The sequence below is a fragment of the Nyctereutes procyonoides genome, unplaced genomic scaffold (genome assembly GCF_905146905.1).
Source record: "Nyctereutes procyonoides isolate TBG_1078 unplaced genomic scaffold, NYPRO_anot_genome, whole genome shotgun sequence".
NCBI classification, from domain to species: Eukaryota; Metazoa; Chordata; class Mammalia; order Carnivora; family Canidae; genus Nyctereutes; species Nyctereutes procyonoides.
Genome location: NW_026575043.1, coordinates 58,983,462 through 59,103,485, shown reverse-complemented (window position 1 = coordinate 59,103,485; position 120,024 = coordinate 58,983,462). Strand labels below are relative to the sequence as shown.

Genomic DNA, 120,024 nt, shown 5'->3' with positions numbered 1-120,024 from the left:
ACTGCCCATCACCCAGTTACCCCATTCCCTCACATCCCTCCTCTCCAGTGACCCTCAGTTGGGGTCTCTCTTCTAAGAGCACTCATCCCCTCATGGAGGCAGCATCCTCCTGACCAATTACCTCCTGAAAGCCTCACCTCCTAATACCATCATGGTGGGGATTACGATTTCAACTTCTGAGTTTGGGAGAGGGGGACACAAATATTCAGACCTTATCAGTTCTCTTTTCTCATGGTTACCACTTTCCTGTGTATCCTTCTAAATGTCCTATGCATTTGGGAGACTATTGACATAATGAAGCATGCCTTATGTACTCTTTCCACATTGGTTTTTTGGTGCAAGAATATAGTTTGAGGGATGCCTGGGTGGCTCAGTGATTGAGCGACTGCCTTCGGCTCAGGGCATGATCCTGGGATCCTGGGATCCAGTCCCACATCAGGCTCCCTGCATGGAGCCTGCTTCTCCCTCTGCCTGTGTCTCTGCCTCTCCCTCTCTGTGTCTCTCATTAATAGGTAAATAAAATATTTAAAAAAATATATAGTTTGAAAATACTTATTTTAAAAGATCTTATTTTTTAAATAATCTCTACACCCAATGTGGGACTTGAACCTATAACCCCAAGATCAAGAGCCACATGCCTCACCTACTAAGCCAGCCAGGCACCCCAAAACTTTTTTTTTTCTCAGTACATACAGATCCTCCTTTCTTGTTCCCAGCTGCAAAATATTCCGTTGTGTAGGTTTGCCCTAATATCACAGCCACTAGTCACACATGGCTATTTACAACTAAATTAAACTTAGTGTAAACTTAACAGAATTTGTTCCTCAGTTGCACTAGCCACATTTCAAGTGCTCAGTAGAAAGATTTGTTGGGGATAACATACTGGCCAGAGCAGACAGAGGCAATTTCCATCATCACCTAAGGTTCTGCTGGGTGGTGCTGGGTTAATTAAGCAATCCCCTACTGTTGGGCATTCATGTTGCTTCCAATATTTTGCTTCTATCATCAGTGCAACAAAGGCTATTCTTACATGTAGATATTTGCCCACACATGCATGTATATCTGAAAGACAAACTTCTTAAGGGAAGTTGCTAGGTCAAAGGACATATGCCAGACCCCCCTCCAAAGAAGTTATACAAGCTTACACTTCTGCCAACAACAACCAGCAATGCTCGGTTGCCCACATCCGAGCCAGCACGGGGCTCCTCAACTTTGATCTTTGCTGGGTGAATAATGGGATCTTAGAGCACTTTTTAATGTAAACATTATTGTAAGTTTCCCCTGACATTTTGTCAGTATTCCACTTTGCAAAAATCCACTTTCAACATGAAAAACAATTCTTGAAGCCGTTTGTGTATCAGTGTGAACTTTGTCCTTTAGGAGGACGTCGGATGTTTATACTGATTGCTTCACTGAGTCATTAGGTGTTGAACTGTGTGCTAATTATTAGCTATGGTGGGTAGGGAGGGAGGAGGCAAAATTGGATTTGGGATGCCCAAAGCTATGACAAACTGTAAAGGTGCCTGGCTGTCACTTTTTATTTATTTATTTTTTAATTTTTAACATTTTTTAAAAGATTTTATTTATTTATTTATGAGAAACACACACACACAGAGAGGCAGAGACATAGGCAGAGGGAAAAGCAGGCTCCATGAAGGGAACCTGACGTGGGTCAGGGTCATCATGGGTCTCCAGGATGACACCCTGGGCTGAAGGTGGTGCTAAACCGCTGAGCCACCGGGATGCCCTGGCTGTCACTTTTTTTTTTTTCTCATTCATGAGATATTTATTAAAATAACATATTTAGGGAAAAAATTCAATACAATGTATACATCATTACTGAAAACTGTATACCATAATACAAAAAAGGATTTTATTTTGGGAAATTGATTCCTAATTTATGCAAGTTTTACTTTCAGAAATAAAACCAGAAAACAACACAACCTAATTCAATCTTAAAAGGCTGGCAGGCTGAGCAAGGAATGTTCTTCTTCTTTGTAGGACCTCCTTCTTTACACTGTCAGATACCAGGGCTCTGCCTTTTGGTGTGATTTCAGCCACCAAGTCATCAACAGTAACGTGTTCTAGTCCTTTTTCTTTAATTACCTTTTTACAGTGTGCCTTCAACTGGTCCTTCCAGCCACATTCAATTAATTTAGCTCTCAGCAACTCTTTGAGGCATTCTCTCTCTCCAGTTTCTATCAACTTTTGGTTAATCACTGCTCTCATCTGCACATCTTTGTTCATCTTGCTAACCACACTCTTCGGCTGCCCGGACCTAGACCCTCAGTAGCTCTGGCTGTCACTTTTTTTTTATTTTTATTTTTTATTTATTTTTAAATTTTTATTTATTTATGATAGTCACAGAGAGAGAGAGAGAGAGAGAGAGAGGCAGAGACACAGGCAGAGGGAGAAGCAGGCTCCATGCATCGGGAGCCCGATGTGGGACTCGATCCCGGGTCTCGCCCTGGGCCAAAGGCAGGCGCCAAACCGCTGCGCCACCCAGGGATCCCTGTCACTTTTTTTTTTTAATGTGTGTTGTTTCTCATTGGAGACTTAGTTAACAGGTACAGCCTGTTCATTTACCTGAACACGTCAAGGATTGTCACCTGGTTCTCATCCTCAGGGAGTTGACTGATCAGCTCTTGGGATCCAAGATTTATGTAGTCACAGCTATATAGGATCATCAACTTAGTGAAACCGTGTGACATTTAAAAATAATTATGTACAGGATGACTGGGTGGCTCAGTGGTTGAACATCTGCCTTTGGCTCAGGTCATGATCCCAGGGTCCTGGGATGGAGTTCCACATCAGGCTCCCCACAAGGAGCCTGCTTCTCCCTCTGCCTGTGTCTCTTATGAATAAATAAATAAAACCTTAAAAAAATAAAAATCATTATGTACATGCATGTTTATATTTGCATGATTCAATAAGCAGAAACAACCCACATGTCCATCAATGGACAAACAGATGAACAAAATGTCACCTATCCATACAGTGGAATATGATATAGCCACGAAGGGGAAAGAGACTCTGACACCTGCTACGACACGGATGAATGTGGAGGACATTATGCTTGGTGAAATGTGTTGGTCACAAAAGATAGCTCCCGTAAGATTTCACTTACATGAGTTCCCCAGAGGACTCAGATCCATAGAGTCAGGAAGTGGAGTGGCAAGTGCCAGGGCTGGGGGAGGAGGATGGGGAGTTAGTGTTTCATGGGACAGAGTCTCAGTTCGGGAGGATGAGAAAAGTTCTGAAGAAGATCATGGTGGTGGTAGCTGCACACCAACGTGAATGTGTTTCATGCTGTGAACCAGACACTTCCAAATGGTTCAAGTGGTTAAAAGAAAAAGGAAATAGGTGGAGAAGCAGAAGAGTCAGAGAGCCTATCATTTGGGAAGATTTTTAAATGTTGCCTGGAGGATCAGCATACAGCTTTCCAGGGGCGCTTGCGCATCAGGTGCGGGCAGAGTTCAGGTGGACGCAACCCCCGCACAGAGGCCACCACCCAAAGCTATCATATGTGTTTGCTGGGCCCAGGACTGTCTCGGCTCCTAAAGTCCCCCCCCCCATTCCCAACAGCTTCAGAAGCCACAAGGGGGCGCGACCAGGTGGCTGGACACTCCAGAAAGGGCTGAGCAAGGACGGTCTCCCTCCTGCTTCTCTTACCTCTCTCCCTCCCTCCTGGCATTTCCTCTTGGTCCTCTTTAAAAAAAAAAAAATTATATATAGACTTTATTTTTTAAAAATATTTTATTTATTTATTCATGACAGACACACACACAGAGAGAGAGGCAGAGACAGAAACAGGCTCCATGCAGGGAGCCCACCGTGGGACTCGATCCCGGGTCTCCAGGATCACACTCCAGGCTCAAGGCGGCACCAAACCACTGGGCCACTGGGGCTGCCCAATATGGACCTTATTTTTTAGAGCCATTTCAGGTTTGCAGCAAAACCGAGGGAAGGATACAGGGAGTTCCCAAATATGCCTTGCCCCCCAAGCATGCACAGCCTCCCCATCCTTAGCATCTTTTGCCAGGGTGGCATCTTACCCTTCTTCACACTGTGGTGACATTCACATTAAAACGCACCGTTTTAACCATTTTAGAGCGGACAATTCAGCCACGTTCCGTACACCGGCGTCATTGTGCAACTGTCACCCCTACCTAGTTCCAGAACATTTCATCACTCCAAAAGGAAACTTCGTACCAGCTACATGGTCACCCCTACAGTCCCTCCCCCAGCTCCTGCCAACGCCAATCTGTGCTTTCCCATTTCTGGGGACCTACCTGTTCTAGACGGTTCCTGCACATGGAGTTATACACTGCCAGGCCTTCTGCGTCTGGCTTCTCTCACTCAGCATCGTGTCTTCAAGGTTCGTCCAGCACGTCACTGTGTGTGTCGTGCTTCGTTCTTTTTATGCCTGAATCATATTCCATCGTGTGGATGGACCGCATTCTATGTATCCATGCATATGTTGATGGACATTTGAGTTGTTTCTCCAATGGTATAAAATGGCGAGGTTTTTTTTTTTTTTTTAAAGATTTTATTTATTTATTTGAGAGAGAGTGAGAGATCGGGGTGAAGGGTTGGGTACGGGCAGAGGGAAGAGGGATAAACCGACCCCCCTCCACTGCTGAGCAGAAATTCCCATGTGGGGCTCCATCCCAGGACCCTGAGATCCTGACCTGAGCTGAAGGCACATGCTTACCTGACTGAGCCACCCAGGCGCCACTAAAATGGTGAATTTTGTGTGATGTGTAATTTTGCTCTAGTGAATAGTGCTATGATGAACATGCCTGTGTAAGCCTCCGTCTGAGCATCTGCTTTCAATCCTCGTGACATACGTCTAGGAGTGGCACTGCTGGGTTGGATGGCGACTCTGTGTTGAAGTTGATAACCACCAGACTTTCCCCACTTTTATTTTCAATCTCAGGTGAGCAAACTTCTCAATATTAAAATAATTTCAGGTCATTTCTGAAACCGCTCACTCTCCACCAAGCAGCCAAGGATTCCTTTAAAATGTACACCTGAAAATAAATAAAATAAAATAAAATAAAATAAAATAAAATGTACACCTGATTCCTGGCTTCCTTACGCTGGCTTCCTCCCAGGGTGCACAAAAATAAAGTTCAGCTTCCTTGTGTGGCTTATAAGGTTCTGTAAGATCTGTCCCTGCCGGTCCTTCCGACCTCACTTCCCACCTTCCTCCCACAAATCTTTCAGGTCTGATGTCAATGTCATTTCTTCAGACAGACTGCTAGGGATTCTCCCACCCACTCATCTCTTATATGTGGCCTTGATTTTGTTTCTTCACTATATCTATCAAATTGCTGTGTTATTGAATACATCAAATTAGTTCAAACCTCCCAAGGATGGCACACCCTGTTCCTCTGCTGGGAATGCTTCTCCCTGTCTTTGAGTGGCTGGCTCCATTTGTGGTTCCAGGTGTAGGTTCACTGTCAGAGAAGCCTTCTCTGGCCTCCCAACCTAAAATGGCCATCTGGTCACTCCTGACCCCACCACCCTGTTTTATTTCTTTACTGAACATGTTTTGCTATTTCCTTATAGGTGTTTACTGTCTGCCCCACCTCTGTGGTTGGTTTTTTGTTTTGTTTTGTTTTTTTTGCCTTTTAAAGATCTGATTATTGCTATTTTTAAAAGATTTTATTTATTTATTCATGAGAGACAAAGAGAGAGAGAAGCAGAGACACAGGCAGAGGGAGAAGCAGGCTCCCTGCAGGGAGCCCGATATAGGACTTGATCCCGGGACTCTGGGATCACACCCTGAGCCAAAGGCAGACGCTCAACCGCTGAGCCACCCAGGTGTCCCTAAAGATCTGATTATTAAGTAATCTCTACACCCAATGTGGGGCTTGAACTCACTACCCCAAGATCAAGAGTCACATGCTCTACCAACTGAGCCATCCAGGTGCCCCAATACACCATTTCTTAAAAACAAGCAGAGGTGGGGCACCTGAGTGGCTCAGTGGTTGAGTATCTGCCTTTGGCTCAGGTCATGATCCCGGGGTCCTGGGATCGAGTCACACATCGGGCTCCCTGCATGGAGCCTGCTTCTCCCTCTGCTTGTGTCTCTGCCTCTCTCTCTGTGTCTCATGAATAAATAAATAAAATCTTAAAAAAGAAGAAAAAAAAAAAAACCCAAGCAGAGGCATAAAGGGCACATGTTGCATGACCCCATTTATATGAAATGTCCAGAATCAGCAAATCTAGAGAGATGGGAATTAGATTGATGGTTTCCAGGGGCTGGGGAAAGAGGTGGAACAGGCAGTAACAATGGGTATAGGGTTTTATTTTGGGGTGATGAAAATGGTTTGGAACTGGACAGAGATGGCAGTTGCATGGCATCGTGGATGGACTCAGTGCCACTGAACTGTTCACAGTGAAAGTTACTGTTCTTTCACCTCAATTAAAAAAAAAAAAGTCCCCCCCAAAAGCCAGATACTGTATGATTCCAGTTACACAAAGTATCTAAAGTAGTCAAATTCGTTGAAACAGAAAGTAGAATGGTGGTTGCCAGGAGCTGTGATGTGGAGGAAGCTAGATGGATGTTGTTTATGGGACAGAGGTTTACTTTTGCAAGATGCAGAAGTTCTGGAGACCTGTGTATCACGGCTTAAATGTACTCACCATCACTGAACTGCATACTTAAAGACAGGCAAGATGGTAAATTTTATGTTGTTTTTTTTCTTATCACAATTAAAATATTTTTAAGTCTTTTCAAAAAACAAGCAGAAAGAATAAGTCATGATATCAATATTTGTTAGAGCTGTATGCTGGGGACATGGTGTTCATGTTATTATTCTCTAGACTTTTAGGAGATTCCACAATCAGGAAAAAAAATGTGAAAGTACTTCCTTGGGATACTTTTGTGGGGGAAAAAACTGATCTAGAATTTTTTTTTAGCTTTTGTGCAAACCTTTAGACTTTATTTATTTTTAAATATTTATTTATTTATTTATTTATTTATTTATTTATTTATTTATTTATTCATGAGAGACACAGAGAGAGGCAGAGACATAGAAAGACAGAGAAGCAGGCTCCTCACAAGGAGCCAGATGTGGGAGTCGATACCCCGACCTGGGATCAGGACCGAGCTGAAGGCAGATGCTCAACTGATGGGCTACCCAGGTATCCCAAGCCTTTAGACTTTAACAGCAGCAGTTAGGCTTTATTTTTTTTTTAAGATTTTATTTATTTATTCATGAGAGACACACAGAGAGAGAGAGAGAGAGAGAGAGAGAGGCAGAGACACAGGCAGAGGGAGAAGCAGGCTCCACGCAGGGAGCCCGACGTGGGACTCGATTCCGTGTCCACAGGATCATGCCCAGAGCTGAAGGCAGCGCTAAACCGCTGGGCCACCCGGGCTGCCCAGCAGTTAGGCTTTAATTATCTTTTAAATTATATTTCTAAAAGATGATCTCTTAATTGTATTATTAGGTATTAAAAGCATACCTAATGCATACGCACACGATTAAAAGAATTCAACAGTGTTGTTTAGTTACTTACTGCTGCTTTAATAAACCATTCCAGACTTAGTGGCAGAAAACCTCAACGTGTGAGGATTATGCTGCCCCGGCTCTGGGGGTGACGGGGCTTGGCAGGGCAGTTCTGCACAACTCTATCAGGTGCTTGGGTCAGAAATGAAATGGTTGGGGAAATCCAGAAGCTTCCTCCCTCGCAGGGCAGAGCATCATCACGTGGTCTGGGTTCCAAGAGCGATGCTGGCAAGAGCCAGGCAGACGCACCATCCCCTCTGCTACGTTGTCCGCATCATGTGCGTTAGAAGCAAGTAGAACTAAAAGGTGCAACTTCAAGGTCACATTATTAGGAGCCTGGTTGCCCCCCACCTTCTCTTCCCTATCTTCCCTTGGGCTGGAGTGTGGGCAGGGTGCTGGTTGAGGCAGCTCTCCCCTGGGAGGGCAGGCAGCAGCAAGACAGCAGCCTGAGTGCAAGGGGAAGAAAACTGACGTCCACCTTTTTGTTTGGGGTTTTGCCTCTTTTTTAATGTGATAAAAAAAAAACACATAACATTAAATGTAGCATCTTAACCATTTATTAAGTGTGTAGGTCAGTGGTGTGAAATATATACACATTACTGCGCTCAGGTCTCCTGGGGCAGCCCGGGTGTTTCCAAGGTCTCCACATCCTTCTCATTCTTGTCATTGTTTGTTTTTTGGGTAGTAGCCATCCTAATGGGTGTGAGGTGATATCTCACTGATTTGCATTTCACTGATAATTAGTGATGTTGAGAATTTTCTCATATGTTTACTGGCCATTTGTATATCATATTTGGAGAAATTTCTATTCAAGCCCTTTGCTCATTTTTTTTTAATTGGGTTATTTGATTTTGTCATTGTTGAGTTGTAGATATTAACCCCTTATTGGATATCTGCCTTACAAATATTTTCTTCCATTCTGTAAGTTGCCTTTTCATTCTGTTGACTGTGTCCTTTGAAGCATAAATCTTTAAAAAATATATTTTATTTATTTATTCATGACAGACACAGAGATAGAGAGAGGCAGAGACACAGGCAGAGGGAGAAGCAGGCTCCCTGCAGGGAGCCTGACATGGGACTGGATTCCTGGGCTCCAGGATCACACCCCGGGCTGAAGGCGGCACTAAACCACTGAGCTACCCGGGCTGCCCCACAGATATTTTTCAAAGCCACACAAGTATAAAAGGATTTTGGCAGAAGGTAAGTCTTGCTTTGCTTTGACTGCCCCCCTCTCAGAGGCAACTTCTATTACTAGGTTCTTAGGCTTTCCAAAGATTTTCTTTGAGGCTTTGAGATGTACAGTTTCCATAGAAATTGTGCAGTTTGTCTTTATACAAAATGAACTGCAAAGTGAATTGTGGCTATGACAGGGCCCTGGGGACCTCGTGATCCCCATTTGAGGCCCAAGGGAGTGGCAGTGGGTGATTTGGAAGGATCTTCCAGCCCTCTCGCTTTCTGGGGCACCTCTCCCACCGCCTCTCCCCCACCGACCTTTCTTCAAAGGGTTGATAGAGCTTGTATCATCTTGACTTGAAAGATGATTTCTTTTTTTTTTTTAAAGATTTTATGTATTTATTCATGAGAGAGAGAGAGAGAGAGAGAGAGAGAGAGGCAGAGATACAGGCAGAGGGAGAAGCAGGCTCCATGCAGGGAGCCTGACGTGGGACTTGATTCCCAGTCTCCAGGATCAGGCCCTGGGCTGAAGGTGGTGCTAAACCGCTGAGCCACTGGGGCTGCCCATCTTTTTTCTTTTTTTAAAAAGATTTTGTTTATTTATTTGAGAGAGAGGGGGGATGAGTGGGGTGAAGGGCAGAGGGAGAGGGAGAAGCAGACTTCCCGCCTGAGTGGGGAGCTGGACTCAGGGCCCCACGAGGTGAGATATGACCTGATCCCAAGTCAGACACTGAACCGACTGAGCCACCCAGGCGCCCCCCCGAAAGGTGCTCCTTAGGGGAGAAAGTGTCACCTCCCAACAGTATCTGAGTCATTGCTGTTCTGCAGGAAGATAAAAGTTCGTGTTTTGTTTTGCTTAAGTAAGAACTCAGTTCCTGTCATCAGCTCGGAGAGGGGTAAAACTCTGATTTCAGTTCTTTATTTTTCAGAAACTATAAGGGATGTGAAATGGAGATAGGAAGGAAACAAAACTGGTAGGATAGCAGCCGGTGGGGAAGACTGGTGGGGATAGTGCGGGAGAGTTTGAGTTGCCCTCCCCCTCACCTTGTTACCATGTACCCCTTCCCTTTTAGCTTTGGAGACCTTGGAGTTTCGGGGGGCATCTCGCCACCCAGCTAGACATGATGTTTTCCAACAGAAATTCTTTTCCCTCAGCTGTGGAGGCCAGGTGGGGGCAGGGCAGTGCTCCCCTGGCAGCCCATCGGGAAGGAGCCCCCTCGCCCTTCCAGCTTCCGGTGACACCTGTGTCCTTGGCTTGCCGACACATCACTCCTGTCTCTGCCTCTCTCTGCATGTGGCTGCATCCATCTGTACGTCCTCTCTTCTTACGAGGACATTTGTCATGGACTTAGGGCCCACCCTAGCACAGTTGACCTCACCTGAGCACAATCACACCTGCAAAGACCTGATTCCCAAGTAAGGTTACACCTGCAGTCCCCAGGTGGGACTTGAACATGTCTTTTTAGGGGGACATGATTCTGAAACCACTACAGATGGAAAGAAATGAAAGAATTCAAGAAATGTCAGAACAAGAGTGCACAGTCGATGGGGACAGTACTGGAAGCAGGAGGAAGACCTCCCCGGTGAGGCTGTTACCCGCAAGACAAATCTCACAGTGTGCTCAGGTGGCGCAGGTGTCCTGTTCCTCTCAGGAAGGTTTCTGAGGATCGTGTTTCAGGAACTGGATTCCCCTATCTCAGGGCCCGCAAGCCTGTTGCTGAAATAAACACTTTCCACCCTGACAACCTTTCTCCCTTGCCAGCAGGGCCGGGCTGGGACAGAGGAGCATGAAGAGAAGTCCTTTCTCCCACGGAGCCAGCCGATTGCACTAACTCCAGTCCAGGTGGCAACATGAGAACCCACGCAAAGTGCAAAATCAGGTGAGGCTGCCCAAGGAAAGAGCAGAATGGGACACAGCCTGGGGCCTGTCTCAGACAGAGGCAGCTGGAGAAGAGGTCAGCGTGGGAGTCCCTCCCTGCCAGGCAACGTGGGTCAAAACATTTGGCCCTCTGGAAGTTCCTTCTCCCTCTTCCCATGGCCTATCTTGAGTGAACATCAGATTGCTCTGGAAGGCATGTGAAAACACAGATCCCTAGACCTCGCCTGATTCAGCAGGTCTGGGCCACGAACCAAGAATTTGCATTTCTGTCGCATTCCCAGGTAACCGGGTGCCTCTGCTCCTGGGAACGCGTGGAAAGCCACAGCCTGGGATGCGCGGCTCTCCGCCCTCGCTGCACACGCGGATCCCATTGGGAGCCAGAAACAAGAGTAAGCCCCGTGCTGGACCCCAGGCCAGAGGATCTCCAAGGCGGGGGCCCAAGCTTGGCATGCCGTATAGACCTCAGGATTCTTCTGGCCAGCCAGACTTGAGGGTAACAGCCCAGTTCCTCCTGGTCCATCAGATGACAACTCAGAAAGTGTTCCCCGCCTCCCCCTAATGGGGTCAGGCCCCCTATTCATTCATTCATTCATTCATTCATTCATTCATTCATTCCACTAGCCATTATGCCCCCTACATGCTGGGGCCTGCTGTGAGAAAAGGCAAGGTCTTTGCCCTTGTACTGCTTTTATACCAGTGGAGGCGATAGATAGTAACGATCAGACTGGACATTATCAGGGTGTCATGGAAATAAAACAAGGTGATGTGATAAGGTGTGTTTCTCTAGATACAATGGCCAGGGGAGGCCTCTCTGAGGAGGTGACATTGGAGTTGGATCTCCAGGGAACTGCAGTGGAGACCAGTTTAAAGCAGTGAGCACAGTACATGCCAAGGTCCTGTGGTGGGCATAACCTGAACACATGGGAAGATCCACAGAGGCGAGGGTGGTGCAGCTCAGGGAGTGAAGGGTGGGGAGAAGAGGGGTGGGGAGGTGTGAACTTTATGCCTGTGCAATGGGAAGCCAGTGCAGGATTTAGACAGGAAGTAACTTGATCCTGTTTGCTTTGAAAAAGGGCCACTCTGCGACTCACCAAAGCGGATTCCTTTCCCTGAGAGCATTTCTCTTAGGTGCCAGTTTAGACTCAGTGGTGTGAGAGTAATACCTTTGTCCCTAGGGGTCTGGAACCTGGCTGATGTACCCCCATTTCTCCCTTGCCCATGGAAATGCTCGATAAACACAGTTAACCCAACGGCCCTGCAAGTGTCCAGTGGTCCCCTTGGCCCTACCGAGTCTCTGGCCAAAAGCCGTTTTGGCTGTTGGTTGGCAGCTGTGTCCAGAGTGGCGTCAGCATCCATCGCTTGCCAGATAATATTTTTAGATGCTGCTTCTACCTAGGTTCCAGCCACCTGCAACAGATACCTCAGTCTGGTGGCCAGGAATAATTCTCCCTCTGGAAAGAAACAGGCGACGTTGCTGTCTAGATCGGAGTGAATTTTTAACACAGGCAAGGGCCTTTCTGTCTCCTAGAGGATTCTTTGTACTGACATTGGCATGTTCCTGCCAGCCGTGCAGTGGCCTCTGCCTGCCCTGATACTGTGGAGCGTGTGCCCGTGCCTCGGTGAGCCCCACGGAGGGCAGTGGGTATTGCCAAGGAGGAGTCCACAACGGGAACTGCGGTTTTCTGGGCAGGACAGGCAGTGAAACAGATGGGACCTGCAGCAAATGAGCTGTGCAGTTAGGCTGCAGCACACAAACTTGGCTTTCCTTTCAAAAGCCAGTGTGGTGTCAGGCCCACACATGGGGAGAGGTTAAGTGGTTCTATTGAGTTAAAAAGAGGAGCCTGAAAACTCAGCCCAGATTTCAATAAACCATTGCTCTTACACTTTGGACCTTGGAACAAAAGCTGAGAGAGAGAGAGAGAGAGAGAGAGAGAGAGAGAGAGAGAAGAAGAGAGGGAAAGTGGGGAGGAGGGAGGAGTGAAATTTGGACTATGAGCCTTTTGTGCACTTCAGATACTTCCCGAAAGCTGCCATAACCATGCCACCCTCACATTCCGCATTTCAGTTCCTTGAACACACAAAATTTGTGCTCACCGTAGGGCCTTTGTACTTACTGTGCCCTCTGCCTGGAATCCTTTCCCTGGGTCTCCACATGGTTGGCTCTTCTTCATTCAATTCTTTGCTCAAATACCATCTTCTCAGAGAAGCCCTACCCTCACTCTCTCTATCAAACCGCTCTTTTTTGTTTCTTTCTCAGCATTTTGCATTATCTGAAATTGTTTTATTTGCTTATTTGTGGGCTTGTTTTTGTGTCTGCCCCCACCCACCAGAATGCACGTCTGGGAGAGAATGGACCTCTCTCATGATCTCCAGTGCCCAGAACTACTGTCCTGACACATAGAAGACACTCAGTAAACATTCACAGAATGAATCAATCAATAAAGCTGTTGATTGTGGCTGCTGGCTGTCTGCCAGAGGGTTTCATATCTGTATCCATTGAGATGCTTTTGGCTGAAAGTACTAGAAAGCACAAACTCAAACAGTTTAACAATGAAGACATTTATATTTCCATATAGGGGTAAGTCCTGCAATGGGGCAGCTCTGGAGTCCTCAGCTTCAGTGCCCAAGGATGGCCATCACAGAGGACCCAGGGCCTTCCCATCCTCTTTCTCTGGCATTTTCTGCATATAGGATGCAAGATGGCTGCCTCCTACCTAGGCATCTCACCCAGATGGGATGTCATCCAGCAGAAGAGGTGCAGAAAGCATCTTCTCCAGCCCCTTTGAGACCATTTTTCCTGAAGTCCTCCAGCACACCACCCCCTTGTCTTATTGGCAGAATTTGGTCACGTTTCCAGCCCCTAAGCCAATCTGAGTGAGGTGAATGGTGTTCCCAAGTCTGGCTCAGCACCATCAGCATAATTTCCTGAGGGGTGCACGGGGGTCCCCCTTTTGGAGCATTCGTAGCCGCTTGGAGGAAGGCAGGCCCTCTGTTTTCAGTAGAGAAGGGAATGGGAGAGAATGAATTTTGAGAAGGTGGCCCATTGATGTCTATTACACATGAATTTATTTTTTATTATTTTAAAAGATTTTATTTATTTATTCATGAGAGAGGCAGAGACGCAGGCAAAGGGAGAGGCAGGCTCCATGCAGGGAGCCCGATGTGGGACTCGATCCCGGGACCCCAGGATCACATCCTGGGCCCAAGGCAGGTGTAAACCACTGAGCCACCCAGGGATCCCCTCCATTCATCTGTCGATGGACACCGAGGCTCCTTCTACAGTTTGGCTATTGTGGACATTGCTGCTATAAACATCGGGGTGCAGGTGTCCCGATGTTTCACTGCGTCTGTATCTTTGGGGTAAATCCCCAGCAGTGCAATTGCTGGGTCGTAGGGCAGGTCTATTTTTAACTCTTTGAGGAACCTCCACACAGTTTTCCAGAGCAGCTGCACCAGTTCACATTCCCACCAACAGTGCAGGAGGGTTCCCCTTTCTCCGCATCCTCTCCAACATTTGTGGTTTCCTGCCTTGTTAATTTTCCCCATTCTCACTGGTGTGAGGTGGGATCTCATTGTGGTTTTGATTTGTATTTCCCTGATGGCAAGTGATGCGGAGCATTTTCTCATGTGCATGTTGGCCATGTCTATGTCTCCTTTGGTGAAATTTTTATTCATGTCTTTTGCCCGTTTCATGATTGGATTGTTTGTTTCTTGGGTGTTGAGTTTAATAAGTTCTTTATAGATCTTGGAAACTAGCCCTTTATCGGATACGTCATTTGCAAATATCTTCTCCCATTCTGTACGTTGTCTTGTAGTTTTGTTGACTGTTTCTTTTGCTGTGCAGAAGCTTTTTATCCTGATTAAGTCCCAGTAATTCATTTTGCTTTTGTTTCCCTTGCCTTCATGGATGTATCTTGCAATAAATTACTGTGACCAAGTACAAAAAGGGTGTTGCCTGTGTTCTCCTCTAGGATTTTGATGGATTCTTGTCTCACATTTAGATCTTTCATCCACTTTGAGTTTATCTTTGTGTCTGGTGCAAGAGAATGGTCTAGTTTCATTCTTCTGCATGGGCCATATAAATATTTTAAGCTTTTTGGCCCATAGGGTCTCTGTCACTACTTAATTCTGCCATGAAAGCAAGCAAGCAGCCATAAATGACATGTAGTGAATGTGCTTGGCTGTATTCCAATAAAACTTTATTTGTGAAAACAGGCTGTGGCCAGATTTGGCTGGTGGAGTGTAGTTTGATAATTCCTGGTTTAGAAAACTTAGATCAATAAAGGATTTTTTCAGGGGGAATGTTTCATCCTTGATTTTTTTTTTCTTTTTTTACAGTTACTGCTGCACGGTGATAAAAAGAAGCAGACTGAGTTTGAGTGGGTTTTATTAGTGTTTGTATGTATTTATTTAAAAGATTTTATCTATTTATTTATGAGAGACACACAGAGAGAGAGGCAGAGACACAGGCAGAGGGAGAAGCAGGCTCCATGCAGGGAGCCCGATGTGGGACTGGATCCCAGGTCTCCAGGATCACACCCCGAGCTGAAGGCGGCGATAAACCCCTGAACCATCCGGGCTGCCCTATTATTGTTTTTAAATGACCTAGAGGCACTGCATTGTGGGGGACTGTGTTCACTGTCTCAGCCTTGGTACACCTCCGATTCTCGTTTTAAGAAGAGGCCACGCAGGTCTCAGAAGGGATACTTGGGACTCGGGGGTGCCCAGGGCTCAGCAGGGATGTCTGGAAAGTAGGGAGTCCCCATTGATGGCGATGGCGTGTGTCCCCTTCCCGCCCCTCTGCGTCGGGGCGGGGGGTCCTCTCTCTGGGACAGGCCCGGTGTGAGTCAGTGCTGCTCAGGGAAGCCAGTGGGTCGCCCCACTCACACTTGGCAGCACTTCTCCCTCCAGCCCAGGACAGGCCCAGGAAGGAACAGGTCCCTCCAGAGGGGACTTGACAGTTTGGAGGCCCACAGTCCCTGGAGGGGGAGAGATACGGAGAAATACCCTCTCCTGGAGGCTGCAGAGAACTCTCCAGAGGGTCCACTGGACCTGTTTTTCCTCCCCAAGCCCTCCCCACCCATATTTTATCTGCCACCTCCCTCTCCATTTCTTGGTCAAAGACCGACTCTCGGGTCTGCTTCACTATAGCTCAGCTTCCAGCCAGGCTCCTAAGAGATTTCTCAGAGCTCTGACCACATATCCTGTACTTCCTGGGGGTTCTTCTTCTATTCTTGCACGGCTCAAACTTTTATCATTGTGTGGATATCAGTCCTTTTCAAGTGTGTAGTCTGTGGCCTCAGGTGCAGTCACAGGTCTGTGTAGCCATCCCTACCATCCATCCCCCCCACCGGAGTCTCTGTCCCCGGGGAGCACCAAGGCCCCAGCCCCTGGCGCCCCCTCCTAGGTCCTGTCCTTAGGGCCCTGACTCCTCTGGGTGCCTCGTAGGTGGACTCGTGGGGGACGTGTCCTGTCGCGGCCGGCTGCTCTCACACTCAGCGCTGTGTCCTCAGAGCTCGTCCACGGGATAGCAGGTGTCAGGGCCGCCGTGTTCCCATGGCTGCATCACTGCCAGCAGATGGACGGAGCTCACTTTGTCCGCTCACTGGTCTGTGGACACCTGAGTTGCTTCCACTTTTTGGCTGTTGTGAATCACGCGATGCACGAGGGTTCCTTCTTCTCCATGTCTTCTCCAACATTTGTTATTTTCTGGGGTTTTTTGATTGGTTTTGTTTTTTTTCCCAGTAGCCACCCTAATGGGGATGAGGTGCTGTCTCACCTTGGCTTTGGTTTGTATCTCCCTAATGGTTTGTGATGTTGTGCCTCAGCTTTTCTTTTTTAAAGATTTTATTTATTAAAAAAAAAAAAAAGATTTGGGCAGCCTCTGTAGCGCAGCGGTTTAGAGCCCCCTGCAACCTGGGGTGTGATCCTGGAGACCAGGGATCGAGTCCCACGTCGGGCTCCCTGCATGGAGCCTGCTTCTCTCTCTGCCCCCCTCTCTCTCTCTGTCTCTATGAATAAATTAAAAAAGAGATTTTATTTATTTATTGGAGAGAATGAGAGAGCACGAGCAGGGGGCATGGCAGAAGCAGGTTCCCTGTTGAGTAGGGAGCCTGACGCAGGGCTCGATCCCAGGACCCTGAGATCATGAGAGACCAAGGCAGATCAGATGCTTAACTGATGGACTCAGTTAAGTCCAATCGGACTTGGACTATTGGACTGAGCCACCCAGGCTCCCCTCTTTCTTTTCTTTCTTTCTTTCTTTCTTTCTTTCTTTCTTTCTTTCTTTCTTTCTTTCTTTCTTTCTTCTCTTCCTTCCTTCTTTTTTTATTTTTTATTTTTTCAGTAGGCTCCACACCTAACGTGGAGCTTGAACTCCGGACCCTGAGATCAAGAGCCGCATACTCCACCTACTGAGCCAGCCAGGCGCCCCCTCCCTCCCTCAGCCTTTTAAAGCTTATCCTGGTCAGGATCCATTCTCATGTCTCCAGTTGGCACCGAGCTTCCAAATAGGAGATTCTGTCCTCTTATGAGCGGGCAGAAATGGAGCAGAGTTCTTAGCTCACGGCTGCTGGCTGAGTTCTCCCCACACACTTCCACCTTTGTCCTGGGAAGTGATTTTGCGTTGGAGGCTTAGCCCTTGTCAGAGAGGCAATATCTCAAGTGTTGAGAGCCAGGGGCAAAGGTAATGTTTGGTTGCCAGCTCTTAGAGAAGGAAGGTGGCCGGAGGCTCACAAGGTGTTAGATAATTCTGCAACAAGCTGAGATTTTCTTGGGGCAAGACTGAGTCTCCAGGGAGATGTCTGGGGGCTCTGAAGACCACTGATAGTCACCATGCCATAGGGGCATTTTTGCCCACTGAAGAAAAGCATCTCCTAAGAAGTCATTTGCATCAGGAGGAGACATTGACATCTTCATTAAAATTTATCAGGGACACTTCTGCCCCAGGGCCTTTGCATTCACTGTTCCCTCTGCCTGGGAAGCTCTTCCTTAGAAATCTGTGTGGCTCATTCCTGCACTCATGCACTCACGAGAGTTGCATGCTCTACCAACTGAGCCAGCCAGGTGCCTTTGCATTTTAAAAAAAAGTAAAAAAGAATCCAGTTGAATTAATTTTAATAGTGGATTTTATTTTATTTTATTTATTTTTTTATAAAGATTTTATTTATTGGGGATCCCTGGGTGGCGCAGCGGTTTGGCGCCTGCCTTTGGCTCAGGGCGCGATCCTGGAGACCCGGGATCGAATCCCATGTCGGGTTCCCGGTGCATGGAGCCTGCTTCTCCCTCTGCCTGTGTCTCTGCCTCTCTCTCTCTCTCTCTCTCTCTCTCTCTGTCACTATCATAAATAAATAAAAATTAAAAAAAAATAAATAAAGATTTTATTTATTTATTCATGAGAGACACAGAGAGAGGGAGAGAGGCAGAGACACAGGCAGAGGGAGAAGCAGGCTCCATGCAGGGAGCCCGACGTGGGACTCGATCCCGGGTCTCCAGGATCATGCCCTGGGCCAAAGGCAGGTGCTAAACCGCTGAGCCACCCAGGGATCCCTAGTGGATTTTATTTAATGCAACATATCTGAATGTTGTCATTTCAATGTGCAATCAATATAAAGATATTGAGACATTTTATATTCTTTCTTTTATATGAAGTCTTTGAGACCTGGCACGTGTATGACACAGTACCCCTCCCTTGGGAGGAGCTCCAGTGCTCAGGAGCCACGTGGGGCCAGTGTATTGGACAGTGCAGAGCTGACATGTTATAAAATTTACCAAGGATTATGTTTATCAACTTATTGATCTTGCTTACCTGTTGGAATGTCATCTCTGCAAGGGCCAGGGAGCTTTGTCATGTTCACTGCTGGGTCCCTGGTACCTTGCAGGGTGCCCGACTCATAGCAGGTGCTCAGTCAATGCTGGACGAATGAAAAAAAGAAGCAAATGTGAGCTCTGGCTCTGTCCTTGTCCAAGCAGCAAATGTGAGCTCTGGCTCTGTCCTTGTCCAAGCAGCAAATGTGAGCTCTGGCTCTGTCCTTGTCCAAGCAGCAACCACGGTGGCAGATGTGGCCAAACACGACCGTCTCCTCTTCCTCAAGGGCTTTTTCTTTTCTTCCTGTCCTTTCCCTCATCTCTGCCTTCCCTCTACTCTACTACTTCCTCTTTTCCCATTCTCCACTGTTTCCTTCTCCCAGTAAAGAGCGTCATTATTCATGTCCAGGCTCTGGAGGCAAGTGACTTTGGTTCTGTCCCTGCTCTGTCACTTCCCAGCTGCGACTCTTTCGAATCAAGTCATTTCTTTCCATGCAGTACATCTGATTCGGTGCCCCCGAGGGTAGTACTGAGTCTTGCTGGGCTGGGGTGGGGCAGACAGCATGTGGCTGCCTGCATAGAGTGATGATTCCATCTAACGCTGGCACCTTGCTAAGTATGTAATCAGCAGTATCTCACTTATCTCCAGGACTACCCCCGGAGGTGGGCACAGATGAAATCATCCCTATTGCACAGGGAAGGAGGCTAGAGTACAGAGAGTGGAAACGACTTGCCAGAGGTCACCCCAGCTAATGCAGCCTGACTGCAAAGGCAGATTTTTAACCACTGAGCTCTGCTAGCCATTGTTCATCAAAACATGTTAAGGAGGGATCCCTGGGTGGCGCAGCGGTTTGGCTCCTGCCTTTGGCCCAGGGCGCGATCCTGGAGACCCGGGATCGAATCCCACATCGGGCTCCCGGTGCATGGAGCCTGCTTCTCCCTCTGCCTGTGTCTCTGCCTCTCTCTCTCTCTGTGACTATCATAAATAAATAAATAAAAAATTTAAAAAAAAAAAACATGTTAAGGACCTACTGTATGCCAGGCACTGTTCTAGGAATTGGGGACATAGTCATGGGCTAAATAGACAGATTCCTGCCTTTATGGAGCTTTTCCATTCTAGAAGGAGAGCCAATGCATTATGTAGTGTGCTGGAGGTGATAAGCACCATGCAGAAAAAGTAAAGCAGGGAAGGGAGATAGGGAGTATTGTGGGGTGTGGTTTGTAATTTAAAAAGAGTGCATAGGAAGGAAGTTCTCCCTGAGACGACCTTTAAGCAAGAACTTGAAGGGAGGGAGGGGGAGCTCCATGGGGTGTTTGAGAGAAGAGTAAAGGGACTGGTAAGTGCAAAGGCCCTGAAGCAGAAGCAGAGGCGACAGGTTTGAGGAACACCCAGGAGGTAAAGCAGGTGGGACAGGATGGAGAGGGGACACGAGGTCAAGGGGATGATGGCGGGCTGTGGGGAGGCTGTGGTGAGGACTTCGGCTTGTACTCTGAGCAAGGGGGGAGCTGTAGGAAAGTTGTGATTTTTTTCAATGCAACTTTACTGACAGGTAGTTCATATAGCATATAATGCACTCATTTAATGGCTACAATTCACTGGATTTTAGCCTATTCACGGGGTCGTGTAACCACAATGGGGACATCTTCATCACACCAAAGAGAAGCCTTGTACACCTTTGCTCCTGATTCTCCCCATCTCTCCCCCGTCCTGCCCCAAGCCAGGCCACCACTGATCTGCTTTTGATCTTGTGGATTTGCCTTTTCTGGACATTTCCAATAAATGGAATCATACACTATGTGATCTTTTCTTTAAAAAAAAAAAACGTACTTATTTATTTGAGAAAAGGGAGGGACAGAGGGAGAGAATCTTCAAGCAGATTCCCTGCTGAGTGCAGAGCCTGATGCAGGGCTCCATCCCATGACCCTGCGGGGATCCCGATGCGGAACTCGATCCCGGGTCTCCAGGATCAAGCCCTGAGCCGAAGGCAGATGCTCAACCACTGAGCCACCCAGGCGTCCCTCAGGGTAATGTTTTCAAAGTTCATCCACACTGTGGTATGTATCTGTACTTTTTCCCTTCTGGTGCCAAATAATGTTCCATTGTGTGATAGTCCATATTTCATTCGCCTGTTGGTCAGCTGAGGGACATGTGGCTGCCTCCACTTTTTAGCTGCTGAACCTAGGACTGTAAAGATCCTGGGTGCATGAGTTTTTGTGTGGACGTGGTTCTCATTTCTCATGTATGTACCCCAGACTGGAGCAGCTGCGTGTTATTATTATTTTTTAAATATTTTATTTATTTATTTATTCATGAGAGGCAGAGAGAGCGAGACATAGCAGAGGGAGAAGCAGGCTCCCTGTGGGAAGCCCAATACAGGACTCACTCTCAGGACCCCGGGATCACGCCCTGAACCAAAGGCAAATGCTTAACCACTGAGTCACTCAGGTGTCCCAGCTGTCTTATGTTAAGTCTGCGTTTGGCCTTCTGAACGATGCTTTCCACGGTGGCCGCAAATCTACAATCTCACCGGTGGCATCGGAGGGTTCTGGTGTCCCCACAGTTCTGCCAATACTCACTATCTGTCCTTAGATCAAGGGTTGGGGGGGACGTCTGAGCTGAGACTGAACGTCACTGGACTTGGTTTCTACAGGGTCCCTCTGGCATCCGCGTGGAAACTATCTTACTCTGATTCATCCTTCTTTTCCTTCTGCGTTTTTGTCGGCTTTCCTTATCCCCGCAAGGCCTCGCTCTCTGGAGCATGACGAAGCCCTTTCTCCGGCTTCTTAGGTGGCACCCTCGTCGCCGTGACGCCCCCCCATCGGAAGTGACTCCCTTGGGTGAGATCACGGCTGGTCACGTGTCGCAGGCAGCCTTTCATCTCCACCCGTGTCTCTTGTCAGGGGACAGGCCAGGCCTGCCGCGAGGGCACTCCTGCCACGTCCTTGAGGCTCTCTTGGGTAAGCACCACGCACATTGGGACCTTGAAAAGCTTGTAATAAGTAAAAGTTACATTGGGTGAGTTGGTCAAGGCGAATGAGCCTCTATGAGGGAGGATGGGTGTCAAGGAAAGGGGAGGCATCCGGCCAGGGCCGACCCCATGTTGTAGTTCACTGGTTAGTCTCAAGAACCCCAAAGTCAATGAAATAAGACAATCCCCACAGCCGATGGCCGTTGAAGACCTTGGGGAATTCAACGAACTAAGTTCATTCTTCCTCGAAGCTACCTGATTGATCAATGCCTTAAGTGAGCTAATCAATCGGTCACTTCAAGTCTTCAGTGTGTATGTAACATGTGCTAGGCATTGTCGCAGGTGCTGGGGATACAGCCGTTAGCAAAGCCAGACCAGCTTCTGGCTTAGGAGCCGGGGGAGACAAAAGTGAATAAACAAGACACGTTCAGATAAAATGGGGTGGATTTGATGCAGTGACTGGTGGGTTGGGGTTCCCATTTTGGATACGGAATAGCGAAGGCCTCTCTGAGGAGTGGACTTTGAACTGAAGCCTAGAGGAGGAGTGAGCTGTGGGAGGGTCTGGGGGAAGAGTGTTCTAGGCACAAGGTACAGCAAATGCAAAGGCCCTGTGGCAGGAGAAAGATGGGGCTGTTCAAGGAGCAGAAAGAGAGCCCAGGAGGCTGGGAGTACAGTGAACGAGTGGAGGGTCTGGGAGGTGGGGTAGAAAGGTGGGCAGGAGCCCGGTCGCGCAGGCCTTGGGACAACACAGGGCTCAGCTGTGCTCACCCGTTGGGGAAACTGATCTAAGCACTGCCACGATGTTCCAAGGATGCAGTTAATCCTCACAACAACCCTTAGAGAAAGGCTCTTATTGTCTCCACCCCACAAGTGAGAAAACTGAGGCCAAGAGCTAGCCAAGCGGCTTGCCCCGGGACTCTGCCTCAGGAAACCCTAAAGCACCGGTTTCCTGAGACTTGTTTCCCTCTGACACCACAGCCCTGCCCTGGCACCCCGATCCAGGTCAGGGGTTAGGCCCCTCCTGCACACACCCTGGGCAAGGTCAGGTCTCCTGAGGGGAAGAGTGCCAGGCAAGGCTCTCTGGTCGGTATGCAGTGGGTACTCAGTAAATACTGACTCAGGCCAGGCCGTGTTGCTTTCTTCCAGGGCTGGATGAGAGTTTCCGAAGGCCTCCTTCTGTGCCACCAGGGACTGGCCTGCCTTAGCCAGGTGTCGAGGACACTGCCTCCCACTCCGTGTAACTCTGGGACCAGTCCCTTGTCCTTTCAGTAGTCCTGTCTCGGGAATGAGAGGCTTGGCCTCCATCGGGGCTCCGGGAACTGTCAGGTGTGGAGTGGGGGGCAGGCTGCAGGGACTAGGAGGCAGGCCAGGTGGGGGCTGCAGAGGACTGCAGGGGAGCACATGCCCACCTGTTTTATTTTCTTGGAGCACTTGATGTCTGCAATTATCCATCGCTCATTTGCTCAGTTGCTCATCATCTGTCTCCCTCTTCATTAGAAAGCAGAGACTGAGGTCTGTTCCCTAACCTCTCTGTACTACTTCCTCCTCTGTAGAATGGAGCCATTCTGTGCACCGCACTTAGCACAGGGCTCAGCATCTGGAAGGCTCTGCATGGGTTCATTCTAAAGTGCTTATTGTGAGTAAGCATTACCTGGCGGGCAGTGTCCCAGACAAAGCCTCTGCCCCCAGCTTTCTAGTTGGGGGGGGGGGGGATGGTCAGAATGCAAAGAACAAATGAATGTGTAACATGCCAGGTGGTGCTCAGCGATAAGGGTGAGGGGCAGACTGGGAGAGCTGGCGCTATTTTGTTCTACACAAGGTGGCAGGGGAAGGCCTTTCTGATAAGGTGGCAGAGCAGTCATGAAGGAAGGAGCCAGGCAGATATCTGGGGGAACAGAGTGTCAAGCGGGGGGGGGGGGGGGGCGTGGGGGGCGGTGTATCAGGCCCTGAGGCGAGGCGGGAGTCTGCAGGGCCGGCTCAGCGAGAGGCGGGCTACAAGGGTGGGTGTGAGGCTGGGGGCTTGGGGGAGGAGAGCGCGGTGGCAGAGCTGGGGGTGGGGGCTCTGGTGTTTCTGGTGAATTGGGAAACTCCCACGAAGTGTGATCAATGACGCTGGCCCTGACAGAGGAAGTGGGAGAGGAGGAGGGGAGGGGGGGGCGAAGGAGGGGGAAGCAGGAGGGTCAGGGGAGCCGCGGGACGAGGGAGGGCAGCAGGGGAGGGGGAGCAGGTGATGGGAGCAGCAGGAGCAGGGACGCGGAGGAGGGGGAGCGGGGGCGGGGGGCGGAGAGGCACCGGGGGAGCCCAGCGCCGCCGCCACCCCTGCACGCGGAACCCGAGGCTCTCCCGCCGCCTCCCGCGGAAACGGAAGCGAGGGCGTGGGGCCCGAGACTGCCCCCGCGGGGCGTGTCCCCGGACCGTCCGATCGGCGCCCCGCCCCGGCCCCGCCCCGGCCCGCCCCGGCCCGCCCCGCCCCCGCAGGCGCGCGCCCGAATCCCCGAGCCCAGGGCGTCCGGGGGCGGTCCGGCGGCGCGGCGATGGCTCATAAAGCCGCCGGCCACCTGGCGGGCCGCTCCTCCGTGCGCCGCGGCCCAGGTGGTGCCCCGCCGTCCCTGCGGCCCGCGTCCCCCGCGTCCCGGTCCCCGTCGCCCCAGGGCGCAGGCAGAGCCGCGCGAGCGCAGGGCGGGAGCCGGGGCGCGCAGACATGGGCAGCCGCGCCAGAGCGCGCTGGGCGGCCGCGGTGCTGGGCTTCGCCGGGCTGCTGTGCGCCGTGCTGGGCGCCGTCATGATCGTGGTGGTGCCCACGCTCATCAAGCAGCAGGTCCTCAAGGTGGGTGAGCGGCGCCCGCCGCGGCGGAGGCTGGAGCGCGCGGGGCGCCGACCAGGGCGGGGCGCGCAGCCAGAGGGAGGGCGAGCGCGGCCGGAGCGGGGTGGGCGCCCCGCGAGGACCCCCCCGACCCAGGCGGCGGCACCGGCCTTTCCTGCAGGCGGGAGAGGCGCGCAGGCCGGCGTCGGGGAGGCCTGAAGAAGAGACCACCCGGAGCCCGACTTCCCCGCCAGGAGCCCGGCGCCCAGCACAGGCCCGGAGTGTGACCGCAGCAGGCGCTGCCCCCGCTGCTTCCTGCGGCACCCGGAGGCCGAGCCTACTAAAATTGGGGCTGCACTCTGCCTTGCTTCCTGTGAGCCCTCCATTCATGTGCTTCTGTGAGACTCACATGGGTGCCGGGGCCTCCGTGGGAGGGTGCTCACTGGAGCACCCTGCCGTCGGCGAACCTCCCCGCGGAAAGCCCTTCTCAGAGCCCGGGCGCTCAGTGCTCCCCCAGCGTGGCCTCCCTGATGCAGATTGGAAACTGGATAAGCCGCTTTCTCCTTAGATTCACACGGAGGCAGGCACAAGCTCAAGGCTGCATAAGCAGAAGGCTCTCCTCTGATCCCAGCCTTAGGCACGATTGCCCTTTCAACCATGGAGACAAATTAGCTGGCCCCAGACCATCAGACTCTGCCCTGGGTGTCTGGACAGCCTGCTTCAGTGAGCTGGAGTTAAGGAAGGCCAGGGGCAGTGCAGAGGATCGCAGCGTTTCAGAGCTCTGTAGCCAGAGTCAGCACAAGCAGTGTGGGGAGGAGAAACTGAGGCTTGCCTTGCCCAGACACTGAGCTGGGTGGGATAAAGATATGGATAATGTCACTTGCTCGTTGACTTCTCTTTTCCCCTTAGCTTACTTCTTGAAGGTGGGTTTCTTAAGAATGAGACTTGTCCATATTTCATGCCTGTGCCTCCTGCCCAGTACAGTATGCCTGGGAATGAATGAATCACTGGATGAATGGACACTGCAATCTGCTTATATCTGGCTGCCCCTTCTTGGGACCTGGCCATCTTTTTTTTTTTTTTTTTAAATAAAGATTTTATTTATTTATTCATGACAGACACACAGAGAGAGGCAGAGACATAGGCAGAGGGAGAAGCAGGATCACGTCCTGATCCCAAGGCAGATGCTCAGCCACTGAGCCACCCAGGTGTCCCTGGGACCTGGCCAGCTTTAAACATGGTGTGACGGCTGGCTTTTCTCAAGGTCTCTCGGAGTTATATTGACCACACTTTGTCCTTTTTGTTTTATTTTGTTTTTTGTTTTCAAGTCTTGTCCCATTCAGCCCTGTAGTCTGATTCCAAGGAGGTCCTGGCTGATGGTGACACTGAACCTTGAGTTCCTCTTCATTTTTTTTTTTATTTTAATTTTGCCCCTGGGGATGGCAGGAAAAACTAGTGTAGGGTTACCTTGGAGTGTTAGAACTGCTTTTTCTCTCCCATGGTGGCCAAGGGGTTATGCTTTTCAGAAAAGCTGTGGGAGCTCCATCTCAGTGAAAGCCCACGATGTGGTTTCTGTGAGGTGTGCATCCTGGAGACACTGTCACCCAGGTGGCATAAGCATAAGGAGCCATCATGACCCTGTGCAAAGAGCTTCTTTATTTGGGGGTGTGAGGGTGGGTGGGCTTTGTAAGTTGATGAAGAGTCTCATCGGCCCCATCGTCCTTGGACGGGCTTCAGGGTGATTTCTTTCCGTGGATGTCAGTCAGGGTGCACCTCCGAATTCCCCACTCTAACTCTGGGCTTCCAAGGCGGAGAGTGCCAGGATCGTCAGTTGTGCTCGGGCTAGAATTTCCAGGCTTGAGGTTGAGTGAGAGCCACCCAGCATCCTATGTGAATATCCCAAAGATGATTGGTTTGGGTCTGAGTGGTGTGAAGGCAGGAAGGCAAGCCCAGCCCACGACAGCCACTTCTTGGGCAGCCCAGGCTGAGCCCCGGCCAAGTGCCTTCCCGTGGAAGAAGGATGTCTGTGTTCAGGGGACTGAGTGGGTGGGACACTAAGAGAGGGAGGGACTGCCTGTTGGTGTTTTCTTTGGCTGTACATGGCCATGTGCAACTTGAATGGGAGGCCTTGTGCTTTAATTTCTATTTTTTTTTTAATGCTTTTTGGTTAACTAAAGAAGTCCGCGTATAGAAGAAATGAATTCTTGCTTGCAAAAAAAATTCAAAGGGAAGGAAAAATGTTCCCTCCATTTTATTCCCTTTCTCAGATAATACCACTATCGTTGGCGTGTATCTCTCTGTATGTGCTGCGGAAGCAGCACTGGCGTGTATCTTTCTAGACCTCTGTTGATACATACGACGTGAGCACACATTTGTACACATCACTGTATATTTTTGCATATACTGAGTGAGCTAAACTATGTATAAATATTCTGCAATTTGCTTTTTTTTTTTAAGATTTTATTTATTTATTAGAGACACAGAAACAGAGAGAGAGAGGCAGAGACACAGGCAGAGGAAGAAGCAGGCTCCATGCAGGGAGCCCGACGTGGGACTCGATCCCAGGTCTCCAGGATCATGCCCCTGGCCAAAGGCGGCGCTAAACTGCTGAGCCGCCAGCCCCCCCCCGCCCCCACCCCACCGGATTGCCCTGTAATTTGCTTTTCAATTCATGGATATTTCTTGAAAATGTTTCCATGTCAGAATGTATAAATCTATTATGTTTCTTTTTTCACTGCTGCATGGTATTCCTATCCCCTTCCTTATCTCCCTGTGTCTCTACCGACTGGTTATTGTCTCTGTCTCAAGCAACTGGTGAATGTCCTGGTACACACCTCTCTGGGTTTGTATATGAATGCTTTGCATAGGGTAGATTTCCAGAATAGAAACCTCTAGACCACGAAGTAGGATGGGTTTGAATTTTGACAGTTCCCACCCAATTGCCTTTTTGCAAAGCTCTAGCATTCATACCTCCAGCAAGAGTGTGACACACCCAGTTCCCCCACATCTCTGCCATCATTGGAGATTACGCTGTATTGTGATCATTTTTTGTTGTTGTTGTTAATCTGCTGGGTTTGATTCACATTTCTCAGGTTGCCGATGGGATTGAGTAGGGATGTGATGCATTTTGAAACTGGTGTCAGTTTCCAGAGCCCAGGGTTGCAGACCTGGCTGTGCCATTTGCTAGCTGGGGACCTCACGCCAGTTACTTCACCTCTTCCTTCAGCTCCGAGACGGGTCATTTGTAGTTTGCCTGCTGGCAAGATTATAAAGTACAAAGGCGATTACATGTGTGACTAGTTTCTTATTTGAATCTGACCACAGCCTTGAGAAATAGGTTGAGCTATGCTTTTGTTCTTTCCTACAGGTAAGGAAACTGAGGCATAGCAAAGGTGAACAGCTTGCTGGGGTTTATACAGCTTGTGGCGGTGGTAGGCCAGATCCACAGTCCTGAGTCAGGCGCACAGGAAGTGAGGTGGGGGCCCTTCGTCTAGGGGATTGCTGGGCAGACGTTGGAAAGAAGGGACTAGATGTGTATGTGTTAGCACAGACAGTTTGTACAACATGTAAATAATTGAAAAACACTCAGGTGCTATTTATGGGGTTTTTTTTTGGTTTTAAAAAAATATTTTTTGATTTAAATTTAATTTGCCAACACACAGTATAACACCCAGTGCTCATCCCATCAAGTGCCCCCCCTCAGTGCCCGTCACCCAGTCACCCCATCCCCCTACCCTCCTTCCACTATTTATGTTTTTTAAACAAATGTCACAAAACAATAACCTGTATTTTCAATGGGTGACTATTAGTGCAGGTAAAATCAGAGAAGGGGTGGAAGGGCACATGTCGGCCTGGCAGGGCAGAGGGGGAGCATCGGGCTGCGGCCACGGAGGACATACTTTATCTGTAATGCTTCTACTTTTTAAAAAAATATTTTATTTATTTATTCATGAGAGAGAGGGAGAGACACAGGCAGAGGAAGAAGCAGGCTCCATGCAGGGAGCCCGACGTGGAACTCAATCCTGGGTCTCCAGGATCATGCCCTTGGCCTAAGGCAAGTGCCAAACCGCTGACCACCCAGGGATCCCTGCTTCTACTTTTTAAGAGAATTTTTATTTACTTATTTATTTTGTAAAGATTTTATTTATTCGTGAGAGACACACACACAGAGGCAGAGACACAGGCAGAGGGAGAAGCAGGCTCCATGCAGGGAGCCCGATGTGGGACTCGATCCCAGGACTCCAGCATCTCAACCTGAGCGGAAGGCAGACGCTCAGCCGCTGAGCCACCCAGGTGTCCCCCTACCTTTTCTTTTTTTAAACAAAGAGAATATTTGTTTGTTACGTGTTTAATTAAAAAGTAGTAAGGAATCCATAGCTTTCCCCAAAGAACGGCCAAAAGAATTAGCACCCAAACCGTGGGAGGCAGCAGAGGAACCCTGTGGATTGAGGTCACCAGGAAAGGTCCAGGGGGAGAAGTGGGACTCATTCCTTCTACTTTCCCTCAGTAGGTAGGAGTTGACAGAAGGCGTCTAGCTGGAAGGCGCTAAGGAGTGCGGTAGTGAATTACTGTATGCCAGGCAGTGTTCAGAGCATCTTTGTGAATGTCATTGTCATCTTGTTTAGTCCTGGGAGAATCCTGGGACACTTATCATTATCATTGTCAACAGTTAGGGAGACAGCAGCTTTGGAGAGGCATTTGCCCCAGGTAACCTTCCTGATGTGTGTGAAAATATCCAGGAAGGGCACATGGGTGGCTCAGTGGTTGAGCAACTGCCTTTGCCTGAGGTCATGACCCCAGGGTCCTGGGATCGAGTCCCACACTGGGCTCCCCCAGGGAGCTTGCTGCTGCTGCTGCTTCTTCTTCTTCTTTTTTTTTTTTTAAGATTTATTTATTTATTCATGAAAGACACAGACTGAGAGAGAGTCAGAGGGAGAAGCAGGCTCTTCACAGGGAGCCCGATGTGGGACTCCCTCCTGGATCTTGGGATCATGACCTGAGCCAAAGGCAGACGCTCAACCACTGAGTCACCCAGGTGTCCCTAAATACATAAAATCTTAAAAAAATATATCCTGGAGGAGGACCAGGAGAAATCTTGTATCTCCTGTCTAGAACTGAGCCTGGCATGCGTGGTGTTGCATTGAATGGATAAGGATTGCACAGCCCAGGTCCCTGGCAGTGTATTTCCAAGTTAGCAGGTGTCTCTGGTCCAACTGGGAAGGCCCAGCAGTGGGAGGGGTCCCGTGCTGCCTGGCCCACAGGGGAAGGGGCTCGCCTGCTGGGCCACCATGAGATGATAGGCCTCTGAGCCTTCTCCACATGCAGGAGGGGAGCTGGGTCCCTTCTACTGTCTTCAAGTTGGTTTTCTGGTTGGAATCAGCCTTGGGTGCTTTACCCACTAATAATTCCAGCTGCTGAAGGCTTCCTCAGCTTGTGTTTCCATCTCAGTAAATGACACCTCCATTAGCTTTCCCCAAGTGCAGAGGTGAAATCTTGGCCCATCCTTCATGTGATCTATCAGCAAATCCTATCGGCTTTATCTTCAAAGCATATCCGGATTCCAGCCACTTTTCAGCGTCACCACTGCAGCCTTCTCCATCCATTGCCTGGACTGGGGCAGTAGTCTCATCTCTGGTCTCTGTAGACAGCCAGAGGGATCCTGATAAAACAGTTGTCAAAAAAAACAAAAAAACAAAAAAACAGTCGTCAGATCATGTGCCCCCTCAGCTGACCACCCTTGGAGGTTCCCTGTGTTACTGTGAGCAAGTTCTGTCCTCAGTGGCCTGGAGTCCCGCACAGTCTGGGCCTCCTTCCCTCTCTTACCTCACCCTCTCTTGGCTCCCTGCTCACCTGCCGAGCTATCTCCTTGATAGGAGCCTGGCAGGCCTGGCAGCACAGAGTCTCTGCTTGCATTCCCCTCTGTCCGGAAGGCTCACCCCCAGATATCTGTGTAGCCTGCCCCTCCTGGCCATAAAAGCAACCTCCGTGATGTTTATTTGTACGTCGTCTTTCTGCCTCACGAGCACGGCTGTGTGCTGGGGTAGGGGCTGCACTGTGGCTCTCACTGCAGTGTCCCCGAGGGCCAGAGCAGTGCTTGCCTCCGTGGTCAGATGGTGGAGCAGAGAGGTGGTCAAGTGCTTTAGGTCGGCTTGTTTCCTTATCCTCTCTGCCCCCACAAGACTTGGGCTCAGACTCTGTTTTGCTCCCTCTTCCCTCAGCGAGAGCCACCCAGAGAACCTCAGGGATGTCATGCCCCTGGGGGGCTTTGTGCCCTCTGGCAAATTTCCTCTGCCCATCAGTTGGGAGGTGGGGGTTGGTGGCAGATAAAAGGTAATGAGCACTTCTTACTCACTGGGCACCGTTCTAAGTGTTTCACACGTAGTAAATCCTACCGTTGGGAATCCAGAAGGCTACTGTTGCCTCTCTTCTACTGAGGGAATGGGAAGCACAGAGCCATGAGGTCACTTGCCCCAGGTCAAACGGCTGACATGGCAGGACTGGGATTTCAGTGCGGGGAGCCCGCTGCCCTGTAGACCCCGCCGTCCCTGCTCGGTGGTGCTCAGCGGCTGGAGTGCCTCCCTGGCAGCGGGGCAGGCGGGCCCACCTCTGCTTTTGCTTTCCCTGGCCAGCCAGAGGGCTCCCCCGCAGGCCTTTGTCCTTATAACCACCTCCCCAGAACTGCCTCCGGGATGCGCTCCTTCCAGGGCAGCCTGGCACAGCTGGGCTGTGTTCTAGAACCACAGACATCAGGGGACGCTGGCAGGGCGGCCTCTCGGGCCTGTGTTCCCAACAAGCTCACGGTGGGCTTGGCCCGCTCTGCACCTCGGTGAAGCCCAGGCCACCATTGGGGGACACCTCAGAGCCACAGAGTGACCTCTCCCGTGCTCTCCCGCGGCCTCGGCCCCTGGCCAGATGGGGCCCCGCGGTGGCGGTGGCGCTGCTCTGGGGGTGCGGATGGGAGGCTGGGAGGCACTCCCTCTCGGGGCAGTTGGGAGCCCAGGTTGGTTTTGTTTCCTCTTTCCCAGAGGGGGACTTCCTGTTCCTCCCGGTGCACCAAGGGCTCCTCGTCCCACTCTATGGTGACAGCTGGAAACCATGGGCTATTTTTAGTTCCCCCGAGTCTGGTTTATTTTCATTTTCCCTCCCTGGCTCCATGAGGGCGCATGTGTGCACATGGATGTTGGTGTGTGTGCACGTGTGCTGACTGTGCACTCATGACTGGTGACACATGAACGCATGTTGGCAGGTGCACACGCATGCATGCGATCATGTTCTGGAGCACATGTATGCACATGTCGGCATGTCAACAGGGAGTACGAGTGTGCATTGGCATACACGCGTATGTGTATGGACGTGTATATACACGTGTTGATGTGCATCCACACGTGGTGGCACACGTGCTTGCATATCTGGACACACTCGAGCATGCATGTTAGCATGTGTCCATGCGTGTTGGGGTGCGTGTGTCCATGTGTGGTGATGTGCCCCATCACAGCCTGGCCCTCTCTTGGCCTGGCACTGGGGTGTGTCCATTGTGTCTGGCTCTTCCCATTCCATGAAATGTTCCCTTCCCAGAATAACTAATACTCGCTCTGCCTCCACTCAGTGATTCAACATGATTACTTAGAACTTGGTTCAGCTCAGTTACCTGGAATCACCTTGTTCTGGCCTTTCTCTAGCAACGAATGACACAGAAGTGAGTCATGAACCGGTGTCAGAGACTTGCTTGATGAAGTTTCCCTTGGGCCCGTCCTGGTCACAGTGGACACAGGGCACAGGTATGTCCCCTCTGTCGTTGTCTGCGGGGCCTGCTGGTGGTCACCACTGCCCAGAAGGGCCATCCCATGTCCTTGGTCAGCTGCAGAGGGGCCCCTGGCTCATCAGCCACCCTCCAGGGCTGCTTTCCACCCCAAGGCCAACACACACAGACTTCTGGTTCTTGATCTGAGAGCCGGGGGACTCTGGTGAGGAGTGTTGGGCCCCTGCCCAACCAGATCCACAAAGATCTGGTAACTTCAGCCCCATAAACACATTTATTATGCAGAGAATTCCATTGTATGCCTAGGCCCAAAATAAAACAAAACAAAAGGAGATGATCTTTTATGTACCTCATTTCCCTCCCCCTTTTCAAACGTGACCTTGGCCTCCACTGGCCCTGGGAGTGGCTGGCAGGAGCAGAAATGCAAAGAGAAGGAAAATACCACAAAACAGTCCATTCTTGGCTTTGCAGCTTGACTGGGCTCAGCAGCTGGGATCACAGGGTATCCGGGGTGATTCTGATCCAGAGTTCAAGCTGGTGGGTCTGCCTAGCACCTCCCTGAACCCAGAGGTCCAGGATGTTGGTGACCCCAGGCCTGGCTGTCTATTTTGTGCCTCCTCCTCCTCCCTCCCCCCGCCCCACTGTGTCTTCCTGTTCTCCAGCAGCCTTGTGCTGGGGAGGGGGAAGGAACAGGAGTGGCCTGAACCTTGTTTGCTTCCTGGCATTTTGGGTGAAGTTCCTTCCACCTTTTCTGGAAGCGCCTAGAAGGACTCTTGAGACACTTTAAATGTCTGTTGTCTTGGTTTTCCTCTCACCTCCGTGGCCAGGCTCTTTGTCTCATTTCTCGGTGCCTCGTGATCTCCCTGACCCCTCCCTGTTGATGTGACCTGGGGCTCAGCTCTTGGACATCCTTTCTGTGTCACGCATTCCCTGGGTGAGCTCAGCCAGTCTCGGGCAGTAAGTGGCATCTATGTCCTGGCTACTCCCAAATTGATGTCCCAGGCCCAGGCCTTTCTCCAGTCCCAGCCTCCGGCATCCAGTGGCCCACTCCGTATCTCAGTTTGAGTAGTGGGAAGTGCTTGCAGGACCCTGCCTGGCACCTGGCTCCTCATCACCACGCCCGGACCCTGTCCCTCTGGCCATATTCCTGTCTCTGTCTGTGTCTCCTCTGGCTACTAGCCGCCCAGGCTGAAAGCCTTGGACCCAGCCTCGATTCTCGTCCTTCTGTCTCTCTCTCACTTTGCACACTGGACCATCGGGACGTTTATGGCTTCCTTGTCACAGTATGTCCAGAATCCCACCACTTCTTGCCACACCCATGGCTACTGCCCCTCTCCAAGGGGCCACCAGTTCTCACCTGGATTCCCATGGGCCTCCCTGTGTTCACCTTTGCTCCCTGGCCGGGTTTTCTTCACACAGCAGCCCGAAAGAACCCCGTGAATTCTGCAGTCATATCACCGTCCTCCTCTGTTCAACACCCCCCACAGTGGGCCTGTGCCATCCCCCTGGGAGTCAAAGCCACATCCCTCTGTTGGCCCTCTAGGCTTGCACCATCCGCTCCTGACCCCTTCCTGCCCTCCCCTTCGCCTTGCTCTGGCCATTCCTGAGACACACCAGCACATTCCAGCTCAGCTCTTCCCTCTGCCTTCAACTCTCTCCTGATGTGCAAGACTCGCTGTCCCACCATCTTCAGGGCTTTTTCTAGATCTCAGGTACTCTGGAGGCCCACCTTGACCTCCCCTGTTTCAATTTGCCGGCACCCTCCCCGATCCCCTGGGCTCTGATCCCTCCTTACCCCACTGTTTCTTCTGTAGCCTGTCACCCTGTGAGATACTACATACCTGTGCATTGTGTTTGTTGTTTGTTGTCTATTTCTCCCCGTGAGGATGTGGGGCCCACGAGGGCAGGGACCTTGGTTTTGTTTGTTGCTGTGTCCCAAGCACCTGGAATGATGCCTAACACATAAATCATAGGTTCTCAAATATTTATTGAATGGATGTTTAGAAAACAAGGGTGGTTTCATAGGGAGGTTTGTGACTAGTGGTGGTTTGTGGTCCTGCACGGGGATGTGGGGCTGACTTCCCTCCCCTACATGGGCCCCACTGCAGATCTCTGGCAAGCTTCCTTACCGCGCTGTCTGCTCCTGCATCTTCTTGCCACTCTGCTCTCTGTTCTCTCTGCTGCAGCTGGAATGCTCTTTAGACAATTTAAGTTGGGTCATTTCACCACTGTGATTAAAAACTTCTTGCGTGACTGGAAGCCTGTCTGCTCCCATAGCCTGAAAGTCTCCTCTTCATGGGCCCCTGCCTGTGTCAACTCTCAGAGTTCTTACCCTGTGCCAGCCCCACAGGCCTTTCTTTTCTTGCAGTGCATCTGTGTTCTTTCCCACCCCAGGGCCTTTGCATGTGCTATTCCTGCTCTGTGGAATGCTTTCCCCCTGGCTCTTATGCTTGGCTCCTCTTTTATGCTTCAGCTCAAATGCAACCTCTTGAAAAAGATATGCCCTGACCATCAACCTGCTCCATGAACCCCACTCCCACTGTCTACCCTGTCTGTGCTATAACCACTCTGTGTTACTCTCTTCCAAACCTTTGCCATTCTCAGAAGTTATATTGGCCATATGCTTGAGGTTCCATGAGACAGGGCCTTGTCTGTGTTGTTCATGTCCCATCGTTGGGGACCCTGGTCCAGGGCAGAGACCTGGCTGGCATAGGACTTTGGGCTGAGGCCGGAAGGGATCCCAGCAGGGACCCTCAAAAACATGAGCTTTGGAACTGGACTCCTTAGATTCCATTACTGGCTCTTCCACTCCTTACTGTGTGATGGTGGTGAGTTACTTAACCATTCTGGGCTCTGGTTTCCCCAGGCCCACCTCCTAGGGTTGTAGCGAAGAAAATGCAGGAAAATACTTGCTATAGCACAATGCCTGGCACAGAGAGCCACCAGGAGCCTGGTCTCTGTGATGGGGTCCTGGATCCAGCACCTGAGTCTTAACAAGCCTCCTATGATTTCTCTGTGATTCTGGTGACTGGGTGGTTCCTGCTTTGCTTGACCCCTTCTCTGTCCCAACATGATTTACAAAGAATCGTCAGGGCTGTGAGTGGTGGGTCAAGAAACAGCGCCTGTCCTGGCTGAGGGGCTGGGGGAGGCATGGGAGCTGGTCTGGAGCCCCTTCCTTCTGCTTCCTGGAGGGAGCAGGGATGGTCATGGGGTGAGGGGTGGGGGAAGAGCATGTTTCCCTTCTGCTGCATTTAAGCTGAGAGTCAGCATTAAAGTGGAATCATTTATGTGCCAATTCTGGTCCCCACCAGCAGAGATTCTGTGAGGCTGGAGAGGGAGACTCCGGTCCCTTCTGCTGATGATTTTACTTTGTAAGGGACTGTGGAGGTGTAGTCCAGGTGCCCTCACCCATGCAGAATCTTTACCTTGCACTCAGTGAATCATCTGTTGATTGGATTCTGGGTTCAGGTCAGCCTGGAGAGCACAGAGGGAGGGTGGTGAGGGAATTTCTCATGGCCCTACTTTTCTTCCTGGGGACCCTGTAATGAGGCAACCGGCAGGCTGAATGCAATCCTGGAGTTAAAGATTCCTTTTCTGGGGTATGTGTGCTTCCGTATCACTCACCATTGTCTCTATGTAGGGCCCACTTGCACTCTTCGGGGGAGAGACTGGCTGCTTTATAGTTCCCCAGGACTCTCTGAAGGGGAACCTTGTGGAGGGAGTTGAAGGGTAATTAGAGAATTTTCCTAGTGACTGGGAAAAGGTGCTGTGAATGTTCATTGGCTCTGATAGGCTGGGCCTGTGTTACATGCACCCCTCGGAGCCAGGAGCCAGTCACCTTGGCTTGAGAAATGGGCTGCAGTGATTGGCCCAGGGAGTTAGGTTGGTGGGCTGGTGCCCTAAATGAGAAGGAAGTGGGGTAGGTGGGGTGGGGTTGTTAGCAAGAGAGGAAAAGGTAACAGGTAGCAAAAATGGTTGAAAGGCCCTTTGCCCCAGAATAGCTTTCCCTCTTCATGTCATTGCCTTAGTGACCCTGGCAGTTGCAGTGTTTGGTCCAATCGAAGACCTCTTGAGGGAGTGGTGACTTATCACCTAGTTGTTTTTATCAGGGAATGTTTCACAGTCTCTCAGATCGTTTTATCTGGAACTCAGCTTCATTTTTAATTTTTTCCTTTGGGGAAAACAAAACCCAGAGGGAGCGGGGATTTACATGAGGCCACAGAGCAAATTGGCAATGAGTGCTGGCAGGGCAGATTGTCCCAGGTGAGCAGATGAAGTGGGATGCTGGGTGGAGGCCAGATGGGCCAGGGGAACAGGGCTTGGGAGAGGCTGAACAGTTGCAGGAGCACCTGGCATCCTCTATCCCTGTCTGCTATGTCCTGGCGGCAGGATTGGCAAGAGATGTTTTTTATAAACCGGGAGAGGCATCGGAGCTGGAGGTGTGCCAAAGTTCAGGCTTTGTCTGCCTTTGGTTGGCGGTTCCCAGGGTATGTGCTGGAGGGGAGGGTGGTGAGCGAGGGACGAGCTGAGACCCTGTGGCCTTTATCACAGTCTGCGCAGGTGCAGATTGGGGGGGGGGGTTTGACCTGGAACCCTCGTAGCCAGCAGTAATATTCTGCAATGGGGCTTAGCACACCTGTAAGCAGTAGTCCCCGGAGGAATGACTATCAGCCTGCTGGCCCTTGCCCCAAACGTTGGGGCACATCCTTCTTCAGTGAGGACAGTGTGGAGGTGTGTGGGGTAGGGGCCCCTGAGTGCATCCCTGACAGGTGCCCTGGGTGCCTACGTGGTCATTTCCATTTGGGTAAGAGGTATGGGGCAGAGTGGCAGGCTGGGAGCTGGTAGGGGGTACTGAATGAGGTGGTGCAGTGGGTCACTGCCAAGGTCCGTCTCGAGTTCTCAAATCCCTGGGGTTCTCTCCAGCCCTTGGCCAGGCTTTTGGCATCCAGAAGATAAGGTGGATCCAAGAGCGTGGGCCTTGGAGCCAGACAGTCTGGTTCAGATGCTATTGCTGCCATTTCCTAGTTGTGTGCTTTTGGGCAAGTGACTTAACCTCTCTGTGCCTTACTTTTTTCTCTGTAAAATGGAATTAATAAAAGTATCTCCTCTCTAGGGCTCTTTTTTTAAAAATTTTTTAAAAAATTTATTTATGATAGTCACACAGAGAGGCAGAGACACAGGCAGAGGGAGAAGCAGAGGGAGAAGCAGAGGGAGAAGCAGGCTCCATGCACCGGGAGCCCAACATGGGATTCGATCCTGGGTCTCCAGGATCGCACCCTGGGCCAAAGGCAGGCACCAAACCGCTGCGCCACCCAGGGATCCCCTCTCTAGGGCTCTTAAAAAGTGGAGTTGGCATATGTAAAGCACTCAGGATAACAGCAAGTGTCACATGAGTGTTTGCTCTTGCTGTTGCCTTAACCTTACGGACATGTGCTTAGAGAAGGATTAGCCTGCCTCTGTTTCCCCTACGTGGGATCGTACTGCACCCCCTTCCCTACGTCTTGCCATTCTCAGTGCATCGTTGCTTTCTTTTCTAAAATCTTCCCAGCTCACCTGGGTAGCTCTCACTGGTCTGTCTGGAGGCCTGGGAAGCCTCCACCATGTGCATGTCCCAGCCATTCCTATGAGGGGCCATTTGGCTTTGTAAAACAACCAAAAAGCAGCGCATGTGTTTTTGTTTTTTTTTTTCCCCACCCGAGGCTTTAGTTTGAAACATCTTATTTTGGAGAAATTGCCAGAACCGTGCAGGGGGCTGGCGTGAGCCCTCTCCCGAGCTCCGCTGATTGTTTGAGGTTTGTTTGTGAGGGGACCAGGCCAGTTTTTTTGGCAGGATGCCCCTCAATTTGGATCTGGGGGATTGTTTCCTCATGAGTGCACGTTTTCTTCCAACAGATTCCGACACAAAAGCCTCCTTGTGTGAATCAGATGGGAGTAGAGCTCTTCTGGCTGAGTTGGGGTGGGTGTCTGACCCAACCCCCCAGCTTGGCAGCCCCACCTGCAGCAGGCCAGGACTCCAGGGACAGTTTGAACACAACCCCCCACTCCTCCACCCCCCAAGACAGCAAGAGCCAGTGATGCCTTCTGGCCTTGCCCCTCTCAGTTGTCCCCCCTCCGCCTGCTTTCTATTCTCACTCTGATTCCTCCCCCTTACGGGAAGCCCCCAGGCCCCAGGATCCTTCCAGCGGCCTTTTGCCCTCCCTGCCTCTGGATTAATGGTGGAAGCATGACCACCTGTGGGCTGCACCGGACACTCTCCTCTGCCTCTGGGCTGCAGAGCTGATGCAGGGCATCAGGGGGCCCTGGGACACTGGAGCAGGGGTGGGGGCGCCCCTCTGTTCTGCACCCCCCCAGCCCATCCCTCTGAGTCCTGTGGAAACCCTGTGCCCCATCAGCCTGGCCCCATCTGGCTCTGGGCGGGTGCTGGAGGTCATGCTGGCCCTACTGGGCCCCGAGCCCGCTGCAGCCGGAATCCCTTGGCAGCTGCGGGAGACTCTGCATCCCCGGGACTTCCTTCGCCTGCCTGTTCCCAGGCTTCCTGGATTCCACCCACAGCGGCCTCTTGCTTCCTTGTTGCAACTCGGGAGTCTTTGATTTCTCTCTGGGGTGAAATAAAACGGGCTTCGAGGGAGGTGTCGGAGACACATGCAGTTAAGGAGAGACCTCACATCTGCGTGGTTGCCCCAAGACAGAAAAGCAGAACCCTGTGTACCCCCCAGAAGCCCCCGCAGAGGAGCTGTTCCTGGCCTGTTTTGCTCCCTGTTGTGTTCTCCTGTCTGCATCCTGAGATTTGGTCTGAATGTCTGTTTTCCCAAAATTCATATATGGTAAACCTTATGCCCAGGTGATGGTATGAGGCCTTTGGGAAGTGATGGGGTCAGGAGGGTGGGGCCCTTATAAAAGCATTAGAGCCTTTTTATTTAGAGAGAGAGAAAGAGGGTAGAGGGATAAGCAGACTCCATACTGAGCAAAGAGCCCGACCCAGGGCTTGCTTGATCCAGTGACCTGAGCCAGCACCAAGAGTTGGAGGCTGAACCAACTGAGCCCCCCAGGCACCCCCATTAGTGCCCTTTTTAAAGAATCCCCAGGAGCCCCCTTGCTGCTTCCGCCAGGTGAGGGCACAGCAAAAAGCCTACGACCCAGAAGAGGGCTCTCACCCGACCATGCTGGCACCTTGACCTCAGACTCCCCACCTCGAGCGTGAGAAACAAATGTCTGTTGTTTAGAAGCTGCCCTATTATGACATTTTGATCCAGCGGCCTGGGTGGCCTAAGACAGAGATTGGTACCCAGAAACTGGGGAAGTGGCCGTGGAACTGGGTAATGGGCAGAGGCTGGGAGAATTTGGGGCACAGGCTGGAGAGAGCCCACATTGCCACGAGCAGACCATTAAAATTAGCCCTGGTGAGGACTCAGATGGAGAAAAGGGGAGCTGGCGAGAGCCCCCATCTTCTCAGAGAGCACCCTTCCTGATGGTTGTGGGCAGAGTATGGTCACCAGCGGACATGAGGAGCTGCTTGGAAAGCAGACTAGAGACCGTTGTTGAGAGAAGTGGGAAGAGAATGTGCTGGGTTGAGTGTGCGTCCTGGTATCTCGTGGAAGGAGCTTGCACGTGAGGAAATTGGACACTGAGGCACAGTGTGGAAGGTGTGGCTTGCCTTCCGCGGGCGCTTGTAGTAAAATGTGAACAGAGGGGAGGCGACACATAGGTTGTTCATCAAAGGGGACCAGAACTGAGACACTTGGAAACTTCTCAGCCTGTCCATAGTGGAGACAATGAGAGAGCCTGTTCAGAAGAGAAGGCCAAGGGTGTGGCTAATGACCGTTTGATAAGGAGATCATTGTGGGTGTGAGGCAGACTTCATCACCCCAGCAGTGGGAAGACAGCCAGCGGGAACCGGAGGGGAAGGACAAGGACAGAGTGAGGGAAGGAAGCTGGAATTCTTAGATCTTTACGGGATGGACTGTGGGACCGTTCGGCCGCATCTGTGCTCTTCTTCAAGCTGAGGGAAGGACCCCAGAAATGATTCAGAGGCCATCAGAGGAGGGGCATCACCTGGATTTCAACCAGCCAGGTGACTTCTGCCCCAGGGTGTAGGGGGGAGTGAAGGCGTGCTCTCCAGGCAGAGGGTGGTTGCCTGGGGGCTGCTGGATGGACTGTGTTGGGGTGATGCCCAGCACCCCACGGACCCCAGGCAGGTGGAGCCAGCGCCGTGCAACTCCACCCAGGACAGCTGCTGCATGGGCCGTGCCCAGCAAATTGCAGGACGGCCTGGCCACAGCCCATGTGGACCCGGAAAAAAAGCAGGACATCAGCCTAGGGGGATTGTTTTCCAGCCTTGGGGTTTAGTGTTGCTTGCCCCGTTGGGTTTTGGGCTCCCCTTGGACCTGTTCTCCCATTTTTCTCCTTTTGGAATGAGACTGTCAAACCTGGATTGTGTTGTTCCAGAACCCTGCGTAGCATTTTTGATCTCACAGGCTCACACCTGATTTAGAGATTTAGGTGAGGCTTTGGATTGTCTTTGGAGTTGATGACTTGTGAGAAGGGCCTGGGTTTTTCGGATCCAGGGTCAGATCACTATAGTTGACATGTTTGTGTTCCCTTCATCTCACACACTGAACACCTGATGCCCTGGGCGGTGGTATCAGGAGGTAGTTTGATCATGGGAGCAGAGAGCCGTTAGGTGCCACGGATGACATCAGTGCCCTTATAAAAGAGACCCCAGGGAGTTTCCTGCCCCTTCCCCTATTCAGGACACGTTGAGAATCTGCAGCCAGAGGGACAGCTGTCCTCCGACCACGCTGGCACCCTCAGACTTCCAGGCTCCTTATTGTAAGAAATAAACATCTGGGCAGCCCCGGTGTTGCAGCGGCTTAGTGCCGCCTTCGGCCCAGGGCGCGATCCTGGAGACCCTGGATCGAGTCCCACGTCGGGCTCCCTGCATGGAGCCTGCTTCTCCCTCTGCCTGTGTCTCTGCCTCTCTCTCTCTCTCTCTCTCTCTGCATCTCTATGAATAAATAAATAAAAATCTTTAAAAAAAAAGAAATAAATAAACATCTACTGAAATAAATAAGCCACCTCGTCTTACGGTATTTTGTTCTAACAGCTCAGCCCAGATGGTCTGAGACCCACATAGATACTTTTTTATCTGTTTTTACTTCTCATTATGTTGGTGAGATCTTGCCTTGTTGCTGCAAAAAGTCACACCTGATTTTCACGGTCGAACAATATACCGCGTGGCCATCTGGGTGTCTCCTGTTCATGGTGGCCGTGAGTCCCTGTGTGCTGGGTTGTGAACACTCTTGGCCCTTGCCCCAGAGTGTACTCACCCGTGTTCCCCCAGGGGTCCACAGCAGGGGTAGGCCTGCCGGTCCTGGCATGTGCATCTTTAGCTCTGCCCTCATGTGCCCTTGGACATACCTGGAGTTGGGAGCCCTTGGGGAGGGCTCACCTGGGCTCACGGCTCGGGACTCTGAGTTCTGCTGTCCTGGAGTCGTGCTCTGGTCTTGAGGCCTGCCTGCATTGCTGCATGTGCACTCGGCTCATTGCTTCCTGCTGCCCTCGGATTTCTTCATGTTTTGTTCTTTCCCTTCCTGCTGGTGCTGGTTTTGTGGGCTCTGGCCTCCATGAGCGGCAGACATCCCAGCCCCACACCTGTAGTTCTCGGGGACTTCCTCGGGATGCTGGCGGTGGATTGCTGGGTCGTAGAGTGCCAGACAACTGTCTTCATTCACCGTAGCTTCCAGAAGGGCAGTTGCCGTTCCTCCCACGTCCACGCCAGTGCCTGCTACGGTCAGGCCTTCTTGAGCCTCTGTGGTTGCCATGGGTGTGGTTTTGATTTCCGTGTCATAAGTTTCAGTCACCTTTCTTTTGTATGTCATTGGAGTTGCAGAATCCAGGGCTCAAAGTTTGAGGAGTCTGTTGGGGGTCACATAAAATGGACCCCAGGCCTTGGGTGTGGTTTAATTGGAAATCTCAGGCTCTTGGTGGCTGAGGCCAGCTAACTCACATGTGAGGTTCTCCAGAGAAAGCTCAGGGCACGAGGTTGGTGTGTGTCCAGGACCGGGAGAGAATGTGGCTGAGCCCTCACCCCCTCTGTGCTGTTCAACACCAGCTTGGGTGTCCCCACCTGCTAATACTGGTATGTGACTGTGCATGTGTGTATTAATTTCCTAGGACCTCTGTGCTCACACGCCGTGTGCCTCCGTGTCCTCTCCTTGTCTTATAAGGCACCTGTCATTGGATTTAGGAAGAACTCATCTCCAGATCCTTAACTCGATTCCATCCGTAAAGATGCTATTTCCAAATAGGGTCACATTCTGAGGTCCCAGCTGGATGTGAATTCTGGGGGATGTTCTTCAACCCACCACAACATGTGTTTCTGATCCTTGGGCCTGCAGGTCCCTAGGTTCAAATTCAGCCCCCAGTTCTGGGGTTCTCTGGGAACTTGTTTTTTTTTTTTCCAACAGCTACTTGGGCCTGTGTAGCAGGGCTGATTTTCTCAGCTCACACGGCCTCAGATGGCCCTCTTACTCGTCACGGCTGGACTGGATGTGCTCTGCAGGCAAGTGCTTGCCCAGAAAGCCCCTGCTGACATCAGAAGTGAGATAAAGAAATAAAACAAGGGGTATGATTTTTAAAAATTGAAAGCATACAAAAAAACTAGTACAAGCTCAAAATAAGGTGCAATATGAAGAGCCACTGCTCCCTGCCCTGACAATGAGGATTTGCTCCAGTAGGTCCTTGGTAACTTGGTTTACTAGTTCCCTCCTTAAAGTCAGTGTTTGTATCTTTTAGAGACTGGCACATCCTTCCTTCCCAGGCACACATGGTACATACTCGGCATGCCTTTCTCTGCCGTGGGTCTGGTACCTGGGGGTGGATCTTGGAGATCCTTGTTCTGGCATGTAGATCACCTCAGAGGGCCCTGGCTGGAGGCCCTCCCTCTTCCCTGTGGACTCTGTAAACAGAAGCTGCCGAAGCAGGGCTGTGGCTCCCTCATTCCCGCCAACACCTTGGGGAAGAGCTCGTTTCCCTGAGATCCATCTTACAAAAGCCTTCTTGCTTAGAAACATCTGTGTGTCTTCTGGAACTTTCTTGGGGGAGCATATTAGATTTCTAGGGCTGCCATAGCAAATGATCACAGACTTGGTAGTTTATTTTTTATTTTTATTTTAAAAGACTTATTTATTTATCTATCTATTTATTTATTTATGATAGAGAGAGAGAGAGAGAGAGAGAGAGAGAGAGAGAGAGAGAGAGAGGCAGAGACACAGGAGAAGGGAGAAGCAGGCTCCATGCCAGGATCCCGATGTGGGACTCAATCCTGGGACTCCAGGATTGCGCCCTGGGCCAAAGGCAGGTGCTAAACCGCTGAGCCACCCAGGGGTCCCCAGACTTGGTAGTTTAAAGCAATAAATACATCCTCTCTCAGCTCTGGAGGACAGACACCAGAATTCTAGACTTTTGGCCTGCCTCGCTCTTCTGGTGGCTCCAGGTGGCCCTTGGCTGGTGGCCACATCCCTCTAATCTTTGCCTCCCTTTTCACATGGCCCTTCTTGAATCTTGCCACTGGATTTGGGACCCACCATGTGATCCAGGATAATCTCATTTTGAGATACTTAGCTGAGTCTGCAAAGACCTTTCTTCCAAATAAGGTCAAATTAAGGGTCCAGGTAGACATGTCTTTTGAGGGGCCAGCATTCCTCTCCCTACAGGAAGGATGATACTAACAACAGCAGCTAGATTGATTGAATGCTTGCTGTATGCCAGGCACCAAGCTGCACGTAGAGCAGCTTATTATATCCTCATAATGCCTCCGTGGTGTGATTATGTGTGTATTCCCTGTGGAGTCACAGAGGCTCAGAGAGGTTGAGACACTGCCAGAGGTCACACAGCTGCTGGTGGAAGTGGAGCCTGGACCAGCCCCTGCGCCCTCTGCTTTGGTTCCCAGGGTTGTAGCTCAGACCTGATTGGGGAGGTGTTTTGTGTGGCCACACACTCCCAATTAGAAAATTTTATATAAGTAAATTGGTACCCAGCATTTAAAGATAGGCAGATTTATATGGAAATCTAGATTTGTAGCTGTTCATGAGCGTTAGCTGGGATCTGTTCTTTGGTTGGTTGAGGTCTGCTCGTTTCAGCAGGACGATGCTCTCCAGCTGTGTGGCTGTGGGCAAGTGACACTTCTCCGGACGTCGGCTTCCTCATCTGTAAAACGGGGATAGTCATAGCCCTGGCCACACAGATGTTGTTGCGAGGGATAGATCAGTTGGTAAATGGGACGTGATGGGCCCGGTGTATATTCAGCTGTGCGGTGGCTTCATCGGGCTGGCATTGTCAACACCAATTCCTAGGCTCTTTCTGGAGTAAATTCAGAATTTGTTCCTGGAGGCTGTCCAGCGGTCCTGGGTGATGGAAGAGATCCCAGAGGAAATCTGGGCCACCGGGAACTCCTGGGACCTTAAGCCCACCACAAGCATCCTGCCTCAATTTCCCCATCTGTAAGGTGGGGGTGCTATGAGGATCCATACAGCCGAGGACTGGGTGAACACAGTGCTTTGGGCACTACCCGTTCCTGATAAGAGCTGGGGGTGGTGATGGTGGGGGTGGCGAGGCACTGTGTGTTCAGAGGACATGGAACAGGACGGTGGCAGACCAGTGAGGCTCGAGTAGGTGGCAGCAAGGGCCTGGAGGCGGGAAGGCTGTCCTTGGCAGGCAGCCTGGCCCTCACCATCTTCTCCCATAAGACGCAAGGACTGACGTCTCTGACCTCCCCTTGTGGCCAGGGAGCAGTGAGTGTGGTGGACGGTCAGCGGTCATGGCCACCTGTGTCCTTGGTGGGGGAGGAAGGAAGGCTGGGGCTGGACAGAGTCCAGCTGAGGTTTGAGATATCCTTCAACCCTGGGGGGCAGTGTTGGGAAGGGCTTCTTGAACCCTCTTGATGGTTTTGGATGGCCTTGCATTTCTGCAACATCTCTGACTTTTCGAGAGCTCTCACACCTATGGTCTGGTTGACCCACCGCGGTGGAGGCTGGGAAGGCTCCAGGCGGCCCCCTCCTCCCGCCAGGGGCACGCTTTGCATTCATCACCCTCTGCCTCAGCTGATTTCGGTCCCTGTGGATGGATGGGTCAGGTCGGTTTGTGAAGCAGGGAGTGGAACAGACAGGAAGGGGCAGGAGGGGGCCGAGTGATTAGGAAGGCTGCTCATTCCTTCGGCACGTGTTTGCTGAGCACGTACTGTGTGCTGGGCACAGAGCAGTGTAGGAGTGCCTTTGTGGGCAGAGCTGACCGGGCCCCCCTCTCGGCTAATGACATGGTAGCTGCAGGGACGCCCGTGCACAGGCAGATAGAGACGCTCACAGACGGTGTCTGAAGGGAGCAAGGCAGGTGAGTTGACCTTAGGGACTGGTGGGGTGGCTGGGTGGGCCTTTCTGAGGAGGGGTCAGGCATGGGAGTGGCTTCCTGGGTGCAGCATGAGCAAAGGCCCAGAGATGGGCAGGTGGTTACTTTAGTGTCTGAAGAGGAAATAGCCAGTGGGGCTGAGGATGGGGAGAGGCAGGCTGGGGCCTTGTAAGACATGGTGAGGAGGTTTAGATTTGATTCTAGTTTGTCGGGACACCTTCGGAAGACAGGAACAGATTTGAGATTTCTTTTGTAGGGAGAGCCACCGAGTTGTGCCAATGGACTGTTCTTGGGGTGTGAGGGATGGAGGTCGAGGACAGCTCGTAGACTTCTGTTTGAGGGGCTGTGGGATCTCTTCCAGGACAAAAATACCAGATAGGAGGACAATCAAGAGCAGACGGACAGTGTGGCCTTAAATCTGGCCTTAATTTACTGGTAGGACCACTGAGCAACAAAAAACAAACAAAACAGGCCAAGGACTTAATAGAGATTTCTCCGGAAGAGATGCACAAATGACCAAAAGCATCTGAAAAGATGTTCATCACCATCGTCAGGAAAGTGCCAGCGGAAACCCCAGAGATCCCCCTCATACCCATCAGGATGGTGACCACAAAAAACCAGAAGCTCACCCATGTTGGCGAGGGTGTGGAGAAGTCGGAGCCCTGGTGCACTGCCGGTGGGGAGGTGGAATGGTGTGGCTCCTGTGGAAAAGGGCGCGAGGTTCCTGGAAAAATCAGACATGGAATTGGCGTACGACAGCAGTTCTGCTTCCAGACATCTCCCCCAAAGAACCGAGAGCAGACAAGCAGATATCTGCACACCCTTGTTCAGAACCACATGATTCACAACAGCCAAAAAGTGGAAGCAACTCAGGTGTCCACAGACCAGTGAGCGGACAAAGTGAGCTCCGTCCATCTGCTGGCAGTGATGCAGCCATGGGAACACGGCGGCCCTGACACCTGCTATCCCGTGGACGAGCTCTGAGGACACAGCGCTGAGTGTGAGAGCAGCCGGCCGCGACAGGACACGTCCCCCACGAGTCCACCTACGAGGCACCCAGAGGAGTCAGGGCCCTAAGGACAGGACCTAGGAGGGGGCGCCAGGGGCTGGGGCCTTGGTGCTCCCCGGGGACAGAGTTTCCGTTTGGGCGGATGAAAAAGTTCTGGGGACAGATGATGGGCCTGGTTGCACAACAAGGTCAGTGGGCTTGATGTCACTGAAATGTACACACCTAAAAATGGTGAAGTTGAGAAGTTTTATGCAACTAAAAGAAATCGTGGTGGGTGAGACCGGAGGGGGAGTCGGGTTCACAGCTGTGGCCAGATCGCCCAGCCCACTGGCCATGGTCAGGTTACAACATGCTGAGCTCTTGCAGAAGACTAAGGCTTTGAAGGAGGCAGCCGGGAGCTTCTGATTCCTCCAGTCTCAAACCTCTGTTGCCCCATTTTATGAGACCTTGGCAAGCTCCACACTGCGTTCTTGAACTGGAGCCAAGGCGAGCGAAGCAAGCTCATTTAGTAATAATTCTGGTGGCACGTTGAAGCCTGAGTGCCTTCTTCAGGGCGGGTCCCGGGTCACTTTGGTCGCTCGTGGTGCTGCGTGGAAGGGAGGGGAAGACTCCCCGTGGCCGAGTGGCGGCCAAGGTGGAGACGACAGGGGCCAGCGAACTTTGGAAAGGAATAAATAGTAAATATTTTTTGCTCTGCAGGCCGAACAGGTTCTGTGTCACCCACTCTCACCTGTACCCCTGGACTGCAGGATATGCTACAGGTGATGCACCCCTGAGTGGGTGATGCTGTGTGCACTACAGGTTTATTTATGGGCACTGAGATGTGAATTTTTTAAAAAAATATATATTTAGGGGAATCCCTGAGTGGCTCAGCGGTTTCGCGTCTGCCTTTGGCCCGGGGCGTGATCCTGGAGTCCCGGGATCGAGTCCCGTGTTGGGCTCCTGGCGTGGAGCCTGCTTTTCCCTCTGCCTGTCTCTCTCTCTCTCTCTCTCGTCTATCATAAATAAAAATAAATCTTAAAAAAAATATATATATATATTTGATTTATTTATTTGACAGAGAGAGTACAAGTAGGGGGAGCAGCAGAGGGAGAGGGAGAAGCAGACTCCTCCACTGAGCAGGGAGCCTGATGTGGGACTCGATCCCAGGAGCCAGAGATCATGACCTGAGCCGAAGGCAAATACTCAACTGACTGAACCACGCCGGCGCCCCCCTCAAATGCAAATTTTATGTGACTTTCACACGTCATGAACCAGTGTTCTTTCTGTACTTTTTTTCAAACATTAAGAAATGTAAAACCAGGAGTGCCCGTGTGGCTCAGTCAGTTGGGTGTCTGATGTCGGCTTGGGTCTTGCTCTCAGGGTCCTGGGATCAAGCCCTCCCCACGTTGGGCTCCCTGCTTGGCGGCGAGCCTGCTGCTTCCTCTCCTCCTGCCTCTCCCCGCCTTGCGCATGCTCTCTCTCAAACAAATAAATAAAAATCCAGAAAAAAAATTAGAAAGAGAAGTAGACCTATTGTGAGCCTCTGGGATGAGTGGAAGCGGGCGTCAGGACAGACTTGTCCTGTGGGCTGCAGTTTGCTGGACCCTGTCTTTGTTGCAAACACCCTGCTTTGTTATTGGAATGACGTTAAGGAATTAAAGGCCCTCTTCTCCTCTGCTTGACTCCTACGTGGAGAAGGGGGGTCCCGAGGGTGATCTGTGCCTGCCGGAGAGAGCAAGGATGGGTGGACTACTGGATTTCATCACGGTGGCATATTTAGGGGGTCTGGAGGAGGCCCTGATTTGAGGGGTGGAGGGTGGGATTGGGCTTGATCCCCCCAGGGACGGGGCTGAGGACAGTGTGTGCCTCCCAGTGGTCCCCTGTTCATCAGTGATCCTTCCTCTTCCACACCTGCAGGGAGCCGTCCTGAGGCGGAAGATACAGTGGTTAGAGTGCAGGATTTGGGGCAGACTGGAGGTCACAACCCTCTGCCTCTGTGGGGTTTGTACCCTTGGGCAAGTGAGTGGTTTATTTATTCATTTTTATTTATCAATACTATCATTTTGAAGATTTTATTTATTTGTGAGAGACACAGAGCGGCAGAGAGCCAGGCAGAGGGGGAGGCCGGCTCCCGCGGGGTTGCCAGGATGCGGGGTATGTACGTGTTCTGCTGTAGCAGGTACTGCCCGACAGTATTCCAAGGTGGTTGGACCAGTTGGTTCTCCTGCCTGTGATCTGTGGGAGCCCTGGTGCGTGCTGGCGCACGTCCGTGAACATGTTGGGTGCCCCTGCGCTCCTCCAGTTGAGTGTCTGAGTCATTTCTGAGCGCTAGATCTCCTCTCTCACTTCGTGCTCAGCTCCTGTTTCCTTGACGTCCCCCGTAACCCTGAGCACCGGTGGGGAGCACACGAGATGCTCAGGCAGGGTTGGAAGGATTGAGTGAGTGAGTGAAAGCTGGATTCCCCTCCTGCGTTGCTGGATGCAGGGACGGCGTGCAGACTCAGGCCCCTGTGAGGGCGGCAGGCGGCAGAGGGCTGGGACGGCCTGGTGTCAAGGGCCTGGGAGCCGAGGGCCTGTGACAGCTGGAGACTCACCTGCCAGCCAGCTCAGTTCCAGCAGGCTGCGGCCATGAGGGGACACACATCTCCCCGGTTTTCAAAAGTTGTCGGAAATCCGACATTTATCTTACCATTTAAAAAGTATTGTCAACAGATTCAGATGTTTTGAAATACCACGTGATCCAGAACTCATCCCCTGGCTGAATCTGGGTCCCCCTGGGGAACCTGCTGGCTTTTTGAGGTGGGCTTTGACGGGACCCTCCTGGTTCTGATGCCATATCCCAGGACAGGGGAGGCTGGCTTCTGGGGGGCTCCTCCCCACTGGTGTTCCTGGGTGGGGGTGTAGCTGGCTGGGTTCTTTGTGGAGTACGCCTCAGTGGATGATCTGCCACTGTCACGTCACTGTCCAGCAAGGCTGCCCTGTGGTCACTGAAGTCAGGAGGAGGCAGTGGCGGGCCTGTGGCAGGTCGGTCTGCAGCTGGAAGGTGTTTGAGGTCCAGAGTCCTTTGTGAAAGCAGAGGCCTCCCCCCCAGCCCCTGCACAAGTTGGAAGAAGCCACCCAGAGTGTGTCCAGTCCTGGGTTCTCTTTTTCTTTTTTTTTTTTTTTTTTAAGATTTTATTTAATTATTCATGATAGTCACACAGAGAGAGACAGAGTCACAGGCAGAGAGAGAAGCAGGCTCCATGCACCGGTAGCCTGACGCGGGACTCGATCCCGGGTCTCCAGGATCGCGCCCTGGGCCAAAGGCAGGCGCCAAACCGCTGCGCCACCCAGGGATCCCTCTCTTTTTCTTTTTTTAAGATTTTATTTATTTATTCATGAGAGGCACAGAGAGAGGCAGAGACACAGGTGGAGGGAGAAGCAGGCTCCCTGCGGGGAGCCCAATGTGGGACTCGATCCCAGGACTTCGGGATCTGACCTGAGCCAAAGGCAGATGCTCAACCACTGAGGCCCCCAGGTGTCCCTGAAATAACTTTCTTTTTGGAACAGTTTTAGACATACAGAAAAATTGGGGAGAGAATACAGAACTCCCACATTCCACACGCCCCATTTCCGCTGCTAACACCTTTCATCAGGGTGACCGGCTCGTCCCAGTAAGTGGACTGACGATGATGTGTTGGTGTTGACTGGGGTCCACACTCTGGCTTGCCTGGGTTTTTAGTTAATGCCCTTTCTCCGCGCCAGGATTCTACGTGGGAGCCCTCGTCACCTCCGGTCACAGTGTCTCCCCAGGCTCCTCTAGGCCATGATGGCTTCTCAGACTCTCCTTGTTTCTGGTGACCTGGATATGGAAAGCTCAGGGATTTTGTAGGATATCCCTCTATTGGGATTCATATGATGTTTTTCTCGGGATTAGACCAGAATTCTGGGTTTTTGGGAGGAAGACACAGAGGCAACATGTGCTTCTCACCACTTTGTGTCAGCCTGATGTCACAGTTGGGGTAGGTCCCGTTTCTAGTCCCTGTGGCACAGATGAGGAATGTGAGTCCCAGGAAGTTCTAGGGGGCTCCTGTGCGTAGGCGGAGGAGGGCAGGGTGAGGAGCAGGCAGGGAGGCAGCTGTGGCCATCAGGCTGGGGCCCCTTTGCTTGTAGGGACGGCCCTCTGCCTCTCCTCTCTGTCCTGGTCCCTTGCAGCCTCCTTGCTGGTCTCCCAGAAATCGGATTTGTTGAGACACCAGCACCCTTGCTGGGCCTCCGTGGGCTTAGGCTGTGCTTACCTTCTGAGAAGCGCTCACCTCCACCTTGAACATTCCTTGCTTTAATTTTTCTCTTTTTAAAAATCAGAATTTAGGGTCACCTGGGGGGCTCAGTTGGTGAAGCGCCTGCCTTTAGCTCAGGTCATGATCTCGGGGTCCTGGGATTGAGCCCTGAGACGTGCTCCCTGCTCAGTGGGGAGCCTGCTTCTCCCTCTCCCTCTGCCCCTCCCCCTGCTTGTGCACACCCTCCTGTCTCTCTCCCTCTCTCTCTCTCTCTCTGTCTCATAGATAAATAAAATCTTTTTTATTTTTAATTAGAATTTAACACCCATACAGCGGAGTACACAGTGTCAGCTGTAGCAGTGGATGAATTTTTATGTAGGTTTACATGCTTGTCATGCCCGTCTGGATCACCTGCCGAAGGCTGTCCTTCTCCTTCCCTGTCAGTGTTTGCCCTGGGGTACAGCTGCTCCCACCTCTGTCACCAGACTTCAGCTTTGCCCGCTCGTGGGATCGTTGCTGGAACGGACTCCTCCAGCACATTTTCCTGTGTCGAGCTTCTGTTGGTTGACATGGTGCTTGGTTCCTGTGTGTCATTGTGGGCATCCAGCGTCCACTCCTTTTCTCTGTTGGGTGGCATCGCATTGTCTGAACATGCCACCACTTGTCATCCTTTCCCTTGCTTGTGGACATTTGTGTTTCCAGGTTGGGGCTGTTATGAGTGAAGCTGCTGTTGACATTTGTGTGTGCATGGATGTGTGTTTTCATTTCTCTGAGGAAAACCCTAGGAGTGGGATTGCTCTCTCATGGGGCAAAAGCCTGTTCTCCTTTAGCAGATAATGCCAAACGTTTTCCAATGATGCACCTCTTACTCTTGCACCAGCAGTGTGAGCATTCTGGTTGCTCCATTCTGGGCCACGATTTGTTGTCATTTGTGTGTGTGTGTGTGTGTGTGTGTGTGTTAGCTATTCCAATGTAGGCTGGAGAATCTCACTGTGAGTTTCATGGACACTTCGACGACTAGACTGCCTAGGAGCAGTGGGGTGGCTCCAAGAGGTTGTGGGGATCTAGTCTCCTATCTTTCCGTTCCACTATCCTTTGTTTGTAGCTTCTGTTCTCAAGGTTGCCTCATGATCTAAGGTGGCTGCTGTAGCTCCATCCATCATGACTGCAGTCCAGGCAGCAGGAAGGGGAACTCGTCAACAAATACATAGGCATTTGTGATGTTGATAATGCCGGGAAGATAAAACAGGGTGGTGGATAGAATGTGACTATGGAAAGGCCATTTTATTTTTTTTTAATTTTTTTTAATTATTTATTTACTATAGTCACACAGAGAGAGAGAGAGGGAGGGAGGCAGAGACACAGGCAGAGGGAGAAGCAGGCTCCATGCACCGGGAGCCCGACGTGGGATTCGATCCCGGGTCTCCAGGATCACGCCCTGAGCCAAAGGCAGGCGCCAAACCACTGCGCCACCCAGGGATCCCGAAAGGCCATTTTAGAAAGGATGGTTTTTCCCCTTTTCATTCGCCACAACAATCCCCACACTTAGAGCCTGATATGTAGTGGGAACTCAGTAAATATTGTTGAGGGGAATGAAGAGTGTTCAGGGAAGTTCTCATTGAGAAGGTGACTTTAGATGTAAGGGTAAGGGGGTCACCAATGAAGACATGGGAGGGAAGATTGCCCCGGGCGAGCAAGCAGTCAGTGCAAAGGTCCTATGGCAGAAGCTTGCCTGGTGGGCTCAGGAGCAGTGAGGTAGTTGATTGGGAGGACTGATTGCAGTGGTTATAGGGAGCCAGGTCACTCAAGACATCATATCAGGTCACTGTCAGGGATTTGGATTTTATTCTGAGGTAAATAGGGAGCCATGGGAGGTGTTTGAGCAGGGGAAGGACATGAGCTGACTTATCTTTTAGAAGCATAACTCTGATCCTGGATGTAGAGCAGACCAGGAGCAAGAGCAGAAGCAGGAAAACCAGTGTTGAAGTTAGCGCATCAGTCCAAGCAAGCAGGGCTGGGTGCGACGTGGTGTTGGAGAGAAGTGGATGGACTTCAGCACGTCTTGGAGAGAGCACAGCCAAGACGTGCTGATGGAAAGGTGTTGGGTGGAAGGGAAGTTGAGGAGTCCGGGATGGCTCAATTTCCTAGCGGAAGAAACTCACCCCGTGGTCTTTGCAAACTGCTTGGGTTTCCTATAAATACCTTTTCTTTTAATTGTCTTTAAAAATCAGAAGAGAGGGATGCCTGGGTGGCTCAGCGGTTGAGCGCCACCTTCTACCCAGGGTGTGATCCCGGAGTCCTGGGATCGAGTCCCGCGTCGGGCTCCCGGCATGGAGCCTGCTTCTCCCTCTGCCTGTGTCTCTGCCTCTCTCTCTGTGTGTGTCTCTCTCATGAATAAATAAATAAAATCTTAAAAAGAAAAAAACAAAGCTAGAAGAGAGGGGAACAGTAGGCAAGGGTGCGGTGTTCCCAGGCCCCAGACTGACTCAGCGCTTGCTCTGGTCCTCCCTGAGCTCGCGGGCAGCACGCAGGGCGCGCCTCCCAGCCCCGGGATGCAGGAGGCGGTAAGCGCGACGTGCTGGCCCGTCTGGAGCAGGCAGGGCCGACCGGCTCAGAACTGGGCCAGGCCTGCCTCTCGGCCTCTTGGCTCACCTGCTCCCAAGTGTGTTTCTCTGGAGCCTGTTCCATCTTATCGCTGGGGGAGGGATTAGGTTTTGCAATTCGATGGCCGGGTCAAGTTAATGATTATTTCCTGGGGCTGCCCTGAGCCTGGTGGGAGAGGGGGTAAGGATGCGGCCCGTGTGGGTACGGAACCCATGGGTCGGTCTCCCCCTGCCTGTGACCTCGGGGAGACGCTTGGCCTTCAAGCCTCCAAGCCTCCACGGCTGTATCTGTTAAATGAGCCTAGAGAATCCAGTGAGGTGAGGCAGGCACAAGTTACCGAATGCTGCTCTACAGATGGGTGATATGGCTCCCGGCTCCCCGTGTGTCCCCCAGCTTCTCAGGGCCAGAGGCCCCATCTCGTGCATCCTCGTGTCCTCAGATTCCCAGTAGAGCATCTCGCACGGGGTGGGTGCTTGTGCGCAGGATGATGATCAGACCAGCCAGACTTGTTTCAGCGAGTTCCCAAAGATGTCTCAGGGGAGGTGGCACCTGATGAGTGGGGCTATGGTTTGGGTGCCCTGGGATCCTGGGCACAGGGGCAAGTGCTGTGGGAGTGGGGCTGAGCTGCCTTTCCAGAGTGGACTGGTGTGGGGAGAACGAGTTGAGGCCTTGAATACCGAGCACAGGGATTCATACTTGAAGCTACCTCACATTGAGCACCTACTGCATGCACTTTTGGCTCCCGGTGCTAAATCTCATCCACAGCTCCGCCAAGTAGGGGCGGTTACTATTCCCATGCTGCAGACGGGAAAGCTGAGGTGCCAAGACACTGCTAGAGGCCTCAGAGCCAGGAAAGCGGAGGTGGGGCCCTGTCGGGTGTGTCCACACCTGTGCCACCTTTAGGGAGATAGTACAAACCACGAATGCTAGGGCTTTGTGTGATTTGGAATTTTTTTTTTTAAGATTTTATTTATTTATTCATGAGAGACACAGAGAGAGGCAGAGATATAGGCAGAGGGAGAAGCAAGCTCCTCACAGGGAGCCCAATGTGGGACTCAATCCCAGGATCTCAGGATCACAACCTGAGCCAAAGGCAGACGCTCAACTGCTGAGCCACCCAGGCATCCCTGATTTGGAATTTTCTGGGAGCTGCATGAGAAAAGGAGTAAGATGGGGGAATCTCTGGGTGGCTCAGCAGTTTGGCGCCTGCCTTTGGCCCAGGGCGTGATCGTGGAGTCCCGGGATCGAGTCCCGCGTTGGGCTCCTGGCATGGAGCCTGCTTCTCCCTCTGCCTGTGTCTTTGCCTCTCTCTTGCTCTCTCTATGTCTATCATGAATAAATAAATAAAATCTTAAAAAAAAAAAAAAAGAAAAGGAGTAAGAAACAGGTGAAATTAGTGTTATTTACCCAGTACATCCAAAATATCAGCTCACCATGTGATCAATATAAAAACAATTATTAAAAAAATTAAAAATAAAATAAAATAAAAATAAAAACAATTATTGATGAGATAAATGTATATTCTTTGGCTTTCTTTTTTTAAAGATTTTACTTATTTCTAAGATTTTACTTATTTACTTATGTATTTTTTAAGATTTGCTTATTTATTTGAGAGAAAGCATACAAGCAAGGACACAGGGAGAGGGAGAAGCAGACTCCCCACTGAGCAGGGAGCCTGACACGGGACTAGATCCCAGAACCTTGAGATCATGACCTGAGCTGAAGGCAGACGCTTCACTGACTGAGCCACCCAAGCACTACGGCTTTCTTTTCTTTTTCTTTTTGGACAAAGCCGGCCTGTAACTTATACCAGGCCCATCCCTGCTAGACTCGACACCTTGGAGCACTCGGTAGCAGCACCTGGCAGGTGGCTGCTGCCTGGGCGGGCAGTTTTACACCATCGGCGGCCCAGCCCTGCAGCTGCACCACCGACCCCTCCTGTGGACAGGGAGTTTCTGGGTAACCAAGGGTGTGCACCTTGGGAATTTCTACACGGGGCTTCTTTAAACAAAGAAAAGTCCACATGTGTGTTGATTAAATGAAAAATAAAGGGCGCATGGGGAAGCAGGGAATCTGCTTCTCCCTCTCCCTCCTGGTCATGCTCTCTCTCTCTCTCAAATAAATTAATAAAATCTTTAAAAAAATTTTTTTTTCTTAGTACGTCAGTTGCTTCTGGAGGCTGCAACTTCTTCAGCCTCGGTTGCAATGCTCCTCCTCAGAGAGGCCTTCCTGGATTGCCTTTTTTTGACAGGTCGGCCCTCTTACTCTCCCTCTGGCTTTCTTTTTTCCCAGTGTCCTCAGGGCCTGAAGTTATGTCCTGCAAGGATTTGTTTATCTGGTGTTCATCAGTGCCCCTGGCCCCAGGGGTGTCCCCTCCACCAGGGCTGGGCCTTGCTGCTGTCTTCTCTGGGGCATCTGCTGTGCTCAGGATGCTGCTGGGCCCCCAGCGTGTGCCCCGTGGGTGTTTAGGGAGCTGGTGAATGGTTGGGGTGCACGGTGCATCTTTCCACGACTATCTAGGACCCTGGAAGTCGTCAGGGACCTTCCTGCCTTGCAGTGAGCTTGAGGAGCCTTGTGGGGGTCTGGTGGGTGTGCCGAGGGGAGCACTGACGTAGGGCCCCAGCCTCACTTCCCCATTCTCTCTGGCGTCAGGGGAGTGAGGACGGGCCCTGGGAGCTTTGGACCAGGATGCCAGTCTGGCCAGGCGTGGGTTCAAGTGACGCTCAGGTCATTTAGCTTTGCCTTGGTCTTAGCCCCCGTACTGGGCTTTGTAGCATCCCCCGTCCCCCTGGAAAAGATATATCCAAGTTCTAACCCATTACCTGTGAATGTGACCTTTTTGAAAATACGGTTTGGGGGCACCTGGGTGGCTCAGTGGTTGAGCATCTGCCCTTGGCTTAGGGTGTGATCCTGGGGTCCCAGGATTGAGTCCCACATCGGGCTCCCCTCAGGAAGCCTGCTTCTCCCTCTGCCTGTGTCCCTGCCTATCTTACGAATTAATAAATAAAATCTTCAAAAAAAAGGAAATAGGGCTTTTGCAGAAGAAATTAAGGTAAGGAGCAGGTGGGCCCTAAATCCAGTGAGAATTCCTTCTACAAGCACAGGGACACAGAGACAGGAAGGCAAGATCACAAGGAGGCAGAGGCTGGAGGGCCGTGGCCATGCCCAGGGACCACCGCAGCCTCTGGGGTCAGGAAGAGCAAGTTGGGACCCCCCAGGTGTGACCTTGTGAGAACTGCCCCAGGGGTGATGCAGAGGCCTTGGTGCTGGGAGATGGGCCTGGTAAGGGCTCTGGAGCCTGGTTTCAGCAGGGGGCTGGGACTTCCTGGCTCTTTGGATCTGGCGAGAGATGCTTTTTTGGCTCCAAATGGAGGTCCCGTGCTTTGCCACTGGTGGCCAAGGGGCACTGAAGGTCCTGGGGGTCATGGGGCCCCTCTCAGCCTCTGCTGCTCGCAGCTCAGAGCTTATCCCAGCTCCATCCTGGAGGCCAGGCTGAAGGTCTGAGTTCCCTGGAACGACAGGCACATGAGTCCCTGGCCTCTTCTGCCTTCCCTGGGGTCCCGGGCTTCTTTGTGGAGGGCAGGGCTGACCTGGGGTCCCTCCAGGTCTCTGAAGGGCAGGACTGACTCAGGGTTCCCCCTGCCAGGCCTCTCTGTGGAGGGCAGGGCTGACTCAGGGTTCCCCCCCCCCCAAGGCCTCTTTGTGGAGGGCAGAGCTGACCTGCCCCCCACCCCCACCCCAGGCCTCTCTGTGGATGGCAGGGCTCCTCTCCTGCTCCCCCACTCTGCCTTGGGACTGCTGTTCTACTCTCCCTGGGCAGTGTCTGGAGCCCCTCCCTGCCCACCTTGGGGGGGAGCTGGGGGCTGATGGAGGAGCCCATGGAGACTACCCTTGCTGGAGGGTGGCCTGAGCTGCAACACCCATTGACCTTGTCCTCAGGCTGTGGCCTGGCCTATGAGGTCCAGAAAATTTTACCACCCAATTGTAATTGTACAGATTTACTTAATTGAACCTTAGACGAATAGCTAAAATTGTCACTTTGGCCATCCTGTGTCCCCTGAACTGCTGTCCTGGCCCAAGCTGGGGCCCAAGTAGGCCATGCTCTCTATGTATTTAAAAAAAAAAAAATTCTCTCTCAAGTAGGAGCTGTTTAAAACCCACACAAAGGAGGAAGCAGGTAACCACTCTAGACATTTCCACGTTGACATTAGTTGCTCCAGAGCTCACGTTGCTTGTTGACTCAGCAAAAGTTTGGGTACCAAGCACTGTTCTGGGCCCAGCGAATCAACAAACAAAGCAGATGAAGATCCTGTCCTTGTGAGGCTATGACCTAGCGAGGGAGACAGAGAAGGAACAGTAGACGTCATTATAAGCAACAAGGACCATCAGCAGGTTAAGGGAGTTTAGGAATTTGGGGGGTAGATCAGGTGAGAGATTTGACTATGTGGCCACCTTTGGAAGAGCATTAGAGGTAGAAAGAATAGCTAGTGCAAAGGCCCTGGGGCAGGAGTGTGCCTGCACTTATAAGGGCCAGCATCTTACAGGCAGAATGGGATAGAAGTTTCATATCTCTAGGGACCTTGTATAAGTGAGATCACAGGATTTGTTCTTCTGTGACTGGCTTGTTCCACTCAGCATACTGTTCTCTGGGTTCATCCGTGGTGTGGCAGGTATCGGCCTCACCTTCCTTGTTAGGACTGAGGAACGTCCCATAGAATGCAGGTACTACACTGTGTTTGCCTGTTGGTCGGGCTGCTGTGAATAGTGCTGCAGTGAACACGGGTGTGCTCATGCACACGCTTTTTAACAGGCGACGAAAATATGTTCCATCTCTTGATTTTGGTTGTCAGACAAGAGAGGTGTTAACATTTGATAAACCTTGACAGAGCGCTCTTAAGCATGAGTGTTATGGATGAACCTCGAAAACATGTGGCCTCTGCTTGTTTTTATTTTAATTTTTAATTTTTTAAAATTTAGATTGTTTTAATTTATTCATGAGGGACACAGAGAGGTAGAGACACAAGCAGAGGAAGAAGCAAGCTCCCTGTGGGGAGCTCGATGCGGGATTCAATTCCAGGACTGGGATCACACACTGAGTCGAAGGCAGATGGTCAACTGCTGAGCCACCCAGGTGTCCTCCTCTGCTTGTTTTTAAGAAACAGGGTATTTTGGACATAAATGGACGACTCGTATGATTCTTTTATCAGAAAAAAGGGCAAATTTATAAAGTAGGTGAGGGGGTGCTAGGGACTAGGGGAGGGAGGGGAATGCTAACGGGGACAGGGTTTTGTTTTGGGTGATGAATATGTACTGGGCATAGACAGTGGTGGTGTTGGCACAATTCTGTGCATACATCTAAGCCACTGAATTAGACACTGAGTGGGTGACTTGTACGTGAATCACAAACCATTAAAGCATCAAGAAAAAAAAAAGCATCAAGAAATGCCAGCATAATGTTTTCATGGTACGCCCATACGTTCATCCTTTTAGGTGTGCGGCCCGCTGAGTTTTATCAGATGTGTACACCTCGCCTGTGTGGCACCTGAAATTAAGAGATGGGTTGTGTTCGTGACCCCCGCGTAGTATCTTGATGCTGTTTTGCAGTTGGTCCCCTACCTGCACCCAAGCTCTGGCAACCACTGATCTGGCTTCTGTCCTGAATGTTTTCCTTTTTCCAGCTGTCCCGGAAATGGAATCATACTGTGGGTCGCTTTTTGCATCTGGCTTTTGTTACTTAACATGCGCTCTGGAGGTTCATCGGTGTGGCGGACGGTGGGTCGGCGGTTCCTGCTTGTGATCAAGTGGTGCTTCGTTGTTTGCGTATGTGGCAGTTCATTTATCTGTTGATGGACACTTCTTGAGTATTAAAATATGTTTTGGAAACATATTCATTATAGATGGGCATTAAAGTAGTCATGCTCCAAAGGCTTGAGAGCCTGTATACAGGCTGTGGCCCCTCCAGGAATGCCCTCCCCGTCCTCTTCCCTGGCAAAGTCCAACTCACTCTTTTTCAGGACTCTGCTCTCATGTTCCCTCTTCCGGGCAGCCTCGCTGACTGTCCAGGAACGGGCTCGGAGGGTCTGGTTGGATGAGAGGCAGTGGTGTCTTCTATTCCAGTCTTTGTACTCTGGGCTGTGGTCTTTGACCTTGGGGGAAGGGGTGGGGATAGAATCGGCCACATCAGGTGAAAGGCCGTGAGCTTGGCCAGCACTGCTATCTAATCAGCCGCTTGGTCCAGTTGCCTCCGCTCTGATGCCGATCAAAACCAGTGCAAAGTCTGTCCCCAGCTGTGGGTGGGGGTGGGGCGGTGACAGTGATGGGGAGGAGGACAAGACGAGGCGGTCGCTACCTGGCTGACCTTCCAGTCGCTGGGGCTCGGCTATACCCTGTTCAAGCATTTTACCTGGATAAATTCACGTAAAACCTCACAGCGGCTCTGCGAGGTAAACCCTAGCATTGAAGAGATTGAGGCTCACGGAGGAGCAGTGACTTATCCACTGTCACCCAGCCAGAAGGCAGAGCTGGGTCATCGAATACTCACTGCGAGCCAGTGCCCCAGAGCCCGGAGCACCCTTTTGTTGGAGAGAGAGGGGGGACATGTGGCTTTATCTGGTCACTCATTTCTTTGGCTGTGATTTGTCCCCAAAGCAGAGTGAGCTGGACAGTGGCTGAGGGATTCTGGAGTTCTGAAAACTTCTCCGGGTCCAGATGAGCAACAGGGCTGGGGAGCGAGGCAGGAACCAGAAACTATTTTATTTTATTTTATTCTATTTATTTATTTAAAAATTTTTATTTATATTTAGAGAGAGGGAGAGAGGGAGTGTGCATGCACTCATGGGGCAGGGGGAGAGGGAGAGAGAGGATCCTAAGCAGGCTCCACGCCGAACACAGCTGGACACAGGGCCCCATCTCATGACCCTGAGATCACAACCTGAACCGAAACCAAGAGTCAGACGCTCAACTGCCTGAGCTACCCAGGCACCCCAGGAAACTGTCTTTTTAAAAACCACTTAGTTGAGGTATGATATATTTTTTTTGAAAATGTAGATATTTAATGTATACAACTTGATGAGTTTGCAGATAAGTATACACCCTTGAAACCATCACCACAACTTATGCATAAAGATATCTGTCACCTCCAAAACTTTCTATGTGATTGTTATTATTGCTTTAGTTATGCAAGACGAGTAAGCCTGGAGACCTGCCTACTGTACACCATTGTGTCTCCAGTTAAGAAGACCGCATCCAGGGGGATCCCTGGGTGGCGCAGCGGTTTGGCGCCTGCCTTTGGCCCAGGGCGCGATCCTGGAGACCCGGGATCGAATCCCACATCGGACTCCCGGTGCATGGAGCCTGCTTCTCCCTCTGCCTGTGTCTCTGCCCCTCTCTCTCTCTCTGTGACTATCAAAAATAAATAAAAAATTAAAAAAAAAAAAAAAGAAGAAGACCGCATCCAGGGGGATCCCTGGGTGGCTCAGTGGTTTAGCGCCTGCCTTTGCACCGGGGCATGATCCTGGAGACCCGGGATCAAGTCCCATGTCGGGCTCCCTGCATGGAGGCTGCTTCTCCCTCTGCCTGTGTCTCTGCCTCTCTTTCTCTCGCTGTGTCTATCATAAATAAATCTTAAAAAAAAAAAAAAAGACTGCATCCTACACTTAAATATTTGCTAAGAGGGTAGGTCTTATGTTACATATTTTTCTCTCTCTCTCTCTCTCTCTCACACACACACACACACAGAAGAAGAAGGAACTGGGTCTGATGTGTTTTCTCTTGGAGTGTCCTGGCGGAAGCCGGGCCACGCAGGGACCTTCAGTTACTAGCGCTGTGAGTGTCTTTTCTCTGGGGAGGCTATGGCGGAGAGGGCATGACGGGACTAGCTCCCTCTTACTCCTCCCTTTGGGCCTGTTAAAGATTTCAGAGTTTCCATCCTGGGTGGACCCCATGCCAGCCCAGCAGCTGCTCACCTGAGGATGAATTCCACTCGCCAAGCCCGTGTCCCCAGGGTCTGGGAGGGTCACCTCTGCTGTCAGACCTGCTGTTTGGGGCCTGGGGAGAGCCACCCAACCATTGCAGGCCTCCGTTTCCCCATTAGAAAAATGGGGAAGGGGATCCCTGGGTGGCTCAGCGGTTTGGCGTCTGCCTTCGGTCCAGGGCATGGTCCTGGAGTCCCAGGATCGAGTCCCACATCGGGCTCCCTGTATGGAGCCTGCTTCTCCCTCTGCCTGTGTCTCTGCCTCTCTCTCTCTCTCTTTGGGCCTCTCATGAATAAATAAATAAAATCTTAAAAAAAAAAAAAAAGAAAGAAACATGGGGAGGTCACCCTCTTCCAGTTGATGATGCTGGCGATGTGCTGCAACAGGCGTGGCAAAGGGGTGGCCCGTGTCCCAACTATGGCCTGAAGGTGTGCATTCGATTGGGCCCTGGGTGTGTTTGATCTTGAAAAAAAAAATTGTTGGTATAGAAACAATAGGGAGAGTCCACAGAGTCTTTGTTGCTTTGTCCAAATGATGTTTATGAGTCACCTTGATTTGTATATGTTAGATGCTCTGGATATAAAAATGATCCTGTGGCTTCCATGGCTGGTAGGAAGATGTGTTTAGCAAATAAATGATTATTATACCCCCCAAAACTCCAGATTTTATGTGAAATCTTCCAGTTTTTTATTCTTGGCAATTAATTCAACTTTTCTTCACTTAAGCATCATGTTGGAAGTGAGATATGGCTGAGGCTACAGAGTCATTGGTTTCCATTGTACAGATGGGGAAACTGAGGCTCAGGAGGTGACCATCTTGCCCCTGTGGCCCTGGGATCTGGCTACTTCCTTATTTGTTCCTTCCCAGAGTCTGCTGGTTGGGGACATGGGGCTGGGCCTGACCAGCCAGCTCCTGCCTTCCACCTCCTCTGGAGTCTCTCTGCCCGTTGGTTTTGGCTATTTGGGGACAGTAGAGGTGGCTTCCTTGTCCTGGAAGGCCATGTTCAAAGGAACATGGAAGGTGGTGCTTGCTACCCAGCATGCTTAGCTTTGTGGTATCAGGTATCTATCTGATGGCCTGGGTCACTGTGTCAGACCCAGACTCTGAGCCTTGTGGGGCCCATGATGTGGCCGGCCATGTTGGGGGGGATTGGGTGGTATGAGAGGGAACCTCCTTGTGACACTGCAGCAGGGCCTTGTAGAGCTGAGGAGCAAGGCAGGGATTAGAGGCCAGTGTATCTGTGTATCTGACAGACAAGCTGCAGACCTGTTTTCTTTGGCTCTGTCTTGGCACCTCCCTGCCTCAGGGCCTTTGCACTGGCCTTGCTTCTATGTGGAATTACCACCCCCACCCCCGCCCCGCCAAATCCATGTGTTCCCCTCACTGCCTTTTGTTTTTATTTTGTTGTTTTTGCTTGTGTTTTGCTTGTGTGACTACTGTGTAAAGTTGCAATCTTCTTCCCCACGCCCTGCCTCTCACACAGTACATGTTGTGCCTTCTTGTTTAATACCTGCTAGATTAGGGGATCCCTGGGTGGCTCAGCTGTTTGGCGCCTGCCTTCGGCCCAGGGCATGGTCCTGGAGTCCCAGGATCGAGTCCCACATCGGGCTCCTTGCATGGAGCCTGCTTCTCCCTCTGCCTGTGTCTCCACCTCTCTCTCTATGTGTCTATCATGAATAAATAAATAAATCTTTAAAAAAAAATACCTGCTAGATTAAAGACACCACAGAGTTGGGATTGGGGTCTGTCTCGTTCACTCATTTATCCCCAGCCCTTAGAAACATGCCTGGCATGTAGTAGATGCTCCGTAGAGTGAATGAATGATGCGCTTGGCCACAGGGAGCCCATAATCCCGCAGTCTGGCTGCAGCTATCTCCTGATCTCTGATCAGGCTTCTGTTACTAAAACACATTTTATTTTTTTTTTTAATTTTTATTTATTTATGATAGTCACAGAGAGAGAGAGAGGCAGAGACAGAGGCAGAGGGAGAAGCAGGCTCCATGCACCGGGAGCCCGATGTGGGATTCGATCCTGGGTCTCCAGGATCGCGCCCTGGGCCAAAGGCAGGCGCCAAACCGCTGCGCCACCCAGGGATCCCTAAAACACATTTTAAAAAGTAGCAGCAGGAATACATTGGCCGTGAACTGACACTCTGGAGCAGCGCGTGTGCAGAGCTTCCCCGCCACCCAGGAGCCACCTCCCGGATGCACTGGCGGGGCCTGGCCACGCAGGCTGGCTCTGGGCAGCCCTGGCGGGGGCCCCCACACACCCTCCTCACGGCCCTGTTTGTTTTGCTCCCCCCCTGCAGAATGTGCGCATCGACCCCAATAGCCTGTCCTTCAACATGTGGAAGGAGATCCCTGTCCCCTTCTACCTGTCCGTCTACTTCTTCGACGTTGTCAACCCCGATGCAGTCCTCCTGGGGCAGAAGCCGCAGGTGCGGGAGCGCGGGCCCTACGTGTACAGGTGAGAATGGAGGGGGCTGAACTGGGGTGGACTGGGTCTCCCAGGCGGGTAGTCTTTGTAGGGTTGGGGGTCATTTCCCCACTTTACAGAAAAAGAAACCGAGGCCCCTACTTGTGGAGGGGTTTGCACAAAGTCAGTCTGCTTCCCCCAAGCTGGTGTTCTGGTGGTCAAGACCTGGCACTCTGGAGAGCAACCTCCTGCAGTCAGGCAAAGGGCATGTCTTCCCCGTGCCTCAGTTTCTCCATCTGTAAAATGAGGATGACAGTCTCCACCATGGGAGGGGGCATTATGAGGAGTGGATGAGAAAGTGGGGCGCCCTTAGCACAGGGCTTGGTATGCAGTACGTGCCCAGTAAACGTTCCTTGCCAGCACATTATTACCACTGCTGCCATGGCCTCTTCGCTTGGTCACGTCTTTGGGAGAGCGCAGCTTGTTGAATCGGCTGGAGCAGTTTTCCGAGAGATGAGGGAGGACTGTTCTGGTATAAGGCCTGATTCCAGGCTCCCGCCCATCCTGCTTTCTGGGATGAACCCCGTTGCAGAACTGCCATCCCGGCGGAGCTTGTTCATGGAAGGCTTCTGTGTTGGTTTGCCAAAGTTCATGTTCATTCCTTCATTCTGGAAGCATATACTGAGCACCTCCTGTGTACTAGGCACTGTGCCAGTCGCTGTGAAAGGCAGATCCAAGCTCCTGCCTGACAGAGCTGACATGGGAGAGAGTAATCATGTGAACAAATCAGGTGATCGTAAGTGTGGTGAGAGCAAGGAAGGTGAAGCATGGAGAGTGCTGGAGGGAGGGGCATGGACAGAGTTGGTCTAACTGGAGAGTCAGGGAGGACCTCTGTCAAGGGGACACTTCCCTGAACGTGGGTGGTGAGAACGGGGTGCCACCGTGTGAAAATGTAGGGGGAAGAGGGCCCCAGGCAGAGGCGGCAGCCAGTGCAAGGGCCCTGAGTCAGGCAGAGTCTGGTAGTCCGGAAAGGAGAAGGCCTGAGTGGCTGGTGTGGTATGAGTGAGGGGAAGAGTGGCAGAGGTGAGGCCCAGGCATCGGACGGGGTCAGGTGTGGGGATCTCGGAGGCCACCTTAGGAGCTCGATTTTATCCAGTATACAAGGGAGAGTTGTTGGGGAGAGGAGGACATGATCTGACTTCTACTTTTCAAAGATTCTCTGGCTACTTTGTGGAGAATGGATTGCAGAGCAAGAGCATGTAATGCAGCTGATACTTAACGTGCACTGACCCACTCCGTGCTCACCACAGCCCTGTGAAGTGGGTCTGGTTATCACCCCCATTTTATAGATGGAAAAACAGAGGCCCTGGAAGTGAGTAATGGAAACAGGATTAGAGCCTGGGCCCTCTGGCTTCAGAGTGCACATTCCTAACCACTGTGCTACCGATCTCCCTCGGAGAAGCAGGTGCACGCATGCACTGGGGAGTCTGTGAAGGATGTGGTGCTTGGCCTGGGGGAGGAGCATGTTGGGATTGGGGTGCTCTTTGGGGGGCTCCTGGCAAGCGCCCTGTCCCTGTGCTGCGAGGGCCTGCTGACCACCGACTTCCCTGCCCACAGGGAGTTCAGACACAAGAGCAACATCACCTTCAATGACAATGACACAGTGTCATTCCTTGAGTATCGCAGCTTCCAGTTCCAGCCTGACAAATCCCATGGCTTAGAGAGCGACTATATCGTCATGCCCAACATCCTGGTCTTGGTAAGGCTGCCCCCCCCCGGCCGCGCCCCTGGCCCCAGCCCTCATCTCTGCCCCCAAGGGCTTCCATCTCTCTTCTCGCCTGCCCCCTCCCCCTGCCCGGGCTGGCGCTCAGTGTTAGGGTTGGGGGGGGTACAGCCTGTGGCTCTTGGGTCCCGGCTTGCCGCCCGCTGAGTTTCCCAGGCACATCCTTCTGCTCTGGTTTGGGGGTGTCAGCCAAAGTCCTTGTCTTTCCCTTCTCTCTCTACAAATCTAGAATCTTCACAGGGAGGTCCTGGTGGGGGACTTCATGGGGCCCCCGCAGGCCATGTCCTCTTCTGCAGCATTTGCAGACAGGGCCTTTGTTCTCTGCAGGTGAGAACCCTAGCCGTAGCTGGATTCACTAACCATTAGCCATGGTGTGCCAAGGTCCCCGAGACCCCCTCCAGGCTTGCTGCCTCCCTGGGGGGCTCACAGGACTCAGCGCGCTGTCCCACTCTCGTCTGTGATTCGTTACAGCAGAAGGGCAAAGGCAGCAGGGCAAAGGCAGCAAAGGGAAGAAAAAGCGCATGGCGTGGAGACCAGCATCCAGCCTCCATGAGCTGTCCCAGGGGAGCCACACAGGCCACCCTTCGTTCCCCCAGCAACGAGTTGTGGTGGCACCTGTGAAGGGTTGTTGCCAAGGAAAACACTAGAGACTCTGTGCCCAGGGCTTTTATTGGGGGCTGGTCACGCAGGCCCCTTCTGCCTGGCTCCTCCCAAGATTCAGATCCCCAGGTGGTCAGCGTGAAGCACACTGTTTGTACACACAGTCCCGACACCACAAGCCCCGCATCAGTCAGGGAGTCCTGGGAGCCCCCTCGAAACCCAAGTTCCCAGGCGCCAGCCATGGGCCAACCTTGGGGGCGGGCCTTTCTAGAGAGACAGAAGCCTCAGGCCTATTGTGTTCACTTTCTGCTAGCACTCACTCAGGGTTTATGGGCCTAACACACATTCCCTTGTTTCCTTGCCGGTGGTCCCAAGGCTGGCGCTGGGCCGGGCTCTGGATCTGAGGTGAGCTCGCCTGCTGAATCCATTGGCTGGACAGGACAGAAGAATAGGTGCCTCCCCATTCCTCCCCACCCCCAGGCCATCCTTCATTTTTGGCAGTGAAGGCACCTTCCCCCCACCGACCAGGTTGGCAATGCCTGTGTGATAGTGCCCCAGGGTTTGTGAGTATTTGTGGAAATGGACAGTCTCACATAGTCATGAAGAACAGAACCGGTATGAGCTGTTGGAAGATGGTGACTTTAGGGATCCCTGGGTGGCTCAGTGGTTTAGTGCCTGCCTTTGGCCCAGGGCGTGATCCTGGAGACCCGGGATCGAATCCCACATCAGGCTCCCGGTGCATGGAGCCTGCTTCTCCCTCTGCCTGTGTCTCTGCCTCTCTCTCTCTCTCTGTGACTATCATAAATTAAAAAAAAAAAAAATTTCCTTTCTAGGGCCGTGTCCTCTTGAGAGGATAACACAGAGAAAAGATGTTTGCACTCAAGGGTAGACATTGTGGCAATATTGTCAGAGCACACTTCTAGAAACAACCTAAATATTGTTCCATCGTGTTTCACTGTGGGAATTTATTGCGGCCAGGCAGTGCCTGAGGACGCAGCCAGCAGTAGGAGGCAGGGCCGCGGGCAGTGGTGCGGAGCAGTCCCCAAAGTACACTGAAGTGAGGGAGAGGCAAGGTGCAGAACCCACACACGGTGCCACCGCTTATTATTTATAAAGGAGAAATACTTGCACACACACGCCCACTTACACACATATGCTTTTTCTTTATATGTTTCGAGCAGGGTGGGCAAACTTCTTCTGTAAAGGGCCAGATAGTAGATATTTAGGCTTTGAGGGCCACGTGGTCTCTGTTGGAACTACTCAGCTCGGCCTGCTAACGCAAGAGGAGCCAAAGACAACATGAATGAGTAGGCATGGCTGTGTTCCAATAAAACTTTATTTCATGGGCACCAAAGGTGAGTTTCATATAATTTTCATGGGTTTTTTTGAATATTTGTTTTTTCCCCAACTATTTGAAAATATAAAAAAAAAATTCTTAACTTTCAGACTGTACAGAAACAGGTGGTGGGCTGGCTTTGGCCCATGGACCATAGTGTGCTGGTCTCTGGTTGTGGATGTCTCTGGAGGAATACTCAAGAACTGATAGCAGTGGGCAGCCTTGGAGGAGAAGAATGGGAAGGGGAAGGTCAGGGGTTGGACAGGGTTGTGTGCTATATATCCTTTTGTGATTTTAAAAAATCCTGTGTTTATTACCTTTCAAAGATTATTATAATGGTAAGGAGATCCTGGTGAGTTCCCAAGGAACCCAACCTCTTTGGCCCACGTTTTAGGAAATGCTGGCTGTGTTCACTTTCTTACCTTGGGATGAGGTGCCTTAAAAAAATAAACCAAGTGCCAAGACAATATCTCCAGAGGAGAACAGAAATTAAAAAATAAATTCGTCTGCATTCTAAGCACCTAGATATTGGGTAGAGCAGATCTTTGGGACTCTTGGCATTTGGGAGGGAGCTATAAGGAAGTGGAGTAGAGTCTTAATTAAGATTCTTTTGGATACAAGGGGATAGTAAAAGATGCTCCAAACCGTCATGAGCAAAAAGGGAATCTATGGGCTCATGTTACAAAAAAGGCAGAGGTTGGCTGGTTTCAGGTATGACTTGATCTAGGGTGCAGATTGGGTTGCCCAGATTGGGTTGGTGCCCTGCTCTGGCAGACCTGCCCCTTAGGGTGATTATGGCCTTCAAGGAGGGACTAGGAAGCTCTCCCTTCTATCCGACAGCCCCCATGGAAGTTTCCCACTTCTTGTAGCTCTGATTGGGCCCTGTACACATTCTCAAACCAGGCCCCTGCCATGTGCCTGCCTCTGGGACTGAGGATGGAGTTAACTTCTCCTGAATCTCGTAACACAGGTGGTCCTGTTACTGGAGGATTAGAGAGGATGGTTCTGGATGCCCCAGACACCCTACACATCTGCTGCAGGCACCTTCCTGGGCCCGAAGTTCATTCCCGTTGATGAACCCTGCCTCAGGCCTGACCTCAAGTCAGGGGTGTGTGGACCAGTTGTGTCTAGCCTGTAACCTGCAGTGTCCCCTTGCTCTGTAGGCTGCGGCGATGATGATGGAAGATAAGCCCATGAGCCTGAAGCTGATCATGACTTTGGCGTTCAGCACCCTTGGGGAGCGTGCCTTCATGAACCGCACCATAGGCGAGATCATGTGGGGCTATGAGGACCCCCTCATACACCTCATCAACAAGTACCTCCCAAACATGTTACCCTTCAAGGGCAAGTTTGGGCTATTTGCAGAGGTAAGTGTGGCCCAGTGACGAGTTCGGGGCCTGTGTCTTGTTCTCCATTGACAGCCTGGCTGGGGACCTGGGGACAGTGGGTTGCAAATGGCAGAAGACCTAACTCAAACTGGCGTAAGACAAATAGAGAATTTGTTTTTGTTTTAAGATTTTATTTATTTATTCATGAGAGACACAGAGGGAGAAACATAGGCAGAAGGAGAAGCAGTCTCTCTGTGGGGAGCCCGACGTGGGACTCAATCCCGGGGCCCTGAGATCACGACCTGAGCCGAAGGCAGATGCTCAACCACTGAGCCACGGGTGCCCTAGAAATAGAGAATCAATTGGTTTATATACCTGAAAACCCTAGGCATTGATTTAGGTGCAGCTTGATCAGGTTGAGATGATGTGATTGGGCTGGGCATGGACAGCTGAGGGCTGCTGCCAGGAGAAGGAGTGGCTGCTGGGGAGGCAGGTCCCAAATGCTGACTACGACGTTGCTCTCAGCTGCCTGCTTTTTTCTTTATCTTGACCCCCGTCACCTGGTAGTGATTGGGTGCCTGAGCTGTGATCTGATGCAGAGTCTGACTTCGGACTGCGGCTCCCTCTGCCATAGGTTTTAACGAGCCCTCTGGGTTGCTCCAGACTCAGCCTCCCCTTTGGGCTCTGCTGATCTGTCTTGGGGAAAGCGGGAGGGAGAAATTGTGATCCTGTACCTGGCATGTGATAGACACTTAACACGTTTTTAACCAGGATGACAGGTTCTGAGTGTGTGGGTAAGTTGGCAAGTTTGGAGTAAGTGACATGATTCCTTTGAAAACATCTTGCAAACTTGTGAATGAATGAAAATTATTACAAAGTGAGTAGCATCCCTGTAATATATATTTGTGTATATGGAAACCCCAAAATAACATTCCAGCAGTGACTGTTTAGTGTTGATGTGGTGTCTTCATATCCTCTGGGGATCTAGAATTCTTTGCTCTGTCATCCTTACAGTGTGATTCTCATACTCCAGATTACCACATGGCCCAAAATGGCTGCTAGAGCACCAGCTACCACATCCCAGGAAGCATAAGAGGAAGGAAAGAAGTGGTTGGGGATGGAGAGGCAGGCAGGGGAGTTGAGGACAAAACAGCATGCACCAGCTGTCTCCGTCTTTGGGAGGGAGAAAACCAATTTCTACTTACATTCCTTTGGCCAGAATTTAGTCAAGGGGCCACACCTCGCTGCAAGGGAAGCTGGGAAATGTAGCCTTTTAGCTGCTGTGCTGATGTCCTGAGTAAGGTTTGGGTTTTGTTACAAAGGGGAAAGGGGAGCAATAGACTTTGGGTACTAAGTGTCAGTCTCTGATATACTTTGTCTATAATGATTATTCTTCTAGGGTCCTTTTGGGGGAGCCTTTGTTAAGAACAATAATAATAAAGACTAGCATTTGGAGCTCCTACTGTTTTTCAGGCGCCACTTAACTGTGTGTATACATTTGCTCTCTTCGCACTCCCAGTGTCTCAGGGCTCCTGTTCTTCCCTCCTAATGGTTTAGGTCTAGGCTCATGAAGCTCAGAATGAATGGGTGACATGACTCAGATCTTAGGAGGCCAGAGCAGGGCTTTAGACCGGGCCCTGCCCTGGAGCCTGTTTGCCTAACTAGTCATTGATTTAGCCACTCAGCTGGTAAACAACCCTATTGAATTCTTACTGTGTATTCCGTTACGCGTTACATGTTACACGGAGGGAGCCGCCTGGGTCTCAGGGAATCGGCGCTTCTAGATTTCGCCCCGCAGTCACTCATTTCTTGGTATCTTTTTTTTCTTAAGATTTATTTATTCATTCATTCAGAGAGAGCAAAGAGAGAGGCAGAGACACAGGCGGAGGGAGAAGCAGACTCCGTGCAGGAAGCCCGATGTGGAAGCCCGATGTGGGACTTGATCCCGGGTCTCCAGGACCACGCTGCGCTAAACCACTGCACCACCAGGGCTGCCCTCTTGGTATTTTTTTATGTGTCTCTAATGTGTCACACAGAGAGAGGCAGAGCCATAGGCAGAGGGAGAAGCAGGCTCCCTGTGGGGAGCCCGATGCAGGACTCGATCCCAGGATCCCGGGATCACGACCTGAGCTGAAGGCAGACGCTCAACCACTGAGCCACCCAGGCACCTGCTTTGTGTGTCTTGCAGTAAATTAGACATGTGTTTTGTAGGGAAGAACCTCAGTGCCAAAGCCTGGGCCTTACTATCTAAAACATGTTCAGTAAGTGTAGGATCCTAAATCCACTAGGAGGGACCAGGTCATGCTGTGGAGTAAGCAGCCCCAGAATGTCAGTGGCTTGATCCTGGTTCATATGCTGTGTCAGTGTGGGTGACCAGGAGGCTCTCTGTTCTTTGTGGCCACTCAGGGACTCAGACTGAGGGAGGTCACAACTAGACATACTTGCACGACCCCTACGCAGCAGCAGAAAGCAGGGTGACAAAAGCATGCCTGAGCTCCTAAAGCTTCCACCCTGGAAAGGGCATGCCCCCCCCCCCCCCCCGCCCCATCTACTTCTGTCTCATTGACTGAAGAGGTCACATGACCATGCTTTATTTTAAGTTGGGGAGGAGGGTGAGGTGGTCATTCTGCTATTCACCTGGGAGAAGGAGACTCTCCGTGAGTTGGGAAAGGAAGATGGGGATGCTTTCAAGGGAGTGCCCCTTCTAGAAAGCCTTCCTCTTCTTGGTCCTCAGGCCCTGGAGATGCAGCACTGAACAAGGTATCAAGGCCTCTGTCCTCTGGGTGCAGCGGGGAATGGCCTCTAAGTGAACGGGTGGGCTTGAGGGCCGGGCCCCAGGGCCTTTGCCCCTGTCCTGAGGTTTAAGGGTGGTGTTCTCTGTTGTTATCCACAGCTGAACAATTCTGATTCTGGGATCTTCACCGTGTTCACGGGGGTCAAAGACTTCAGCAGGATCCACCTTGTGGACAAGTGGAATGGGCTCAGCAAGGTGAGGGCAGGGCCACTCTGGAGGGTGGTCACATCTGTGATGGAGAAGCTCCCGGAGGCGGGGCATCCCCCGTGGTTAAGGCTGGACTAGCTCATCATCTGGATGGATGGGTGGGGGATGGAAACTCTACTTAGTTAGCACCTAGTGGGTACCAGGAAGTGAGTTATTACTTTCCTTCTGTTCCTAATTTACAAAATACCTCTAAGGTAACACACTGATGTTGTAACCAGCCATTGCATTAGAAGATATTATTGAGTTAAAAGAAAAATCACACTTGAAACACAGGAAGACGTTCACATTAAAAAAACAAAACAAGAGGGACCGATCTCATGTCCCCTTTGCACCATGCCTCACACCGGCCATCCTGCTCCCTGGCGCACAGAGGGAACCCAGTGGTGGGCAGTGGTGGGTATGGAATCCTGCCCGCTGGGACCCGTTCCACGCCCGTGTGTGTGTGCATAGACACATGGTGGGTTTGCTGCTTCTTTGAACATGATGAAATCATTCCACGTGCACTGTTCCACAGCTTGCTGTTTTCCACCTTAGTTTAAGCTTTTTCTCGTGATGCTTGCACGTGAGTGACAGTACACGGTGCTGCTGGTAGCTACGGAGCGCTCACTACGGTGGCCGCTGCCAAGACCGGGGCTCCGGGGCCCAGTGACACCCCCAGCTGTGCACAGAGTGGCCAGCTCGCCATTTGCAGCCGGCAATAACCATTCCCGGGGGAGCCTCTTCGACCTCTCTGGCTTTTTTTTTCATTGCACAGATATGTGTGGGGACATGACCAAACTTGCTCTGATGGCAGGGGGAGGGGTGCAGAAAGTGAGAAGTCTGTGGTTTTCTTCCAAGACTCACTTTCCAGAGGGAACTACTGTTTTGAGAGCTCCCCCCACCCCACAGTCCCCGGGGTGGCCATCATTATGATTTTAAATATATTTCTTCCTGTGTCACCTCTTTGCTGTATCTGTTTTTAATTATTATTTTTAAAGATATTTGAGAGGGAGAGAACATGAGTGGGGGAAGGGCAGAGGGAGAGGGAGAAGCCAACTCCCCCTGAGCAGAAAGCCCGATGCGGGGATCGATCCCAGGACCCCAGGATCGTGACCTGAGCTGAAGGCAGACGCCTAACCCACTGAGCCCCCCAGGTACCCTCCCCTTATCTGTTTTTAGGAAGTGTCTAGTGACTCCCTCCTTGAGAGGTGAGGATGCCACCTCTGCTGCCCACAGTGCCCCTTGGAGATGGGGGTGATTTTACAGACGAAGTTACTGAGTTCCCAGCACATTCAGGGTTCCACATTAGTGAGGGGCTGAGGTCGATGCTCCTGGCTGTCTGTGTGCACTGCCCTCTCTTGCCTCCCACGCTGCTGGCCTGTTTCCCTGAGGGAACTGGCTTCTGGGACTGAGTGGTCATGTTCACTCTGGGACCCCGGTCTGTGCAGTCACCACCCCACTTTGGGTGTGCAGCACCCAGGAGGGCATTTCTGAGAGCCAGGTCTGAACACTTCCCTGCAGGTCAACTTCTGGCATTCTGATCAGTGCAACATGATCAACGGGACTTCGGGACAGATGTGGGCGCCGTTTATGACTCCTGAGACCTCGCTGGAATTCTACAGCCCTGAGGCCTGCCGGTAATTGCTGGAATGTTCTGGGGCCTGCTGGGCCTCACAGGCAGCGGAAATCAGCTTTGTGGGCGCTCACAGCCTAATTGAGTGGCTTTTGGCGTGCATTTGGGAAGCAGTTTGGCTCTGTCGGCCCTCAGCACTGTCTTGAGTTCTCCTAGGTTACGTCATGAAAAGCCAAAGCGCTTGTGGTGCTTTGGCAGGCCCCAGAGAGGCTGCTGGCCATGCAGTGCTTGGTGCGGTGGTGGCGGTGGCGGTGGCAGTGGCAGCAGCAGGAAACCATCAGGTCGTAGAGGGCTGGGATTAGGTGAGCATGGGCTCCCTGTGGCTTCTCTCTGGCTTCCCTCATGTCCATCTGGATGCTGAGACATCTAGATGCCTCCCCTATGGCCCCTGCAGGCTCTAGACTATGGCCTCAGAGGCTTGCTTGGGGTAGTGGCTTCCAGGGGCCCCAGTGTAGGTGAGAAGAGACAGTGGACCCTAGGACCCACCTCTGGCCACTGCCTGGCACTCTGCCCCATTCAGGCCACTCTGGAAAAATCCTTTACTTGAGAGTTACTGATGTGAACTTGGACTCCTCTGCCTTCCCAGCAGACCTCTGTGGCACCTGCTGCATTAGGCAGAGATGGGATGGGCCCAGTTGCTGTTCCTGGGGGACTTATATTCTGGCAGGGGGACTCAGGCAGACACACCGTGGGGCAGTGTCAGAGAGCCTGAAGGCCTGTGCTGTGTGTATGTTCACTTTTTAAAATTGGAAATTTCATCCCAGAGAAGAGTGGCAAGAGCAAGCCATTTCACTCAGTTTTGGGAGTTCTCTTTGGCCCTGTGCGCTCTGTCCCCAGACCTTTGGGGAGTACGTTGGCCATCTCAATACTTTAGTGGGTGTTTTCTAAAAACAAGGGTGTCTTGTTGCGCAACCACATTTCCATCACCAGCACCCTTGTCTGGGCCGGTGCTGTCCAGTCACAACACGGTGTCAGTCCTGTCTATACTCTTAAATTTTCTAGTGGCCATGTTAAAAAAAGTAACAAGAAGTAGGTGAAGTTGATTTTAATGATAGGTTTTATTTGACCCACGGTATCCAAAATATTACCATTTCGGTGTGTAAACAATGTCCACTGTTACTGAGATGTTTTACTTTTTTTTTTTTTTTGTATCAAGCTGTAGAAATCTGGAACGTGTTTTATGCTTACAGTGCATCCCACCCAGCGTCGCCCTGTCCAAGGGTCTCCGTGGACAGCAGGGAGGCAGGACGGTTATAATCTGAAGACCCTGTTCATGCTTAGAAGTGGAATAGAGCAGGGTTAATAGGATGAGGGGTGTGCTGCTGCAGCCTGTGGAGGTGGCCGCTGAATCGCCACCCATGTGGAGAACTGTAGTCTGATGTGTGAGCATCGAGGGAGGGGCAGATAGGGCAGCAGATGCAAAGGCCCGGGGGCAGGAGGAAGGATGTCTGAGCAATCGCCAGGAGGCTCGTGGGGTACAATACAGGGCAGCCCGAGGCTGGACCTCATAGAATCTGTTGAGCCGCGGTGAGGATGACAGATCTTATTATAGATGAGACGGGAAGCCATTGCCCTTTTAAGTGTTCTCGTTTTAAAGCGCCACCTGCTCTCGGGGAACAGACGAGTGTGGGCAGGGAGGTGGGGAGAGCAAATAGCAGGCTGTCGGCAGTTCCCCGGGGTGGGGGGAGAGCTGGTGGCTGCGGGGACCCGGGGGCTGGCAGCACCGGCGGGGAGAAGTGGCTCGGCTGGGCTTACCTTCAATAGGACGGTCTCTCGGCCCGGTTCCCGAGGTCACCCCCCGCCCCCCGCCCCAATCTGTCCCTGCAGGTCCATGAAACTAATCTACAAGGAGTCGGGGACGTTCCAAGGCATCCCCACCTATCGCTTCGTGGCCCCCAGCACCTTATTCGCCAACGGCTCTGTCTACCCGCCCAACGAGGGCTTCTGCCCATGCCTGGAGTCTGGAATTCAGAACGTCAGCACCTGCAGGTTCAGTACGTGCCGTCTCCCACGGGAGGGCAGCGGGCGGGGCTCCTCCCAGGCTGCCACATCTCTGGCCTCTACTCCTGATAATCCCATTAGGCCGGAGATAAGGAAGAGAAGAGGAGAAAAGGCCGTGTAGATTAGTTGCTGTACTAATGGATTCCCACAATCTCAGTGGCCGAGCGACATAAACAACATAAACGTAGCACCTGAAACAGTTCCGAGGTCCGATGCAGGCCTAGGGCCCCGGGGTCGGCAGGCCGAGTTCCTTTCCCGAGGTGCAGGGGGGCCAGGTGGTGGGCTTTCTGAGGCTGTCTGGGGTTCCCTGGCTCCTGGCCCCGCGTCCGTCCTCACCGCCAGCAACTCCGTGTCTCTCTGATCCCATGTCCGAGGCCCCATCTCTCCGGTTCTGTCTTCTGGCTTAAAGACCCTGGAGGCTATATCGCACGCCTCCCCCGCCCCTACCCCGGGGATAATCCGCTTTTAGAGCCAGCTGATCGCAGCCTTCATTCCCCCTGCGCTGCTCCCGTTGCCCAGGGACCTGGTGTGTTCACAGGCTCTGCAGACAGGGACACGGATGGCTCTGGGGAGGCCTCGTCCCGCCTGCCGCCCCAGGATATGTACCTCGAGGATGTGGCTTCGTGGGAGGGGCCCTTCGCTCCCTGTTGGGAGGGAAGGAAGCCGCCACCAGCCGGGCTGTTCCATAAGATCTCGTTGGGTCGTGTGTGGTTTGGGCTGGAGTGTGAGGCCTCGTGCCAGCGGTGTCATCTGGCGTCACATTTTCAAGCTGTGTGCCAGGCCCCTGGAAGTCCGCCTCAATTGTTCAATTTGGACACCTGGCTGTCACCTCCAGTGCTCCCCCTCGTCCTTGCCCAGCCTATCAGCAAGCCCGTCAGCTCTGTCTGCAAACAAAAGGAGTCCCTACTCCCTCCCGTTACTCTGCCTCCTGTTAGCCCCTCTGTGACATTGCTGTCACCTTACACACCTACTGTTTCCCAGACTGTCCAGTGCCATCACTACTGGCCCTGGTGGGGGGGCGGCTCTGTAAATTGAAATTGGTTTGAATGCAATTAAATTAAAAGGCAGTGCCTTAGTCACACTGGCCACATTTCAAATGATCACCACCCATATGTGCCTAGTGACTTCTATATGGGACGGCCAGTGCAGAAGGAGGCATCTTCCCCACTGTGGGACCTGTTCCAGAGAGCAGCCCGAGGGACCCTTCTAAAACACAGATTGCCAGCCAACGCTTTGCTTCAAATGTCTTACAGCTCCCCCCACGCACATAAAGTGAAGCCCTGACCTGACTGCAGCCTCTGTGCTCTGCAGGATCTGGCCTGTGCCAGCCTCTCGAATATCATTTCTTCCTGTACTCCCCCCACTAACTAGTCTTCAGCCCCCTGCCTTCTCCCTGTTTGTAGACTGTATCAAGTTTGGTCCTACCTCAGGGCCTTTGCATCAACTGTTCCCCCTGCCTCAAAAGTTCTTTCTCCAGATATCCATGTGGATTTGTGTGGATTATTCCCTCCCCTCCTTTTGTTCTATTCAGAGGCCACCTCCTCCAGGAGGCCTGCTGTGATTTCCCATACTAAAGTTGTCCCTCCTTACCCCTCTGTCCCCCCTATCCCTGCAAGCTGCTCTCTGTCATTTCAGCCTCTGGTGTGTTCTTGCTGCCCATCACTCCCTGAAATCACTGTGTATTTTGTTTTACTTATTTATTGCCTGGGTCCTCCACCAGACTGTAAATGCTGCTGGCAGGGCTCTGTCCTTAGCTTCTAGAATTGTGACCAGTAGGTAGTATTTGAGTGTATGGGTGTGTGTGGGGTTTATCCCGCACTTAGAAAATTGAAGCTCAGGACTGGGACATGCCCGAGTTCCCACGGTTGGTAGGATAAGAAGCCACTCCTCATTTGACTGGGTCTTGCCTTCCGGGGGCCTGTCCGGCTGAAGCCACATGTCCCACTGGAGATGGGGGTTTGAGAAGGGTAGTTGGCCACAGGGTTGTCCGGTTGGATGACTCCCAATGTTCAAGCAGAATGGGGTGCTCTGTAAGGTGAAGGGTTTGGAGCTGGGGTCTAGAGGTGCCCTCTCTGTCATGGCCTTGTGTGACCTATCTGGCCTCACCCTCTGTTTCATGCTTCCCTTCCTGGTGTCTGTGGGAATTTCTGCTTGTGGGAGGGGGTGACAGAGACCCGCTGGGCTGTGTGCTACCACTGCTGTGGCAGGTGACAGCTGCAGCAACCTAAGCCGTTAGGAGCACTTCATGGCTTGTGGCATTAAAGATCCCAGAGTAGGGATCCCTGGGTGGCTCAGTGGTTGAGCGTCTGCCTTTGGCTTGGGTTGTGATCCTGGGGTCCTGGGGTTGAGTCCCATGGCCAGCTATGAGCCAATTACCAAGTCACACACTCAGCCCCTGACTCCATGGGTGGGACCAGCCCTGGCATAGTGTGGGAGGGGACAGTGGGTTCCAGAGCTGGGATGTGGGTTCCAGGAGAAAGGGTGGGTGCCAGGCAGGCATGGGCTATATAGGTCCATCCACGTCAGAGGGCTAGGGACGAGGTCTGCACTGCCCCATCTTAGCACATCTGCCAGGATAACTTCAGAAGTGCAAGGGAATTTTATTATTTATTTATTTATTTGTTTTTTAAAGATCTATATATTTATTTTAGAGGGAGCAGGGGTGGGGAGGGACAGGGGGGAAGGAGAGAGTGCTACAAGCAGATTCTGTGCTGAGCGCCAAGCCTGACGTGAGGCTCGATCCCACAACCCTGAGATCACGACCTGAGCGGAAGTCTAGAGTCAGATGTCCACCTGACTGAGCCACTCAGGCACCCCTAGAAATGCAAAGGAATTTTAAACTATCTACGTAAATAAAATAATTCTTTTTTTAATGTTGAAATAAACATGGGTGCAGAGGGTTGCCCAAAGGATGTGTGCAGGTTGAAATTCCACAAAATGCACACGCTGCTGTAACTAGCACTCGGATCGTGAAGCAGAACAGGAGTGGCCCCCCCAGCAGCCCCCGGGCCCCTTCCCAGCACTGGCACGACGTCCAGCAGCACAGCTTTGCTTGCCTCTGGTCTTTAGGTGAACAGGATCATACGGTGAACACTGCGTTTGTCTCTCTTTCTGGCCTCTTCCACCCATTATTGTGTTGGTGGGGTCTGTCCGCATTGGGTGTTGTGGGCACCCTCTTCCTCATTGGATGATGTGCCACCGAGGGAACGCACCATCGTGTCCGTACCCGTTCAGCCATTCACGGGCATCGGTGCTGCTGCCTTCTGACCATTAGCCCAGTGCTGCTGGGAACTTCCTGCCCGTGTCTTTACGCACAGTTCTTTTTTTTTTTTTTCTTTTTTTTCTTTTTTCTTTTTCTTTTTATTTTTTTTTTCCCGCACACTTCTGTCTGCATTTCTCTAACCTTTTGTCTGAAGATAAGAAATACCAAACATTTCCCTTTTAGGGCCTTGAACATTTCTTGGACCTAGAGGACTCTCATTCCTCAAACATCTGTGCTGCTCGAGGCCCTCAGACCTGTTCATCAGACCTCTTCGTCGTAATCTGTGGTGACCCTGGGCAATGAGGTCTGGCTGGGCGAGCCATAAAGCTATAAATTAATGGCCATTTAATCCCCGTGCCGTTTGGAAATAAAATGTAAAGGAATGCACACGTGCATGCTTGCTGGGAAGATGGGGAGCCTGGCTTGCTGTTAAAAGAACAAGCCTGCTTACTGTCTGAAGCAAGAGTTGGGTCATGGACGTTGGTCTGACCCATGTCAGGTGCCTCTGGCCTCCTTTGAGATTTACCGCCTTCAGGGGCCTGGTGTGGTGACCGCTGCCCTTAGACGGTCTCAGTGTTGCCATCTGTAAACACGGGGCTCCTCGTGTTCGCTCTGGTGGTCTCTTTCCACAGGAGAGATGGGAGGGTAAGGAAGGAGGGTTTCCAAATGATAGGGCGTTGTACCTGGGGTACTCAAGGCAGCTTCGAGGGTCCGAGGAGATGGCTTAAAATAACATTAACTGATTTGGGAGAGAGGGTTAGTGAGAGAGTCGCTGTTGGCGTAAGAGGCCTTTCCAGCACCTATCTTTCTTTTTAAAAGATTTTTATTTTTTTAGATTTTTTACTATTTTTAAAAGATTTTATTTAAAAACATTTTTTAAAATTATTTTTAAAAGATTTTATTTTTTTTTAAAGATTTTATTTATTTGAGAGAAAGAGAGCAGAGTGAGAGAGTGACCATAAGCAGGGGGAGGGGCAGAGGGAGAGAGAAGGCAGGCTCCCTGCTGAGCAGGGAGTCTGAAACAGAGCTCAAATCCCAAGACCTGGGATCATGACCTGAACCCAAGGCAGATGCTTCACCGACTGAGCCACCCAGGCTCAGCATTGATTTTGATTTTTAAGTAATCTCTACATCCAGCATGGGGCTTGAACCTGCAGCTCCAAGATCAAGAGTCACAAGCTCCATCGACTAAGCGAGCCTGGTGCTCCCTGTCTTTCCTTTGAATCGAAAAGAGCAGGTCTCATGCTCAAAGCCCCCATGCGGGCAACGGTATCTAGTTAGAATGTGCCACCTTGGGATCCCTGGGTGGCGCAGCGGTTTGGCGCCTGCCTTTGGCCCAGGGCGCGATCCTGGAGACCCGGGATCGAATCCCATGTCGGGCTCCCGGTGCACGGAGCCTGCTTCTCCCTCTGCCTGTGTCTCTGCCTCTCTCTCTCTCTCTCTCTCTGTGACTATCATAAATAAATAAAAATTAAAAAAAAAAAAAGAATGTGCAACCTTCATGGTTTCTGTTGTATTTCTTCCTATATTTACTTATTGTGGCAAGTGTTTGCCAGTTATGGCTCAGATAGAAAGCCCTGCCTTAAAATATAGCTATTTAAATAATGGCATTTGGGTCAGAGACGCACATTATATAATTGTGCAGGGGGACCCAGATATGGCAAAATTGGAGAGGTACTTGGCTAAATGAATCAATGTTGAGAAACAAGAAGGCAATGAATGTAAAAGTATCCCGGGAAAGATAATATCAGGCAGCAATGAAATGCCAGCTTTTATTTCAAACTTATGGTTGGCCTTGCTAAGTGGAAGGAATCTAGATATTTGAGGCTGCCAGATACACATAACACAAATGGCGGTCACCTGGTAGGTGGTGGACGTGCTGTTGGTTTTACAGAGGAGACCTTGTGAGTTTTATTGTTGTTTTTTCCTTTTTTTTTATATTGAGGTAAAGTTCATATAACATAAAATTAACCATTTTTAAATTATGTACAATTCAGTGGCGTTTAGTACATTTACAAGATTGTGCATCCACTGTCTCTGTCTAGTACCAGAACATTCTTATTCTCCCAGAAGGAGACCCCATACCCTTTAGCAGTCACTCCCCATCTCCCATCCCCTAGTCCCTGGCTAGCACAATGTATGGTGTCCTGTCTCTAGGATTTGTCTGTTCTGGATCCTCTTGGGTTTTCTCGGAGAGGCTCATTCTTTTCATCGTTAACTCATTGTCCATCAGGCCTGTTAGACGTTATCCTGAGCACACGAGGATGCGCTGGCGTTTGCCTTGTACGATCAGTTGATGGAGAGGTTTGGCTTCACGTTTCTGGGTGTGAATTGCTCACACAGAAGGGCCTGAGTCAGTCCTTATTCACACTTGCGTCCATCCAGTAGACCGGCTGCTGGGAGAGAAGGAGCAAAGCAGGTGTGTCTTCTCCCTTCCCGTGGATGATAGGGAGACCTGGCTGCAGGCATTCACACCTCTGCACCTCTGGCGGCTGCCGCATTGCCTGCAGAAGACAGTCCAGGCTGCTTGGCTTGGCCATCAAGATGCCCCTCCCCCACCCAAGTTTGGATCTGGCCTCAACTTACCTTTCTGTCCTCATCTCCCATAATTCACCTCCATGTACTGTCTGCTCCACGTGCCCTGTGCATTTTCCCATCTCCCTGCCTTTGTTTCTGCCAAACTTTCCACCTGAAATGTTGTTCTGTGGCCTTCCCTGCCTGGCATATTTTCACCATCCTCCCTTCTTTCCTGTGATCTCCCCCACCCAAATCAGCAGCTCCTCTGTTATCATTCCTGCGGTACAGAGCTTGTCCATTCCGCATGGGGGGCATCTCTCGGGCCCTTGGTAGACATTTACAGACTGGGTGAAGGAATCCTCTCTGTCTAGGTATTGTTGTTTGCATCTTGCCATCATCTGGATGCTCTGCAGGCAGTGGTCCTCTTTAACTCCCTGTGCATCCCCTGGGCCTGGCACAATGCAGGCCTCTGGATGTGCCAAGGCTCTCCCTTGTCTGACGACCTCTCCCCCCCCCCCTCTGCCTTCTAGATGCGCCCTTGTTTCTCTCCCACCCTCACTTCTACAATGCTGACCCGATGCTGGCAGAGGCAGTGCTTGGCCTCCACCCCAACCAAGAGGAGCATTCCTTATTCCTGGACATCCACCCGGTGAGCCCCTGCTTGTCAACCTGTGGAGGGTAGTGGGTGATTTCTGACTGGTGCCTACTTGGACCCCACGCACTGAGCTCTTCTAGGGTGGGGGTGATGGGAAGCCTGGCTTTCCTTGGAATTGATCGCTACTAGAATATCAAGCCATTAGAGGTCCCTACTTTGCCCTGACTCCATAGTTCAAGGGGTTCATTATCTCTGTACAGGTAATTGTCTTTATAAAAGGACCATAAGACAGTAAATTAATTAGAATTATCAGTCTGCAAATTAGTGAGAGGAGCCCTCTGGCTGTGCCAACATATCATAAAGATATAGGTCCCGACAAGAGCCTGGAATAACTTGCAGATAAATTGGGTTCTGGGGAATTTGTCCTCTGTGACATTCTGTCTACAGGTGGGGACCAAGCAGATAGCAGATCCCTACATGTGGCCCTCCCATGGGCCTATCTGTACCTGGGTGTCTTACCTCTTAGTATCTCTGTCACTGTAAAATATGCCCATTTAGAGTTACTGGCTTTTGCTGTTGATTAAAAAATCCTATGGGTTTCTTTTCAAGATTTTATTTATTCATAAGAGGGGCAGAGAGAGGGGCAGAGACACACTGTGGCAGAGGGAGAAACAGGGTCCCTGCAGGGAGCCTGATGCAGGACTTGATCCCAGGACCCTGGGATCACGACCTGAGCCGAAGGCAGATGCTCAACCACTGAGCCACCCAGGCGTCCCATTCCTATGGTTTCCTTTTCTCTTCTCTTCTTTCTCTTCTCTTCTCTTCTCTTTCTCTTCTCTTCCTTTCTCTTCTCTTCTCTTCTCTTCTCTTCCTTTCCTTTCCTTTCCTTTCCTTTCTTTTCTTTCTTTTCTTTTCTTTCTTTTCTTTCTTTCTTCAAGAGAGACACAGGGAGGCATAGGCATAGGCAGAGGGAGAAGCAGGCTCCATGCAGGGAGCCCAATATGGAATTTGATCCTGGGACTCCAGGATCACCTCCTGAGCTGAAGGCAGGCTCTAAACTGCTGAGCCACGCAGGCGTCCGCCAGTCCCATGGTTTTCTGTTTCGTGTGTGGCCACACAGGCTTTTGCTGAGCTCTTCTGCTGGATACTGTTCCATGTTGTTCCTCTGTGGACTCAGACTTCTGGGCTCCTGACTCGACCCACCGGCTCCTGCAACTCCACGCTCTCCCTCTCTCTCTTTTCACTAAAATCCAGACTAGTTAAGTCAATTGTGACCACACACACTTCACATCCAGCAAATATTGCTCGCATACTCATGGTGCTGACACGAGGTAGAAATTTTCATACGCAGTAACTCTGTAAATATTCACAATTATTTAGGAAGGGGTGAGCACTGCTACTCCTGTTGTGTGGATGGGGAAGCTGTGGTCCAGATAGGTCAAGTGATACAACTTGTAAATGGGATTTTTGGCTCCACAGAGGAAAGGTCCATTCTGTCTTGTTCATTGCCTGGATTCCAGCCGTTAGCACAGAGGCACTAGTATCTCAGTGGGTATGGGTTTATAAATTGACAGAGTAAGTGAGGGACAAAGCTGAATTCAGACAATTCCAACAAATAATTCAAAGCTAAATTCTGATGTCCCCACCTCATGTCCTCTGCTAATATATAGTTAATTTTAATGAGATTGATATTAATTAAATTGATAGCAATTAATACGACTGTGTTCTGTGTTCCAAATTAAGTTCATTTGTTATTGCTAGAAATGTTAAGGCTTTTCCATGTTGTCTTAACATTTTAACCGGTTTTTAAGTTTTTTGTTATAAAGCTAAGTTGACTGTTCACCTGTTTCTCTTTTAGTTGATTTATTTAATTAATTGATTTTTTATTTTATTTTTTTTTATTTTATTTTATAAATTAATTTTTATTGGTGTTCAATTTACCAACATACAGAATAACACCCAGTGCTCATCCCGTCAAGTGTACCCCTCAGTGCCCGTCACCCATTCACCCCCACCCCCCGCCCTCCTCCCCCTCCACCACCCCTAGTTCATTTCCCATTTTTTAAAAAGATTTATTTATTTGAGAGAGAGTGAGTGTGCACCGCTGTGAGGGGGGGAGGGGCAGAGGAAAGAATCTCCAGCACACTCCCTGCTGAGTGTGGAGCCCTATGCGGGGCTCAATCTCAGGACCCTGACTGAGATCATGGCCTGAAATTAAGTCGAATGCTTAACCGATGAGCTGCCCAGGCGTCCCTGGTTCCTTTATTTTACTGCCCCCTCCCTCTCTCTGCCAGCTTCTGGGGAATCCAGCAAGAACATGACTGGATTCTCACCCATGACTTTTATACTAGTGCATGTCTTTCGCTTCTCCTCCCCCGTGTTGGGGAACAGGTGGCTAAGATTGGGGAACCAGACAGATGCCAGTAGGTGTTTTGTTGCAGCCACAGTATAAACTGGCTTATTCTTTGGTTTTGGGTCCGCTGGAGGCACACAGGGAAAGGAAATGGCCTTTTGATTTTTGGTTGTTGATTTTGGGGGAGGAAGGGCATGGGACCAGTTTGCTGCCTGAGTGGCGTTAGCCTGGAAAACAGAATACCTGTTGGAATTGCTTTCCTGGTGGCTGCTTTTCTGCTCCTGCATCCAGGAAGGGTGTGGTAAAGGGAGTGTGTTCATGGTCCCATGTCTTGGTTCTGTAAAGTGCTGGGAGTGGGTGGGGTTTTGCCCCCTAAGAAGGGGCCCCACAGCATTTGGAGGAGCAGGGGCCAAGGAGAGAAGGAAACGAATTTCCTGGGGAAGGAAGTGGCCCGGGGAAGGAGGGGGGACCTCCGAATATAAAGTCTGTTCTAGAAAGCAGGGTTGGGGGGCCCGGGTTATGTCAGGGTCTCTAAGGCCACCCTCAAATTTGATGATTTGCTAGGAGGACTCCCAGGGCTCAGCATATAGTAGAAATAATAGCTGTAATTTATTTCAGGGAAAAGACACAAAGCACAAAGCAAAGGGAAAAGGCACCTGGGGTGAAACCAAGGGGTGGAGGCAACCAAACCAGGTACAGGGCCCTCTCCCATGGAGGGCACACAGGACACACTTAATTCCCCCAGCAGTGAGCTGTGTCACCTCCCAGGGGAGCCCATTACTGACTCAGTGCCCAGGGTGTTTACTGAGGGCTGCTCACGCTGGCTCCCACTGCCTGGTACCTACCAAACTTCCAGACTCCCCACGGGAAAGCTGATGGCCAGCATAAATCATGCTGTGTGTACAAACAATCCAGGCGCAGTGAGCACCCCCTTATCAGTTAGGGAACGGGGCAGGGCCCTCCCGAAGTCAAGCCAGCCACTGGCCAGCCTGGCCAACAGGCTTCTCCAGGAGGGCAGCCTTGGATTTGCTATGTTAACACGTTACCACACAGAACGGACTTACTCCCATCCCTCCAGGTTCTTGGGTTCAAGCTCTCCCCCATCCAAGGAGCACGGCCTTTGCCCCGTCCCTCTGTGCCACCCAGGCCCATGAGGCCTGCTTATCAAGGAAGATAACGTCCTTTCCCACCCACGTACGTGGTCATCGAACAAGCATTTACGGTTCTGAGTCTGGCATACCTTATTTTGCCGTGCAGAAATTCTGGGAGCTGGTGGGGGCAATTAGCTCCTTTTGCTAATGAGGATGAGGAAACGGGCCTCCGTGGAGAACCAGCAGCTGTGGCCTCCCTGACCTCAAACCTTGGTTCCTTCCTGCTTCGGGAGCCACCCCTCTGAGCTTGGTTATATGTGTGTGTCACCTCTCCTGCTATTTTTGTATGCAAAAAAATTATCCAAAAAAAAAAAAATAGGTTTCTGCCACAAAGGAAGTTTGTTGTCACTGCCTCGAACTTGGAAATTAAAAAGTTCTTGAGAAAAAAGCAAAAGGCAACCATAAAATTAGACATGAAGGACCAATACATGAGGTTTGAGACAGGAAAAGTTGAAAAGTTGTGTGAATCCAGAGGAGAGTGACTTTTTCCACATGCAAATCTATTTTGTTTAGCTTGGCTGATGGACCGGGGGAGGAGGGTGAGTGCAGAAATGACATTCTACACCTGGGGAAGCCCGTGCACGGAAGAGGGAAGTGTGTGTTTGCCTGGAAGGGCTTGGAGTCAGGGGGTGGGGTGGGGAGGTGGGGGGAAGGCCCCTGTACCCACTGTCTGGAGCAGGAGCAGGGACAGGTGTCTGGAGTGTCCCCGGTGCTCCAGCGAGCCCAGGCCCCTCTCTGTGCTTGCCGCCACAGGTCACTGGGATCCCCATGAACTGCTCCGTGAAACTGCAGCTGAGCCTGTATATCAAGGCCATTAAAGGCATCGGGTAAGTGACCATAGGGGCTGGGGCCGGGATCCCAGGGACGGGGGTCTCCCGAGGGACAAGCTCATGGGGAGGGAGATGGTCCTCCTGCATGTGGAGTCTGCTTCCTGCCCCGAAATCCTGGTTTTCTCTCTTAACATCTGTCTCCCAAATTCACCAGACCCTTGCATCCAAGTGGTTTCCCATTCAACAGAAAATTGGAAAAAAAAGAAGAAAAAAAAAACAAAGAAAACAATCCTGGCAAAGCAAGTATTTGAACATGGAAACATACCAAATAGCATTTTAAAGTGTGACTCTTCACTTTATAGAAGACATTTTTTAAGCCTTGATTTTCTTTTTGTTGTTGTTTGTTTTGGGTAGCGAGCTTATGGAGATGTGATTCACATACCATAAAAGCACCCTTTGAAAAGGTGCATTTCAGGGTGATGGGCACTAAGGAGGATACACGATGAGATGAACAGTGGGGGTTATACTATATATGTTGGTAATTTGAATTTAAATCAAATATAAAAAAAAAAGATACACTTCAGTGATTTGTAGCATATTCAGAGTCGTGCAGCCTTTGCTCTGTCAAGTTTAGAACGTTTCCATCACCCCCAAAGACACCTGTCCCCATTAGCAGCCATTCCCCTCCCCTTCCCCCAGCCCCTGGCAACCCCTTGTCTACTTTCTGTCTATGGATTTGCCTGTTCTGGACACTTCCTATAAAGAGGATCATATAGTATGTGGCCTTCTGTGTCCAGCTTCTCACTCGGCATCGTATTTGCAAGGCTCGTCCACGTTGTAGCAGCTTCTTCCTTTTTATGGCCAATCTTATTCCATTGTCTGCAGTGGGCATGTTTCATTATCAGCTGATGGACATTTGGGATTTTCTTGTTTTGGGCCATCATGAGCAATGCCTGCTCTGAACATGCAGGTATACATTTCTGTGTGGATGCGTGCTTTCATTTCTTTTGGGTAGATGCCTTGGAGCAAAATTGCTGCATCAGAGAGGAACTCCACATTTAGGCCTTGGAGGGGCTGCTGGGCTGTTGTGTACAGCAGCTGCCTCGTTGACCTTCCCGCCAGCAGTGTGGGAGCGCTCCAACCTCCATGTCCTCGTCAGCTCTTGTCAGAGCGTGGTGTTGTGATGGAGCTGGGCGAGATGGTGCACTGACTTAGTCGTTATGGTAGCATCTGGGTTCTGGTTTTTGTCTTTTTTTTTTTTTTAAAGCATATTTGAAATAGTTTCATTAAAAAAAATTTCCCTAGGAAGAATTTCTGGGCTGCAGGAATGTGAGCATCTCTTCAGCTTTGTAAAATGCCTTTCAACTGGAAAGAATACGCGCCTCTCTTTTGCTCCCACCCTGGCTTTTAAGTTGTGCATCGTGAGGCTGTCAGAGGGTTTGCTCGTGGAAGATTTGTGGGTGGTCAAACGCCCTGCCACCAGGCATCTGCCACCCAGCCTCGGGCTTTGGGGCCCACGCCACTTCATGGGGGCAGGAGGCAGCAGGTGACTGGGAAGAGCTGGGCAGACTGGGTGGGGAGGGCACCAAGGGCTAGCCCCTGCCTGCATCAGGGAGCTCATGCCCGCTGCCGCCCCATCTGATGCATTTTCAAATGCATTTTTCAAAATCTGAATTTTATCAGGGGCTTAATTTTCACCTATTGGAAGTTAATTGGAATTTTTTTTTTTTAAAGATTTTATGTATTCATGAGAGAGACAGAGAAACAGAGGCAGAGGGAAAAGCAGGCTCCCTGCAGGGAGCCGATGTGGGGCTTGATCCCAGAACCCTAGGATCACACCCTGAGCCAAAGGCAGATGCTCAACCGCTGAGCCCCCCAGGTGTCCCGTGAATTGGATTTCTTGACAAACGCTGCTCAAGCCAGCAGTACACGTGGGCCGCTGAGTTCTGCCTGTTGGTGACCCCAGGGCCTCTACCCTGACCTCTCTGGGCCTCTGTGTCTGCATCTGTTCAGGATGAGGCTATGCAGATGTCTGACCTCTAGTTCAGGCTGGAGCAGTGGCCTCTAGGGAGCTGGTCTAACAGCAGTGATTCCCACCATCCCTGAGGGCCAGTGACAACGGGTGTGGGAAAAGACCGGAGGCACAGCTGCCTGCAAGCTGAGCTGTTTAACTGTGGCTTGTCTGGGGAACTTTTGTGTTGTTTGCCCACAAGATAAAGGCAGCAGAGTTGCATGCTATTTGCATTTAATTTACATCAGTTCTTATAAACTCATATAAAAAAAGACCAACGTGGACCTTCTATTGTATTTCTGTAGTGTTTTTATTTTATTTTATTTTTTAAATTTATTTGAGAAAGAGCCCCAATCTGAGGGGAAGGGCAGAGGCAGAGGGCAAAGCAGACTCCCCACTGAGCAGAGAGCCCAATGCGGGGCTGGATCCCAGGACCCCAAGATCATGACCTGAGCTGAATGAAGGCAGATGCTTAACCCACTGAGCCACCCAGGTGCCCCTCTGTAATGTTTTCTGTGTCTCCTCTGTAGGTCATGCTGTGTAAATTCATTTCACTGCACAATACTCTACGTAATAGGTGGCCCGAGAGATGTTTAAGAGTGGTGATTGAGAGATTTTGGCCTTTTGTGTTGACTTTGGTTCTGTCCCCTACTGCATTCCATTTCTCCTCTGTCCAGCTATGCCTTCTATAAGCCAACCCACACCTCCCGTCCTCCACAAGCAGCTGCAGAATATTTTCGTCCATTTGTTTGCTAGGATTTAACAATGACAGCAGTAACAAACCTGGAGCACTTTCTATATGGTGGGTGTTCCTCTAACCAGTCTGGTCATGTTACTGCATTTTGAGCAGTAGAGCCCCATGAGGAGTGCCATTGTAATCACCACTTTACAGAGGAGACAGAGGGTGGGGAGCATACCCAAGGTCTCACAGTTAGCTAATAAGTGTTGTGTCAGGGGTCTCCAAGACCACTCTCAGGTTCGATGACTCAATGGGAAGACTCATAGGACTCAGCACATAGTCCTACCTGTGGCTGTGATTTATTACAGTGGAAGAGTTCCAACAAAATCAGCAAAGGAAAAGGTGCATGGGGTGAAGTCTGGATGAGCCACACAGTAGCCTGCAGAGCCCTCTCCCAGGAGAGTCATACAGGATACCCTTAATTCCTCCAGTAATGAGTTGTGACAATACGTGTGAAGTGTTTTTACCAGGGAAGCCCATTAGAGACTCAGTGCCCAGCGTGTTTATTGGGGCCTGGTCACGTAGGCAGCCTCTGTTCTGGCATGGACCCAGATTCCAGACTCTCCAAAGGAAAGCAGGAGGTGAGCATAAACCCTATTGTTAGTTAGCTGGGTACACTGCCATCCTGAATATCAAATTTGGGGTTTTGTTTCTAAAAGGAACAAAGGGACCTCAGCCAGGTCACTGGCAGTCCCCACCTTATAGGAGATGTGAATTTTTAATTCAGAAAGATATTACAGGTTGTCAAGTTGCTCCCTCCCAGGAAATGCCCATTACTCAAGCCTGCACCAATCCACTTGTTACAAAATCAAATCCCTCCTGACCCTGGAGCTTAGGATCACATGACCAAAGCTGCCTGACATAAAACACCCTGACAAAACTTCTTACTTGCTTTGTCTCACTTATTTCCAGACAAACGGGGAAGATCCAGCCCGTGGTCCTGCCGTTGGTGTGGTTTGAAGAGGTGAGGCTGCCTCTGGTTGCCTGCCTGGGTGCCCTTGGGCACAGTGTTTGGGACCCCAGGCAGGAACCAGTGTGGGCTTTGGGGGCAAAGGGCTGTTTGTGGAGGGTAGGGGTAGGCTGGTAGCTGGAATGTGGGATGTAGAACAATCCATGAGAAGCTTCACAAAGTCCAAACACTTCCTATCAGTTATCCCACTGCATTGATAGGTGAGAAAGACAGAAGCTGCATGAAAACTGTAAAGCCCTGGTCCACAGTATAATTTTGAAAATGTGCTTGATCACTTCTCCTGAGAGAAGGGAAGTTGCTTTCCAGAGGGTCAGCTTTTCACTTGAACTTTTTTTTCTCCTGGCTTTTTGGGGTTACTTCTGGCCAGTGCATCTTCAATCAAACAGAACTAGCATCCAAAGGAACAGCCTGTTCACATCACAGTCTGGGCAGGTTTTTGGAGGAGGAGCTCTGCTCCATGTGGTCATTCAGGGACACTCATGCTCCTGCTGGCCTGTGGTCCTGCCCTCTTCAAGATCCTCAGAACCCACCCCAATCCAGGAATTGGGACCCATGCAGGAGAGAATCCCGTGGCAGGTGTCTATGGGCCAGGTCCGAAGTTGTAGCATACTAGGCCCAAGTCCCATTGGCCAGAATATGATCGCATGGCCTTCCCCAGCTGCAAGGGAGTCTGGGAAATGTGGTCCCATTGTGTGGCCCCAAGGAAAATGAGACTCCCTTGCAAGCTCCATCACAGACCTGTGGTCTTGAGATGGGGAAGGGGTGGGGGGCTGAGGATGTGTGGCCCCCATGCATTTGTTTGCTGTTCTCCATCCCCAGAGCGGGGCAATGGAGGGCAAGCCCCTGAAGACCTTCTATACCCAGCTTGTGTTGATGCCCAATGTGTTGCACTACGCCCAGTACGTCCTCCTCGCGCTGGGCTGCATCCTGCTGCTCATCCCCATCATCTACCAGTTGCGGAGCCAAGTAGGTAGTGGCCAGAGTGAGGCCAGGGCTGAATGGCCCATTGCTTGCCTGCCTGGGGAAGGTGGGGCTCAGATGCGGTCCCCTGGGCATCCCTCCAGTCGTCCCCGCAGACACTCCCAGCCTAGAGCCCACCTTGGGCAGTCGTCCCACGTCTCTGCCTGGGGCAGGGGAGCTGTCACTGCATGCTTGCCTCTCTCACATCCCACAATGTCACTTTTCTGCTGGTCCTGGGAGGCCTGGGGACTCTCCCTGGGAAGGGCTGCCAGTGGACTTCGGGTGATGAGACCTGGTACTTGAATACTTGAATGGTTTGTTCATCACGTCAGCACCTGTGGGTGCCAGGCTCTGCCAGGGACGGGGCAGATAGCCGTGAACAAGACAGACATGGGCTCTGCTCTGGGGGAGCATGGTATTCTAGTTAGGGAGACACATGCAAACCGAGTAAACAGGAAAGGTAATTTCGCTGATGATAAAGATGTCAGAAAACGTGACAGACAAGGTCTGTGCTGTCCAGGAGAAATACGTGAGCCGGGTGTGTGATTTTAAATTTACATTTTTTAACAGCTATGTTAAGTAAAAAGAAATCAATTTTAATAATATATTTTGTTTAACTTGGAGAGGTCCAAAATACAACCACATCAACTTGTAATCGATATAAAAAATATAAAAATATTTCACATTGTTTTTTCATGTTCAGTTTTCGAAATGCAGGGTGTATTTTATACCTACTGCAGGTTTTGATTTGGGCTCATCCCATTTTAAAGGCTTAACAGCCATATGTGGCTACTGGACTGGACAGCACAGCACAGCATTCAAGGGGGTTGGGGACAGCTCTAGAGAGAGTGTCAGGAAAGGCTTCTCAGGAGGAGAGGTAGAAGTTAGCTCAGATGTGGACGGTGATGACGCACTCTGCACAGAGTCACAGAAGGAGTGCTCTGAGAGAAGGAATGGCCAGTGCAAAGGCCCCAAGGCCGAGGTGGGCGAGGCATGTGGGAGGGCCCTTAGGCCCCCATGGCGCCTGATTTCTGGCTTCAGCTTTGGTGAACAGCTCTTCTGACTTCTTCTCTTTCTCGGGGGCAGCTTGCATGCTTGCTTGCTTGCTGGGGTCATGACAAACCTTCCCGGGTTTCAGGGAAGTTTGGGTTTCAGACCCTTTACCCGATTTGCCTTCCAAATTCCCCGTCCTCTAGTGGGGAAGGTTTGCCCTGGTGCGAGGGTACGGGGGCCCACGCGCTCTCACCACACCATCGCTCTGCTGCTTGAGCTCCTGCTGACCGGTGGGTGTGAGCAGCCCGCTAGGGGCCCGGGAGGCCGGGCTGGGGACGGCTGGCACTCCAGGGAACCCTATGGTTCTTACACCGATTTATGTTGGGAGGGCGGAAGGGACTAAAAGCCAAGGCTCCCAGCCTGTGGATCCCTCCTTGGGTGTTTCCACTAGTGAAGATGCATTGCCAGAGGCGGGGTCCTGGGGACTGGCTGGTGAGGGGCCGGCCCAGCCTCCATCTTCTCTTTCCTCTCTCCTGAGTCTCCATCAGGAGTGGGATGGGGAAGGAGAGTGAGGAAACCTATGTGAAATTGCTGGCTATAGGGCCCCTTCCCCCCAGGCCTGACCCCAGGTGAGCGTGTGGCCCCCAGACTCCCTGAGGATGCCACTGAGACTCCCTCCCCATGGGTGGCACTGGAGGCCACAGAATGGAAATTTATTCCATGACTTTTTATGTTGTTGTTTGGAAGCTTAACGGGGGGTCAGGCCTCACTTATTTTTATGTTATTTGTCCCTATTAAAAGAAAAAAAATTTGTATGCTGATGAACTCAACATATTTTCATTTCACGCAGATTTTTCTTTTTAAGTCATTCCTTTCAAGTAGCAAGCCTCTTTAACAGAAAATTCTGTTCCTGGCCCATTTAAAACAAACAACCAGCTCAGCCCGCTGGTTCTTCACCAGGGCGCCCTGCCCACTATGGCCCGTCTCCCCACCTTGTGTCCTGAGCCACACCTAGATGTGCAGGTGGGTAAACCCTTTCCTGCGTAGATTGTCTGTTGGACCGAGCACGTTTTTTTGTTTTTGTTTTTGTTTTTTTAAAGATTTTATTTATTCACGAGAGACAGAGAGAGAGAGGCAGGGACACAGGCAGAGGGAGAAGCAGGCTCCATGCAGGGAGCCCGATATGCGACTCGATCCCAGGTCTCCAGGATCACGCTTTGGGCTAAAGGCAGCGCTAAACCGCTGAGCCACCGGGCTGCCCCCGAGCACGTTTTCTGAAGGCATTTCTTCTCCTAGTGAAGGGCACCCATCCCCCAGGTCTCAGCATCCCCATTCATTCACAGTTGGGCTTAACACCCTGCTCTTTGCTTTCCAAAAATTGAAGAACCATGTCAACCTTTTGTGTTTGGCTGCGGCGTCAATTATAAATTAGCTTGGTTATCTTCTAGGAGAAATGCTATTTATTTTGGAGTAGTAGTAAAAAGGGCTCAAAGGATAAGGAGGCCATTCAGGCCTATTCTGAATCCCTGATGACACCAGCTCCCAAGGGCACTGTGCTACAAGAAGCAAGACTGTAGGTGGGTACCAGGTAACGCCTCGCGCCCCCCCTCCCACTCCCCTTCCCTGTAGCGAGTAGAACTCTTGTGGCTTGAAACACTTTGGATCTCACACATTTCTTCAGCCTAAACTTCATCTGGAGTGTCTATAGACTGCAAATTCGTACTTATATATTTTTGTGTTCTGAGCCAATGGTTGTTTTGTGGTCCCAGGCCTGGTAGGAGGTGGAAGGCAATAGCACTCGGTGGGCTGCTGTCTCATTTGCACAGTTGTCTTAGGAAGGTAGGGTCAAGGTTCCAACCAGCTGCTTCTCAAACCTCTGGTGCCCTAGACACCTCTGAGAAAGTTGGCTCAAAGTGCAGAGCCCTGGGCATCCTTCTGGAGCCTCTGGAATAGAATCATGGATGGAGCCCAGGAATCCATATTTTATTTTATTTTATTTATTTATTTTTTTAAGGAATCCATATTTTAATGGACACCCCCAAGGGGATTCTGATGTAGATGATCAGTTGTTGGAGAAATGAGAGTCTAAATAAATCTGGGATGGGGATGCCGGGGTGGCTCAGTTGAGCATCAGACTCTTGATTTCAGCTCAGGTCATGATTTCAGGGTTGTGAGCTAGAGCCCCATGTTGGACTCCATGCTGGGCATGGAGCCTGCTTAGGATCCTCTCTCCTCCTCTCCCTCTCTCCCTCTTCCCCCTCTACCACCCACCTCTGCTCACATATGCTCTCTCTCTCTCTCTCTCTCTCTCAAAACAAAACAAAAACAAAAACTACCCAAACCCTAAATCAATCAATCAATCTGGGATGACTGACCAGGAAAAAGAATTTCAGCATCAACTGAGCACCAATTGCATACCTGGGATTCAGCCCAAGGGTTGGTTTGCCAGGTGGAATAAAGACATGCAGATAAACACTCCCACCCTTTTAAGAAACAACAACAGAAGGATGTCCAAATTTCAATGCCAGATAACAATGAATACATTTTAGGGTAGGTGTGTGCCGTGCTGTCATTGGGACGTGCATATCCTGAAAACTGAATTGTTTACCTGACATTCAGCTTTAACTGGACCGATTTTATCTGGCAGCCTACCTGGGGAGAAGCATGATTGTGCCCGTGGAAGTTCACCTTCTCCGCCGAGTTCCATTAGGTCTGAGGTCCTAGGAGAGCCGAGTCCTGCTCCTGCTCTGCTCCTGCTCGGTTTGGGGGTGGAATGCAGCAGGTGGAGCCCCGGCCCTAGAGTTTGGGGTCGGGTAGGGCGACTCGCTCTATGTTTGTACCTCTGATAAATAGCTCTTACTTTGGTTTCTCAGAAATGTGCCGCCCCCTCAAGCTTCTGGGGCAAGCCTGCTTGGGTTGAATAGCTTTCTTTAGAGCCACAGAGCGAGGGCGAGGCAACAGCCCTGCTCTTCTGGGCCAGTTGGCTGCCTCCACTTGGCTTCGATTGCCAGGACTGGAGGCGGAAATAAAATAGAAAATGCAAAGACGTGGGCGCAGGTGCTGCGGGCCCTGCAAGGAGGGAGGGGCAGCTGTGTCCCCAGCCAGGCTCTGTGGGGCTCCTCCTGCCAATTGGGGAATAGGAGGATGGGCCCTGAGCATGTTAGAGCTGAGTATCCACGGGATGTCCTTGAGGGCACAGTCCTCGGGCTCAAAAGCCGGGTGTCCTAGCTGGAGACTTGTCTCCCTTCCTGTCTCCCAAGAATCTCTCTGGGATGCCTTATTGTGCATAGGTTGGCCCCTTGCTAGCCATGATTCCTTTCTGTGGAAACTTGCTTGGCGTTCTCAGGGTGCAGGGGTGGGGTCCTCAGGCATAGAGAAGGTGTTATTCCCTTTTAGCACAGATAGGGCTGGTGGTTGTGAGGCCAGAGCCCTGCGACTGCCAGGGACATAGCCAACACGTCCTGCCAGCCCAGCCCCCCTCCCAATAAAGTAGAGACAAAACTAGGGTCTCTCTCTTTTTTTTTTTTAACCCACAGAATCTAATTTTAAAGTTATTAGGGGAGTTTTTGACTTAGAGATTCTACTGCCATTCCTTCTGGAAGGCAGCTCAGCCTCCACATCAGATGACGCTGCCCCTCCCCCCAGTCATGTTTGCTTGGGGATTGCAGTGTCCTGTAGGCTTTGGTTTGGGGGGCAAGTGCCTGGGAAGTGACCGACTAGTGGTCTTGGAGACCCAGAATCTCTGCATGGTGGGCTCCAGCCTGTGCTGAACCTCAGCATGGGTCCCTGGGGGAGGCCCTACCTCTTGCCTCGCACCGGGGCATGGGAGTAATCTTGAAGGGCTGCCCTGCTTGGGAGAAAGCAGGAAATGGGGGCCTGTCCCAGCCTAGGAGAGTATTTAGAGTATTTTTATGTCAATAAGAAAGACAGCCACTGTCACACACTGCCAGCTGTGCAGACCTGGCCAGCTCTAGGGCTGAGGATTTGGCAAATGGAGCATGACAGCCCATTTGCAGCCCCCTTGGATAGGTGCCCTTGTGCAGTGAACATCTTGGACAACTGTACATGGAAGCCCTTCAGGGAAATGTTCCTGGACTTTTCCTACCTTCTCAGTAATTTCTCTTCCATTCTAAGTCCTCACTCCTCTGCTAAACAAAAGTGAATAGGAAGAGGAGGAATATGGTTCATGTTCTGGTTCCTTGGGGATTTGTTACATGTGTCTTCCTTGGGGGTAGACCGGGGGTCTTTTTAGTCTGGTTTCTCTTTTTATTTCTCACCAAGGCTTTCTTAAATTGTGGCTCATGGGGCCACATTGCTGAAGTTCTGGCCACCCCAGGTGTCCCATGCTGCCCCTCTATGGTGGCGTGTTGGGGTGTGGGGGCCTGGTCTCACTCTGGGCTGGCCTGCCCACAACCCATATTCCTGCCCCTGGCTTGAATGGGCTCAGTCCTGGAAGCCTTTAGATCTGTCTCCAAGGGAGAGGAGCCAGAGTGGGGGATTCGATTCTTCCCTTCCCTCTGTCCTGCCCAGAGTGGGGTGGAGGTTGATTCTCTTCACCGCCTGGAGAGCCAAGCCACTGGGGTTCATGAACAAGCATAAGTGGGCGGAGGTTCTGGGGGTACTCCAGCCCTTACTGCTGGGCTGGGGGGGCCCCTACCTTCAGAGGAAGGAAGACAGAGGGCTGAGAGGATGCAGAGCTGGGTGTTGGGGGGCCCTTCCCAGTCCTTATCATCATTGCTGCCTTTAACAACTTACTTGAGAAACTAAAAAAGAAAAAAAATAAGTAAAAGTAGATAAATTACAGTCTCTGATATTCTCTGTCACCCAGACTCAACAACATTAATCATGAACATTCTGTTCTGTTTCACCTTCCCCCCCCCCCCCGGAGGCAGCCACTGCCAGGAACTCAGTGTGTCCGTTTTCCCCTCTAAGTCTGTATAAATATATCCACGAACAATAGATGATTAAAATGATTTTCATGGGCCACTCTGCAGCTGGCGTTCCCCTCCTCGGGTTTCGGCTGTGAAAGCTGTCCAGGTTCAATGCCATCTTGTGACTCTGTTTTAAAAATGCACTCCTGGGTCGCTGGACATGTAGGGGGTTTCCAGTTTTTGTGCTCACGGTGCTGCAGAGAAGCCCTGGACTCCTTGCTTGGCCCTCCTCACCGGATCAGGCACGTCCTCCTGGGCTTCGGTTTTGGCAACCCCGGGAATGGGGCCAGGGCATGGCGAGATGGCGTGTAGGGAGACAGGAGGCTCTCGTAACTGCATTTCAGGGGTCTGTACGTCACTCCAGCCTTTTCTCATCTTGAGCTTGATACATGGGTGTTGCTGATGGGGGGCGGGCAGGGGGCTGCGTCCATGCTGGAGGATGTGGGTGCATGGCCAAGGGTGGGGCTGGGGATATGGGTGGGGCTCGGCGTCGGGGCTTGGTGATCCAGCTCCCGTCTTTCTCCACAGGGTCCCAGAGATGCCACGAGCCAGCCCAGCATGGCCACTCAGCCAGACCGGCTCCCCAGCCCCTACGCCCCGCTTCTTCAAGACTCTCTCCATGGACAGCCCATCAGTCCTACTAAAGTCTGAGCACCCCAGTTGCTACATGCGTGTCCACACACTGCACACCCCCAGCACACGTACACACACAAGTGCACAGGCGTGTGCAGGCACACTCAGGGATGGAGCCGCTGCTGACGAGACTCAGGGGGGGCCTCACTAACAAGAACTGTCTGGAACCTTCTGTCCAAGTGACCCACAGTGCTGTGGGCACTGGGTCCCCTCCCTCGAGTGAGCCCAGCCCGACCCATTCAGCCTGGGGGCCCGGGCTCCTGAAGGCTCAAGCCACCTCCCCCTGGCGCCCTATCCATAGTCACGAAATACTGCAGTCCCTGCTTGGTGGCTCAGCCACATAAGACAGGGCTTTTACTCTGGAGGGCTGGCTACTGTCCCCAAACCCAGCCTGGGAACACAGACTTCTTGTGCCAAAGCCATGTGGGCGGAGGCTGCCCGGTCCAGCCCAACCAGACCCGGAGCTTTGGCCATTGACCATCCACCTGGGCTGAAGGCGAGACACCTTTGCAAGGTCTCAGTCAACAGTGTGAACTCGAGATGCATCTCAAGGCTGCTCCAGCGGTCTCCTTCCCCAAGCAGACTTTAATCTCCCTCGAGTCTGCGTGGGCTCCAGGCTTGGGTGTCTGGGTCCCCATTCCTCTAGCCTAAACTGACATCTTCCTGTATGCTGAGCCAGCCGCTCCCTGTTGGGGGTGGTGGGAGTCTCTGCCCCAAGCTGTCCCCAGCAAGGGCCCTCAGCATTTGGGTGCCGGGGCAGAGGTGCAGAAGCCCAGCCGCATGGTCTGGTCGGGCGGGAGACCCATCCACCCGTGACTCCTGCTCCTCCCTCTGCCTCTTTTCTACTGTAAGAGAAGTGAAGTTTATCATCTTTTAAAAACAAATCACTGTTGAAGAATAAACCTTTTATAAACGTTAAGGTTTGAGTTTGTGATAGCCTGTGTGCGGGGGAGTGAGGGGCTTCCTGGGAAGATCTGGGCTCCTCCTCAATAGCTCCTTTCTGGTAGCTGCCAGGAGCGCCGGGGCTGCTGACTTGCCTTCCCATTGTTTTAAAATTTCAACCTTGTTTATATTTAGTATTTTATATAAATACTGCGTGAATGCAGTTCTTGTTTAGGAAGAGCAGGATCCAAGGCTGCTTTGACCAGTATCCCAAGGTAACTTGCCACTTTGGCATGGAGCCCGGCCGGGCTTTTTTTCTGTGCATTTATATACAAATCAAGATGCCTGTAGGACATGCACAGTATTGTTCTGGGCTCTTGCTCTTTCTTGCTACATAAGAAGCAGAAAAGAAAAGCGGTTAAGACGAGGTATGGAACCCGATGGCCTGGGTTTGAGTCTGAGCTCTGCCTCTTACTTCGAGCAAGTCATTTGACAGCTCAATGTCATTGGCTTGCCCACCTCTGCACCTGCCTCTGTCTGAGAGTGGCTTTGCGAGGATGCAGAAGTTAGTACGTGGAATGCTCTTAGAGCATAGGGGGCACATGGGAAGGGCTAGCTATATACATTTGCCATTATTACATTTCCTATTACGATTTACCATTTTGGGGTTTTCTCCACCCAAGCTGATGGTTCAGCTGTTTCGGTCTGGGACACTGTTGCCCGCCTCGACATATCGAGCTACCTCCTTGTAAGTGACAGCACAGTGTCCCAGGTGCAGATGCCTGCACAGCCCCTCGTGGTGGACATCTCTAAGCTGTTTCCAGCTTTGTCCCACTGCAGACACACTTAGCATTCTGAGGGGCCAGCCTCTGCGGAACAGCCAGCTCCTGCACCATGCCCGGCACCCTGGGCGGGCTCTCTCTGGGCGAGGTGTGGAGGGGCAGCTGCGCAGTCCCTGGGCATGCTCCTGCAGCCTTCCGCCACTCCGAGGTGGCCCCCAGTGAGGATCAGCAGCCGGGGTCCCACGCTGGAAGTCTCAACAGAAGCCGAGGTTGACTGTGCACAGGGCAGAGCCCCACAAGAACAGGGTCATTTCTTCCAAAATCAGGAGAAACCCCAAATTTTAGGCCGAAAAAAACGTTTTTAAACCACATATGTCTATTTTCATCTTGTAGCAGTGCTGTTGCAAAATGCAATTTAAAAAATTTTTTTTGAAAATTTTTTTGAAAAAAAATTTTTTTTGGGTGGGGGTTTTTGTTTTTGCAAATATTTTAAAATATTTTTAATGCTGGAAGGAGCCTGCAGAGGTCGCCTGCAGCCCCTCCCCAGGCCACAGGAGCCCCTTCTGGCTGAAGGCAGCGACCTACACCAGGCAAGGGCTGCGTGCCCCTTGGGCTCCAGAAGGCCAGGCGTCTCTGTTCACAGGTGCTCCAGTGATGTCAGAAGTGCCATGATGACATAGGCAGCACCTAGTGATGACGCAGAGACGCTCTGATAACACAGAGAGGCCTGTGATGGCTGGGGAGGTGTGTAAGAAGTCAGAAGTGGCGTGATGACGCGAGCCTTAGGCTGTGTGCAGGTAGCCCAGCAGGTGCAGACGCCGGTTTAGGCTCGTGGGGGGCCTCACCACCTCCACCCTCGTGTGCCGCACACCCTCCCCAAGGCCTTTTGTGGGACCACCTACCTGCTTGCTCTGATGTGGACCTCGGAGAGCTTCCATCTGATGTTTCAATAGCCATCCAGGATGAACTTCTCCTCGCACTGTCGTCGTGGCCGTTTTAAAATAAAACCATGGTCATCCCCGTTTGCACAGGCCTGATGGGACCTAAACATGTTACCACCACGGAAAAACACACAAGCAAGCTACTGTCAGAAATGTTCACTTCCCCTGTCTGGAATGCCTTTCCTCCTCCCCTAGAAGTTCAGCAAAATGTTATAGAATGTATGCTTTTATTTTATTATTCATGAGAGACAGAGAGAGAGGCACAGACACAGGCAGAGGGAGAAGCAGGCTCCATGCAGGGAGCCTGATGTGGGACTCGATCCCGGGTCTCCAGGATCATACCCTGGGCTGCAGGTGGTGCTAAACTGCTGCACCACCGGGGCTGCCTGAATTTATGCTTCTAATAAACTCTTTTTAATCATTCTGTAGTACTTCTTTGCAACCTAAATACCTTTAGAAGTTTAAACGAGTGTTTTAATTTCTTCTTGTGTCCACAAAGGTTAACATTGTGCTGGTCCAGACTGCCGTTCCCTGTAGGTACAACTGACCAACAACATTATGCCTCATATTTTTTATCTATCACACAAAGAAGTTAAAACTTTATTGGAATGCATCTCCCGTTCATAGGTATTTTATATTTTCTTTTTTTAGAGAAATATTTATTCACGAGAAACACACACAGAGAGAGGCAGAGACACAGGCAGAGGGAGAAGCAGGCTCCATGCAGGGAGCCCGACGTGGGACTTAATCCTGAGTCTCCAGGATCACGCCCTGGGCAGAAGGCAGGCTCCAAGCCACTGAGCCACCCGGGCATCCCTCCTTTATTTTTTTTTAAAATTTTATTTATTTATTCATGAGAGACCCACAGAGAGAGAGAGAGAGAGAGAGGCAGAGACACAGGCAGAGGGAGAGGCAGGCTCCATGCAGGGAGCCCGATGTGGGACTGGATCCAGGGGTCCCAAGATCACTACCTGACCACCTGACCAAGGCAGATGCTCAATCACTGAGCCACCCAGGTGCCCCTATTTTATATTTTCTTAAATGTACAGTGTTACAGAAGTGTGTGTAGAGTTCTAGGAATTGTAACACATACACATCTGAGTAACCACCACCGACCAAGTTACAGAACAATTTTATGATCCCTCCAGATTTCCTCCTGCTTCTCCTTTGCAGTAAATCCTTCTTCTGAGGCCTAACCTCTGGCAACCAGACAGTTTTGCCTTTTTGAGAATGTCCTATAAATAGAATCACATGGTATTCGGATTTTTAAGCCTGCTTCTTTCACTTGCCTTGAGATTCGCACAGGTCCTTGTATGTATGAGTCTGTTCCTCTGTTGCAGAGTAGGATGCCACTGTGTGCATGTACTGTGGGTCTGTAGCCATTCAGGAGCTGCAACGCCTCTAAAAGTGTTTCCAGGTTTTGGCAATTACGAATAATTCCTAGGAGTGGGATTGGTGGGCCATAGGCTAACCCTGTGTTTAACATTTGAGGTGAAACCTGCAATGTCCAGCAGTGCTGGTATTCCGCATTCCCACCAGCAAGGTGTGAGGGCTTCACCTGTTTTGCATAATGGCCAGCATCTTGGTGTTTTTTTTTTTTTTTTAATTTTTATTCATTTATGATAGTCACAGAGAGAGAGAGAGGCAGAGACACAGGCAGAGGGAGAAGCAGGCTCCATGCACCGGGAGCCCGACGTGGGACTCGATCCCGGGTCTCCAGGATCGCGCCCTGGGCCAAAGGCAGGCGCCAAACCGCTGCGCCACCCAGGGATCCCGCATCTTGGTGTTTTAAAGAATTTTAGTCATTCGCAGTGGAATCGTGTTTTCAAAATTTTTTATTCATTTCGTTTAGAGAGAGAGTGTGCGAGTGAGGCAGGGCCAGAGGCAGAGGGGGAGAGAGAGAATCTTCAAGCAGACTCCCCGCTGAGCATGAGCCCGACACCAGCCGGATCCCGGGATCCCAAGATCATGACCTGAGCCGAGGTCGGATGCTTAACCGACTGAGCCACCCAGGCGCCCCTTACTATGGTTTTTATTTCCCTGGAAATACATCTCTTGATGATGTGAATGCGAGTTCCACTTCACCCCTCATTCATTCATGTATCCTTGAGTGATGGAACTTTTTCTAGAAGGAGACCAAATTTGTTGTCACTTCCATTCTTATTTTGGTAGATGTAAGCTAGAGAAGCCTTTTTTACATAAATAAGCAACGAGGAGTTTACATGTCCTGATCGCCATGTCACTCAAATTTTAAACCCTTGAGTAATGGGGCAGAAATCAGATGGCCATCTGTCATCAAGAACTATTTTTGCTGATCTGTCCGCCGACAAGTCCATTTGACCTTTCGCACATTTGTAGAAAGCAACAAAGTGGAAACCACCCATCTGCAACAGGATTGCAACAGGATTACTCAATCTTTAGATTAGTTCTGGAAACCAGTATTCAGGAGTGTCCCTCCAGTGGGGACTAGGGGCAGCGGGTGCCTCAGGAAGAGGCTGGGAGGATGGTCTCCGCTGCCTGGGCCTGCTCTTGGGTAGACCTGCTGGCGAAAAGCTCATGGGGGCCCAGCCTCCAAGGCGGTTCCCTTGAAACCCTCATTTGCTCTCCACGCCCCGGCTTAAGCTGATAACATTTTTTTTTCTTTTTTTTTTTAATGAGAGAGAGAGGCAGAGACACAGGCAGAGGGAGAAGCAGGCTCCATGCACCAGGAGCCCAACATGGGATTCGATCCTGGGTCTCCAGGATCGCGCCCCGGGCCAAAGGCAGGCGCTAAACCGCTGCGCCACCCAGGGATCCCTTAAGCTGATAACCTTGAGGATGCCGGACTTCCATTTTTTAAACTTTTGCAAGTAGCTCTACTTGCTCGTAGAAAAGAAAGAAAGAAAAAGGGCAGTTATCCACAAAGCATGCTGTTGTGTGTGCATGCGCGCGCGTGTGTGTCCAGGCGTGTGTGTGTGCCCATGTCCCAAAGGAACACAGGATGTAAGAAGGGAATTTGCTCATCATTGTGTGAACATCTTGCTTCTTGATATCTTTGTAAGATTCAAGTTGATTTGTTATTTGGGATACATCCAATGACTTCATCCAGGGCTCAGTGAGGAAAGTGCCCTCTGGCCCAACGGCTACAAGGACCAGCGGTGCCGACAACCTCAAGAGACACTTGTCACACTTGAATGTGGCATTGGTTTGAGGAATTCTCAGGAATGTCTTTCACACTGAGACTCTTCCCCATTCTCTTACTTTACACCCTCACCCCACCTACCATGTGATTCTGTTAATATTTTTTTTAAAATCTGACTCATTTCTGAGCACCTGGGTGGCTCAGTGGTTGTGTCTGCCTTTGGCTCAGGTCATGATCCTGAAGTCCTGGGATCGAGTCCCGCATCGGGCTCCCTGCATGGAGCCTGCTTCCCCCTCTGCCTATGTCTCTGCCTCTCTCTCTCTGTGTCTCTCAGGAATAAATAAATAAATACTAAAAAAATTCTTTGACTCATTTCTTAAAAAAGAATTTTCTTTTGAAAAAAAAAAAAAAAAGAAGAAGAAGAAGCCATTGTATCTAAACTTGTGGTCCAGTGGGCGAGTTACCTGTTTTCCAGTACCTATGAAAACAGATACATAACTAACTGTTCAAGTTTAAAGATGGTCATCCAGGTACCACTAGACCGGCCCTATTTGAGGACTCTGCACTGTTCCTTACTGTCTCCCACACTTGCCCATCTTCCCGCTCTGCTTGTGGACTACATGTTACCCTTGTATGGAAGGTTTCGCCCTGTCTCCTTCCATCCTGGCCATCCTCAAAGGCTCAATTGCAGCCACACCATCTCCCCCAGGAAGCCTCCTTGATCACGCCTGCTGGCCCACATTTCCCCCATCTTGGAATTCCTAGGACACTGTGTCTGTACCCTAGATGATACTAGAATGTTCTAGAATACTAGAAGTCCTAAGTCTAGATGCACCCAGGGATCCCCTGGGGATAATTTAATACCTGCCCTGCTGTATGGAGCCTAAAAGAGTTGGCGGCCCCCTGGGAGGGGTTGAGGGCTGGGGCCGCTGCGCACCCCCTGCTTGGGTGCCTCCTTGACTGATGCCCCTGGGTCCCTCCCCTGGAGGCTCTGCCGGCCTAGCCGCGGCCTCCCGGCTCCCGTGCATGTCCCCTGAGGTCCCTTCTCCGTGCAGAGGCTTGAGGTCTTTCTGAAGTGTGACCCACCACTAGATTCATGCTTTGCTTAAGCCCGCGTGTCTTCTCCCCAGCTTGATCATCCAGTCCCCCTGTTGGGGGCTGCGAGGAGAAGAGAAGATCGCTCCCCTCCTCCGGCCGCGGTGAACGACCTCTGCGCAATTCCAGGCGGGGCCACTGGGGGGCGAGCTGCGCACACAGGTTGTTGGGAGCACCGCGGGGGGGGGGGGGCGGGGGGGGGTCGCATCAGCTCTTAGGGTGTTCCTTAAACTGGGGGAGTGTTACCTGGGGTCGCAGCCTGGCTCCAGAAACTTGTAACCTGAAGAAATTGCATTTTGTGAAAATGGGCATTTTTGTCTAAGAAGCATTTTCCTTAAGATCCTTCAGATTTTCAAAAGGGCCTTGACCCCTTCCAGGGGTATGACAGGCAAGAGTGACACCCCTAAAATAAAAACCAGGGTCATGTGATGTTCGCTGTAGGCTAATCCCTGTTCTGGTCCAGTGTCTGGTCAGCCTTGGGGAAATCTGTAACCTCTCTGAGCCTTGGGTTTCCCGCCCATGAAATGGAAGTGAAGACTGAGAACCCTGGTGAGGGCGGAATCGGAATGGATGTGTGAGCATTCTCTACGGGGTGCAGGACTGTTACAAAAACGCTAAGGCTCCAGCAAGCATTTATTAGATTTCTGCGGTGTGGGGCCCTTGCTGGGTGCTAAGAGGGAGTGGAGCTGCGAGGGCTGTGTTTGTGCACGCTGCATTCATTCCTCAGCAGATGTTTCCCGGGAGCACACTATGCGCCAGGCAGTCATGTATATGCTGGGAGTGGTCTTGGGTTGAGTCTCTCAGCAGGAGAGGCTGAGGCAAAGGGCTGTCCTGAGCCAAGGGGTGTCCCAGGAGGACAGAGGAGGCTCTCGCAGCCCAAGGGCACTTTTCCAAGAGTTTCGGAAATGGAAGCATATTGAAGCCAGGGGTGCCCAAAAACAGTCAAAAGGGATCTACTGGGATCTGTTATGGACCAATGTTCTCTACCTCAGAAATGTGGTGGTTGGTAAAGCAGAAGTCCCTGCCCTCATTCTAGTTGGAGAGACAGCAAACAAATGAAGGAAAAAGTAAGATACCCCCAGGGAGTGATGAATGTCAGGAAGGAGATAAAAGCAAGGTGGCATGATGACAGGGGATTGCTAGAAGTATTTCTAGAAGTGTCCTCTGAAGGGGCCATTGATGCGGATTCATGAGGGATTTGAAGGAATCGGGAAAAGAGCACTTTAGGAACTGGAAACTACATGTACAAAGGCCCTGAGGTAGCAACATGTAGATCGGAAACAAGTGGGCTGTGGCTGGAGTGTAGTAAACCGTGAGGGTGGCGGATTGGGAGGGAGATGAAGTGGAATGTCAGGCAGGGCCTTGTAGTGTGGATGTTTTTTTAAATAAAGATTTTATTTATTTATTCATGAGAGACACACAGAGAGAGGCAGAGACATAGACAGAGAAGCAGGCTCCTCGTAGGGAGCCCAATGTGGGACTCCTGGGATCGAGTCCCAGGACCCCAGGATCACACCCTGAGCTGAAGGCAGATGCTCAACTACCGAGCCACCCAGGTGCCCTTGTAGTTCGGAAATTAAGCATAATAGGAACCAATGGAGGGTTTTAGGTTGGTGAGCGTCATGATGGCTGTTCTGCTGTGTGAGGAGTTGCAGTGGGACAGGTGTGGATTCAGGAGGGATCCAGCAGGAGACACTCCATGCTTTAAAACCTCTCCTGCCCCCTGCTCTTGCTGCAGGACCCTCAAAGCACCCCTGCAATGGCTGAGGCAGGAGAATCAGGCCACTTTTGCAGGTGAGGAAACTGAGGCGCATTCTGTGCCTCTCCTGTCTTCTTGCTTCCTGAGTGAGCCCTTTAGGGGAGGGTGCATCCCCTTGCTCTTGTTCTCAAAGTCCTGAGCACCTGACCTTTGCTTATAAGGCCTCTGTGTGTAAGCATTTGGTCCTGCTGGGCATCCTTCCTTCGACTCCATGCGCCTGAGGGCGGGCGCTATCTGTGGGGTCCCCTCTGCGTCCCCAGCACCTGGTCAGGTGTGTGTGCAAATGAGTCTTTGTTGGATGAAGGAAGAAAGGATCAGGATGGGAGAGGAGCTGGGAGTGTGACGGGGGCAGAAGAGCGCAAGTGCGGCCGCGGCCACCAGGGGGCGCTGCGGGACTGAGCCACGACTGTATTTTGAGACTGGATAAATTACAGGTAAAAAATGAAAATTTGGGGGCACCTGGGTGGCTCAGCGGTTGATCATCTGCCTTCAGCTCAGGGCGTGATCCCGGGGTTCTGGGATCAAGTCCCGCGTCAGGCTCCCTTCAGGGAGCCTGCTTCTCCCTCTGCCTGTGTCCCTGCCTTTCTCTCTCTCATGAATAAATAAATAAAATCTTTTTAAATGAAAACGAAGATTCGGCAGACCAGGGCTTCACAATCTGTGCTCCCTTGTACGTTTGCGATGAGCAAGCTGACAGCCTGTGCACAAGAGATGCCCTGCAATATACCTGTGTGAAGTTAGGGGCGGCTGTGAACATGGGAATTAGCAACGGTCTGCAGAAGGCAGGATTTGCTCACCGGAAATGACCTTGATTCTTTCAGTCTGGGTGGTGGGCCTCACCCCAGAGTGGCTCCCAAGACTGAACGTGGGATTCCTGTGAGCTCAGGGCCCAGACCACACAGAGCTGCCCTTAGTCTCCTGTTGGGATGGACCCTGTCCTGATCATCACTTTGGGTGTCCCACAGACGTAAAATGTCAGACCAGAGCTGGGCCCTGTGTACAGCCTAAAACAGGTCGTTGCTAAAGTTGACTGAGCACTTGCTGCGCACGGTGCATTATTTTAAACTCCTGGTGTGAGCTCCTTTCATTCTCCCCACCACACAGGTGAGTGCCCTTGTCATCATCATCTGGTTTTACAGATGGAGAAACAGAGAGGCACAGAGGCACAGAGGGGGAATAAGTGTCCGAGGTCTTATGGCTGGCCAGAGTCTGAGCCCAGATATGAACCTGGGCAGCTTCGTCCAAGGCCTGCATGCTCCGCCACTCCCTGTATGTCTCCTGGTCCAGTTAACCAGGACTCATCTCTATTGCTGGCCACCAGAGATGCCTGCTTTCTCTTATCCCCCCTGGAATCCCATGGCGGGGGTGACTGAATATAATTTCCAACCAAAGGGACAGGCAGGTCCTGGTTCTGGAGAGTCTGCAAAGGTGGGGAGATGAAAGGGGATAGCAAGGCTCAGATCCCCCAGACACAACCCCAGGGAGTCCATCTAAAGGGAGGCCCTGCATACCAGGGATGTACCAACCATTGTGGAAAGACTCCCAGCAGGGGAACATTCAGGCTCATTCCAGAGAGGTTGAGAATGGAAGGGAAGAAAGGAGTAAGAATAAACGTTTCTAAAAATAATACTTGGCTCTCCAAATCCCACAACAAGGCTTGAAGAAGGGTGGCAGATGGGGGGAAGCAACTCAGGACTTTGGAATAGAGTCCCCCCCCCCCCCCTTCAGCTTCTGTGTAGGCGGGGTTCCTGCCTCTCTGACTTCTTCCTTCTCTGTGGTTTAGGAACCAGCTGGGGGGGGGGGGCTGTCCAGGACCGCCGTATCTTCCTAAGGGTGAAGGCCAAATGGCGAGGTCTTGGAGTCCCCAGTCATGAGTTCTTCTAGATTCCATGGCACATTTGCCACAAAGCCTTAGCCACAGCCAACTTGACAATGTCCAGGAGTGCTTGGCTCAGGAAAAAGGGGACCTTCAAGACAGAGCCATTTGTCTTCCACTTGAGGCAGCAGATGTGAGCAGCATTGGCCACGATGCATGTTTCTGCAAACTAGGTCTCATTTGCCTCGTCTACTTCCATTACGGAATGGGACTTCCTCTCCCCTAGGAAAACATTTCAGCAGATGGATTGGAATGATGTGCTGTGGAAGCTATGAGAGTGGAGGCCGGGCCTGCGGCAGTTTTCCAGAACTGTGGAACATTCTTTTGGTCTCTGGGATCTTCTGTCTGTTTCCATGACCCACCCCATCTGCTCATCCCTGGGCTGCAAGATTTCTTCCATTTTAGGGGACGGACACTCCCTGATGAGACGCTAGTGTCTCTGGGTCTGTTTCATGGCCCAGAGCTCAGTTCTGTGGTCTCTTGCTGTGGCCACAAGTTGTTTGAGGGAAGGGCATGATTTCTCCCATGATATCAGCCTTGGAGATCAGGCAGACGGCAGGGTTTGGAAGCTAGAGCTGTTTGCTGGAGAGCTCATGCAAGTTCACTGGGTCGCTCATGTAAGTCACTTTGACCTCTCTGTGTCCCAGCCATCAGGCATTAGAATTCCTGCCCTGTTCATTTCCCAGGTCCCCATGAGGATTGTAAAGAAGGACCTCTTATGCACTTGAGGCTGGAAATAGTTTGCAAAGAGGCTTTGAAATATGTTTGCAAAGTAGTGTTGGAACAAACCCTAACACCCAGCAGGCAGTTTATTGAAACAGTGTCCAGGTCTAGTGGAGCTGAGCTGTAATACCGGACATCACCAGGAGGTGTCACTGTCAAACACATCACTGGCATCCTCCTGCAGGTGAGTTCTTCATGTGGTTTTACTTTTCTTTTTTTTTTTTAAAGATTTTATTTATTTATTCATGAGAGACACACAGAGAGAGGCAGAGACACAGGCAGAGGGAGAAGCAGCGGGACTCCATCCCAGGACTCCAGGATCATGACCTGAGTCACAGCTAGATGCTCAACCACTGAGCCACCCAGGTACCCCTCATGTGGCTTTTCTCTGAGTAAAACCAATCTCTTTAAATGATGTATGGAGATCAGTGCAGGTGAGCTTAAATGCTCACGGAACCAGGGAGCAGTGTTTATGAGCCTGGAAGGCCAGGTGTTTGGTAGGGTAGCTTGAGTGCTAGCTAGAGGGTGGAGGTATGTCCTGCCCAGGGCTTGGCTGGACAGCCAGTGGGTGTGGGAGAGGCAGTTGGTGCTTCGCCATCCTCAAGGCAACACTTTGTCAACACTTTGATTTTTTAATTATCTTTTAAAAATATTTTATTTATTTATTAGAGAGAGAGAGAGAGAGAGAACAAGCAGGGGGAGTGGCAGAGGGAGAGGGAGAAGCAGGCTCCCTGCTGAGCAGGGAGCCCAACACGGGGCTCAATCCCAGGACCCCAGGATCATGACCTGAGCCAAAGGCAGAAGCTTAACTGACTGAGCCCCCCAGGTGCCCCTTGTCAACACTTTTAAAGGTACACAACTGACACCATAATGGCTAAGACTGATGAAATACGTGAAAGTGTGAAAATGTATTGTCAGACCTAGGCTTAAAGAGAGTGGCATTTTGTGTGTTGTGCTCTGGGTGAGCGACACCCCTCCCTTTACACGCCAGGCCTGGCTGCCCTTATGTCATCGGAGAACCTGGCTTTGCCTTCAGTCATGTCGACAGCTGCTTTATTAGGATGCAGGCTATTGTTGCCAAGTCTTCCAAATTTTTTTTTAATTTTCAGAAGAAGATGGTTTAAAAAAATATGAAATTTCCTGATTTTTAATTATTGGCAACAAACCCCAATTAAATAAAGAACTATGTGGGCCAAATGAAACACATCTTGGAAAAGACTTTCAGTTTTCGAGCAGTACTTGCCTTTGCTTGTTAGTTGTATGATCTAAGCATGCACATCTGTGGCTAGAAACCCCTTCCTGGAGGGGTGTGGGTGGGTGTCTTTCATCAGCCGAATTCATGGAACGTGTTTATCTTATATACAAACCAAGTAAAAAAAAAAAAAACAAGTAAAAAAGATCCTACTTTGGGGTTTATAAGTGGTAACAAAGAAGACGCAGGTCTTTAGAGTCAGAAATGGATGTGAATCTCAGATCTGCTATTTACTAGCTGTGTGACTGTGGGCAAGTCACTTAACCTCTCTGAACCTCAACATCCTCATCTATAAAAACGAGGCTAGCAAAAATACCAATGTGGTAGCCGTGGGTAGTGTGTGCACCACATACTTCCAGTTTTTACCTTCTGGGCACATGGGAGATGGTGGTCCCTTGGCCCTCTTGTGGTTGGATGGGGTCCTGTGATTCCCATGAGAGGGGAGTGTTATTTGTAACACTTAGTGGGCTGCAGCATTTACCTACTGGTGTGAGAAGCTTCAGAACTCCTTTTCCCTCCGCTTCATCAGTGTGGGACCCAGAGTGAGGACTGCACAGAGCCCAGCCCCGCTGACTTCTGTAGAATGAGCAAGAAATAAACCTTCGCTATTTTAAGCTGCTAAAATCCGAGGAAATTTGTGTAACTACAGAGTGCATCACCTGGACCAGCCCGGCTGGTACAACCTACCTTTGGGAATGTAGGGAGGGTTCAACGAAATAACATATCCAAGGGGCTTAGCATAGCATCCGTCTAAGGAGCAGGAAATAAATGGTGGAGTCCTCTCGTTCCCTCAACAAATACGCGCTGAGGGCCTACTGCTTGCCGGCCCTATTCTAGGCACTGGAGTTAGAGGAGTGAACAATCAGACCCAGATTCCTGCCCCCCTGGGCTTGCATTCTCCTGACCTGTAGGCTCTCCTCCCTCAGCGGGTGCATGAGCAGCATAGGGCCGTTGGCTTTGTCCTGAGCCCACTGAGGGATTGAAAGCAAGTCTACAGACACCATCAATGGCAGACAGATGGGGGTTGGGGGTGTTCCTGGCTTTCTAGGAGGCCACAGGTGGATTGTGACCCTTTCCAGCCAGGTCCCCAGGATGCCTGCAGAAACGTCCGTCAGTAACGGAGCCAGGTCCTGGCGACTTCACCTGGGGAGTGAACAGAATGGCTGGTAGGAGACACATCCACACCGAAACCGGAAACTGTGCGAAAGGGGGGACACCAGGCGTTTCTAAAAGGACGCTCACATCCTTCAGATGCCTCTTAGTGCTTGGCTTATGTCTTTTAGTCCCCAGAGATTTATCCTACGAGGAGGAATTCACTGCATTTTACAGATGAGGCAGTTGAGGCTCAGAGTGGTGGAGCGAGCCGTCCAAAGCTGCACAGCAAGGTAGTGTGGCACCTGGGATTCAACCCCAGCTTGTGTGCCCCCCGTGCTGATCTCTCGTGATATTCAGTCCTGGGCTCCCTTCTCAAGCAGACTCCCAGCCAAGGCACTCTTTGTGCTTTCTGGTTTTGGTTATTTTGTCCCTGTTGCCTGAGAACCCACTGTGTGCTGGCCCTGCGAGGCACTCAATCTGCAACCTCTCATTCCATGTTCACAAGGATCCACAGCAGTCACTCTCATCCTTAACCCCATTTCACAGAAGAGGCCATCGAGGCTCGAGGATATGACCTGTCTAGCCAGGTGGCCAGCTGGTATCGGGCAGCTCTGCGGAACTGATGCTCTGGAAGCAGAGAGGGTGGTGTCAGAGGGAAGTAAAGGGTCATGGAGCTTCAGGTGCATGTCCCCTGGGGGCTGATTGCCAGGGAGCTGCCCTGGCTTATTGTCTCTGGCCGTGACCCCAGGGCGGTGATAATTCTAGGGTAACTTCAGGTCATGTCCCAGGGGACAGGAGTGGCCTTGGACCAGACCAGAGGGTATAAGCTAGTGACCTACAGACAAGCTGACTTTAGCTTACACAGTGTTTAAAGTTGGGGGAGGGGGCGGGGGTGGTGAAACAAAAACTAATTTAATGGCCAATACTTAAAACTCAGGAGATTTTGTATGAAATCTGCATTTCAGCTACTTTTGCAAAATCAGGAGATCTGGTCACACAGGGCCCTCTTGCCTGCCTAGCCGCTGCTCCCTGGGTCTGAGAAAGGGTGTATATTCTACGTCTTTGCTGGGCCAGCCTTGCTCCTAAATGCTGCCAGTGGTGGCATTTGACCCCTTGACCCTGCACTGAACCTGCCCTCTTAGAACAGACTTCTAGAAGCTGTCAGAGGGTTGTCCCGGACACGGGAACACATCAGTAGTGTGTGGACCACCCCCTGCTCTGTGACTGTCCCGCATTTCTACTCTGCTGCCACTTGAAAACGTCCCCTCGGATCTCAGTGTTGTATCTTGAGAAACAACACTGAGCAGCAAGGACCAAGCCAAGTGCAGAGGCCGAGGCCGAGGTAACCACGAGGATAACGATCATGTCCCTCCCCGCCTGACGTCCGGTCCTGATCCTCAGAACCCCAGACTGTGTGATCCTCCATGGCAAAGGGGCTTTGCGATGTGGTTCAGTTAAGGATCAGGACGTGGAGCGAGGATCCAATCCCGGATCATGCAGGCAGCCCTATGTGGTCACAAGACTTACAAGAGGGAGCCCCCCCCCCCAAGTCAGAGCTGGAGGTGGGAGGGTGGAAGCGGAGGTTGCAGGGATGGACATGAAGGTGGGACAGGGGTCATGAGCCAAGGGATACGGGCGCCTGAGAAACTGGGAAAGATGAGAAACAGATGGTCCCCTGGGGCCTCCCAAGGGAACGCAGTCCTGGCGGCACCTTGCTTTTGACTCCTGACCTTCAGAACTACAGGCAAATGAAGGAAGGCCTGTGGCTCTAAGCTGCCCGACGAACGCGAGGTTATTTGTTGGGGCAGCAATAGGACACAGGCAGGGTGAGATGCTCTGCGGCGGACGGGGGACCACATGGCTGCGTAGACCCGACAGGTCCCGCCCGGGGCCCAGTGTAGGCTCCTCTATCTATGAAGTCGTCTCAGTAACCCTATGAGAATGTGAGGCCCAGAGAGGGAGAGCCACCTGACCCGGGTCACACAGCCTGTGGGCTCGGTATGGACTTGAAGCTGGGCCGTGGGGCTTCAGGTCTGCCCTCGTGGCTCTCACTGCTCTTTATAACCCAAGGTCAGAAGTACTTGGCTTTCTCTGTGCTGTGCTGTGGGCTGTGCTGTGCTAGTGTGCGCCGTTCGTCCTCCGGTCCCGCTCCCTCCTTGTCCACCTTGCCCCCTGTCCTGGAGGGTGACCGTGTGGCCTGCCGGCCTTCCTAGGCCACCTGGCAGGGCTCACGCATGGGCGGCCTCAGCGGGATGTAGGGGGAGACGGGAGGCATGCAGCCTCAGAGCCCCCCTGCTCCTGCTGCCCAGGAGACGCAGTCACCTCCTCCGCAGCTCCCTCACCCCCACTCAGGTGTCACGTCCTCTCACCGGCTGCCTCCTGCCCATGGTGGCCACAGCCCCCCGAGGGTGCTGGTGGGCCCCTGGGCACCTCTCTGCCCCTGCTCGGCACCTGCCTGCACCTCTGTCGGTAGTTCCCTTGATTAAAACCTCTCGGGATCCCTGGGTGGCTCAGTGGTTGAGCGTCTGCCTTTGGCCCAGGACCTGATCCTGGAGACCTGGGATCAAGTCCCACATCCGGCTCCCTGCATGGAGCCTGCTTCTCCTTCTGCCTGTGTCTCTGCCTCTCTCTCTGTGTGTCTCTCATGAATGAATAAATAAAATCTTTAAAAAAAATAAAAAATAAATAAAATAAAACCTCTTGAACCACTGGTTTGGATGCCAGTCCTGCTTGACGTTCGGAGGCCATTGAGGCTGGTCCCCACCGTGACCTCATGGGGTAGGTTTATGAACCCATTTTACAGCTGAGGCAACAAAGGCCCAGCGAGGTTGATTTGCTCCCCTGAGGCGCCCAGGTGGCTAGCCATAGGGCCAGGAGGCTCTGCGCCCGGGGCCGGCCTCCGCCCTGTACCCTGTCTCCCCAACCAAGTGGGCATCCTCCTCCCCACAGCCTTGGGTTTCCTTCTCTGTCAAGCCAAGAAGAAACATAACAAGTACCCGAAGTGTTGCTCTGTAGACAGGATTGTCTTTGTAGGGATCCCTGGGTGGCGCAGCGGTTTGGCGCCTGCCTTTGGCCCAGGGCGCAATCCTGGAGACCCGGGATCGAATCCCACGTCAGGCTCCCGGTGCATGGAGCCTGCTTCTCCCTCTGCCTATGTCTCTGCCTCTCTCTCTCTCTCTCTCCCTGTGTGACTATCATAAATAAAAAAAAAAAAAAAAAAAGGATTGTCTTTGTACTCACCCCCTGCCCCCACTTTCTTCCAACCATCTAGAAACTGTGGGTTGGGGTCCATTTGCCCCTATGTGCATGTCTACTTTCTCCACAAAGCTGATACCTGTATGGTGTTCTAGCTTCTTCTCAAGCATGTCAAAGCTCCTAACATTCTCCATGGAGCCTTCCCTCAGAACCAGGCAGACCTGTGAGTCTCAGCCCTGGCGCTGCTGGCCTTGGGCCATCCCGGCCACAGTAACACGCTTAGCAGCACTCCTGGCCTCGGCCCACTAGATGCCAGTAGTGCCCAACCCTTGGTGGTGACAACCAAAAGAACCGGTTCCAGACAGGGCCAGGTGTCCCCTGGGAGCAGAGGTGTCCCTTTCCTGAGAAGCACTGGTTCTGAGTTTGAGTTTTCACTGGTATCTGTTAGGAGCCACGAGGCTTTTCCAAGTGTGACTTTGCTTGGCCCTCCTTGCCCCAAAGCCACCCCAGAAATATTCACATCTTAGCCTGACTTTTGGTTGCCCCTCAAATCTCCAAGAGCCCTTTCTGTCATTGCAAAGGGGGTGCCCACTATGTCTTTCGCTGCCCGTCCAAAGCCTGTGTTTGCCCAGTCTCTGAGGAAGCCCTCCCAAAACCCTCCCTGTTCCCTCTGAACTTTGGCAAATGTTTCTTCCGCTCCTAACGACCCAGAGGAGTTGCAAAATGGGATTTCCTCCAGACGCTCTTCCCTCGACCTCCCTGCCCCTGGAGGGAATTAATTTCCTGGAAAAAAAAAAATCTCATAGTCCACCGTTTTGCAGGACTGGAGTTGGCGGGCTGTTATTCCTGCTGGGGCTAGGGTGCTCCCTGCCTTGGGGGATGGGGAGGGAGGGGAAGGCATCCGGGACTGGCGGAAGCCCAGCTGCCGCCCTGAAAGCCTCCCTGCCACCTCCCGCCACCCTGTGAGCTTTGTCATTGAAGAGGCAGGACACACACGGGGCCCCAAGATATCCATTTGTCTCCCTCATTTGCAAGCACTGAATGAAATCGTTCAGCATTTCCCGACAGGACAGAATGCAGCAACTCCAAATGAGCTATTTATGGGCCATTTTTTTCAGCATTACTTGCATATTATAATTAAGAGATAATGTCAGTGGAATAGAACATTGTCACCGGGTAATGGTCTCCCGCTGCTTCCGAAATGTCAAGGCAAAGTCACAGCATTTATCAAAAATAAATGTTGGCGGGAAGACGCGACGTTTGTTTTCACAGCAGGGACATTAATCCCGGGACAACGATATGGCAATGTCTTTATTTCTCTTTTCCGGAGTGATGGATGCCGGCACGATCCTGTCTGATGGATGGAGGGTCTTGCTGGTTGCCGGGAGGGGGGGGGGGCGGACAGTTGGGGCAGAGGTGCTGGCTGCCTGGCCGGGTGGCCACGTTTGGGTGGGGTTGGCTGTCCTCAGCCTCTGCCCAGAATCAGCAAATTCACTGTGCACCGATGTGCTGGCGGTGGCCTGTGGAGGTGTCCTGGCTCCCGATTGGGCAGGGAGTCTTCTGCAGCTGGCGGCGGCCTGCTGATTGGGCGGGCAGAGGGCGGACACTTGGCAGGTCCTCCTTCCTGCCACCATGCTGGTCCCTGGGGAGTGGGCACGGTGATGGAGAGGCGTACCCTGGGCAACCCCAGTTTCAGCATCGCTGCCCAAGAGGGGGCCAGCATGGGAAAGGGCAGCCAAGCCGGCCAGCCACCGGGCGGCCTCCTGGGGATCCGGGGCACAGGGACCTCTAACTCTGCAGGCAGCCTTCATGCCCCTGCTGCATGGCCTGCGAGGCTGACATCTCTTCTGCACGGCTCCCCCGAGTGATCTTGCTCAAGTGCACAGCTGATCCTGCAGCTGATCCTGCAATCCCCCTGGTCCCTTGGGACAAGGTCTCACCTTCTTGAGGGCTCCGATATAGCTTTCCCAAAGTCCTGGCAATTCCTCCAAGTGGCTGGCTCTGTGTCCCACCAGCAGAGGCCTTGACTCTTTCCTTCCCCTGGGACGCCCTTCTCTGCTCCTACCTACACACAACCCCCAATTGAGCTGTCTCCCATTTCTTCCTCAGGCCTCCAGTTCACCAACTCCTCCTCCAGGAAGCCCTCCCTGACCTCCCAAGCCTTGGATATGTGCTTCCCCTGCAGCCCCTATGCTTCGGCTCTTCTCTGAATCACACCAACATGACTGCTTGGAGTTTACATGAGTTACCTATTGGCAGAACAACACTACAAAACAAATCCCCCCAAATATCAGTGATCTCCAACAAGAAGCATTTCTTTGACTCTTGTGTTTGCAGGCCAGCAGATGAGGCTGGACACGGCTGGGGTCTTCTGTCTCAACGGGTGCACGTCTGGGAGTGGCTGGCCTGTGGCTGATGGAGGGTGGGATTGCTGGGGAGGGGGACGGCTCTGCATTGCTCCCCTGGTCTCTCCACCAGCAGGCTTGCCTGGGTGTGATCCCTGGTGATGGCAAAGGTGCAGGGGGGCAGGCAGGAGCACGGCAGGCCTCATGCAGCCTCCCGGGGAGCCGGCCCACCTGTACATCCATTGGCTGGAGCCGGTCTCAAGGCCAGTTCAGACTCGAGTTCAGACTCGAGGGCAGAGGAAATAAACTTTGCCGGCTTACTGTGAGGAACTGAAAGCCACATGGCAAAGGGCGTGGAGATGGGGTGGGGTAAGGAATTGGGATCCTCAAGGCGATCTGTCATGGTTTGAGTCAAGGTCTTACAACACACAGTGGGCACCTAAAAACTGCTGCACATCTATAGTGATTCTTCTGATGGTGGCGAAGACAGCGAGGTGCGTGTGTGTGTGCATGTGTGTATTGTGGTGAGAAGACACAACATAAAATATATCGTCTTTCTCGTTTTTCAAGCAGGCAAGTAGGTGTTAGATGGATTCACATGGTTGTCAAATCTCCAGAACCCCTTTCATCTGTCAAACCGACACTCTGTCCCCACAAAACACCAACGTCCCAGCCCCCACGCCCAGCCCTCCAAGCCCCTATCCTATGTCCCATCTTTATGCTTGCGCCTCCTCCAGCTGCCTCGGGTCACTGGAATCACGCAGTATCTGGCCTTTTGTGATAGACTTCTTTCACTAAACGTGATGCTGATGTCCATGAGGTTCATCTATGTTGTAGCAGGTGTCAGAATGCCCTTCCCTTCTAAGGCTGAATCCTGTTCCACGGTGCGCATAGACCACATTTTGCTCGTCCATTCATCTGTGGATGGACACGGGGACCGCTTTCGTGTTTTAGCTGTTGTGAGTCGCGCTGCTACATACGTGGGTGTACAGAAACCCCTTCGAGATCCTGCCTCAGCCCCTTTGGGAGTATGCCCAGACGTGGGATTGCTGGATCAGGGTGCTGTGTGTGAGCTCAGTGGGGAAAGCCTTTGGAACGAGAACTGTGGTCCGCACATTTGACAGAGCAGCAGCAAACTGGGCGAGCTCCGGGGTCAGGGGGCCTGCTTTAGTTCCCAGCTCTGCGGGTTCCTAATTGCGTTTTCTCAGGTGGGTCACTGCTCTGACGCTCAGTTTTGTCCTCTGTGAAATGGCGATAAAAGATAGTATTGATTCATAGAGAGAAAAGATGAAATGAGTAAGAAGAGTGCCTGGCACATAGCACACACTCAGTAAATAACACCCGTGTGTTGTTTTAGGCAAAGTTGTCTGATGATCATGCATTTGACACCTCTCCCTACCCCCCAGCCCCGGGGGCGGGATGTGTTGTAGCCAACGGGTGGCTGTGGGAGATGCCTTCATTCTCTCTCAGAACACAGCCAGGGGTTCTCCACGCCGGGGAAGCCCCAGGACTGCGAGGCTGGAGTTTGGGGACCAGCCTGGGCCTTGGGAGGGGTGAGCGCTGTGGCGGTGGGCAGGGCAGGAGGGAGGTTTCCTGCCTCCGCAGATGTTCAGCGCCCTGATTCAGAGGCCTCCCCAGCCAAGCCTCCTCTTCCCCTGCGCAGATTGCAATTTGGGCCCGGCAGGAAGAGAGAAATGAGCTTGCATAATAGAGGAACATTTGGTTCTCTCGGCTGGGCCTGCGGAGGGGGAAGGTTTCTGTGCTGAAGTGCGCAGCGCGGGGGCAGGCTGGAGAGGTTTCCTGCTGCCGGGCGGTGGGGGGGGGGGCAGTCCACCAGGGAGGAGGAGGTGCTGAGGTGGATGAGGGGGGAAGCGGCTCTCCCTGCCCCCCACCACGGGGAAGGGCACACAGGGAGGGGGTAAGGGGCTCTGTTGTTGTCAGAGACAGGAGAGAGGGTTCAAGTGAAACCACCCAGGGCAGTGCTGTGGCCTCAGGAATGCTAAGCAAGCTCACAGCAGCAGCCGGCTGGCCCTCTGTCCCTGGGCCCTCCGGGACACTTCTCAGCTCAGGGAAATCTGTGACCTCAGGACAGAGTTGAACATAAACTTCTTGATCTAAGGAGATGGGTTGGAGCCTCCATGGTGGGCCCTCCCCAGGGCCATGGGGCTAGATGAGAGGGGGTGGGGAGAGGGAGAGAGAGAGAGAGAGAGGACTGAGCACAGACTGGCCAAGGTCAGGAGGTCGATCCCCAGATGCGACACCCGCCCCCCATAACTGGACCCCTGCCTCTGCTGTTTATTAGGGAATTGAGATGGGACAATCCCCCCTACGACCCTGGGGGGTTCAAGGCCAAGTGGGAACACAATCTTGACTCTCCAAGGGCTTTTGTAATTCTCGATGTGTTGTTTGAGTCCCTGACCTGGCTTAGGCCTTGTGACAGTGCAGACTGCTGAGGGGCAGCTTCTCAGTCTTTGGACATCTATTTGCTGGGTACTGGCTCTATCCCAGGCCCTGCTCCAGGGGTTGGGGTACCATGGCCAGCAGAGTGGATGAAGAGCCATGCACTCAGGGAGGTTATGTTCTAGGAAACGTAATGCAGAACGAGGACATACCTGACAAGACGTCACATCCATACGGAGGGCACAGCAATGCCCTTTGCTGTGTGACTTGGTACTTCTTCCCACCAAAGGGCGAAGGTGTATTTCCCACCCCTTGACTTTGGGTGTGGCCAAGTGATCTGCTTTGACTTTGTCCAGATGAATGAAGTGGAAGTGATTCTGTGCTATTTCTGTCCCTGGCCCTCAAGGGACCTTGTACTTTTCTGTACCCTAACCGTTGTGTGAGACAAACATGTCTTGGATTGGCACCCACTGATCCAAGGAGGTGGAGCAGCCAAGTCTGGCCTGGATCAGCCAAGTGACAGAGGTGTCGATGATAATATGTGATTTTTTTTTTTTAAGATTTTATTTTTAAGTCATCTCTACACCCAATGTGGGTGGAACTTACAGCCCTGAGGTCAAGACTGGCATGTTCCACTGTATGAGCCAGTTCTGCTTCACACGAGCAGCTGACACCACTTCTGTTTATGTCTTATCAGTCCAGGTAAGTCACATGGCTGGGCCAAACTTCTGGGGGTTGGGGTGGGAGTTGAAAAAAATCCATGTGATTGTTGTTTTAAGCCACTGAGCTGAGGGGTTATTTGTTATGCAGCACATTGGTGGCAATAGCTAACTGATAAAACCAGCTCTTGACAAGTGCTATTATTAATTAACCTCATTCTATAGGTAAAGAAACTGAAGCCCAAAGAGGTGAGAAGAGCTTCTTAACATTATAATTAATGTGTCCAAGCCCATTTGACTCCATTTGGCTTATTGATTCAGCACATTTGGCTTATTGATTCAGCACATTTTAAAAAAAGATTCTATGTATTTATTTGAGAGAGAGAGAGAGAGAGAGAGAGAGATGAGCAGGGGGGAGGGGTAGAGGGAGAAGGAGAAGCAGACTGCTTGCTGAGCAGGGAGCATGACATGGGACTTGATCCCAGGATCCTAGGATCATGACCTGAGCAAAAGGCAGATGCTTAACCAACTAAGCCACCAAAATGCCCCATTTATCACGTTTTTATTGAGCAACTACTATGAGCTTGTAATTATGTTGGAAATTAGAGATAGCACAATGCAAAAAGATACTCCTTTTGCAAGTAACCTTTGTTTAAAAAGGACTTCACTTTTCTTAGAGTTTTCACAAAAGTTAAGACTTGGGTCCCATCGCTTGGTGTATATGCCCCTCCTGGAACCACTCACAGCTGTGACAAGATGTGGTGCTCTAATTGGCCAGGCTGGGTCACATGTCCACCT

General features: G+C 51.5%; 2 protein-coding genes across 3 annotated transcripts; one reads left to right on the top strand and one right to left on the bottom strand.

Moving 5' to 3' along the window:
- Nucleotides 1-1,944: 1,944 nt before the first annotated feature.
- Nucleotides 1,945-2,284, bottom strand: LOC129508331 (transcription and mRNA export factor ENY2-like). Its single transcript, XM_055323287.1, has one exon. The coding sequence runs from the start codon at nucleotides 2,245-2,247 to the stop codon at nucleotides 1,945-1,947; it is 303 nt and encodes a 100-aa protein (XP_055179262.1). The 5' UTR covers nucleotides 2,248-2,284.
- A 21,594-nt stretch (nucleotides 2,285-23,878) lies between these two features.
- SCARB1 (scavenger receptor class B member 1) lies at nucleotides 23,879-98,020 on the top strand. 2 transcript variants are annotated; one of them, XM_055322029.1, is made up of 13 exons: nucleotides 23,880-24,177; nucleotides 63,449-63,606; nucleotides 65,173-65,314; nucleotides 68,438-68,641; nucleotides 71,496-71,591; nucleotides 73,104-73,219; nucleotides 75,043-75,209; nucleotides 81,526-81,644; nucleotides 85,848-85,921; nucleotides 89,527-89,578; nucleotides 90,404-90,550; nucleotides 92,986-93,114; nucleotides 96,997-97,134. In XM_055322029.1, exons 1-12 carry the CDS (start codon nucleotides 24,052-24,054, stop codon nucleotides 93,112-93,114), a joined length of 1,530 nt encoding a protein of 509 aa, XP_055178004.1. In that variant the 5' UTR covers nucleotides 23,880-24,051; the 3' UTR covers nucleotides 96,997-97,134. The 2 variants fall into 2 exon arrangements, with proteins under 2 accessions (XP_055178005.1, XP_055178004.1); XM_055322030.1 differs by lacking the exon at nucleotides 92,986-93,114 and having other exon boundaries at nucleotides 23,879-24,177; nucleotides 96,997-98,020.
- The last annotated feature ends 22,004 nt before the right edge of the window (nucleotides 98,021-120,024 follow it).

What these genes read in the sequence shown, in the direction of transcription:
- LOC129508331 (XM_055323287.1), bottom strand. Translation starts at nt 2,247, where the DNA reads ATGAACAAAGATGTGCAGATGAGAGCAGTGATTAACCAAAAGTTGATA.
- SCARB1 (XM_055322029.1), top strand. Translation starts at nt 24,052, where the DNA reads ATGGGCAGCCGCGCCAGAGCGCGCTGGGCGGCCGCGGTGCTGGGCTTC. An exon ending in AGTTTGGGCTATTTGCAGAG is followed by an intron (nt 68,642 to 71,495) that starts GTAAGTGTGGCC and finishes TGTTATCCACAG; the next exon opens with CTGAACAATTCTGATTCTGG. An exon ending in CGTCAGCACCTGCAGGTTCA is followed by an intron (nt 75,210 to 81,525) that starts GTACGTGCCGTC and finishes TCTGCCTTCTAG; the next exon opens with ATGCGCCCTTGTTTCTCTCC.